This window comes from Megalobrama amblycephala, linkage group LG1 (assembly GCF_018812025.1).
Source record: "Megalobrama amblycephala isolate DHTTF-2021 linkage group LG1, ASM1881202v1, whole genome shotgun sequence".
Classification (NCBI taxonomy): Eukaryota; Metazoa; Chordata; class Actinopteri; order Cypriniformes; family Xenocyprididae; genus Megalobrama; species Megalobrama amblycephala.
The window spans coordinates 70,748,287-70,891,534 of record NC_063044.1 but is presented as its reverse complement, the minus strand read 5'-3'; the positions used below and the strand labels follow the sequence as shown (position 1 = coordinate 70,891,534).

General features: G+C 39.4%; 7 protein-coding genes, 1 long non-coding RNA gene and 2 pseudogenes across 9 annotated transcripts; 8 read left to right on the top strand and 2 right to left on the bottom strand.

Moving 5' to 3' along the window:
- Positions 1–942, bottom strand: part of LOC125277270 — a 13,252-nt pseudogene extending 12,310 nt beyond the window's left edge.
- A 5,053-nt stretch (positions 943–5,995) lies between these two features.
- LOC125246193 (alpha-2-macroglobulin-like) lies at positions 5,996–16,762 on the bottom strand. The gene is made up of 34 exons (XM_048157120.1): positions 16,545–16,762; positions 16,068–16,251; positions 15,843–15,999; positions 15,465–15,517; positions 15,328–15,348; positions 15,064–15,229; positions 14,903–14,987; positions 14,716–14,830; positions 14,497–14,617; positions 14,301–14,410; positions 14,035–14,199; positions 13,735–13,962; positions 13,426–13,635; positions 13,201–13,350; positions 10,871–10,996; positions 10,709–10,802; positions 10,425–10,560; positions 10,081–10,306; positions 9,872–9,995; positions 9,685–9,806; positions 9,557–9,608; positions 9,388–9,471; positions 9,122–9,298; positions 8,596–8,671; positions 8,349–8,505; positions 8,200–8,274; positions 7,959–8,121; positions 7,252–7,436; positions 6,900–7,121; positions 6,700–6,821; positions 6,515–6,596; positions 6,352–6,432; positions 6,163–6,268; positions 5,996–6,080 (listed from the first exon to the last, which is right to left on the bottom strand). The coding sequence occupies exons 1-34, from the start codon at positions 16,625–16,627 to the stop codon at positions 6,040–6,042; spliced, it is 4,299 nt and encodes a 1,432-aa protein (XP_048013077.1). The 5' UTR covers positions 16,628–16,762; the 3' UTR covers positions 5,996–6,039.
- A 7,414-nt stretch (positions 16,763–24,176) lies between these two features.
- Positions 24,177–72,092, top strand: LOC125277193. Its single transcript, XM_048205559.1, is given in 69 exon segments — positions 24,177–24,394; positions 24,737–24,923; positions 24,988–25,144; positions 25,232–25,284; positions 25,450–25,470; positions 25,574–25,739; positions 25,820–25,904; positions 26,085–26,199; positions 26,285–26,405; positions 42,581–42,690; positions 42,760–42,924; positions 43,002–43,229; positions 43,330–43,542; positions 43,620–43,769; positions 45,088–45,264; positions 45,356–45,440; positions 45,670–45,823; positions 47,079–47,304; positions 48,258–48,381; positions 48,456–48,577; positions 48,652–48,703; positions 48,796–48,879; positions 48,967–49,143; positions 49,410–49,485; positions 49,562–49,718; positions 49,802–49,876; positions 49,992–50,154; positions 50,222–50,406; positions 50,477–50,698; positions 50,774–50,895; positions 51,007–51,088; positions 51,176–51,259; positions 51,345–51,450; positions 51,533–51,570; positions 62,724–62,812; positions 63,418–63,601; positions 63,664–63,820; positions 63,918–63,970; positions 64,066–64,086; positions 64,183–64,348; positions 64,423–64,507; positions 64,573–64,681; positions 64,761–64,881; positions 64,980–65,089; positions 65,165–65,329; positions 65,413–65,437; positions 65,440–65,639; positions 65,722–65,934; positions 66,009–66,158; positions 66,883–67,059; positions 67,151–67,235; positions 67,357–67,495; positions 67,591–67,816; positions 68,842–68,965; positions 69,039–69,160; positions 69,271–69,322; positions 69,418–69,501; positions 69,589–69,765; positions 69,898–69,973; positions 70,056–70,212; positions 70,296–70,370; positions 70,453–70,615; positions 70,694–70,878; positions 70,951–71,172; positions 71,253–71,374; positions 71,493–71,574; positions 71,654–71,737; positions 71,815–71,920; positions 72,000–72,092. Coding segments are annotated over 69 exon segments (8,700 nt in total). The 5' UTR covers positions 24,177–24,323; the 3' UTR covers positions 72,041–72,092.
- On the top strand, positions 40,335–42,574 carry LOC125247394 (alpha-2-macroglobulin-like). Its single transcript, XM_048158666.1, has 9 exons — positions 40,335–40,507; positions 41,004–41,187; positions 41,251–41,407; positions 41,516–41,568; positions 41,692–41,712; positions 41,794–41,959; positions 42,029–42,113; positions 42,181–42,289; positions 42,365–42,574. Exons 1-9 carry the CDS (start codon positions 40,428–40,430, stop codon positions 42,533–42,535), a joined length of 1,026 nt encoding a protein of 341 aa, XP_048014623.1. The 5' UTR covers positions 40,335–40,427; the 3' UTR covers positions 42,536–42,574.
- A 9,017-nt stretch (positions 72,093–81,109) lies between the features above and the next one.
- LOC125248451 (pregnancy zone protein-like) lies at positions 81,110–81,781 on the top strand. The gene is made up of 2 exons (XM_048160330.1): positions 81,110–81,446; positions 81,550–81,781. The coding sequence occupies exons 1-2, from the start codon at positions 81,304–81,306 to the stop codon at positions 81,755–81,757; spliced, it is 351 nt and encodes a 116-aa protein (XP_048016287.1). The 5' UTR covers positions 81,110–81,303; the 3' UTR covers positions 81,758–81,781.
- A 283-nt stretch (positions 81,782–82,064) lies between these two features.
- LOC125249124 lies at positions 82,065–82,973 on the top strand. Its single transcript, XR_007180505.1, has 3 exons — positions 82,065–82,223; positions 82,319–82,370; positions 82,461–82,973. It is a non-coding gene; the product is annotated as an uncharacterized LOC125249124 (long non-coding RNA).
- A 1,341-nt stretch (positions 82,974–84,314) lies between these two features.
- On the top strand, positions 84,315–86,003 carry LOC125248478 (alpha-2-macroglobulin-like protein 1). The gene is made up of 7 exons (XM_048160380.1): positions 84,315–84,384; positions 84,466–84,843; positions 84,914–85,288; positions 85,397–85,478; positions 85,567–85,650; positions 85,736–85,841; positions 85,926–86,003. The coding sequence occupies exons 3-7, from the start codon at positions 85,269–85,271 to the stop codon at positions 85,964–85,966; spliced, it is 333 nt and encodes a 110-aa protein (XP_048016337.1). The 5' UTR covers positions 84,315–84,384; positions 84,466–84,843; positions 84,914–85,268; the 3' UTR covers positions 85,967–86,003.
- Positions 86,004–93,621: 7,618 nt separating this feature from the next.
- Positions 93,622–104,791, top strand: LOC125277128 (alpha-1-inhibitor 3-like). Its single transcript, XM_048205438.1, is given in 33 exon segments — positions 93,622–94,062; positions 94,664–94,847; positions 94,925–95,081; positions 95,193–95,245; positions 95,360–95,380; positions 95,481–95,646; positions 95,716–95,800; positions 95,866–95,974; positions 96,048–96,168; positions 96,253–96,329; positions 96,331–96,363; positions 96,439–96,603; positions 96,684–96,911; positions 96,994–97,206; positions 97,280–97,471; positions 99,780–99,943; positions 100,021–100,246; positions 101,528–101,651; positions 101,730–101,851; positions 101,942–101,993; positions 102,089–102,172; positions 102,260–102,436; positions 102,566–102,641; positions 102,724–102,880; positions 102,964–103,038; positions 103,129–103,291; positions 103,367–103,551; positions 103,638–103,859; positions 103,937–104,060; positions 104,179–104,258; positions 104,341–104,424; positions 104,510–104,615; positions 104,696–104,791. Coding segments are annotated over 33 exon segments (4,146 nt in total). The 5' UTR covers positions 93,622–93,982; the 3' UTR covers positions 104,737–104,791.
- Positions 104,792–109,300: 4,509 nt separating this feature from the next.
- LOC125277064 lies at positions 109,301–116,345 on the top strand (annotated as a pseudogene).
- Positions 116,346–124,392: 8,047 nt separating this feature from the next.
- LOC125246182 (pregnancy zone protein-like) lies at positions 124,393–142,689 on the top strand. Of its 2 annotated transcripts, XM_048157103.1 has the most exons (35): positions 124,393–124,758; positions 125,365–125,548; positions 125,638–125,794; positions 125,901–125,953; positions 126,084–126,104; positions 126,201–126,366; positions 126,438–126,522; positions 126,588–126,696; positions 126,770–126,890; positions 126,975–127,084; positions 127,155–127,319; positions 127,403–127,630; positions 127,714–127,926; positions 128,000–128,149; positions 131,952–132,131; positions 132,223–132,307; positions 132,445–132,583; positions 132,661–132,886; positions 134,742–134,865; positions 134,944–135,065; positions 135,166–135,217; positions 135,313–135,396; positions 135,484–135,660; positions 135,793–135,868; positions 135,949–136,105; positions 136,189–136,263; positions 136,354–136,516; positions 136,593–136,777; positions 136,851–137,069; positions 137,147–137,268; positions 137,387–137,468; positions 137,552–137,635; positions 137,722–137,827; positions 142,485–142,590; positions 142,673–142,689. In XM_048157103.1, the coding sequence occupies exons 1-34, from the start codon at positions 124,679–124,681 to the stop codon at positions 142,544–142,546; spliced, it is 4,362 nt and encodes a 1,453-aa protein (XP_048013060.1). In that variant the 5' UTR covers positions 124,393–124,678; the 3' UTR covers positions 142,547–142,590; positions 142,673–142,689. The 2 variants fall into 2 exon arrangements, with proteins under 2 accessions (XP_048013060.1, XP_048013066.1); XM_048157109.1 differs by lacking the exons at positions 142,485–142,590; positions 142,673–142,689 and adding an exon at positions 137,908–137,954 and having other exon boundaries at positions 124,395–124,758.
- The last annotated feature ends 559 nt before the right edge of the window (positions 142,690–143,248 follow it).

Here is a 143,248-nt window from a genome sequence, read left to right as displayed (position 1 = left end):
TTGTTGAAGCTTAACCCTCCTAATAGTAAGTTACCATTACTATAAGTGTACTAGACTATATCCATTACCCTTATGTTGTTCTCTAACACTTTGTTCATTTCATGGCGAAACTATGGGTAGTTATCATAATTCACAGGCAGCTCCAGGTAACAGCCACAAGTGTGTGCAATGGGTCGTCTCTGAAAGCCTTCCAACTGTGTGAAGCTAACGGTGATGTTCTTTCCCAGGAAAAAATCTGACCCGGTGCAAAACCGAAGGAAGAGGGACAGGTGTTGTTTATCTGCTTCTCTGAGAAATGTACTTAGATACCTGCCAGTGAGTTTTTGTTGTACATTCATCGTAGCAGGGTAGGGTATTGATTTCATGACCTTTCTTGATGTCGGTTGTAGTTCATCATAGGCAGCTGCGATTCTAGGATCATTCTGTCTGATTCTGTAACATATTTGAGAAAGCTGTCCACAAGACTTGTTGAAACACATCCATGGGCTGCCTGTTCCAGCATTACATGTGCTATTTTTATAGGCAGGTACTGCTCTTTTTGCCAACCAAATGCAATGATTCGTCCAATGCTTTCCCACTGTTGCTGACCAAAGTCATGTCGTAGATAAGGAACCTTAAAACTATTTCCCAAAGTACATTGCTCATAAAAGTCATTCCAAAACTCTGTAAAGCACATCCCTCAAAACTCCCCCTTCATCAACAGCATTTTCCAGCCGTCCATCGGGAAGAATGACTTTCATAGATATGAACAACAAGAATTTTCTTTACCCTTTCACTCTGAACAAAGGGCTCCAGTGAGTTATCAATTGGAGAAGATACAGAATATGGTTCCTCTAAAAAAGGTAAGGTGTCATCAAGCTCAGTGTCTTCCAGCCCAGAGATGAGTCCTGTGGAGATTGTTACAGCTCCAAAATCCTCCAAATTGTCCACCTCAGGTTGCATTACCCACATGGAAAAAACCTATATAAACATATATGTTTCAATATAGGTTTGATATAGGTTTTTAATATATATGTACATATATGTACATATAATATAGGAAAACTGCCAATTTTATATATGTCACATATATGTAAAACCTATATCAAAACCTATATTGAAACATATATGTTTATATAGGTTTTTTCCATGTGGGACCAATTTCACGTGTTCGTGTAGCGGTGTGTTTTCTGCGTTGTGTCGTAATCAAAGACAGACTGCGAAAAATCTTGCCATCAGGTCCTCACTTTATTCTGTATAACACAAATGGCAATATATGAGGACTTGTGCAGCATACAAACAGCATGCGGCAGCAACGCACAACGCTGAGAAAGAGAGATATTAAAAGTAACTTAAGTAAAGAAAAATAATCAACGAAACATCTGAATGTACATCACAGAGGGGTTTTGGATTACAATCATACAAATATATCATGTGAATTCAGCTGTTACATGAAACATGGCCTTAATTGAATCACCGCAAAAACTTTGTGCGACCTACCGCTGTGATGTCTCATGCAGACTGGGAAGCAGCAAAGTGCGTCAACACCCCAAGTCAGCATGGCGGCAGGAAACCCCAAATATGGTCATGGCAAGTGGAATCACAAAATAATTGTCTAAATACATAACTGCTACATTCGCACATACATAAGTTCTTGCATAATTTTTTTCGTTAATTCTTAGTTTTTGCCTTGATAATAGAAAATATGAGCTAGGCATCATGTATGACAGTCAAAAATGAGATATGAGCTACAAAATGACCAGATCCTGCCATTAGCTATATAGAAGACATATCTTGTATGTATAGGGCATATATATGGATATAAAGAAGCAATACAGGAGACCTATATTTCCTGTATATGCACATATATGCACCTCAATTTTGCCTATATGTGGCATATATACACATACAGGGAGTGCAGTTAACGTGTCATTTCTTTTCCACCTGTTTTTGTCTGACCCCGCTGACCCAATGAGCATTTTGCTGTCCCTTGGTCATGCTTTAACTTTGCAATTTCTAGTATTGCATTAGTATTGCGTCCTTCTCATGAGTATTTAATAATTTTTGACTTTTCAGTCTGAGTTAAATCTCTTTTTTGGCTCATTTTGCCTGTAAAAGAAAACTTGCCTAATAATTCTGCACACCTGAATATAAGGCATTTTTCATTTCCAGCCTTCATGAACAATTATATATCACTTATAAATGATCAAAAACAATATTAATAGTAGTTATTAAGATTGATGTGGATTGGAATTGGTAAAATGTGCTTGGGAAAAAAATATGATCAGAAAATCAACTTGCCTAATAATTCTGCACTCCCTGTATATGCAGTATATATGCAGTATATATGCGCATATATGCAGCATATATATTATCATATATGTGCATATATGCAGCATATATGTACATATACACTGCATATAGGTTTCATATATGCGCATATATCCACATATAGGTTCTTTCCATGTGGGTAATCTCAATCACACTTGATGCGTCAGTCATGATAGTTATGGAGTTTGACAATAAAACATCATCACTGCCTGTTGCAATTAAAGTGCTACTCCCTACATAAATTAGGTCTGGCTCTACATTCTCAGTCAACAGAGGGGATTGGCTGGTACGTGTGGGAGACCTGGAATCTTGCATGTTTTACCCTCCCTTTACAATTGTTTCGGTGTTGAAGTTGAACTGTGTGACTGACTGTGTGTCACTAGCGATGACTTTCTTCTCGATTGTCAAGTAAAAACGCAATACTGGTAATTTGGTCAGCTCATAAAGTTCTCTAACTGTAACCTGTCATCTATTGTTTGCTCTTGAAAGTCTGTTACATCGACCACAATATCTGTGAAGCTTCCCATGGAGCATTTCTCATCAGGAAAAAACAACTCGACAGCCTTTTCAAGTACGTCCTTTTTCTACAGTCCTTTGACATGCTAATTTTCCGTGTACCCCCACCTTTTTTTTTTTTGGACCTGAGTAAACTTCCCTTCTCGAAAAGGCATCCATCCTATCTCAATTTTTTGAACACTTTTTGAGACTTTTTTATAATTGATTTTTATAATTGATAACATTTTTATAATTGATCTTACAGAGTTATTGAACGGAACTGATCTGACTTCGACCATCTGACTATACGACCATTATTTTCTAGTTTCTTACTGTAAAACTGCTTTGAAACAATCCCCCAGTTTCACAGATAAGGCTTAGCTAGTCCCAGACTAAAATGCATGTTTGAGTAATGTAAGGTATAAGGAATAATGTACAGTCAGCTGGTTGTTATAAACCTATGGGGTTTATAGAGTGTAGTGAGTTATAGAGGCAGTTTGTTTTTTGACCCAGAAACATATATAGGATTCAGTACTCGGCATATCTAGAAAGAACCCAGACAGAGCAGTTTAAGCACTTCTACTAGAGAAATTTTAACAGAACATATTGTTTCAAGAAAATGGGCTTCCGTACCTAATGTTCCGAACAAAATGTTTTGAGAATCTTTATTGGAGTATAAATAAAGACATTATTTGCATCTATTTACACCTACATGTTAGTGCACGTCCTCAAACTTGCTCACTCAAATTATCAACAGCAGCGGCTTAATGGAAAGCGACACCACACAGTATAACCTCTCTACTGACAATGTCCTTCCTGAACCCATTCTTCTACCATCCATTGTCATTGCTCCTGTAACTTGGGATATTATGGAGGAAATTTCAGAAAGAACAATCTGAACCAGCACCACGACCTAGGGGGACAGCCTCGGAGAGCGTCAGGAGACGCTCCTAGAGGAGGAGGTTCTGTAATGCCACACCAGCAGAGGGAGCCATCTCCTGAATACTGACTGACTGCTCCCTCTAACGCTTCTACATTGACTTCCTGTTTGGTGACTATTTAGCCAGAGAAGCTGCATCCATGCTTTGAAATATTGCCAGTTACACTGTCTTAAGCTGAGGACACACTTAACGATTTTAAGGCTGATTATGAATGTAAATTGATACTTGTGACTGATCGCGCTCAAACGAATCCAGTCAGAGCTAGTTGCGTTCAAATCCCGTGTGTAAGTATTTAAATCTGCTTCAGTCGCAGGAAACAATCGCTGTGTGTTGAGCACAGTCTTAGAATGATTTAGCTAGTCATTAAATGTGTGCCCGGCTTTACGGAGCGTTTTCTTGATTGCCAACCATGTGTATGATTCTGCTTGTTTATTTTTGTCTGGATTATCCCTTTCTGATTTGGTTGTCTGATGTGTTTGGACCTATACTGCTTGCCTCCCACTCTGCCTCTGGATTACCTCTTGTGTATGTTCACGGATTGGACTGGTATTAACCCATTGCCTGCAAATGGATTCTACTTTGGACTCTGCATCCTCTTTACACATGCCATTTGGACAAAAAAAAAAAAAACTTTAATTTTGGCAAACATCATTTGCAGGTCAAAAAGACCTCAAAGACCATATGAGGCAAAAAAAAAAGTTGGTTTAGTGTCCAGGACTGAGCAGAGTGGTCTAATGCAAACCAGTGTTTAACAAGCATGTTCATTAACATTCAGTACTACAACTTTTATGTAGACTTGATCTCAGGAAACACTATGTAGATTTATATTAATATATAGGTATCTAGTTAATATATTGTTTAACCCACAAGTTAAAAAAAACCCTATCAAATTATAGCACCATGGTTGGAAAAAGTTTAAAGGAGCTCCATGTAGGAATGACACCCAGTGGTCAAAATAGGAACTGCAGTCCAAATTCAAAATATTGTTTGCCCCACCCCCTAGTTCAAAGACACAGGTGGCCAGCTTGAGGACACACATCAAGAGGGAACGCAATTAACAATGAAAGCTGAGGAGACTTACATACTGTACACTGAGGAGTTGATTTGTTTTAATATGCTGTCCTTCATAGAGATTTTTAGATGATGCAGAGCCAGTTTGTTTGCTGGTTTCCATGGCTGCAATACACAGTGTTTTCTGCCTGGCAACTGGCAACCTGTGATGTCGAAATACTATTGAATAAACTGGCAGCACATGGTTTCGCACAGACCAAAACAAAGACAGACATTCCAACATGGAACGCACATTTCAAAGTAGAATATCTGGCTGTAGCATTGTTTTGAGAAGTGAGTGAACTTAACATGTTTTTGATAAGTACATTCCAGGATTATTCTCTTAAGTGTGGACTTCAAAGGCCTCCAGCTGTTTGAAGGTCAAAATAGTTTGTGCAGCTTCAAAGGGCTTTAAACAGTACCAGATGAGGAATAAGGGTCTTATCTAGAGAAACAAATCCATTTTTTTTTTTTAAGAAAACAAAGTATGCTTTTTAAACAAATTTCCTTGCACATGCTTCCGCTTTCTTAAACACTTATGCTGCATGTACGCCTTCCCTATTCTACTTACAGAATGAACGTGGTGCCAGTTTTGTTTTCATGCAAGTAGAATAGGGAAGGCGTAGGACATACAGCATAAGCTTTTTGAAGAATATGGAAAGCGGAAGCACGTGCAAGGCAATTGTTTATAAAGCATACAGTTGCTTTTTTTTTTTTTTTTTTTTTTTTAAACTGACCGACCGTTTCACTAGATAAGACCCTTATTCCTCATCTGGCATCATTTAAAGCTGCACTGAAACCAATTTTGACCTTCAACCATTTGGAAGCCATTGAAGTCCACTATAAAAGGAGAATAATCCTGGAATGTTTAAAAACCTTAATTTCTTTTCAACTGAAGACAGACATGAACATCTTGGATGATATGGGGGTGAGCAAGTTATCAGGAAAGTCATTTAAGTGGACTAATCCTCTAAATGCAGGTGAATTTTATATAAGTTAAATTGGCTTAATGTGCAAATGTTTTAATATACTAATGAAAGTTGAAGGCTCCCACAACTTTGTCCATTTCAAGTTAAGTTAACTTTCCCCCTAAAGTCAGTTGCACAGGAAATAGTAAAGTACGCTTTTTTGGAAGTGTATAGTTACTGGTGTTAAAGACCTGCAACACTTGTCAGACATTTCAACAAGAGGCAAACTACTGATTGCATAAAAGGGATTTATTGAATCATGTCCTATAGCACAATCATAGACAGGGAGATGTGTAGGTGGTCTCAAACGCATCACCTGAAAGAGGAACAGGAAGTGAGCTGGATCATGTTCAACAGGAAATCAGCCAGAGAAAAGCATGATTAGGATATAAGTGTACTTGTCTGATAGTAGTCATAAACGTTGATGACCGCTGGCTTGAGATTTTTCACTGCAAGAATCTGATTCAGCTGCAGAGTGTAAGTCATGGGGACACCTTTGGGAACCTGAGAGACAGAAGAGATGAACAGCAGCACATACGCAGCACTCAAGATGGCAGCTCCTGAATACATCCAGTATACAGTCTCACCTCTTTCAGATACACTAGGACACGATCTCCAGCATCAACCCGCTCCACTAGTGGGGCAAATGACTGGGGTGGAGATCCAAGCTGAGAGAAAGACCATCATTTACATGCACAATTACAACTGAAGGAACTTCAAGCATCTTAAGACTTTCCAAATCTTACGAACCAGTGATGTATCAGCCGTGAAGCCTGACAGGAGTTTAACATCCACAAGAACCATGTTAGTAGTTGCTTTGGCTCCATTGTATCTGAAGATGAATAAAACGTTCAGTCAAGTGGATCAAGAAAGCAGTTGCCCATTGTAAGAATCATAAGAGTTGGTTTCAGGACATAAGTCAAATCTGTTCTTACTTCACTGTGAAGTTCAACATGAGATTGGCTCCAAGCGGTCGGCAGTCTGCCTTCACCTTTGCTTCGATGCTCAGCGTCCTGGCAACTTTAATGGGTGTCGGAATGTTGTAGAAACATGCAACCTATTGTACGAGAACACCACAAAGCACAGTAAGATTTTGATGTGCACAAACAGAAATAGAGGGGGTGAAGATACAGACCTGCACAGACACACAGGAGGATCCTGATGCTTTAACGCTATATTTGCCAGTAATGTTCTTCAAGGGCTTCTCCTGATACAGCAGCCTGTTTTCCCGATTCACAGTGAAGCTATAAGACTCTCCTCCTGCCACTGAGGACTGTACAGTAACAGTGCTGGAGCCCTCCACGCTGAACACTTTAGCAGCATACACAGACAGGGCATGAAGAGCCACCACAGTGTCCTAAAAACAGGCACCAGATTTTATTTAAAAAAAATAAATAAATAAATATATATATATATATATATATATATATATATATATATATATATAAAAAACTCAAATGATTGAGCTCATGTTTGGTCTGAGGTACCTGGGTGGAGGAGAAGCCTCCAAAGGAATTCTGCTGGGTCACGAGCCAGTTGACAATGCGGTTAGCATAGCCCAGAGTTGCCGTCGTGAGAGGCTGTTCAGTGAGAACTGCTAGCAGCACGTAAGAGCTGATCTCCACCGCCAGAGTATCACCAGATGAAGTCTGAGACCAATGCAGCTTTGGGCCTAAAGATGAGAAGGTTGGGAGAAAGTTGATGCCAAACAACCTCAAGTATAAACCCACTCAAGTGTAAAACTTAAGGGTGTACCAATCTTTTCACAATGGAGCTTGGGCCAATGCACAAAAAAAAAAAAAAAAAAAAAAAAAAATTATATATATATATATATATATATATATATATATATATATATATATATATATATTATATATATGGCCAACAAGAGAATAGAATCTTTCAAAAACATCAAGTATTACCGTTTCAACCATTTAATATAGGTTTTCTATTTGAATCATTTTCAAATGTAACTGAGGCAAAGCTCCATTTTTATTGCCCCTTATTCCAGTCTTAAAATGTTACACGAGCACCAAATCAGCTTTTTAAAATTGAGGAATCAAGAAACTTCTTACATCAGTTGAAAATGCTTGTGCTGCTTAATGAAGTGTGGAAACTGCTATGGTGTTTTGCATTTGAAAATGCATGTCTAAAAGTGATCAAATGAGTCAGGACTTCATTAGAAAAGCCTCACTTTCAGAAATGGCAAGGTTGTTTAAGGAGGTTAGAAGCTGTGATCGAGTGCTGGTCTCTCCAGCAAGACTGAAGGTGTAGGCCAGCAGAGCTGTGGTGTAAGTGTTTCTCAGGTTCCCAACGACAGGCCTCAAGCATGACAGAGCATTGGTGATGACAGGATCCTAAAAACAAATCAGATAAGACAAAAGCCACAACAGGAAGGTCATCCGCAAGCAGCTCAACTACTGGAGATATTTTACCGTGACGGGGACATCTAGTTCGAGCAGAGATGCAACAATGTAGGCGGTCATGGTCACATTATCCCCAACTCCACCCTTAAAACAAAAAGGATTAAAGACATTAAAAACAGTCTGAGTCTATGGGTTACAGTCCATTTGATAACATGTACCTTCATATCATTGTGGTACAAAGTTCCCTGTTGTATGAAACAGCCATTTGAACCCTGCTGGCTTACTATCCAGTCCTTCGCACTCTGAAGAACATTCGCATCAATGAAGACAAAGCGCTTCGCTAGACCAAAAGACCTCAGGACAAAGGCAGTCAACCTGGTCATGGAGGAAGTTTTGTTAAACTGAACTTACCAACCACTGGTGACACAAAGGATACAACACTAGAATGTACAGTGTGAAACTCACCATGTATTAGATGCATCATAACCAAATGTGCTGAAAGATCCATCACTGTGCCTGTAGTTCAGTTGTCCTTGGTATCCTGTTCAGGGCAAAATACATGGAAATTCATCACAATGTTCAAACAATGATGGATAACTTGGTAATCATGGTCCCTTGAATCACTAAGGTTCTGGAAAACCTGGAAAGAGGAATAGGTGTGATTTGTAGACCTATAGAGTTGTGCAGTTTAATTAAGTCTTTAGGAACAAGTTATCAGTTTCTATGCCCTTGGCTCAAAGCACAAAAACATTTTAGTCAGTTAGAAATGGGGGTGGGAGACACTTGATATTTCATACACTCTTTTGCTGTAATGATATTGCTTGCTTTTAAAGTACCACCAGAAAATGTCTTGGCCTACACTGAGGGTCTTCAAATATTCATTTGGACAATTGTCAGACTGTCTAATGAAATCTGAATTATGGCAAACTCCAATGAAAGCACAGGACTGAAAGTCCATGAGATTTAGTCTCGCCAATACTCAAATCCATACCGCTCTGAAGGTAGCCTATGGCGGTCTCTCGGATGGCTGCGGTGAGTTGGCCTGTGACTTCCAGGTACAGCAAGATGTAAATATTGGGAGCAAGAATAATCATATTCTGTTCTCCACAGCCAGATGGCATCTTTAATAACCTATCCAGATTCTTCAGTGCACGACCCATTATGTCTCCTATGAGAGGTCAAACATAAAACCCACATCAGAAACAAGTTATTCTGGCAAACATCGCATGTCAGTTTTGACTAAATTAAATGCTTTACCAAGGACTGAAACAGAGCATCTGGCTGATCCCTGAATCACATTTGTTGGAAATGTCAGAGTCACGTCTTCAGAAAGAACGTTTCCTGCAGACCAAACAGAGGTGGGCATTAGAGTAATGTTTGGCTGTAAAGGGAGAATGTGTTTGGGAATTACTGATTGCAGACAAACCCTTTGGACACAATAACCAGCTCTGGGTGTTTGTCCTCTCAACTCCTTCAGGCTTTAAAAGCAATAAAACACCATCAGTTACAGCATGAGCTCCATAATCAGACACCAAAAGGCTGGTTAACACTCACCAGGACAAGTAGACTTCGAGTGACTACATCAATGCGTCCTCTTGTCGGCACGGTCACAGCTTCAGTGCCACATCGAGTCTGGGATGGTTCAGCTGAAGCATTGACCATCACATTGACCGCTCCTGCAGTGACAGAAAGTGAGTAACACCACACACTAAATTTAAGAGGGAGACAGTACAAAACTGACCAAGAACAGAAGCAGTAAAAACCCATTTAAAGGTCTTTCTCCCATTAGCACAGAGACAGGATGAATACGGCTCATTAAATGCTCCAAGAGTGAAGGCCGTGGATGAAGCTGGAGTTACTTTAACCTGCCAATGAAACAGAGCACATGGAGCAAAGACATGACCTTCTATACACATCCGCTGTATAAGAGGCAAATAAACCATGACAGACCATGATGCACTTGGACAGATAGTTGAAGACAGTGGCCTTCAGCTCAAAAGACTCTCCACGGACAATGGAGTACGGCAGGGAGAGCTCCAGGAAGAAGGGCTGGAAGACTGTCAGCAGTGCAGGAGGAGCCAGACCGAGACCTTTAGAGGACAGACAAAATGCCTCTGTCTCCCATGTGGTGATTGTGTCAGGAACCGTGAGGGGAACTTGTGTGGATCCAGTAGCTCTGAAGGGCAGAAAAGAGAAATAAGAGGGAATAAGTAAACACTGTGGGCAAGTAGCTTTAAAATAAATAAATAAATAAATAAATAAAATAAAAAGGGAACAAAAGGTGCATTACTAACCCCACTTCAGAAAGCTGCCAGATCCATGTTTCTGGAAAGTAAGTCCTGACAGTCACGTCAAAAGAGGAAGTGTCGCCCTCACTTTTTTTTACTGGACCAGCTGCCATTGCCATGGCTTCAGGACGGAAAAACATCACTGAAAGAGAGTTATTTGCAACTCTAGTCTCGTCTCTGATGTCCGTCAGTTCTCATGTCTATTATTAATCAGGTCTGTGCGAGTCAAATACTCCTGCATAAACCAGACCAAATTCACCTGGCAATTTCTAGAGCAAGAACAGACATACCATCGCGGAAGTTGCGATAATAATTCAGGCCTCTGTACATCAGACACTGAGGTACTCTGATAGGCAAATTTGATGAGATCTTCAACCCCATGCTCTGTCAGAACAAGACAAAGACATTTGAAAATGAAGTTGTGTTCAACAGGATAATGAATGGTTTTCTACCTTGAAAGTGTCGTAGGCATGGTCTACAGAAACTGCTCGACGGGGTCGAACATTCAGACACTCCTGTTCATCATCAACTTCATATGGATAATTTGATAGTGATTGCACTGGAAGCAAGTTGAACACCTAAAAACATGGGGAGTGAGATTAAAAAAAAAAAAATAAACCATCCACATTAGTCTAGCACGCAAGTCCAGCTGAACATCGTAAACTGAAGTGGCATGCTAGTCAAACGCAACAGATTTGACATGCTGCAGAAAGTCAAATGTAACAATGAAGTCTCCTAGGTAAAAGCTTAAGACATGGTAACTTAACTAGTGAATACCTCATTTTCAGGTCAATCTGAGCTCCTAAAATGGCTCACATTACGATGAATTCTGGGTCTAACATTTGATTTATGAATTTGGCAGATGCTTTGATCCAAAAATGACAATTCATTAAATTAACTAGTAATTTTCCTTCACTTATATAAAAATGGACTGTTCGTCTTCATTGATCCTTTTAGAGGGGTGATGAACTGAGAAATCAAATTTTCCTTGAGCTTTTGACATAAGATGTCATCATATTTTAAGAATATCCTGCAAGTTTTAGAGCTGAAAACTTACTTGTTAGTCCAATAAAAGCTAGTTAGTCCAATTGACACCAGACCCAGCAAATGACAGGATTTACAAAGTTTACAAAGTTGATCCTCTGCAGAAGATCAACACCTACTTCATCCCTGCCCGTTTAGCCCCGCCCACCGATTCACACATGACATGCAATAGAATAGGTAGCCTAAAGCCCTATTCGGATGGGATTCGTTTTACATGGGGAGGTGGGGGTAAAGTATTACCAGAGCTTCTCAGTGATTTTAGTCCCGTCCGAATGTGCCATCTCAGTAGTCATTACAGACAATAGCCCTATTCGGACGGGATTAGTTTTACATGGGGAGGTGGAGTAATGCAATTTTACCTCAGCACGTCTGTGATATTAATTGGCCAATTCGCACTGGACAAGACATTTTACTGAGATTTACTAGCAGAAGTGGGAGGGGTAACTCGATTTACGCACTGCCGTCAGCTCCCTGTCGTCATGTGGGTATATGTCGCTTTTTGATACCATGTGCGCAAACACAATATAGATCTATAATATCTCTATCAGGTCTGGTCAAATGACTTATTAAATTCTGATTGGGTTATGATGGTAATAGGCACTTAGCTAAAGAAAATTAGTTTTGTGCCTCTGACAAGTGCTTTGATCTTTTTGCTCTGAATGGTATGTAGAAAATACTTGAGGTTTGCAACAGACTTGTCCCACCACATACAACAAATTAATGTTTCTTCAAGTGCTTCCATGCTTGAAAAGTGCACAGAAAACTACTTTTAAAATGGGAAATGACGGAATTTTACCGTACATATTTATAGCGGGTCTATTCGAACGGGATTAGTATTACCTGAGGTAATTTTTCCGGACCTTTTTACAGAAGGTAAAAGTCGCCGTAATCTTTACTGACATTGTCCGTAGTGATTACCGAGATGGCACATTCGGTTGGGACTAAAATCACCGAGAAGCTCTGGTAATAATTACTTTACCCCCACCTCCCCATGTAAAACTAATCCCGGCCGAATAGGACTAATGTCAATAAAGATTACAGCAACTTTTACCTTCTGTAAAAAGGTCCAGAAAAATTACCTCAGGTAATACTAATCCCGTTTGAATAGTCCGGCTGTAAATATGTACAGTAAAATTGTCATTTCCTGTTTAAATGTAGTTTTGTGTGCATTTTAAGCATGGAAGCACTTGAAGAAACATTCGTGTTGTAGGTGGTGGGACAAGTCTGTGGCAAACCTCAAGTATTTTCCACATACCAGTCAATGAATCTTAGTTATATTGCATTTGCACTGTTAGTAAAGATGAAAGCATTTGTTAGTATACAGAAATTGTGTAGCTGATCACATGTTGAGTGCATGAAAGCAGTGATCTCATCATTGCAACTCAGTGTTCATCTCTGCAACCTTTCATGCCGCCATCTAAATATAATGCCATAGATCTAAATGTAATGCAGCATGTCACAATTAGTTAACCTTAAAGCTGTATTAGTAATAACACGCTAAGAGTAATTAAGTCATTTCATATCCAAAGATGTTTAGCCAGTCACAGCAGTGGGTGTTTACAATGAACTCAGCAGACACACCCCTTAAAAAGCATTCGAACCAGAGGGATAAAAATCAGGGTAGGCAAAATGCCTTTTATGTACAAGTTGACAATTTGGGATGTAAAAAGTGTACTAACATAAGTGCACCCCCAGAAACAAACCAACAGTTCATGACCCCTAAAAGGCACATGAATACCATTTCAGCACTCAGACGTCTTCCTGACTCCAAGATCCGGACACTCTGATCTACAGCACTGAGGCCACACAGAGATCCTGCTTGAGCAGAGACAGTCAGAACATTTCCCTCAGCAGGAACAGCTGTAGCTGGAGAGAACTGCACAGACACCTGGAACAAGGACCAACACATGCTGTAGGACACGTCACCATTCCCCACTTGAAGCCAAAAGAGTGCACATCATACCTTGTTTTGGAAACATGCTTCTGTGTCAAATGACGCACTACCAACAACTACATTCTCACTGGGCAGAACACAGTAGACCAGAATCTGCACCGCTGGAGCCATGTCGACACTGACAGGCAGCTGGAACGACACTGAGCCACTCATGACATTAGAAGCCCTTGCTGTGACTGTCTGAAATGCATGGAGGATGATCACTCCTCTGGACAAGACCTGACAGAAGACAAACAGTTGAAGGTGCTGGACAATCACATAAATAAATAAATAAATAAATAAATAAATAAATAAATAAATAAATAAATGTTCACTCACCATATAGACAATGTCAGCACTGTAGCCACCAGACTCTCCAACAAAAGAATATTTCACGGTCACTGGAAAAGTAGCACCACATTTGAGCGGCTGCTCGAGTGTCACTATAGTCAGTTCACTAAATGATGGGTTGTTGGGAGAAGCAGGTTGGAGAAGCTGAACAACCCTCGTATCTGTAGTGAAGTATGGCGATTTGTAACTATAAACCACCTCTGGAGTCACACTTGCCTGGGGAACAATGAATGGAATCAGTGAGCACGAGAAGTCTTCATGTCACAAAATATAAAGAGCGAATCGTACCACCAGATTCAGATCCACTTTAGGAAGATTAACAGTGTTGAGAGAGAATGTGACCAGTCCATTCTGGTTTGTGGTCAGATTTAGCAGCAGTTTGTTGCTGTTACTGTCGAGGAGATACACAGCTTTGTTCACAATTGGAGTCCCATCAAAACGAGACACTTTTATCTGTTGAGGAGAAAAAAAAAAAAAAAAAAAAAAAAAAAAAAAAAGTTAAGAAACTGAACCAATGAGAAGGCTTCTGAGACAAGGGACAAACTTTTACTTGCCTTTCCATTAATCGCTGATCCAGGTTCAAAATAATCTGGAAGGTCCACAAATGTGACCTTGCCGACTTCAAATGTAATGTACACGGTTGCAGATTTTGACATAACTACATCTGAGGTAAAAGAAACAAATGCAACGAATGAGCAAGTCAACTTCCTCCAAACACATGCTGTTGATTCAGATCAGCCAATAGCTCACCTGTTCCCTCCTCAGTGACGTTCACATTTACAAGAAAAGAGTCTTGCATATTATTTTCAAATTTGGTGTTGAAAAATTCTGCCGTATCAATGGTAAGGGAGGCACAGCCTGTGGCATTCATCTGGTAGCAGAACAAAGTCACATTTAAGTCAAGCACAAGCAGGAGGAAAACCCCCCACAAAAGCAGGAGGAAAACCCCCCAAGGCAGTAGTCACAGACCTTCATGGTTTTACGCAGGCACTGGCGGGTCACGCCTGGAACCTCAACATATGGAAATGGATCACGGCACACTTCCACCAGTGCTTGACCAGGTACAGGTTGGCCATAAGTGTATCTGGGAAACATCACAAGGAACAAGATCAGGAACAGACAAACCACAAGACAAGAAAATAAGAGCCTCACTCACTTGGCACAAGCCTCAACTTTCAGTCCCACATCTGCAACGCTGTATGTCTGTGATGTGTTTACAGTCAAGTCAAACTTGGGCAAAACTAAACCAGAAACACCACTTCAGATTAAGACCTTGGATCTTTTATTGAAATCGTGCACATTTTATGCACTACTTACCATATTTTTTCACCTCAAAAACCTGGGAGATCATTCGGTCACCAATAAAAGCACTTAGTGTGTACATCCCCATCTGAGCCTCTGGGTTTAACTCGTGAGAAAGCTGCAATATCCACCTCGTTGAAGAAACGTTTGTCCACTGACCAATCCGGTTATTATTATTGTCCTATTAAAACAATTAAAGCTCAGAGAAATACTACAAAGCAAAACTACAAAAAGCAGTTTCTGCTCAAGTTAAAAGACTTGCACCAGGCAAATTCTCACCTCCACCACGACCAGATTGTACTGCAAGACACAAGACAGGAATATTAGGCATTTAAAAGAACAAAAAAAAAAAAAAAAAAAAAAGTTTGGAAAGTGAACCCACATTAAGTTTGTAATTTGTTCATGTGAGGCCTTACCATCTGATCAAGAGGCACAAATTTGGCATCCATGGTGACAACTCTGAAATTCACTGTGAAGACAATTAACACATTCATTGCATAATGCACTTATGAAGACATCAGAACTTGTAGAGCAGGAGTGTCCAGCCCTGCTCCTGGAGAGCTACTGTCCTGCAGACTTCAGTTCCAACCCTGCTCCAACACACACACACACACACACAGGTCTGTAATCAAGCAACCCTGAACACCTTGATTAGCTTCTTCAGGAGAGTTTGAATGGGGTTGGAGCTGAAATCTGCAGGATGGTAGCTCTCCTGGAGCAGGGTTGGACACCCCTGTTGTAGGGTAACGGATTTGATACACCTAATATTCAACCTAGGGTCATTCACAGCTCACCCATTTGTCCTGGATTGTAGATGGGTTTGTCTGTTTGGATGAAGGTCAAAGGTAGGTAACGTCTAAACATGACTTTCCTCTCTTCGGTCACTCTGAAGACCCTCCCTTGAACTTCAACCTTCATCTTCTGCACCGACTCACCATCTACTCGAGGAGCCTGTGGAGAAACTTATTTAAACAAACCAGACAAAACATAAAACAGCCACACAAGTCTAAGTGACAGACCTGGAAACTAAAGCTGCGGTGAAATGGCGTTGAAGAAACCTGCTGCACAAGTTTAGTTGTCCTGTTTTTGTCATCAAGCAGAGAAACAGTCAGTGTGAGACTCTCTTGGGGTTTCAGAAGAGAAATGCATAATTTGGCTTCAGATCCAGACTCAATCACTGCAGGGAACGTCACCATGAAGAACCTGAGGAAACACGATTAAAGAAACCAATGTCTGCTTAACATGTAAGAGTCACAAAATTTTGAAGTCACATGTAATTGTGCACTTTGCCAACAAAATGTTTAAATATTTCTATCCTTACATTTTGTTAAAAGTTCACAAACAGTGAGCATTGGGCATGTTTGTATTCGACTATTGGAATGAAAGTATGTGACCATATGGCATTAAATGTGTTTCTGGCCTTTTGACTAATTGGGAAAACTAAAGTGCATGCATGACGCTTCTGTTCACTTCAAATCCTATTTAATGGTACTTACGGTCCTGATGGCTGTCCGTCAACAGCAAAGAGAAAAAGAGCTAAAATGAGCCCTTTCCAAACACAAATCTCCCCCACAGCCATGAATAGCGATCATCCAACACTAAACGCGAATCAATTGTTTCTTTCAGAAACCCCACAGAGCTACTGCCGTTTACTGCTCTACAGTTTCTCTCAATCACCTGCCCCGCTGACAGCGATAATTAAACGATCTTAATTATCGGAACAGGTTGATTTAGCACTTTATCCTCAGGCAATGAGGGCTGACAAAATTAATTCCAGGTGGTGGCCAATCAATGAAATTAATGAGATTCATTCCCCGACACTTAAGAGTGTTAAGACCTCTGTGGTGAAAACCAAGTTTGTAATGTTTTTAGTAACCATGTGCAAATTCAGTCAACGCTACTGAGTAACTTTCTCCGTAAAAAGACTGCCTCAACACAGTTTGAAACCACTTTTACGAGATTTTCAGTGTCTTAAATTTTCGTTTCCGTGGTCGGTGCATACATGAATTATTTCATGAGTTTCTCAGACTGCATGTGCAACTGCTCACGCTCGTATCTCAGAACGTTTAATGGATTATTTCATAGCTTCAGCGCCGCGTGAACTTGTGCCTAAACTGAAAATATTTACATTTTCTCTGCAGTTTATAATGTTGGAATAACGTGAAAATAGTCCAGGCCACAACTGGAAAAGCTTTTATTCAGCAAAGGATGTGTGGTCAAAAAGACACTTATAATGTAACAGCCTTTCAAACAGACATATATCACGGTTTCCACATTCATTAAGCAGGACAACTATTTTCAGTTGTAATATTTTTTTCTTGAGCAGAAAATCAGCATATTAAAATGATTTCTAAAGGATCGTGTGACACTGAAGTTTTGTCGTCACATGGAAAGGCAACATTTTAAAATATATTGAAACGAAAACTTTTAAATTGTAGTGATATTTCACTACTGTTTTTGACAGTATTTTTGATCAAGTAAATGCAGCCTTAAATGAAACACAAACTTGCATATCAGGATATGAAATAAACCTGTATACATATATTGTTATATAGGCTTATTTCAGTTGTTTCAGGCAGTGTGTATAAGGGTAACAACTAACAAAGTCAGTTTCAAAACATCGCTAACCACAAAGCAATGGCACAACGAAATGAAGTCAGCTTTATTTCTATAGCGCTTCATACAGATTGTTTCAAAGCATCTTTACAGTGATAAACAGGAAAATAGTAAATGATGCTAACAGAATTCAATTCTGCTGTAAAGCAGCTCTAAAAATACAGCATTGTCATTATTCAGATCAATTCAGTTCAGTGTTCAAAGATCGATTCAGTTCAGAAAAGTTGATTACAAAATGAGTTTTAATCCAGCTATAAAGCAGCTCCAGAGAACATTGTCATCATCCAGCTCTATGCATGTATTAATTCGAGACACTGCAGGTGAATAGGTTAAAAAATAGTTATCACCATACTTGCCCAGTGGATTGACTACGATAAGAATTCCAAACTTTTTTTTTTTTCAAAAATGTTATGTTTAAATATGCAAATGATGAGGCATTATTTACTTAATAAGTAATTGATTATTTCCAGGAGCTCATTGCTTCTACCTTCAATTAAACTGCTAACAATGATTGTAAATTAATTACCTAAATTATTACATTATTAGCTAACTTCATTCTCTAAATTGTAATGTTGACATGCATTCTCTGTATAGCTGCTTTGAAACGATATGTATCGTGAAAAGCGTTATACAAATAAATGTGAATTGAATTAAATAAAACTGTTGTATAAGTGCTTCTGAAGTGGAGATCCATAGCTCAGTGTAGGAGAAAAAACTTTTGGGAAAATGGCCTTTTAAAATGTATCATTGAAATCTATAGACACAAATAGATAAAGTGCCAAAATAAATAAATAAATAAATAAATGCTTAAAGGTGGACTTTGGATGTTTTCTGACCACTAGTCTGGAAAAAAAAAAAAAAAAAAAAAAACACTATTAAAATCCCAAAATTTAAAAAAGTGTCTCACCTTAAGTTTGATTTATAGAAGTCTGCATGTAGTGTGAAAGCCATGTACTCAGCTGTGTAAAATACCAACCTTTTGTGCTGTCTTCAGTATCCTGTAATAAAAACAAAATGTTCATCAGATATTTGTACATGGAGCTATATATGTTTTCTATTGATGTCAAGTTGTGAGTATGCAGTTTTGAACACATCAAATTAATTGTGTAGCACATTTATAATTCTATGGTTTTGTTGGACTGTTTTGTACATGTTATTTGTTCTGTGTCATGCATGTTACTAATTTACCTCATGTAAAAATGCACCTGTAGTAATTTCCACTGAACTCCACACCAATCGACATCTGGGTATCAGTTTATACGCACATTATTTATATTCAGCAGTGGCGCTCCTCGGGGTTACATTCTCTACCCACTGCTCTTCTCCTTCTACACAAATGACTGCACTTCAAAAGCAGTCCGTTAGGCTCCTGAAGTTTGTAGATGACACCACTGTCATCAGCCTCATCCACAATGGTAACGTGTCTGCTTAAGCCCAGGACACACCAAGCCGTTGTCAAACACACCGAAAGGACTAAAGGCAACTGTCAGCTAGCACATGCATTCTGCACATGTTTGTAAGTAGATACCTGTCTATACCAGCAGGTATCAATAGTCTGTTTTATTCATTCAAAAAGGGAAACCGAAACTAGGACTGCAGAAAAGTCAGCGCTTGCTTACCATTTTGAATATCAATCTGGCTGATCATTTTATTCATTCCAGTCAGCACATGTTATGAAAATATTTGTGCATTCGAATGCTCAGGTAAGAGCATCTTTGCTTGCTTTCATCACTTTCGCTTTTATTCTCCTGCACTGACTCATTCGCTGAGCTGAACAGATGTTCTCTCACTCACAGATGGCCCCACAAAGAGTCAACATGATGAATCAGCCCAAATTAAAAAACAAACAAACAAAAAACAGACAGCATCCGATTAGAGGCACACCGAAAAAACTAAACCAACAAACTCTCAAAAACGGCCCAACATTGCCGACGGCCAACCATTGGCTTGGTGTGTTCTGGCCTTAACAGACAGGAGGTTAAAGAGCTGGATGTCTGGTGCAGTCTTAACCTGGAGCTGAACACGCTCAAAACAGTGGAGATGATAGTGGACTTCAGGAGGAACACCCCAGCACTCCCCCCACTCAGCATCATGGACACCACTGTGGCAGCAGTGGAGTCATTCAGGTTCCTGGCACCACCATCTCTCAGGACCTGAAGTGGGACAATCACATGACTCCATTGTGAAAAAGGCCCAGCAGAGGTTGTACTTCCTTCCCCAGCTGACACAGTTCTACTCTGCCGTCATTCAGCTACCAAATCAGACATTAGAAGACTACAGAGGACAGTCTGGACTGCTGAGAGGATTATTGGTGTCCTCCTGCCCTCCAGGACCTGTACTATTTCAGAGTGAGAAAGAAGCCAGGTAAAATCATCACAGACTCCACTCACCATGGACACCTGCAGAACTGTTGTTGTCTGGACGGTACCTCAGACCACTAGGCACTAGAACATCTAGGCACTGGAACAGCTTCTTCCCACAAGGCATTTCCCTCTTAAAACAGTTGTCCCTCTTAAAACATATACCTGCAAGTGCAATACCTCACTGCCTAGTTCAATGTCTTTGAAAACTCAGTTGTTTATTCATATTATACACTAGGGTTGGGGAAAGTTACTTTTAAAAGTAATGCATTACAATATTGTGTTACTCTGTAAAAAAAGTAACTAATTGTGTTTTTATGAAAAGTAATGCTTTACGTTACTTTTGCATTACTTTTTCTCACCCGGTATGGGCTTACTTGATTGTTTTTTAATAACAGCAAAAAAGTTCTACTTTTTCGTGGTTTTTTGAAGCTTTGATTGTGGGTATAGTGTGCAATATAACATGTGTTCATGTTTCGCGTGTAAAAAAACATTGTATTTTTCACATAATTTACTTATCTGTATACCGCTGTTTCCACTGTCACAAAAACGGGCTGATGACTTCCTTGTTCTATGAAGTCCCTCCTTCAGAAATACGTAACGAGTTCTGATTGTGCCAGCGGTTCCTGTGTTGTGATTCGACAGCAGCTTAGCGCTCCTATTTACGTATTTACATATTTACGCATAAACAGTAGAGGGCGCAACTCAAACAAACCTTTCAGCTGGTTTTGTGCAAGTGAGATGAGTAAATGCATGTTTACATTTAGGCTGCATCCGAAAACCTAGGTAGCTGTCTTGCTGCCTCGGTGTCTTATAAGAGAATGACTTGTACGGCAGCGTTTGTGCATGAAGGCACCTCACGAAACTGATTTCAGACAGACTTCTGAGGCAGCGTAACAGTTTAATGATCTACAGCAATATAGCGCGAGCTTTGGTGAGAACTAAACAAATATTTAATTATTATAGTAGTAATTTCTCGATAGAAATTATATCAAAATTGAAATATGTTGGTCAAAATCGTACATTTATACACAAACTGAGCAGCAAATGCAACTTTCGGATGCCATCTTTATTTTTCTAGCTCAACTGTCACAGAATGGAAAGCACATTATTGTGGGATATCAAAGGCAGCTAAGGATACATCCATGCTTCCTTCAAAAATCGATCTGAGGAAGGTATCTCATGAGACAGGAACTGTAGCTAACATTGGATTCGGACATGCCTTGATGCCTTACTACCTTGAAATGTGTCTTCAGAAGGCAGCATTTTCCAGTTTTCAGATGCAGCCTTAAGCCGGGCACACATTTAACGACTATCTAAAACATTCTAAGACTGTGCTCAACATACAAGCGATTGTTTCCTGCGACTGAAGCCGATTTATATACTTACACATGGAATTTGAACACCGAATATAATCGCAGACTGAACGCAACTGGCTCTGACTGGACGCGTTTGAGCGTGATCAGTCTTAAGTATCAATTTACATTCATAATCGGCTTTACAATCGTTAAATGTGTGCGCGGCTTTAGTCTTGAACTACAATAACCATCATGTTCACAGAGCATACACAACACCTGTGCACTTTATTTCTCTCAACATGGGGACAGGAGAAGTGTCAGTCAATAAATGTTAAAAATGTAAAGTGTTACTTATTTGAAAAAGTTGCTTTTTTTAAAGCACATATCGTCACAGCCTATCCTACATGACGAATAAAAATAACATACACATTATGTATATATATATATATATATATATATATATATATATATATATATATATATATATATATATATAGAAAATAAAGAAATTAAATTAAATTAAGAAAATAAAGTTGGTTTAATCTAAAAGGTTTTAGAATTATAGAATAATCTGGCATCTTTCTGAAGGCACTCTGCCTGCGCTTGAGATGCTCTGTTGAATATTAACTATGTTAATTACACAAACAATATGTTAAGCGTACATTTAGTGAACAGTGATTAAATAGCCTATATGTATTTATTTATTTATTGTAAACTTTATTATTAAGTGAAGTAAACATTTAGCTGAAATATCCACAAGATATAAGAGCGCATGATTTATCCGTCGATCAGATGCGCGTCAAAGTTGTGTTCGTTACTATAGCAACAGTAGAATCAGGGTACAGTGTTTCAGAATCAATCATTGTAAAAAGAACTTTGTTATCTCGAGATCACGAGAAAAATAAGTCGTGATCACGAGAAAACAACGTTTGTTATCTCGAGATCATGAAAAAATAAGTCGTGATCACGAGAAAACAACTTTTGTTATCTCGAGATCACGAGAAAATAAGTCGTGATCACGAGAAAACAAGGCCGTTTAGGGCTTCCGTACTTCATGATTTAAGGTTTAAAAGAAAATACTGTCTGTAGGCATATTAAAGTGCACTCTTTTTTTTTTTCATTGTGACTCTCTAGTAAATTATATAAGCAATTACACATTTGCAGCTTTTTAACATTTCACTTCTGTAAGTGTTTAGCCTATAATAAATGTTTTAATCTATTTCTGATTATAAAGAGTGGAAGGGATTAGCTATAGCAGAGTAGGCAAATTTTAAGACATTAATTCACTAACGCACACACACACACACACACACATATATATATATATATATATATATATATATATATATATATATATATATATATATATATATATATATACGTATACACACACACACAGTACAGTCCAAAAGTTTGGAACCACTAAGATTTTTAATGTTTTTAAAAGAAGTTTCGTCTGCTCACCAAGGCTACATTTATTTAATTAAAAATACAGTAAAAACAGTAATATTGTGAAATATTATTACAATTTAAAATAACTGTGTACTATTTAAATATATTTGACAAAGTAATTTATTCCTGTGAATTTTCAGCATCGTTACTCCAGTCTTCAGTGTCACATGATCCTTCAGAAATCATTCTAATATGCTGATTTGCTGCTCAATAAACATTTATGATTATTTTCAATGTTGAAAACAGTTGTGTACTTTTTTTTCAGGATTCCTTGATGAATAGAAAGTTCAAAAGAACAGCATTTATCTGAAATTCAAAGCTTCTGTAGCATTATACACTACCATTCAAAAGTTTGGGGTCAGTAAGAATTTTAATTTTAATTTTTTTTTTAAAGAAATTAAAGAAATGAATACTTTTATTCAGCAAGGATGCATTAAATCAATCAAAAGTAAAGACATTTATAATGTTACAAAAGATTAGATTTCAGATAAACACTGTTCTTTTGAACTTTCTATTCATCAAATAATCCTGAAAAAAAATATTGTACACAAATATTTTGTACAATTGTACACATTAAATGTTTCTTGAGCAGCAGATCAGCATATTAGAATGATTTCTGAAGGATCATGTGACACTGAAGACTGGAGTAATGATGCTGAAAATTCAGCTTTGCCATCACAGGAATAAATTACTTTGTGAAATATATTCAAATAGAAAACAGTTATTTTAAATTGTAATAATATTTCACAATATTACTGTTTTTGCTGTATTTTTAATTAAATAAATGTAGCCTTGGTGAGCAGACGAAACTTCTTTTAAAAACATTAAAAATCTTAGTGGTTCCAAACTTTTGGACTGTACTGTATATACATATACATCTCCCTTTCGTATTGGAGAAAGGACGTTCATGCATATATTTGCTCATGTGTTTTGCAAAATGGATTTAATAATTAATTGCCAAACGTATATTGTGTTTTAACATGCAGTTTGTATGGTAATAAAAGTTCACAATGGAAAACGGATTTGCATTATTTTCCTGACGGATAAAAATAGAGCATGACGGACAGCTCAATCAAACTGAAAGAATTAGCGCAATCTTATTGTTTGAAATTATTTGTTTCAGACACCCATATTTTAGTTCGGAAAATGTGCATACATGTCAACTATGTTAGCTTCTACACCAACGGACGAAAAAGTTGTTAATTATTTATTTCTATGCGCGCTTGTTCTGTGGACATTGAACGGCCACGCGCGTAAAAGCCATTGTTAATGTGTTATGTTTTAAAACTATGCTATATGGACTAATACGATAATAAAATTAATTTCAGCTGGGAGATTAATCAATTAAACTAATCTGAACTCCTGCTTATTAAGAGCATTTAAAGATGGCCACCATAAAGCTAGACTGACTGACTGACTGACTAGAAGAGCAGCAAATAATCGTTGAGCAGTAAGTAATGGTAGATAGTAGTAGAAGTTCTTCAGGGTTTCTTAAAGAGATACTAATTTGACGTCAAGCCTTGGATTATTGCTCTCCGTGGCTGTGAGGATGATTTGTGTTTGGGCGAGGCTCTTTTTAGGTCTCTTCCTCTTTGCTGTTGATGGCCATAGTTCAGAACCGTAAGTAGTCTATTAATTGGCCTTTGCAGTACCTGCGTTGTCTGTTCTTTTTGTGGTTTTAGTCTTGACCAGGGTTGTCCAACTCTGCTCCTGGAGGGCCATTGTCCTGCAGAGTTTAGCTCCAACCCCAGTTAAACACAACTGAACCAGTTTATCAAGTTCTTACTAGGATACTAGGAACTTCCAGGCAGGTGTGTTGAGGTAAGATGGAACTAAACTCTGCAGGACAATGGCCCTCCAGGACCGAGTTTGAACACCCCTATCCTTGACTATGGCAACCACTCTCTGTGAATGTAGACCAACACAAGTAGCCTACATGCTCTTACCTGACTGTTTCTACAGGTTCTTCATGGTGACGTTCCCTGCAGTGATTGAGTCTTGCAGTGATGCCAAATTGTGTGCAGTTCTTCTGAAACCCAAAGATAGTCTCACAATGACCGTTTCTCTGCTTGATGAGAAAAACGGGACAACTCTACTTGTGCAGCAGAGTTCTGCTTCTGCAGAGATTTTCCGCTGCTTTAATTTCCAGGTCTGTTATCATCCTACGCACATCATTTGTCTAGTTTGATGTACGTTAACATGTTTCTTGACAGGCTCCTCGAGTAGATGTGGAGTCAGTGCAGAAGATCGTTGTGGAAGTTGAAGGGACGTCCTTCAAATTGACCGAAGAGAGGAAAGTCATGTTCAGACGTTACCTGCCTTTGACCTTTATCCAAACAGACAAACCCATCTACAATCCAGGACAAACTGGTGAGCTACAAATGACACTTGGATGACTTTTAGAGTATAGAAAGTGTAAAGATTGTGAGCGTTTATTGAGACTTCTCATATTTGCAGTGAATTTCAGAGTTGTTACGATGGATGCCAAGTTTGTGCCTCTTGATCAGATGGTAAGGCCTGGTTTCTTTTGACATACTGAACAATCTTGCTGCAAATAAATTGCGAAATACTGCATGTCTTTAGATGCACAAAATTCAGTCCATCATAATTGTGCTGCCCAATACAAGGTAATTGTGTAAGCATGTTTGAGTAATATTACTGTCTCTGTCTTGCAGTACAGTCTTGTGGTGGTGGAGGTGAGTGTTTGTTCCAGTCTTGATATATAATATAATATAATATATAATTTTTTTTTTTTTAGTACTTAATATAATATTATGATCTGTTAATTTGTTTTAATAGGACAACAATGATAACCGGATTGGTCAGTGGACAAATGTTTCCTCAACAAGGTGGATATTGCAGCTTTCTCACAAGTTGAACCCAGAGGCTCGGATAGGGATGTACAAACTAAAAGCTTTTATTGGTGACCGAGAGATCTCCCAGGTTTTTGAGGTGAAAAAATATGGTAAGTTATGTTTGAGTGCACAGTCAACGATACAACAGCAGATCTGAGGCCCTAATTTTAATGAGTTGTTTCTGGTTTAGTTTTACCCAAGTTTGAGGTCACCTTAACTGCACCACAGATGTATAGTGTTGGAGATGTGGGACTGAAAGTTGAGGCTTGTGCCAAGTGAGTTTTTTTTTTTTTTTTTTTTTTTTTTTTTTTTCTCCCTCCTCGATGCCCCATTTCTTGTCTTGTGGTTGGTCAGTCCTTGATCTCTCTCTCTCTCTCTATATATATATATATATATATATATATATATATATATATATATATTATTAATTAATTAATTAAAAAAACATTTCCCAGATACACATATGGGCAACCTGTACCTGGTCAAGTGTTGGTGGAAGTGTGCCGTGATCCGTTTCCTCATGTTTCGGTTCCTGAGGTGACTCGTCTGTGCCTGAATACAACCGCAAAGGTCTGTGACTGCTGCTATACAGTGCAAGTTTTTATTCTTCAGCATGTCATTGACTTAAATATGACCATCTGTGTTCTGCTCCCAGATGAATGCCACAGTCTGTACCTCCCTTACTGTCAATGCATCAGTGCTTTTCAAATCCAGACTTGAAAATTATCTGCAAGATACTTTTCTTGTGAATATGAATGTCACTGAGGAGGGAACAGGTAAGCTATTGGCTGATACAACTCAATGGCACGTTTTGACGTTTTATCTGGTGTGCTCATATAATTTTTTTCTTTTTTTCTTTTTTTCCTTTGTCCCCCCCCCTGAAGACATAGTGATGTCAAAATCTGCAACGGTGTCCATTACGTTTGAAGTTGGCAAAGTCACATTTGTGTATTTGTTTTTTGAGCCTGGATCTACTATTAATGGAAAGGCAAGTATAAGTTCATCCCTTGTTCCAGAAGCCTTCTCTTAGTTTATGACTCCTAAACTTAATCTTTCCCAACAGATCTCTGTAACTCAATTCAATGGGACCCCATTGGTGAGCAAAATGGTCTATCTCTTGGATGGTTCCAGCTGGCCCTACAAGCTGCTGTTGAACTTGACTACAAACCAGTATGGACTGGCCCCATTCTCCCTCAACACTACTGATTTTCCTAAAGCTAATCTTATTCTAGTGGTATGTATATGCATGTTACTTTTTAAATGAAGACATTTGTCATAGGAAACCAATTCCATTTGTTGTTCCCCAGGCTAGTGCAACTCCAGAGGTTGTTTATGATCACAAGTCGCCATACTTCACTACAGATACGAAGGTTGTTCAGCTTCTCAAACCTGCTTCTGACTACCCATCATTCAGTGAACTGACTATAGTGAAGCTCAAGCAGCCATTAAAATGTGGTGCTACATATACAGTGACCGTAAAATATTCATTTGTTGGAGAGACTATTGACTACAACACTGATATCATCTATATGGTGAGTGGACATTTGGGTTTTGTCATCTTTGATTGTTCTGTGCTGTCTGTCTGCCATTGCTTATGCACTCTTTCTGTAATGTCAGGTCTTGTCCAGAGGAGTGATCATCCTCCATGAATTTCAGAGGGTTCAGGCATGGGTTTGTGAAACGAGTGGCTCCGTGTCATTCCAGCTGCCTGTCAGTGTTGATATGGCTCCAGTGGTGCAGATTCTGGTCTACTGCGTTCTGCCCAGTGAGAATGTAGTTGTTGGTAGTGCATCATTTGAGACTGAAATGTGTTTCCAAAACCAGGTATGATGTACACTACCACTTAGTTTTATATTCTCCTCTTGTGGCGAGTAGTGATTGTGTCCTACAGTGTGTGAGCTGTATGGTAGTGATGTGGTGTTTGTGAAAATATTCATGAAATTTGAACATCTTTAAAATTGCTCGGAAACAAAGTTGTCCCATGCAGGTCAGGTGAGGGCGTTACTGATTAATATGCTCGGGATCTGTTTTTTTTTTTTTATTTGTGTACAATCCTGAGTTTATCCTGAGTTTATCCTGATTCACTGATACTAGTGGAATGTATAAAGAAGCCTTAAACACAATTAATCCTTTGGAAATGTTATAATCGCTCAAATTGAGCTGAAGCGCTGTTTGTTTGAAGGGGCCCATAGAGTTCCTTTCAGGGGTGCAAAATTCACCAGTTTCTTCCCCGAGTGAAAAGCTAAATTTGGCTGGTTGTGATGACTATGACTGGTCAGTGCAATGTGTCCATTACTCGATTGACTTCAGTAAACTGTGGGTTGAGTTTTTGGCTGCACCTCTTGATACTAGAAGTGTTTTCAAAATCAAATCCCCATGCTGTGTGTTCCTGCAACCCCCCCCATCTCATTTGTGAAATTTTTATTTTTGTAAATCTCTCCATTTATCTGTAAACCTCAATCTATTTGGAATAATAGAACAAAATAACCCCATAGAGCTGCTTCTTGTTCCAGGTGTCTTTGCAGTTCTCTCCAGCTACAGCTGTTCCTGGTGAGGATAATGTTTTGACAGTCTCTGCTCAACCAGGGTCCCTGTGTGGCCTCAGCGCTGTAGATCAGAGCGTCCGGATCATGGAGTCAGGAAGACGTCTGAGTGCTGAAATGGTATCCATGTACCACTGACCAGATTTGCAGTTTGAACTTCTTTTAAATGTGGACTTGAATCCATTGCTGACATTTTGGTCCTGTTTATGTGGGCTTTAAGTTTAATCCTCTTGTCTTAAGACCCTTTTGTCCATCTTATAACTTTTTTTATTTTTTTATTTTTTTTAACTAGATTAATGTTTTGAAATTCTCAGGTGTTCAACTTGCTCCCATTGCGGTCGCTATCAGGTTATCCATATGAAGTTGAGGATGAACAGGAATGTCTGAACGTTCGACCACGTCGAGCTGTTCCTGCAGACCATGCATATGAAACCTTCAAGGTAGAAAACGACTTGTAATTTGTATCAATTGATACTCATTGAGCACATTCTTGACCACACATTGTCTGCTTGTGCATAATCGGGTTGTATAAACACGTTAAGCAGTTTATAACCTTGCGCCAATAAAGGAAAATGGGTTAAGCCTAAACTGCTCGACACTGCTGTTTTTGCCCGACATATACCAACGCATCAACCTGCATTCCGTCTGCTTATTGAAGCGCTCCTGTCTGATGTGATGGGGAAAGCTTTAAGTGCATCCAGACAAGGCGAGTGCTTCGCAGTAAGGGAAGAGACTGTATCGCAAACTGATGTTATTGACCCAAGAAATGAGAAGATGAGTGCTCATCTTGTGTAGTCAATGTAGAAGTGGTACAGTAAAGATACTGCGTCTGTGTTAGACTATCAATCCTGAGGTGTGCCTCATCCCAGTCCCCTTAGTTGTAGGTGTTCATTCAATTGCCAATTAAAACGGAGGACAAAAGACCCTCTGTCTACCTTCCTTCAATGCTGAGAGCAGCACTTTAAACATAAAATCTTTCAGTCTGTAACTGCATGAGCGTATGGAGTCCCTCTGACATGTTGGATTACTTGATGCTTCACAACCGACATGATGCATGGAATACGGAGTCAAATTTTATTAAAGTTTTGTAAATGCAGTTTACTTGCATTAACGGGTTATGGTTATTGGGTTGCATGTAAACTGGGATAACAGGTTATTTCAATAAGCTGCTTTTTTTTTTTTTTTTTTTTTTTTTTTTTTTTTCCCTCTCCTTGTGATGTTGCTCTGACAGAGTGTGGGGTTGAAGATCGCAACAAATCTGCCTGTCCGGGAACCTCTGTGTCTGACGTACCGAAGCCTGAATTACTATAGAAAATTCCATTATGGTATGTTCTGTTAGGTTCTTGATCTAGAAATTGCCATAAAACTTGGTAAAACAAGATATAAGGAGTAACTTGACGACTAATGTTTAAGGTTTGCTCTGTAACTGCCTATATATAGTGCTGTTTGTTACTGAATGTGAAGTTTAACATGATTCATTACACTTTGTTTACTTTTACTAATAACTAAATGGTGACAACATTGAAAATTTATCCTCGTTCACACAGACCCTCAAATGACAGCTCTTGCATGCCAGGCCAGTAGTTGAAGTCCCTTTGTAAAGTAACGCTATGCACTAGTCATGCACGTATTGCAATATCCATATACATTGTGGATAATTTATAGGTCTGGTGGACCAAATAAGAAATAACTTTCCGACTTAATTACGGGTGGGTCGCAGGTGGATGAGAAATCTTGCAGTCCTATTAACTGATCATCTCTGTTTCAGTGAACTTTGGTCAGCCTCTAGCTGTTGCAAAACCTGGTTTGCCCCTTCTTCGAGTAGAAGATAGTGCTGGAGGTGAGACTTCCTCTTTTGAAGTGACTGTCAGGACTTACTTTCCAGAAACATGGATCTGGCAGCTTGCTCAAGTGGGGTTAGTGACATCTTGTTCCATCTATAGCTACTTGCCCAAATGTCGTCGTCCTCATTTATAATTTTCTGGTGTCACTACTTCAGAGACTCTGGATCCACACAAGTTCCCCTCACAGTTCCTGACACCATTACCACATGGGAGACGGAGGCGTTCTGCCTATCCTCCAAAGGTCTCGGTCTGGCTCCTCCTGCTCTGCTGACAGTCTTCCAGCCCTTTTTTCTGGAGCTCTCCCTGCCGTACTCCATCGTCCGTGGGGAGACTTTTGTACTGAAGGCCACAGTTTTCAACTATCTGCCCAAGTGCATCATGGTCTGACTTGGATTTGTCTCTTTATATAAATGATCTGTATGTCCTGTATCTTCACTCCATGTGTACTGATGTCTTGGCAGATTCAAGTAACTCCAGCTTCATCCATGGACTTCACTCTTCAACCTTATGTTGATCCATATTCATCTTGTCTCTGTGCTAATGAGAGAAAGACCTTCAAATGGATTTTTACTGCTTCTGTTCTTGGTCAGTTTTGAACCGTCCCTCTTAAATTGAGTGTATTAGGTGTTACTCACTTCCTGTCTGTCTTCTGCAGGAGCTGTCAATGTGACTGTCAATGCTTCAGCTGAACCATACCAGACTCAATGTGGCACTGAGGCTGTGTCTGTGCCGACAAGAGGACGCGTTGATGTAGTCACTCGAAGTCTACTTGTTCTGGTGAGTGTTAACAAGCCTTCTGGAGTTTGATCATGGAGCTCATGCTGTTACTGATGGTGTTATTGCTTTTTATAGGCTGAAGGAGTTGAGAGGACAAACGCCCAGAGTTGGTTATTGTGTCCAAAGGGTTTGTTTGCAATCAATGATTCCCAAACATTCTCCCTGTACAGCCAAACATGAGCCTAGTGCTCCATGCTGATCCATTCTGTTCAATCTGCAGGAAACATTCATTCTGAAGATGTGACTCTGACATTTCCTCCAAATGTGGTTCAGGGATCAGACAAATGCTCTGTTTCAGTCCTTGGTAAAACATTTAATTGAAAAACTGAAATGTGATGTTTAATGGACCTCTTTTTGATGTGAGTTTCATGCTTGACCTCTCATAGGGGACATAATGGGTCGTGCGCTGAAGAATCTGGATAAGTTATTGCAGATGCCGTATGGCTGTGGAGAACAGAATATGATTGTTCTTGCTCCCAATATTTACATCTTGCAGTACCTGGAAGTCACGGGGCAACTCACCGCAGCCATCCGAGAGACTGCCATAGGCTACCTTCAGAGTGGTATGGATGTGCAAATCCATTGAGTATTGGAGAATAAATCTGAAGGACATTTCAGTCCTGCACGTCCCATTGAAGATGTCAGACTCTAAGCTACCCACCATGTGGTTTTTGCCCTGAACAGGATACCAAGGACAACTGAACTACAGGCACAGTGATGGATCTTTCAGCACATTTGGTTATGATGCATCTAATACATGGTGAGTTTCTCACTGTACATTCTAGTGTTGTGTATCCTTTGTGTCACCAGTGGTCTAAGCTCAGTTTAACGAAACTTCCTCCATGACCAGGTTGACTATCTTTGTCCTGAGGTCTTTTGGTCTAGCGAAGCGCTTTGTCTTCATCGATCCGAATGTCCTTCAGAGTGCTAAGGGCTGGATAATAAGCCAGCAGGGTTCAAATGGCTGTTTCATACAACAGGGAACTTTGTACCACAATGATATGAAGGTACGTGTGTTATCAAATGGACTGTAACCCATAGACTTTGAGGTTTTTAACCCATATGCTGGTGTGTTTTAGGGTGGAGTTGGGGATAATGTGACCATGACCGCCTACATTGTTGCATCTCTGCTCGAACTAGGCGTCCCTGCCACAGTAAAGACATCTCCAGTTGCATGAGCTCCTAAAAGATGACCTTCCTGTTCTGGCTGTTGTCTGATATTTCCTTTTGCTTTCAGGATCCTGTCATCACCAATGCTCTGTCATGCTTGAGGCCTGTTGTTGGGAACCTGGGAAACACTTACGCCACAGCTCTGCTGGCCTACACCTTCAGTCTTGCTGGAGAGACCAGCACTCGATCACAGCTTCTAACCTTCTTAAACAACCTTACCATTTCTGAAGGTTAATTTTATTTATTTTGTTTATTCATTTTTTTTTTTTTTTTTTTTTGTTTTTCCAGCATCTTGTTTGAGATGTTGGTTCATCAGGTCCTTTGACATCAACTTACACTCCGCAGTCTCATCTTTAGGCCCAAAGCTGCATTGGTCTCAGACTTCATCTGGTGATACTCTGGCGGTGGAGATCAGCTCTTATGTGCTGCTAGCGGTTCTCACTGAACAGTCTCTCACAGCGGCTAATCTGGGCTATGCTAACCGCATTGTCAACTGGCTTGTGACCCAGCAGAATCCCTATGGAGGCTTCTCCTCCACCCAGGTAGCTCTTACCAAACATGAGTGCAATCATTTGAGTGGAGTGGGTTTTTTTTTTTTTTTTTTTTTTTTTTTTTTTTTTTTTAAATCTGGTGCTTGTCTTTAGGACACTGTGGTGGCTCTTCATGCCCTGTCTGTGTATGCTGCTAAAGTATTCAGTGTGGATGGCTCCAGCAATGTTACTGTACAGTCGTCAGTGGCTGGAGGAGAGTCTTATAGCTTCACTGTGAATCGGGACAATAGGCTGCTGTATCAGGAGAAGCCCTTGAAGAACATTACTGGCAAATATAGTGTTAATGTCACCGGATCCACATGCGTGTCTGTGCAGGTCTGTATCTTCACCCCCTCCATTTATGTCTGTTGTGTACTTCCTTATTCTCCTTCGTTTGCTCTGAACTTGTACTGTAGGTTGTGTGTTTCTACAACATCCCGACACCCGTTAACGTCACTAAATCACTGAGTGTCGAAGCAAAGGTGAAGGCAGACTGCCAACCGCTTGGAGCCAATCTCATCTTGAGCTTCACGGTGAAGTAAGAATAGCATTGGCTTTGTCCTGAAACCAGCTTGTGTTTCTGACTCCTACAAAAGGAAGCTGTTCTTGCTCCTGTTGACTAAACCTCTTTATTCCCTCATTACCCTCATTCAGTTACAATGGTGCAAAAGCAAGCACTAACATGGTTATTGTGGACATTAAGCTCCTGTCTGGCTTCACAGCAGATACGTCACCGGTTCGTATGCATTAAGATGACTTAAGTCCAAATATGCTTGACGCTCTTTCAGATTTATGTAAACAATGGTCTCTTCCCCTCAGCTTGGTTCTCCACCCCAATCGTTTGCCCCGCTAGTTGGAGCGGGTTGATGCTGGAGATGATCGTGTCCTAGTGTATCTGAAAGAGGTGAGACTTTGTACACTGGGTATATTCACTAGCTGCCATAATCTTCAGTGCTGTGTATGTGCTGTTGTTCTGATCTCTTCTGTCTCATAGGTTTCCAAAGGCGTCCCCGTGACTTACACTTTGAAGCTGAATCAGGTTCTTGCAGTGAAAAATCTCAAGCCAGCAGTCATCAATGTTTATGACTACTATCAGACAAGTACGCTTTCCTCACAATCATGCTTTAGACACAATTAATTGTGCAGCCCTATCATGTTTTGCTCTGGCTGAATTCCATGATCCAGCTCACTTCCTGTTGCTCTTTCAGGTGATGCGTTTGAGACCACCTACACATCCCTCCTGTCCATGATTTGATTCAGTATGACTACAGAATGCATGACTTGAATAAATTTCATTAAGTTTTCAAGACCTTTGCACTTTCTATTCTTCCTGTGTGAGGTTCTTATAACATTGCAGAAACACCACTTTAGGCAGTTTAACTTTGTGCTTTTGAGTTTTCACTTTCTGGTTTATTTGAAAACAGGACTCAACTGAATCAGAGTCTTATGTTGCAACCATTTGATTTTAGTAGATGTGTCTTTCATGTGGCAGGGTTTTGCAAATATGTGGCTTTAAATTCACTCCATGCTGTTTCCATGTGCTCTGAGCCTCTGACGTGTCTGGTTTTTGGACACAGCAAAAAAAGGACCACTTTGTGTGGCTGTTTCTTGGTCCTGTTCACCAATGCAATTAAACATTCCCACAGAGGAGAATGTTTATTCACTATTCACGGGTAAATCCCTGTTGGCCTACCTTTGTAAATCTCCATGAGAATGTAGGGTTGTAAAATCCTAAACTGTAGAATGACTAAAACAATATACTTTCAAAGGACACTGCAAAGTCAGGACAGTGATTATAGCTCTCCATATTAAAACAACATATGATGGTAACTATTTAGTTGTAATGTGCTTTTTTTTTTTTTTATTTTTTATTTTTTTTTTCCTTGTCCTTGGTGTTAAAAGACAGATCTCAAAATCAGTAACTTTTGGAAAGGGTTTAATATGCTGCAGCACTCCAGCTGACAGAGTTCAGGGGGGTGAGGTTTATACACACAGCTCTTACTAGCCTTCATCTGTTACATGCACACAATAAGTGGGTGGGCAATATGCTAATGTTTTGTGATGTCACAATAAAATGGCTCAGGATTTGTCTTAACTCGTTTTATTGACTCAGTTGACTCTCAATTTGAGAGACAATAACTTAATATACAGTATGGTGCACTTTCAGATTAAACTTTGCAGGAGTTTTTCATTCACTTGGAGCTATGTTACACTACATGAACGGTAAAAAAAACTACACAATAGGGGCACTTTAAATGCATTTTGTCCTTGTTCCAAAGAAAAAAAGTGGATGGCTACCTCTGTTTAGTACGGAAGCCCTTTTTTTTTTTTTTTTTTTTTTTCTAGTTTTCTCGTGATCACAATATAAGTTATTTTTACAGTGATTGATTCTGAAATACTGTACCCTGATTCTACTGTTGCTATAGTAACGAACACAACTTAGACGCGCATCTGATCGGATAAAACATGCGCTCTTATATATCGCTGATATTTCAGCTAAATGTTTACTTCACTTAATATAGTTTACAATAAATAAATACATAGGCTAATAAATCACTGTTCAACAAATGTACGCTTAACATATTGTTTGTGTAATATTTAACAGCATCTCAAGTGCAGGCAGAGTGCCTTCAGAAAGATGCCAGATTATTCTATAATTCTAAAACCTTTTAGATTAAACCAACTTTATTTTCTGTACTCATTTAAAATATATATATTACATAATGTGTTTGTTATTTTTATTCATAATGTAGGATAGGCTGTGATATCATGTGCGTTAAACTGTCTTCCTCCTATCTTCCATTTAAAAAGGAGGTGCAATACTCCGGATTTCCAAAAAACAAAACAAAAAAACTTTAATTCAGTTGATAAAGGCTAAAACAATAGCGTGTTTGTGTGTTTGTTTCCTACAAAGAAATGTAGAAAATACAATAGGTCACTATCACTGAATTAAATGACATAGGCTATAAATCATATTTCTTATTAATAAGTACTGCACTGGGGTAAAACAGATCAGATCACAACCTCAGAAAGTAGCTATTATGTCTGATTTCGAAGCAATTGATGGTAAAATTTTGGAAGAAACAGTAAAGCACCTTAAAACATCAACCTGCGCCCTTGACACACTTCCCACATCTTTTTTCAAAAGAGTGTTTAACTGTTTAGAAGCAGATCTCCTAGAAGTGGTAAATGCCTCACTTCTCTCTGGGACTTTTCCAAAATCCCTGAAAACTGCAGTTGTTAAGCCCTCCTGAAAAAGAGCAATCTGGATAACACCATATTGAGCAACTACAGGCCAATCTCAAATCTTCCTTTCATAGGCAAGATCATTGAAAAAGTTGTTTTCAATCAGCTGAACAAGTTCTTAAGCTTGAATGGATACTTTGACAACTTTCAATCTGGTTTCCGACCGCATCACAGCACAGAGACAGCACTCATAAAGATAATAAATGATATTCGCCTTAAACACAGATTCAGGTAAATTATCAGTGCTGGTTCTACTCGACCTCAGTGCTGCGTTTGACACTGTTGATCACAACATTCTTCTTGACAGGCTCGAAAACTGGGTTGGGCTTTCTGGGATGGTCCTTAAATGGTTCAGGTCATACTTAGAAGGGAGAGGTTATTATGTGAGTATCAGTGACTATAAGTCTGAGTGGACATCCATGACATGCGGAGTCCCTCAAGGTTCAATACTTGCACCCCTCCTGTTCAACCTATATATGCTGCCACTGAGCCAAATAATGAGAAAGAACCAAATTGCATATCACAGCTATGCAGATGACACCCAGATTTACCTAGCCCTCTCACCTAACGACTACAGCCCCATTGACTCCCTGTGCCAATGTATTGATGAAATTAAAAATTGGATGTGCCTAAACTTCCTTCAGTTAAACAAAGACAAAAACTGAAGTCATTGCGTTTGGAAACAAAGATGAAGTTCTCAAAGTGAACACGTACCTTCACTCTAGGGGTCAAACAATCAAGTCAGGAATCTTGGTGTGATTCTGGAGTCAGACCTGAGTTTCAGTAGCCATGTAAAGACAATAACTAAATCAGCATATTATCATCTCAAAAATATTGCAAGAATTAGATGCTTTGTCTCCAGTCAAGACTTAGAGAAACTTGTTCATGCTTTCATCACCAGCAGGGTGGATTACTGTAATGGGCTCCTCACTGGCCTTCCCAAAAAAACCATAAGACAACTGCAGCTCGTACAGAACGCTGCTGCCAGGATACTGAGCAGAACCCGAAAACATGAACACATCACACCAGTCCTCAAGGTCCTTGCACTGGCTTCCAGTTGCATTTAGAATTGATTTTAAAGTACTGTTACTCGTTTATAAATCACTCAATGGCCTAGGACCCCAATACATTGCAGATATGCTCATAGAATATAAACCTAACAGATCACTCAGATCATCAGGATCAACACACTTAAAAATACCAAGGGTTCACTCAAAGCAGGGAGAGTCTGCTTTTAGCTGTTACGCCAGCCGCAGCTGGAACCAGCTTCCAGAAGAGATCAGATGTGCTCCTACAGTAGCCACATTCAAATCCAGACTCAAAACACATCTTTTTATCTATGCATTTGCTGATTGAGCACTGTGCTATGTCCGAACTGTTTGCACTTTATTTTATATGTATTATCTTTTTATTCTTTAAATTCCTTTTCCTGTTTTTATTTCATTTTTAATGTATTTTATATCTTTTATGTATCATCTTGATTCTGACTTTTAAAGCATTTTAAATATTGCAGTAAAATTCTCTGTTTTTACTGTTATTTCTATTCCTTATGTTCTATTTTTATTATTATTCTTTATGTAAAGCACTTTGAATTACCATTGTGTATGAAATGTGCTATACAAATAAAATTGCCTTGCCTTGCCTAAGTGACATATTTAGGTAAACGAACACTGAAACTGCAATGATTAAAATAGCGTCTTAAAGATACACAATAAGGTTCAAACAGAATACTATACAGTGACATAAAAATTAGTTTTAATAAGCAATAAGTTTAGTATCATACCGAACTATTGCGGTCATGAAACTGTGGTGAGGCAACTAGTCAGAACGATAACTTTCAAGCAAAATAATTATAATCAGTCATTTAACAGTTAAGTTAATTGTTTAAGGCACACAATACTGCACAAAATAAAGCTATCACAAAAACTATCTCTGTCTGAAACTCGTAGTTTCGGACAGAGTAAAGTGCAGTAAAGTGGAATATTTACAGCGTATCACTAGTTATATTTGGTAATATACTGCCATCTGTTGGCACATTTGTGTAATTTAGAGAAGAGATTAAGTCGTGATCACGAGAAAACAACTTTTTGTTATCTCGAGATCATGAGAAATTAAGTCGTGATCACGAGAAAACAACTTTTGTTATCTCGAGATCATGAGAAAATTAAGTCGTGATCACGAGAAAACAAGATAGAAAAAAATAATCCATGTCCGTTTAGGGCTTCCGTAGTTTAGTATACTTAGAAAATCAACAATTATTAAACGCATTTAAAGGGGATCCAGTTTTAACAGAAAAGGAAGCTGAATTGCATTCTAAAAAGTAAAATTTCATAATGTATGAATGTAGCCAGACGAAGACTTCAGTAAAAAAGTGGAAGAGTGCTAGAAGATGAGAGCATAGGTGACAGAGGAAGAACATTCAGCGGATTTATCATGAGATACAAGTCAAGTTGCGCAATCTGCGCACGGTCGTCTGCTGGAAGCAAGTTATTTGAATTTATACAGTTTTAAATAGGCCTATGGATATTTTTCTTACAAAAATGCATCGATTCACTTCAGAAGGCCTTTATTAACCCCCTGGAGCTGTGTGGATTACTTTTTTCAATAGACAGATGCATTATTTTTGGCTTTAAAATGCTCATTAGTTTAAAGTCGGCATGAAGTGGAAGTTGCGAAATTGTATTTTCTTCTCTACTGTGATGAATAGTTGGAAGTTGGGCGTTGCTAACAAAACTGCCCTGACAGCAACATAGTGTCTGCCCAGATCTGGCCCACATCTGGTCCGCATGTAATCCACATGTACCAGATGTGGGCCAGATCTGGGCCACATTCTGTTGCTGTCTGGGTGAGGCGATCTGAATGCCTGTTTGCAGTCAGTGGGGGACTTCCACCAGACTCACTGTGAGCACCATCATGTTACTGTAAGAACTTTATTTATTGAAGATTACGAGGATGTCAACAACACTAGACACTGACTGACTTACAGTGCATGTCCATTGGTGCAGAGTTGAGCCTTACGTTCACGTGTTAAGTGTGACGCCCAACTTCCATGGGAATGAATTTAAAAACACTCTGGTCGCTTGCTCTGCTCCCGTGCACACTGACTGAATGTGTCCTCCATCAGGTTCTTTTCAATGATTAAGGGTACTGTACACCCCACTGGCATCAGCCCCGGCAACAACATTTTCCTCTTACGTCACTGGATCTGTTCCAGATGGCTCTGCCCTCGCTCCATAGCATGTGACAGGAAGAGATGATGAGTCATTTTGAGGAGGGAGGGCAGGTTAATGGGTGCTTCTCAATATCCCTCCTCGTTTCCTTGCTTCTCTGTCCTTCATCCTATGAAGGACCTATCTTGAAGGACATCTCAATTCTCTAATTGCACCACAAGGAACGAGGAGTGAGGAGGCTTGATGAGGAGGCATGAGCGAGGATACTGGTGAATCCTTTGCGGAAGTCTTTCTGGTGTCAGAACCTGACGCACGTATGAATTCTCCTCTCCCTTCATATCTGTCACAATAATTTAAATGTATGCTTTACTTTTGCAGTTTAAATAAACTTTACACCTCACATATTTCAATGGGGCATCTTGCTTTATTAATATTTATTATAATTTATTATATTTTTTTTTTTTTTTGTTGTTTTGAGCATCATATTTATTTTCATATAAAACCAACAGAACTTACATTACATCCAGTTTATTAAAGCTGCAAGCAGCAATGAAAGGGACCTTGCACCCATACCACCGCCGCCATGGTGGCTTTAGGAAAACAGAGCAGGTATATAAATACAGGAGGACTACTTCGCACATCCTCATATTGCTGAGTTAGATGCGTTCCTGGGTATAATAAAATAAATAACAAATTATAATAAATTACAATAATTTACAATGCAAAAATAAGGCCGGCTATCCGTTTCAATTAAAAATATATAAACATCATAAAATATAGGCTATGTTTACCTTATAGGCAAAAATTGATTTGTACATGTGATTTGTATTAAACAATTAAAAATGTTATTTGTCTAGTGAAAAAGAATGAGAATAACTCTTCACTAAAAACATTCTGAACAGTATTTTATTCAAGTTTGATTTTTTTTTTTTTTTTCTAAAACAAGACAAGGATGGCATTTATACATAAGGCCCCAGGACTCTAATAAAACATCTGAAGTTTGGGGCAGATCGGACATTGTATGCCTGAGTTACAACAACTTCCTTTTTCACTGAAATTTTTACAATGTTCTACAACATCACTCAACACTTAAATAATATTTTAAAACTGTAAATGAGTCCAGAAAAAGGTTTTTTTTGGCTAAAGGATGCTAGCCTGCCTTCCAGTGGCTTTGGCTAAACTCTGCAGGACAGCGTAATACAAGGACCGACGTTCCCCATCTGTTGGGCAGTCTCGTATTTGGTGTGAGATGTTGATGGATGAATGTGTTTCATCCCAAATGCATGAGAGTTGGCAACCAACTCTCTGTGATTAATTACTGGGGCTCCGCCCTAACGACTGCTTGATTGCCTGTGAGTGTGAAATCAACCTGTTATAATTTATTAAGAGCATTTAAATAACACTGGCAGATGATTCAAAGTTAAGTTGTAGAGCCTTTGAACAGTGTGGTTTTTAAAGTACTGTTGGGTTTTTGAAAGAGACCCTTGATTTCTGTCTAGTCTTGGATGATTACTCTTCATGGCTGTGAGAGAGAATTGTGTTTGGAAAGGGCTCATTTTAGCCCTTTTCCTCTTTGCTGTTGAAGGACAGAAAAGGCCGTAAGTACCATGAGTTTTGAAGTGAACAGAAGGGGCCTAATGTTCGTGCTGGTTTAGTCTTAAAGATGGTAAAATGACACCTAAGCTTTAGCTGCATGTTAAAGTGCGTTAATCACATTGTACTTTGGCCATCTAGTGCTCAAGTGATGGATATAAGTAAGACCCAACTGTTGTTCAGTTTTCCTTGTGCTCTTATTTTGACCATGGCAGCACAGTGTTGCCAAACCTGTGGCATCCCTTTGCATGTTTTTTTTTTTCTTTCTGCATGCTTGTACCATCCAGATAACCAACCCCAACTACTTACAAATTTGATGCTCCAACAAACCACCCTACCTGCCCACCCCAACCCACCCCCTGATGGCGAGTCACTTTGGGCTAGTATTGATCCACAGACCTGGCAACCCTGTGGAAGCCACTTTCTGTGAATGTTAAACCAACATCTACATGTTCTGATCTGATTCCTTTTGGTCTCTGAACCTAAACTTTGCTTACACAGGTTATTCATGGTGACGTTCCCTGCAGTGATTGAGTCTGGATCTGATGCCAAATTGTGTGCAACTCTTCTGAAACCCCAAGAGCATCTCACCATAACTGTTTCTCTGCTTGATGACACAAATGGAATGACTGAACTTGTGAAGGAGTGCTCTTCGAAGCCACTTCACCGCTGCTTTAGTTTCAAGGTCTGTCATTAGATGCATGTCGCTCTTTCATCTGGTTTGTTTGTTAACTGAATTTCTCTGCAGGCTCCTCAAGTAGATGGAGAATCAGTGCAAAATCTGAAGGTAGAAGTTCAAGGGAAGGTCTTTAGAGCGACCGAAGAGAGGAAAGTCCTGTTCAAGTCTTACCTACCTTTGACCTTCATCCAAACCGACAAACCCATCTACAATCCAGGACAAACAGGTGAGCTGTCAATGACCCTTGGATGAATCTTCGGTGTAGAAAGTCAATTATGCTACGAGTTATCGTTTAAGGGCATTATGCAATAAATGTTTATTGATGTCTTCGCAGTGAATTTCAGAGTTGTCACCATGGATGCCAAATTTGTGCCTCTTGATCAGATGGTAAGGTCTAGCCATGAGATAAAAATAATAAAAATAATATATATTTTTTTTTTAACCCCCCCCCCTTTGCTGCATTAATGTTTGTGCTTTTAAATGCTTAATATTCCTCTTTGTGTCTTGCAGTACAATCTGGTCGTGGTTGAGGTGAGAATGTGTTCTGATGCAAGTCTTTAATAGAGCTTTTTTTGTACTTGTTTGTGTTTCTCTGAGCTGTTGTTTTAATAGGACAATAATAATAACCGGATTGGTCAGTGGGCCAATGTTTCCTCAACGGGGTGGATATTGCAGCTTTCACACCAGTTGAACTCAGAGGCTCAGATAGGGATGTACACACTAAAGGCTTTTATTGGTGACCGAGAGATCTCCCAGGTTTTTGAGGTGAAAAAATACGGTAAGTTGAGAACGCTGTGCAACAGTACAACATATCAGGTCTTAATCTGAAGCACTGTTTCTGGTTTAGTTTTACCCAAGTTTGACGTGACCGTAAACACATCACAGACATACAGTGTTGCAGATGTGGGACTGAAAGTTGAGGCTTGTGCCAAGTGAGTAAGGCTCTTTATTTTCTTGTCTTGTGTGTAGTCTATTCTTGATCTTGTGATTATTTCCCAGATACACGTATGGCCAACCTGTACCTGGTCAAGCATTGGTGGAAGTGTGCCGTGATCCGTTTCCATATGTTCCAGGCGTGACCCGTCTGTGCCTGAGTAAAACCGGACAGGTGTGTAACTCCTGCCTTACAGTGGAGGGTTTTTCTTCTGCTTGTGCTTGACTTAAATGACACTTCTGCTACCAGATGAATGCCATGGGATGTGCCTCCATTACCGTCGATACGTCAGTGTTTTTCAACACCAAATTTGAGAATAGTCTTCAAGATTTGTTTGTTGTCACTGCAAATGTCACTGAGGAGGGAACAGGTGAGCTATTGTCTAATCTGAACCAACAGCCCGTGTATGGAGGATGTTGACTTGTTGTTTGTTTTTGTTTTGTTTTTGTTTTTTTTAAACCCCAGATGTAGTTATGTCCAAATCTGCAACCGTGTCCATTTCATTTGAAGTCGGCAAGGTCACACTTGTGGACCTCCCAGATTATATTGAACCTGGTTCAATGATTGATGCAAAGGCAAGTTTATCCCTTGTGTTAAAAGCGTTCTCATTGGTTCCTTTTCCTGACCGTGATCTTTCCCGACAGATAACAGTGTCTCGTTTCGATGGGACTCCAGTTGCAAACAAAGCTGTGTATCTCCTTAATGGTAACCGCAACAAACTGCTGCTAAATCTGACCACAGACCAGAACGGACTGGCCACATTCTCTCTCAACACTGCTAATCTTCCTAAAGCGGATCTGAATCTGGTGGTATGATTCGCTTCTTGTGAAATGTAGACTTCTTTCAGTCACTCTTGCAAAAACCCATTGCATTCATTGTTTCCCAGGCTAGTGTGACTCCAGGGTTTATTTATAGCTACAAATCGCCATACTTCACTACAGATACGAGGGTTGTTCGGCTTCTCCAACCTGATTCTCCCAACAACCCATCACTTAGTGAACTGACTATAGTGACGCTTGAGCAGCCACTCAAATGTGGTGTTACTTTTCCAGTGACCGTGAAATATTCTTTTGTTGGGGAGTCTGGTGACTACAGTGCTGACATTGTCTATATGGTGAGTGAACAACAGGGTTGTGTGTGGTTTTTTTTTTTTTTTTTTTTTTTTTTTTTTTTTTTTTTTTGGTCCAGCATCTTATTCAACTGTCTTCTGTCAGGTCTTGTCCAGAGGCGTGATCGTCCTCCATGGATTTAAGACTGTCAAAGCGAAGGCTTGTAATAAAGTCACAAGCGGCTCAGTGTCGTTCCAGCTGTCTGTCAGTGTTGATATGGCTCCAGCGGTGCAGATTCTGGTCTACTGTGTTCTGCCCAGTGAGAATGTAGTTGTTGGTAGTGCATCTTTTGACACTGAAGCATGTTTCCAAAACGAGGTATGTACTTCAGCTATTTTTGGCTTTAAGTGGGGAATGGTGACGTGTCCTACAGCATGTGTTGGCCCTTCTTCCAGGTGTCTCTGCAGTTCTCTCCCGCTACAGCCGTTCCTGCTGAGGGAAGCGTTTTGACTGTCTCTGCTCAAGCAGGATCTCTTTGTGGCCTCAGCGCTGTAGATCAAAGTGTCTGGATATTGGAGCCAGGAAGACGTCTGAGTCCTAAAATGGTATCAATTTGCAGTTGATTTTAAAGTCCCCCTGTAGTCAACTTTATCCCTTAACTCATCTTTGATCACCAATGAGACAAACTACTTTTTCCTGTGAAAAGTACTTAATCCTTTAAAATGGCTTGAATGTACACCTTGCCTCATTTAATATACACTGATCTATGAATATGCTAATTATCCCTGCCTCCACTCACTTGCACAAGCTCAGACAAGATCCACTCGGTCAAGTTACTGCGGTAATCACTTTTTACAATGTCAGACACATAACGGTAATTTATGAATAGCCATTTGACTTATCAAACGGCTAATATGATGACTAAACCAGGTTCTCATGAGTCAGACAGCGGCCTTCTAACAATTGGTACCCTTAACTCTTTGAACTACTCAGAACGTCAGAGGCATAGTTCATAACACTTGTAATATGCATCATACGCCTGCCATATTGCTAAATGTACATGGTGTTGTGTGTGTGTTTTTTTTTTTTTTTTTTTTTTTTTTTTTGTCAGTGGAAAAATATAGCAGGATAACCTTAAGACTCCCTTGGTTACAAGGTAGTTTATCAGAAACATCAGCAATTTCAGACTGTCTATAGTTTACAGCAGTTTTATACTCTGCAATGGTTTTGAATTTGCACATGGTTTGTGAACCAGACATGAACAAGTTCATAACTTTTTTTTTTTTTTTTTTTTTTTTTTTTTTTGTCAGTGGAAAAATATAGCAGGATAACCTTAAGACTCCCTTGGTTACAAGGTAGTTTATCAGAAACATCAGCAATTTCAGACTGTCTATAGTTTACAGCAGTTTTATACTCTGCAATGGTTTTGAATTTGCACATGGTTTGTGAACCAGACATGAACAAGTTCATAACTTTTTTTTTTTTTTTTTTTTTTTTTTTTTTTTTTTCTCACCACGGGGGGCTTTACATTCTTACTGGACTTGACTGACCTTCAGGTTCAGCTTTTAGAATGAGTAATGCTGATTGATCAATTGGATAAACTTATGCTGTGTGTGACTTATACTTAAACTTCCTACTTAAACCTCCTAACTCTTCCATCCAGATAGCGGAATTCTTTTTACTGTTTCTATTATGCATTCCATTTTTATGTATTTGGTTCATGTAAAACAATTTATGTGCTATACAAATAAAATTGCCTTGCAGGAGCTTTAGTGTACACTTTACATGTAACCTTTTAAACTCTGACTAATATACCAACAATTAATGCAATGTAATAAATGAATTTAGTTCAAGATTCCAGAAACATAATTTTTTTTTTTTTTTTTTTTTTTTTTTTTTTGTCCCTTTTCCCCATGGTCCCAGGTGTTTGACTTGCTCCCAGTGCGATCACTATCGGGTTACCCATACGGTGTTGAGGATGAGCAGGAGTGTCTAGGTACTTTGCGACCCCGTCGAGCTCTTCGTGCAAATCCTGACTTCATTGTTCCTCCAAATCGTGGCCCCATTGTTCCTACAAATAAAGCTTACACAACCTTCAAGGTAAAAAGCCATTCATGACCATGTAGTCACTGCGGAATATGCAGTCGCTTGCTTTAAATTGGGCTTGTGTTTTGAATTGTTACCATGACAGAGCCTGGGAATGAAGGTCGCAACAAATCTCGCTGTACGAGCCCCTCCGTGCTGGCGGTATCCCAGGTTCCCTGGCTTCCCAATGGGTTGGTTTATGAAGTTTCATTCAGTAAAAAGTACTGCCTTTTGAACTGTCCTTGAGTTTTGGGAGGTTATTCCAACTTTCTTTGCATTTAAGCATGAGCTTTAACACCACACAATTTGCTGATCCACAAAGTGGGACCGTTAAGATCCTTTTGTAGCTTCAGAAATGAAGTGCATGCAGAAAGCCAGAACTTCTATTTCAGTGAACTAACTGTAGTTCTTCCTTTTTAGCCTTGGAAAGGTTTGATGCAGTTGACATGGTAGCAGCTGCTGCTCCTGCTCCTGCTCCTCCAGAAGCTGGAAGTGATGGAGACAAGCGCTCTGTTAAAGTAACTGTCAGATCTTACTTTCCAGAAACCTGGATCTGGCAGCTTGCTCAAGTGGGGTTAGTCAAGAATCTCTTGTTGCATCTGGGGCCATATTCACAAAACATCTAAAGGCTAAAAGTAGCTCCTAAATTACAGATTTAGGAGAAACTCTTAAAAATAATCGGCATGTCAGTCCATGTATATATGTATATATGTATATATGTATATATATGTGTGTGTGTGTGTGTGTATGCATATGCATAATTTGGTGTGCTGTCCAAGGAGATTGAGGGCTCTGAGCTTGGAATTTAGCCCAAACCCAAAGTTCTCCCCATATCCCCAGCCAAGAGTGAGGGACAGGGTGGCGGAGGGATGCAGAAAACTGTCGCAGTAACTATAGGCGAGTTGGCTCTCATCTGTGTATATATTCCTCCTCTCGAGCTGATTAGAAAAACTGTTTGAATGTGTATCTCCCAAACTTTGCTTATAAAACATAATTTGTCGCTTGAATTCTGCATTCTCTTGAGATGCAGACATCCAAGAGGTGGACAATTAACCGCATATACTAGTTTAATTGGTGACCTTTAGCCTACATTTTAAAACCTTTATGGCAACATTTTATTTTGACTATGGCAACATTTTTATTAAATATTTATTTGAATAGGGCAACATTTGTATTTTAAAACCTTTTTAAAAAGTTCACACTTACAAATAAGCCAGGTAAATAAATTGGTAAACGTATTTGGCGTGCTGTCCAGGGAGAGGGCTCCGAGCTCGGTAATCAGCCCGAACACAGAGTACCCCCCTCCCCCCTTTTAGACTATATGAAGTAACCCAGAGAGTGTGAGGAGATGGGGTGGTGGAGGGATTCTGGAAACTGTCGAGGATCCTTGGGTGAGTTTTGACTGTGACTATATACAGGCCTGAACTCATGCCGATTGGGTAGATGCGTTGATTACAGATTGTTGACAGCTGGTTGAGATGACGTAATCATTAAGATGACGTAATGATTGGGTAGCTTATTTGACTTGTTCCTCCTGAACTACGTTAATGAAACATAATTTAAATCGCTGACTCCTCCCCATCAGCCAATCACTGTGTTTACTCCATAGCAACAAGGTCAACCCCGCCCTTACTCTTAGCTTAAGACTTCAGTCTATTCCTTAGTAAAAGTTTGTCTCAGCAGCTTTGTGAATGAGTTTTAAGAACTCTTAGCTGAGAACTTTTACTGCTATTTAGGAGAACTCTTAGTGGTAAGATAAAATGTATTGTGAATACAGCCCCTGGTTTTTAGTTCTTCTGTTCCCCTTATTCCTCTCTCCTGTCCTTCAGAGCTACTGGATCAACACAAGTTTCCCTCACGGTTCCTGACACAATCACCACATGGGAGATGGATGCATTCTGTCTGTCCTCTAAAGGTCTCGGTCTGGCTCCTCCTGCTCAGCTGACTGTCTTCCAGCCCTTCTTCCTGGAGCTCTCCCTGCCGTACTCCATCGTCCGTGGAGAGTCCTTTGAGCTGAAGGCCACGGTCTTCAGCTATCTGTCCAAGTGCATCATGGTCTGTCATGGTTTATTTACCTCTTATATTAGGGGTGCAACTATGAATTTCGGCCAATACCAAAATCATGGCCTTCTAATCATCCCCCACTTACGGATTGGCTTCATCGCTGTCTTCACCAATAAGCTGCTGTGTGGTGGGTGAATTGGTGCAATATGGCTGTCGTTGCATCCAGCTGGATGCTGTGCATTTGGTTGAGGAGATTCCCCCTTCAATATGTAATGCACTGTTACACTATCTATAGTGCTTTTCTGGGTACTCAAATTATTCAACTATAATGCTATGCATATGACAGTCCCAATCATCGCTTTTAATGTTTTGTGTTGCTGTTTTGGGCATGAGCGCTGAAGAGCTGAATGAGTACAAGGAATCTAGAAAAGCTCTTCAGTGGATTTAACTCTAAATGTGTCATGAGATTAATTGGCTATTTATATTACAAACTTAACATGACTATATCACTACAAAGTGATCCAAGTGTATAAGCAAATTTGACTGTTCTGGTCAGAATGTGCTCATGTTCTGGATGCACTCCCCACAGTGACACACTAAAATGCATTGGCAAATAAACCTAGAGAAGTCAGTTTTAGTACAAGTGTTTTCCTATGTATGACCATCCAAATCGGTTATTTGCGTTGCTCTGCACGCTAAAGACACCTGTACTATAAAGTGTTGTGCTGCATCGTTAACTCATGTATCCTAACCGAGATTAATCGAATACACGCACTAAACATTACATCTTAGAATGGCACATAACTCTGAATGCACAAGTGAACTTGATTGTGCTAGTCATGATGGTGTACCTCTGTGGATTCTTATCAGATCAATAACGAAAACGTAGTCCATTTATCGGCATTGTGCATTGGCTTCATCTTTGCATAATTGATCTGCTTTACATAATGGATCTGTATAGAGAAGATAATGTGTCTTTGTTCCATGTACTGTTTCATTGGCAGGTTAAAGTGACTCCAGCTTCATCCACAGCCTTCACTCTTGTAGCATCTAATGAGCCGTATTCATCCTGTGTCTGTGCTAATGGGAGAAAGACCTTTAAATGGGTTCTCACAGCTTCTGTTCTTGGTCAGTTTGACTGTCTCTCTAAAATGTTAAAGTGCAAGTGTTACATCTTGGTTGCTAACTGTCTGTCACTGCAGGAGCTGTCAATGTGACAGTCAATGCTTCAGCTGAACCGTCCCGTACTCGATGTGGCACTGAAGCTGTGACTGTGCCGAAAAGAGGACGTGTTGATGTAGTCACTCGAAGTCTACTTGTCCTGGTGAGTGTTAAACAGCCGCCTTGAGTTTGATTGTGGAGATAATGCAGTTACTGATGTGTTTTATTGCTTTTTAGGCTGAAGGAGTTGAGAGGACAAGCACCCAGAGTTGGCTATTGTGTCCAAAGGGTTTGTTTGCAATCAATGATTCCCAAACACCACCTTGTACAGCCAAACATTAGCCTAACACTCAATGCTGATCTGTTCTATTTGGCTGGCAGGAAATGCTCTTTCTGAAGATGTGACTCTGATGTTTCCAACAAATGTGGTTCAGGGATCAGCCAAATGCTCAGTTTCAGTCCTTGGTAAAACGTTTCACTGAGAATACTGACATGTGATGTTTGACAGAATAACTTGTTTCTGATGTGGGTTTTATGCTTGACCTCTCATAGGGGACATAATGGGTCGTGCGCTGAAGAATCTGGATAAGTTATTACGGATGCCGTATGGCTGTGGAGAACAGAATATGATTGTTCTTGCTCCCAATATTTACATCTTGCTGTACCTGGAAGCCACGGGGCAACTCACCGCAGCCATCCGAGAGACCGCCATCGGCTACCTTCAAAGCGGTATGGATGACCAAATTGACTTTAAAGGACTAAGTCTCAAGGCAATTTAGTCCTGGTGCCGGTTTCATAAGTTTACCAAATAATCCAGGTTTATTTCAGTAAATCTGATTTATTGTCAGTTGATTTTGGTTAAAAATGATCAGACAAACTGAAATGAGTCTAGCTTATTTGGTAAACTTGTATGAAACGGGCCCCTGCTCTTCCTATTGGAGTGCCTTATACACTCCCTTCCTGACCAATTTACATGTGGCTTTTGACCTGAACAGGATACCAAAGGCAATTGAACTACAGGCACGAAGATGGTTCATTCAGCACATTTGGTTATGATGAATCAAATACATGGTGAGTTTGACAGTTCTTCTCTTGTGTAATCTGTCATGACACCAGCAGTTTGTAAGTTTGTCAACTCCATGGCCAGGTTGACTGCCTTTGTCCTGAGGACTTTTGGTCTAGCCAGGCAATTTATCTTCATCGATCCACATGTCCTGCAGAGTGCAAAGGATTGGTTGATCAGCAAGCAGGGTTCAGATGGTTGTTTCATTCAGCAGGGAACTCTGCACCACAATGACATGAAGGTGCATTACTTGTCTTAAATGCCCTTTAACCAATAGGCTTGGTGCGGAGTTCCTGTAAATCAATTGTGTTGGTGTGTTTTTAGGGTGGCGTTGGGGACAGCGTGACCATGACCGCCTATGTTGTTGTATCACTGCTTGAACTAGGCATCCCCGTCACGGTAAAAGCGTCTCCAGTTGATGTTTGAGCAGCCTGTGGATGACCTTCCTGTTCAGTCTGTTAGAATTTTATTTTATTTTATTTATTTATTTATTTTTTTTTTTTCCTCTCTTTAGGATCCTGTCATCACCAATGCTCTGTCATGCTTGAGGCCTGTTGTTGGGAACCTGGGAAATACTTATGCCACTGCTCTGCTGGCCTACTCCTTTAGTCTTGCTGGAGAGACCAGCACTCGATCACAGCTTCTAACTGCCTTAAACAACAATGCCATTTCTGAAGGTGAGATTTCACTTGCCTCTTTGTTGCTTCATCAGGTTGTGTCATCAACTTGCTCTCCTGTCTTTAGGCACTAAGCTACACTGGTCTCAGACGACATCTGGTGATACTCTGGCGGTAGAGATCAGCTCTTATGTGCTGCTAGCAGTTCTCGCTGAACAGCCTCTCTCAACAGCAACTCTGGGCTATGCTAACCGCATTGTCAACTGGCTCGTGACCCGCCAGAATCCCTATGGAGGCTTCACCTCCACCCAGGTACCTCTGATGGCTAAACATGAGCTCAATCACTTATGATTGGAGTTTTTAATCTGGTGCTTGTTTTTAGGACACTGTGGTGGCTCTTCATGCCTTGTCTGTGTATGCTGCTAAAGTGTTCAGCTTGGACTGCTCCAGCACTGTTACTGTACAGTCCTCGGTGGCAGGAGGAGAGTCTTATAGCTTCACTGTGAATCGGGACAACAGGCTGCTGTTTCAGGAGAAGCCGCTGAAGAACGTTCCTGGCAAATATAGTGTTAAAGCGTCAGGATCTTCCTGTGTGTCTGTGCAGGTCTGTACCTTCACCCCCTCTATTTCTTTCTCTGTGCACTTCCTAGTTATCGTTTGCTCTGAACTCGTACTGTAGGTTGCATGTTTCTACAACATCCCAACACCTGTTAAAGTCACCAAAACGCTGAGTGTCGAAGCAAAGGTGAAGGCAGACTGCCAACCGCTGGGAGCCAATCTCATCTTGAGCTTCACTGTGAAGTAAGAATAGTTTTGGCTTTGTGTCCTGAAACCAGCTCGTGTTTGACTCCTAGAAAAGTGTTCTTGATCCTGTTGACTAAACCCCTTTATTCCTTTACCACCCTCATTCAGGTACAATGGTGCAAAAGCAAGCACTAACATGGTTATTGTGGACATTAAGCTCCTATCTGGCTTTACGGCAGATACGTCACTGGTTCGTATGTTTAAGATTCGGAAAGTCTGAATGCGCTTCAAGAATTTTGGGATGCAATTTATGTAAACGATGGCCTTTCTCCCTCAGCTGGGGTCTTCACCCCAAACATTTGCTCCACTAGTGGAACGGGTTGATGCTGGAGATGACAGTGTCCTAGTGTATCTGAAAGAGGTGAGACTGTGTATACTGGATGTATTCAGGAGCTGCCATCTTGTGTGCTGTGTATGTGCTGCTGTTCATCTTTTCTGTCTCTCAGGTTCCCAAAGGTGTCCCCATGACTTACTCTTTGAAGCTGAATCAGGTTCTTGCAGTGAATAATCTCAAGCCAGCGGTCATCAGTGTTTATGACTACTATCAGACAAGTATGCTTGTGCATCTTAATCATGTTTTGCTCTGGCTAAGTTCACTGAACATGATCCAGCTCATTTCCTGTTCCTCTTTTAGGTGATGCATTTGAGACGACATACATGTTCTCCTGTTCAGTATGCATGAGTTGAATAAAATAAATTTTATACAATTGGTTTTTTTTTTTTTTTTTTTTTTTTTTCCTCCCCTATTGCTCAAGTGCCTTCAGGTCATTATACAATGACTAAATGTATTTCACTCAGGCAGTGGCTGCTATTAACTGGTTGAGCTTTCACTTTTTGACGTTAATTTGGATTTAACTAAATGCTCCTGTAGCTGTAGTGGATTTCTCCAAAAGGTGTTTTTTTCCAAACATTTTGCAGAGTAATGGCCTAATCTGTGTAAATGAGGTTAAAATTCATAGTTTGGACAGGGGAAATGGGTTAAAACTGATATGTACTTTGCAGGTGACATTTAGTAACAAATTTACAAATCATCTCTTTTTCTATGGTAATAAGCACTTTGTGTTGCTATTCAGTTATAGACCAATATCTAATAGATAGTTTTACTATACTAAACCAAAAGAGGCAATAAACCAATATGGGAATGTTTAGTGGGGTCACTCAATGAGAAATTAAGTATGAGAACATAAATTTAACAGTGTGGATAATTGCAGCTCCTAAAGTGACAACAGCCTAATAAACCTAAATCTAAGAAAAGACTAAGTCACCTGCTCTTGAAACTTTAAGGATTAAACTATATTCAAGGATCAGATGGCGGTTTCATGCTTTGACACAAAGGTGCATTACGTTTCTTAAAATACACTAACCAATAGGCTTGACCATTGTTCTAAATCGTGCTGATGTGACTAACTGCCTACATTGTTGCATTGCTGTTTGAACTAGCTGTCCCCATCAGAAATTTGTGCTTGTCAAACTTGAACAAACCTTTTTTTTTTTTTTTTTTTTGACTAATAAAGAAGCTGTCATGCATTCTTTAGTCTGTTTTGTGCTTGGACATTACAACTGCAACATTACAAAAGAAATTAAATGTATAGGCCTGAATGTGTGTTTGCAGTCAGTGGGGGATTTCCACCAGACTCTCTGCGAGCACCATCATGTTACTGTAAGAACTTTGAGGATGATGAGGACATCAGCAGCAGTAAACGGCGAGAGACTGACTAACAGTGCGTGTCCGTTGGCACGAAGCGAACGGGCAGAGCGAGCGAGCTTTTTTTTTTTTTTGTTTGTTAGTTCACACAGATGTATCCTTTGCAGAAGTCTTTCTCATCAAAACCTGATGCACATATAAATTCTCCTCCCCCTTCATATGTCACATTTAAATGTATGCTTTAGTTTTGCAGTTTAAATAAACTTTACATCTCACATATTTCAACGGGGTATCTTGTTTTATTAATAAACATATATATATTTTTTTAATTAACCAAACTTTAACAACATATGGGCAGATCCCTTCAGTGATGATACTATTAAGTGAAACGCTAAAGGGAGCGAGGATATCGTTTCAATTCAAATTTAATCTTTTCCCTCCCATCCTGAAGGGGTGGAGCTAAGACGTGAGAAAGGAAGCGAGGAAAGGAAAAGAGCATGCACAAATAAGAATTGAGAAGCACCCAATGCTTTTGATTAAAGATTGTGAGGGCACATGAATTTTAAAAAATAATGAAGTGCATGAATAAATTATTGATAAATACTCAAATATTAAAAAAGTTGTCAATTTTGATTTCATGCCGACTTTAAACAGCCATGATGTATTGATCTCTTTTAAAATGTTTTATTTTAAAACTCTGATATTGTCACAAATCAAGCCTCTGTGGCTCCCTCTGATTACCGCTAGAGGTTACCATCACCCGAGTACTGATTCCCCCCCCTGGACTCCATTTCCCATGATCCCGTACCTGGCACTGATCACGCGCACTGCTGTAGCCAATCCCGTGGAATATTTAACCAGCACGCACACACACACACACTCACTGCGAAGTTTTGTTTTGCCATTGCTGACAACTCTGAGCGTATTATTTCCCTGTGTATGACCCTGGACTGTTTTCCCTGTTTTCGATACATTGCTGCCTGTCCTGACCTTCTGTCTGCCTGGATTGTGTATTTTCTGTTTGCCACCTGCCCTGACCTATTGCCTGGTTTACGATTACATCTCTGCTCAGCCCTGTCTGTATCTGACGCTGGTGATTGACCCCTGCCTGTGTACACAACAAAGTATCTTTTAATAAAGCTGCAGATGGATCCTAACTCTGTTGAGTCATCGTTACAGATATTATGTTTTTATGTGAATAAATTATGTGTGAATATTTCCAAACTCTCTGGCAGTGTCTCTCTATGGGTTATGTGATTGTTGTCATATTTATAAAAACATGTTTGTATTAAAGTAAAAATTATTAATAAACATCTTTTGAATGGAATAAAACAAGTAGTCCGGGTGTTTTGTGCATCATATTTATTTTCATATAAAACCAACAGAACTTAAATTACATACAGTTTATTAAAGCTGCAAGCAGCAATGAAAGGGCCCTCCCACCCAAACCACCACTTTAGGAAAAAAGCACGGTAGGCAATATGCATTTAATTATATAAATACAGGAGGAGGACTTTAGTCATTTGTATTTGCCACAATTCCTGCTACCAGCTGGTGGGGCTATGACTGCAACTAAATTGTGTTGAGTAGATGTCTTCAGGCAGGCCACTTAACAAATGTGAAGTTTTAGGCAGATTGGACATTGTATGCTTGAGTTACAACAACTTCCTGTTTCGTGACGATAATAGCATGCTTTAGCATTCAGATAAGTGTTGCTAGAATGGTTTAGAATGTTTGTAACATGTTTAGCACTGTATCGGTGCGTTCCAAACGGGATATATCGCCGAAGGGCACTTTGGAATGAAAATAATCATGGCTGCCATATTGAAGGGTCATTCCAAACCAAAGTGCTCAAAACTGGCTACTTCAAAAAGGGCTACTTTGGAATTAAGGATTTCGAAGGGTACAACTGATGGACACTTCGGGCCCCCATGATCCTTTGCACAGGGAAGTTCTTTGACATCACAGAATGGGTACAGGAGGTTAGGAGTTCGATTTTACCTATACATGTGTGTATAGTATTTTTCTATACTACTGTAATATTTAAAGTTAGATTTGGTACATTATTATGGTCAAAATGGCATTGTACTTCAACAAAAATACTTTACATCTCCCTTTATCAGTCCATTCAAACACCTGCGTGAAGTTGGCCCCCCACCCAACGCAAAACGTCTGCAAAATAGTCTCAATCGTTTGTGCTCCGTTTGTGCTGGTTTGTGCCGTAAAAATTTTCGTTTGTGCTGCTTCGGTTTTTTAGATATTAAAATAATATTTATAGGTCATTCTCAGGTCACTCAGCCCCCCACATGTTCCAAATTCATCGAAAATAGTCTCAAACGTTTGTGCTTCGTTTGTGCTGGTTTGTGCCGGTAAAAGTTTCGTTTGTGCTGCTTTCGATTTTAAAATATTAGACTTTGAATTATAGGCGATGACGTCACTCAGCCCCCCCACATGCTCCAAATTCACCCAAAATAGTCTCAATCGTTTGTGCTTCGTTTGTGCTGGTTTGTGCCGGTAAAAGTTTCGTTTGTGCTGCTTTTGATTTTAAAATATTAGATTTTGAATTATAGGCGATGACGTCACTCAGCCCCCCCACATGCTCCAAATTCGCCCAAAATAGTCTCAATCGTTTGTGCTCCGTTTGTGCTGGTTTGTGCTGGTGAAATTTCCGTTTGTGCTGCTTCGGTTTTTGAAATATTAAAATAACTTTTATAGGTCATTCTCAGGTCACTCAGCCCCCCACATGTTCCAAATTCGCCCAAAATAGTCTCAATAATTTGTGCTTCGTTTGTGCTGGTTTGTGCCGGTAAAAGTTTAATTTGTGCTGCTTTCGATTTTAAAATATTAAACTTTGAATTATAGGCGATGACGTCACTCAGCCCCCCACATGCTCCAAATTCACCCAAAATAGTCTCTTTTGTTTGTGCTCCGTTTGTGCTAGTTTGTGCCGGTGAAATTTCCGTTTGTGCTGCTTCGGTTTTTAAAATATTAAAATAATTGGGTATTCATTCTCAGGTCCCTCAGCCCCCCACATGCTCCAAATTTGCCCAAAATAGTCTCAAACGTTTGTGCTTCATTTGTGCTGGTAAAAGTTTCGTTTGTGCTGCTTCGTTTTTTTAGATAGGGCCTATGTCTATTAAAATAATATTTATAAAATCTCAGGTCAATCAGCCCCCCACATGCTCCAAATTCACCACAAACAGTCGTAATCGTTTGTGCCGATAAAAGTTTCATTTGTGCTGCCTCGCTTTATAAATATTAGACATTGATTGCATTGAAATGAATGACACTGAACGGCTGTAAATGCAAATCGCATAAGAGCATATTATAGTGACTATTAGGCTATATACCAAAGCATAGACATTTAACAGAAATAGTAGGCGCAATGTGATTTCAAATTAAGTCTGTTTGCTTTCCTCCTTTTCAGTGACAAGCGCGTGTCAGAAACGGAAAGTTGTTGCATCAAAAAAGCTGCATCAGTCCGTGTAATTCCTTCAATTAATTAGCCTACGTCAAGAAAATACGACTTATTTAATTGTCTAATTAAACAAATCGAAAAAACAAATATAGGCATTCGTTTAATTTGATTTTACTCGAAAGTAAACAAAGACAAAAAAGAATTAAGCCTATATAAGATTAAAAAATGAGCTTTAAGAGTTTTTTTTTTTTTTTTTTTTTTTGTATTTTTGGTTTATGGGTTTAACTTAAATTAGTTTATGCTTTAAAATTCGTTTCAAATGTGTGGGTGGCCCCTAAAATACTCATTTTGGCTTTATATGGTCTAAAACAACACTGAGGAAATTTTAATCTATTTGTATTTATTTTATTCTTAAAAGGCCTAAGTAAAACCTAATGGTGCAACATGTTTCACTCGTTATTACAAGCAGTTTTTTGTTTTGTTTTTTATTTTTATAAATAACATAATTTGTGTTTCATTGGAAAAACCTAAAATATCAGAAAACAATGGATAGGATTGCGCAGGCGCCTCCGCGAACAAGATGCTCTCTGATGAGTGATTGATTCCTAGATGTGTATGTGTTTTATGTTTTGTATGCTTTATATTAATTGTGCCTTGTATTTTCTCCATTTTAATGTACAGCACTTTGGACAACTTCGGTTGTATTGAAATGTGCTTTATAAATAATAAATACAAATAAGTACAACGTTGTTGAAAGGTTTATATAATATTGTGTTTCCTGAAGGATAATTGATCATGATTACATAATTAATTGATGATAATTCTATTTTTTTTTTTTTTTTTTTTTCATTTTGCTTTTGTAAAGAAATAATGAAATAACAATATTGGATGTTTAATTGGGGTCCGGGTCCGTCATCCGTGCACCTGGTAGGCTGATTTGATTTTTTTACTTAAAAAGAAATAAAGAGGAATAAGAAAGAGTTTGATTTTTGTGTTTTGTTTTGTGTAAAAAAAAAAAAACTGAAAACTGAAAAATAAAGCTAGATTTTTCGTAATTTTATTCATGGGTAAAAAATATGATTATTCTTTAATATTTGTTTCGCATGAGTGACGCCCTGAAACGCCATTCAACTTATGTCTTGCATGTCCCATCATGCAAGTTCATCTTATGTAGGCTACTGCTCTGCATATTAGTTATTATTTATTTTTTTTCTAATTGGTTGTTTCATATATTTCTTGCCAATGTAGCCTACATCTATAGTGCGGAGCACAACAATAGCCTACTTCTCTTGTCCGCGGAGGCGCCTGCGCAATCCCTTCCATTGTTTTCTGATATTTTAGGTTTTTCCAATGAAACACAAATTATGTTATTATTTATAAGAATAAAAAACAAAACAAAAAACTGCTTGTAATAACGAGTGAAACATGTTGCATCATTAGGTTTTACTTTGGCCTTTTAAGAATAAAATAAATAGGCCTACAAATAAATAAAAAAATTCCTCAGTGTTGTTTTAGACCACATAAAGCCAAAATGAGTATTTTAGGGGCCACCCACACATTTGAAACAAATTTTAAAGCATAAACTAATTTGTTTAACCCATAAACCAAAAATACAAAAAAAAAAAAAGTCTTATATAGGCTTAATTCTTTTTTGTCTTTGTTTATTTTCAAGTAAAATCAAATTAAACGAATGCCTATATTTGCTTTTTCGATTTGGTTTAGTTAGACAATTAAATAAGTCGTATTTTCTTGACGTAGGCTAATTAATTGAAGTAATTACACGGACTGATGCAGCTTTTTTGATGCAACAACTTTCCGTTTCTGACACGCGCTTGTCACTGAAAAGGAGGAAAGCAAACAGACTTAATTTAAAATCACATTGCGCCTTCTATTTCTGTTAAATGTCTATGCTTTGGTATATAGCCTAATAGTCACTATAATATGCTCTTAAAAAAAACCGAAACAACACAAACTAAACTTTTACCAGCACAAATCAGCACAAACGGAGCACAAACAAATGAGACTATTTTGGGCGAATTTGGAGCATGTGGGGGGGCTGAGTGACGCCATCGCCTATAATTCAAAGTCTAATATTTTAAAATCGAAAGCAGCACAAATGAAACTTTTACCGGCACAAACCAGCACAAACGAAGCACAAATGATTGAGACTATTTTGGGCGAATTTGGAGCATGTGGGGGGCTGAGTGACCTGAGAATGACCTATAAAAGTTATTTTAATATATTAAAAACGGAAGCAGCACAAATTAAAATTTCACCAGCACAAACGAAGCACAAATGATTGAGACTATTTTGGGTGAATTTGGAGCATGTGGGGGGGGCTGAGTGACGTCATCGCCTTTAATTCAAAGTCTAATATTTTAAAATCGAAAGCAGCACAAACGAACCTTTTACCGGCACAAACCAGCACAAACGAAGCACAAACGTTTGAGACTATTTTCGATGAATTTGGAACATGTGGGGGGCTGAGTGACCTGAGAATGACCTATAAATATTATTTTAATATCTAAAAAACCAAAGCAGCACAAACGAAATTTTTTACGGCACAAACCAGCACAAACGGAGCACAAACGATTGAGACTATTTTGCAGACGTTTTGCGTTGGGTGGGGGGCCAACTTCACGCAGGTCATTCACCTGTTTCAAATACATAGACACAATATGCAATATGGTGCGATAAACCAATATTAAATAAATAAACTAACGTTAAACGAAGGGCGCAGCTTGCACAATCTGCTCCTCTTTGATTGTCTCGTAAAGATGACGCAGAAGTGCATTCCAAAAAAAAAATAGTTTTTTTGACCCTTACACCCTTCATCCCTTCGAAGCTCTCACTCCGGAGGGTAAACCCTTTGAAGGGATTAGAGCATAGGGATGAGCCCTTCCGAATGGAATGCAGGGTATATTTTAGTATGTTGCATCACAGTGTTAAACAAGTCACTTCCTGTTGCCAGTGGGTGGCACTATTACTATAACTGAATATTGTTATGCAATGACAGAACTCATTAAAAACATGTGAAGTTTGGGGCAGATTGGACATTGTATGCCTGACTTACAACAGCTTCCTGTTTCATGGCGAAACAGGAAGCAGACTTTGTCAGGTTGCCACGGACATGCCATTCAACGAAAACTCACTAAGGGATTAAAATTAGACTGACCAAAAATGATGAGGTTCAGGATAAATTTTAATGTAAAACATGACTGTTGCCTGCAGGTGGCGCTATGACTGAAACTGAATATTGGCATGTAGATGTCTTCAGGCCAGGGGCCTGATGTAATCTTTGCATACACACAAAAAAAGGCACCGTAGTAAAGCACCGAAATTACATGAAAACATTACTTCATCTAATTATAGCTTAGCAACATAATGGCATAATGACAGACACAGAAGGAATCGCTCTGTGATCGTCCGACAAGTAGCTACTGTACACAGTACCGTACAACATCTGCTGAGCGCAGTTGTGCTGCTGGTGTTGTGCACAGAATGACTGTAGGCTAGCCTAAAGATAACTCCTGTCATAGTCTTCCTAATATTATGAAAAATGCCATTGTATTTAAACGGTAGCTAAATGCAATGGCTATTTAGCTATCTAAACACTAAAAACATTCTGAACAGTATTTTATACAAGTTTGATTCAGTTTTGTCTAAAACAAGACAAGGATGGTGAATGATTTTTAGCAATGTAAAGTGATGGCATTTATAGTCATATTTTCTTAATGTCTTGTACCTAAACATGGTGTCGCGTGGATGGGAATATGCATGGAAATTACATGCAGATGACATAATGCATAGTAAAACTAGGCTTTGTAACCTCCATATATGGTGATTTTGGGGAGGAGACGGGGTTGAGATTCATGTACGCACAATCTTCAGCTGACTGGGTTTTATAGAGGGAATTTTTGCACTGGTTCTGCCATAAAACTTTTGTGCGTACGGACAATCTGGGTTTTATGCATATGCACACTTTTAGAATAAAATCTACAGAAGGTTTTATAGCTTACTTGAGGCCAAAGGACTCTAATAAAACATGTGAAGTTTGGGGCAGATCGGACATTGTATGCCTGAGTTAAAACAACTTCCTTTTTCATGGTGAAACATCGAATTTTGTCAGGCCGCCACGGATACGCCATTCAGCGAAAACTCAAGATCTTCACAATTTAAAGGCCTTTAGATTAGACTAACCGAATACGATGTTTATCTAATAAAATCTCTAGTTCGTTAAAACACAACATCTGGAAATGGCAACAACTGCAAAAATTTTGTAGAGAAAATTTGAAATATCACCCCAGTAATTCTCATCTACTCTTTTATGAATACTAAGGATTGGGACATACTTATTTGCTCGCCTATATAGTAGAGAAGTAGGCTGTTTTGGATGCAGCCACTATAGGCTTGCTTGTTCAAGATGCATTGACGCTGCACAGACCGATTTGCGCATGACATCAAAGTACAGAGCGATTCAAAAGCATAAGCGACTCGTATGCTCTCCAAACACTCTCGTGGTACTCGATGTCATATGCCAATCGGTCTGCGCAGCGCCAGTGCATCTCAAACAAGCCTGTTGTCTTGGGGAGATGAGAGGGTCTCTTTGGTCTTTTTGTGAAAAATGCAGAAAATCGAACCTGATCCGGATTTTTTTTATGACAGATGAAAGTTTTGGAAGCAGTGTGTAAACGTGATTGACACGTGTGTTATATCGTAAACGTACAGTAGGACTGCACTCTTTGTGGATTGTGTCTTACTGTGGGAAAAAAAGAGCGCAAATAGCTTTATTAACTGCAAATTAGTCACTGCAGGGCACATAAAACTAAATTTAAGATCACCCCAAAACTTAAATTTACTTTCATTCAGTACAAAGCATTATATCATCATCATTAGGCAAACAACAGTCATAAATCATTACAAGTCTAATAACCTGGTAGCGATTTTATTTTCTTTAAACAACAGAATAATATTAAATTGCAAAATATCAGCATCATATGTATTCACGTAGTTTTAATAGTCATTACAATTCAAGTCTTATCATAGCTGGTAAAACCTGCCAAAGAAAGAAAACATTGAAATTCTTTACTTTAAACAATATACAATATCACTCAACACGGTAAAATATAATGTAAAGCCGTAAATGAGTCCTTACTGTTATGACATTCCCTTCTCTGCCTCCTCTTATTAAATAACCTTTTTATTATAGTAAAAACTACATATTGTTCCCAACAAACGTATAGTTTGTTTGACATGCAGTTTATTCATTAAATGAGCTGTTTCCTCACAAAAGCGGTTTATTCAGTGTAGTGATGCCTCTTCTCCTTTGACATACATTAAAAAAGGCCTCTGGTCTCCTTTCTTTCATACCTACAAATCATGTTAGCATGTTGGCTAAAGGTTGCAGGTCTGCCTTCCAGTGGCTTTGGCTAAACCAAAGAGCTTAGAACCCAAGGCGACACTTTGATACTTTTTGGCTAACAGCCACTAGATGGCGTTCCAGTAGTGCGGCCGCCATTATTACTCACCCAAAATCGGCGAATTTCACTGCCAAATAAGAAGCGCAATAGAACAGTTTTATAAATTAAGTCACCAGTAAATTGTATGGCTCCTACAGTAAATGTTGTATTGTCTTATATACGTTTTATTTTACCAGTTGCGGAATCCAACCATTCATCCATCTAAGGTAATGTAGTTAGCCTACATTATTGAGTATTTCCATTTTATGCAACTTTACACCTTTATTAATAGTAAATTAATAATGAATACATTTAAGATCATCATGTTTGCAGCAAACAATATATTTCAGACCTAGTGGAGTAATAATAATAATATCTAGGTCTGAATTGAAATATATATATTGTAGCTACATTTTAATGGAACACGCTACAAACATAATGATCTTATAATACATGATGCATGGCTGTGTCTGTTATCACATAATTCACACTTTTGGACACTTTTGCTTTAACGAACATTAGACAACACTGCAAATCAAGCTGTTATATTCATATATTTATTGTCCAACATTCCCAATTTTTCTGATGCATGTCCTTAATTTCATATGTTGGTAATAATCCAGTGTTTATAAGCTTTTTAAAGAATTTTAACCCAAACGGACTGGGTTTCTAGAGAGCAAAGGTTTTGTGAAAAAAAGTGGAAGACTTAAACACAAAGTGTGTAAAATAAACTGTTAAAAGGATTTGATGATCACTAGTGATAGTATTTTATTCTGTGTTGTCATCATTCAGGTTGGATTTCAGCTTTAATGTATGTTTTGTTTTATCAAAGCAGCTGATATTGCCATAGATATTGCCATATTGCCAGTATCACCCCAAAATGGCGGAAACGCAGGGCTGCTGCTGGGTGCCGGTGTTGCAGTGGAACGTTCTAATGACTGTCGCTTCTTGTTTGTGTATATTCTTTGGCTAAACTCTGCAGGACAGCGTAATACAAGGACCGACGTTCCCCATCCGTTGGGCAGTCTCGTATTTGGTGTGAGATGCTGATGGATGAATGTGTTTCATCCCAAATGCATGAGAGTTGGCAACCAACTCTCTGTGATTAATCACCGGGGCTCCGCCCTAACGACTGCTTGATTGCCTGTGAGTGTGAAATCAACCTGTTCTGATTTATTAAGAGCATTTAAATAACACTGGCAGATGATTCAAAGTTAAGCTGTAGAGCATTTGAACAGTGTGATTTTTAAAGTACTGTTGGGTTTTTGAAAGAGACCCTTGATTTCTGTCTAGTCTTGGATGATTACTCTTCATGGCTGTGAGAGAGAATTGTGTTTGGAAAGGGCTCATTTTAGCCCTTTTCCTCTTTGCTGTTGAAGGACAGAAAAGGCCGTAAGTACCATGAGTTTTGAAGTGAACAGAAGGGGCCTAATGTTTGTGCTGGTTTAGTCTTAAAGATGGTAAAATGACACCTAAGCTTTAGCTGCATGTTAAAGTGCGTTAATCACATTGTACTTTGTGGCCATATAGTGTTCGAAGGATAAAGGATTTTTTTATTTATTTTTTTATTTATTTTAATGCAAGTCATTGTTGAAGGGAGTTGGAGTTTCTTGTTCCTTGTTGTGTATGTATTCTGAACAAAATGTTCTTGTGTTCTTTCTTTTGACCATGGCAGCCCAGTGTTTCCAAGTTTGTAGCTTCTCTGTGCATGGGTTTTTTTTTTTTTTTTTTTTTTTTTTTTTTTCTGCATGTTTGTCCCATCCAGATAACCAAACCCAACTACTTACAAATTTGGTGCTCCAAAATACCACCCTACCAACTCCAACCCACCCCCTGATGGAGATGATCACTTTGGGCTATTTTTGATCGGCCTTTAGGCTAGTTTTGATATGTAGACCTGGCAACCCTCTGGTAGCCACTTTCTGTGATTGTTCAACCAACATCTACATGTTCTGACCTGATTCCTTTTGGAATCTGAACCTAAACTGTTCACACAGGTTATTCATGGTGACGTTCCCTGCAGTGATTGAGTCTGGATCTGATGCCAAATTGTGTGCAACTCTTCTGAAACCCCAAGAGAGTCTCACAATGACTGTTTCTCTGCTTGATGACAAAAACGGGATAACTAAACTTGTGCAGCAGAGCTCCTCGACGCCACTTCATCGTTGCTTTAGTTTCAAGGTCTGTCATTAGATGCATGTGGCTTTTTGTCTGGTTTGTTTGTTAACTGAATTTCTCTGCAGGCTCCTCGAGTAGATGGAGAATCGGTGCAAAATCTGAAGGTAGAAGTTCAAGGGAGGGTCTTCAGTGCAACCGAAGAGAGGAAAGTCATGTTCAGACGTTACCTACCTTTGACCTTCATCCAAACCGACAAACCCATCTACAATCCAGGACAAATGGGTGAGCTGTGAATGAATCTTTGGTGTAGAAAGTCAATTACATGATGAGTTCTTAGACAAGTGCACTATGCAATAAATGTTTGTTGGTGTCTTTGCAGTGAATTTCAGAGTTGTCACCATGGATGCCAAATTTGTGCCTCTTGATCAGATGGTAAGATCTGGCCATGAGCAAACTGTAAACTTAATGCTGGCTTTTTTTCCGTCAATGACTTTTAAATGCCTAATTCCTGTCTTTGTGTCTTGCAGTACAATCTGGTTGTGGTGGAGGTGAGAATTGTGGAAGTCTTTTAATAGAGCTGACAGCTTTTTGTACTTTTGCTTTTTGTTTGCAGTATTTCTCTGAGCTGTCAATTGTTTTAATAGGACAATAAAAATAACCGGATTGGTCAGTGGACAAACGTTTCCTCAACGGGGTGGATATTGCAGCTTTCTCACGAGTTGAACCCAGAGGCTCAGATGGGGATGTACACATTGAGAGTTTTTATTGGTGACCGAGAGGTCTCCCATGTTTTTGAGGTGAAAAAATATGGTAAGTTGAGAACTATATGCAACAGTACAACAACAGATCTGAGGTCTTAATTTAAAGTTTCCTTTCTGGTTTAGTTTTGCCCAAGTTTGATGTGACCGTAAACACACCACTGACATACAGTGTTGCAGATGTGGGACTGAAAGTTGAGGCTTGTGCCAAGTGAGTGAGGCTTTTTTTTTTTTTGTCGTGTGTAGTCTATTCTTGATTTTGTGACTATTTCCCAGATACACGTATGGCCAACCTGTACCTGGTCAAGCATTGGTGGAAGTGTGCCGTGATCCGTTTCCATATGTTCCAGGCGTGACCCGTCTGTGCCTGAGTAAAACCGGACAGGTGTGTAACTCCTGCCTTACAGTGGAGGGTTTTTCTTCTGCTTGTGCTTGACTTTAATGTGACACTCATCTGCTACCAGATGAATGCCATGGGATGTGCCTCCATTACCGTCGATACATCGGTGTTTTTCAACACCAAATTTGAGAATAGTCTTCAAGATTTGTTTGTTGTTACTGTGAACGTCACTGAGGAGGGAACAGGTGAGCTATTAGCTATGAGCTATTAGCTAATCTGAACCAACAGCCCATGTATGGAGGATGTTGACTTGTTGTTTTGGTGCATTTTTGTTTTACCTCAGATGTAGTCATGTCAAAATCTGCAACCGTGTCCATTTCATTTGAAGTTGGCAAGGTCACATTTGTGGACCTCCCAAATTATTTTGAACCTGGGTTAACGATTGACGCAAAGGCAAGTAAAAGTTCATCCCTTGTCTCAGAAGCCTTCTCATTGGTTCCCTTTCCTAACTGTGATCTTTCCCAACAGATAACCGTGTCTCGTTTCAATGGGACTCCAATTGCAAACAAAGCTGTGTATCTCCTTAATGGTAACAGCAACAAACTGCTGCTAAATCTGACCACAAACCAGAACGGACTGGCCACATTCTCTCTCAACACAGCTAAACTTCCTAAAGCGGATCTGAATCTGGTGGTATGATTCGCTCTTTATATTTGTGAAGTGTAGACTTCTTTCAATCACTCTTGCAAAAACCCACTGCATTCATTGCTCCCCAGGCTAGTGTGACTCCAGGGCTTGTTTATGTTACAAATCGCCATACTTCACTACAGATACAAGGGTTGTTCAGCTTCTCCAACCTGATTCTTCCAACAACCCATCACTTAGTGAACTGACTATAGTGACGCTTGAGCAGCCACTCAAATGTGGTGCTACTTTTCCAGTGACTGTGAAATACTCTTTTGTTGGCGAGTCTGGTGACTACAGTGCTGACATTGTCTATATGGTGAGTGAACAACAGTTTTGTTGACTGCTAGTCTGTTTGTCCAACACCGTTTTATGCACCTGTTTGTCTTGTCTTCTGTCAGGTCTTGTCCAGAGGCGTGATCGTCCTCCATGGATTTCAGACAGTCACAGCAAGGGCTTCTAATAAAGTCACAAGCGGCTCAGTGTCGTTCCAGCTGTCTGTCGGTGTTGATATGGCTCCAGCAGTGCAGATTCTGGTCTACTGTGTTCTGCCCAGTGAGAATATAGTTGTTGGTAGTGCATCTTTTGACACTGAAGCATGTTTCCAAAACAAGGTATGACATGCACTATCTTTTGGCTTCAAATGGTTAATGACGTGTCCTACAGCATGTGTTGGTCCTTGTTCCAGGTGTCTCTGGAGTTCTCTCCCGCTACAGCTGTTCCAGCTGAGAGAAATGTTTTGACTGTCTCTGCTCAAGCAGGATCTCTGTGTGGCCTCAGTGCTGTAGATCAGAGTGTCTGGATATTGGAGCCAGGAAGACGTCTGAGTCCTAAAATGGTATCAATTTGCAGTTGACTTAAAGTCCCCCTGTACTCTTTAATTAACAAAATGACTTTTTTTTTTTTTTTTTTTTTTTTTTTTCCTGTAAAGTTCTTAATCCTTTAAAATGGCTTGAATGTAACTTAACACCCTTGCCTCATTTAATATATATGGATCTATGAATATGCATACACATGACTTTTCATATCGGTAGAAAAATATGGTGAGACAACCTTTAAGACTCCCTTGCATGGCCAGTTAATGATATGCTAAAGCCTGCTGGCAGTGATTGGTTACAAGGTAGTCTGTGACATCAGAAATGTGTGTTTGTTTGTTTTTTTTTTTTTTTTTTTTTTTTTTTTTTAAACAGGTTTGAGACCGTCCATGGCTTACTGCAACTTTATACTCTGCAATGGTGTTGACTGAATTTGCACATGGTTTGTCTAAAGCATGTTAAAACCCCAGATAGACATGAACAACTTTATTTTCACCACAGGGGGTCTTTAAATTCTTACTGGACTTCACTGCCCTTCAGGTTCAGCTTTAGAATTTGAGTAATACTGATGGATCATTCGGACAAACTTATGCTATTAAGATCTGTGGCTATAGCAGTTTGTGTACATTTTGACACTTAACCTTTTAAACTCTGTGACTAGCATACCACCAATTAATGCATTTAGTTCAAGTTTCCAGTTTCCAGGCTTTTTTTTTTTTTTTTTTTTTCTTCCTTCTATGGTCCCAGGTGTTTGACTTGCTCCCAGTGCGCTCTCTATCAGGTTACCCATACAGTGTTGATGATGAACTGGAGTGTCTAGGTACTTTTCGACCCCGTCGAGCCCTTCGTCCAAATCCTGACTACATTGTCCCTCCAAATCCTGACTACATTGTTCCTACAAATAAAGCTTACACAACCTTCAAGGTAGAAAGCCATTCATGACCATGTAGTCACTGAGGAATATGCAGTCACTGACTTGAACTTGGGCTTGTGTTTTGACTTGTTACCATGACAGAGCCTGGGAATGAAGGTCGCAACAAATCTTGCTGTACGACCCCCTCCGTGCTGGCTGTATCCCAGCTTCCCCAGATTCCCCGAAGGTTGGTTTATGCAGATTCATTCACTAAGAAGGGGGGGAAAACTCTTCTTAACTTCTATTTTAGTGAACTAACTGTAGTTGTGTGTGTTTTTTTTTTTTTTTTTTTTTTTTTTTTTTTTAAGCCTTGGAAATGATTGATGCGGTTGACTTGGTGGCTCCTGCTCCTCCAGAAGCCAGAAGTGATGGAGACAAGCGCTCTGTTAAAGTAACTGTCAGATCTTACTTTCCAGAAACCTGGATCTGGCAGCTTGCTCAAGTGGGGTTAGTGAAGAATCTCTTGTTGCATCAAAAGCCCAACCCCCACCCTCTGGTTTTAAGTTCTTCTGTTCCACTTATTCCTCTCTCCTGTCCTTCAGAGCTACTGGATCCACACAAGTTTCCCTCATGGTTCCTGACACAATCACCACATGGGAGATGGAGGCGTTCTGTCTGTCCTCTAAAGGACTCGGTCTGGCTCCTCCTGCTCAGCTGACGGTCTTCCAGCCCTTCTTCCTAGAGCTCTCCCTGCCGTACTCCATCGTCCGTGGAGAGTCCTTTGAGCTGAAGGCCACAGTCTTCAGCTATCTGTCCAAGTGCATCATGGTTTGTCATGGTTTATTTTCCATTTATATTAGGGATGCAGCAATATGAATTTTGGCCAATACCAAAATCATGACCTCCTAAACATCCCCATATACTGATTGGGTTCATCACTGTCTCTTCACCAATAAGCTGCTGTGTGGTGGGTGATCTGGTGCAATATGGCTGCCATTGCATCCAGGTGGATGCTGCACATTGGTGGTTCAGGAGATTTTCCCCCTTCCATATGTAACACACTGAGTACCCAGAAAAGTGCTATATACGTAACGAATTATTCAATTATAATGCCATGCATACAATAGTCCCAATCATAGCTCTTAATGTTTTGTGTTGCTGTTTGAGCGAGCAAACTGAATGAGCACCGGGAAACTGAAGAGCTTTTCTAGCGGGTTTAACTCAAAACGTGTCCTATGAGATTAATCTGCTATTTATACTCCACTTAATATTACAACTATATCACTATAAAGTGATGCAAGTGTATAAGCAAATTTGACTTCTGATCAATGTGCTCATGTTCTGGATGCGCTCCCCACAATGACACACTACAACACATCGGCAAACCTGGAGAATTCAATTTTATTCTTGTATGCCACTCATGGTGGTTATTGTGAATTGCTGTTTAAGCTACGCACACTAAAGATCACCTGTACAATGAAGCATTGTGCTGCATCGTTAATTAACTCAACCAAACGTATCCTGTACAGATTAATCTGATACACAAACTAAACAATATTGCATCTTAGAATGGCACAAATAGCTCAATGCACAAGCAAACTTGATTGTGCAGTCATGAAGGTGTAACTCCATGGGCGCGTCTTCTGCAACAATGCACAAATTCACAATCTTTTCTTATTTCATGTAGCCTATATATCAGCTTTAATACATCGGCCAGTTTTTATCGGATCAATAACGAAAACTTAAGTGACCAATTTATCAGTCAATATGTCTGATTATTTTGTGCATCCCTACTTTACATAATGGATCTGTATAGAGGTGTATTTGCTCCATGTGCTCTGTTTCATTGGCAGGTTAAAGTAACTCCAGCTTCATCCACGGCCTTCACTCTTGTAGCGTCTAATGAGCCGTATTCATCCTGTCTCTGTGCTAATGGGAGAAAGACCTTTAAATGGGTTCTCACAGCTTCTGTTATTGGTTAGTTTTGGACTCTCTCTAAATTTGAAGTGTATTGGGTGTATTAGGTGTTACTTCCTGTCTGTCTCTGCAGGAGCTGTCAATGTGACTGTCAATGCTTCAGCTGAACCGTCCCAGACTCGATGTGGCACTGAAGCTGTGACCGTGCCAACAAGAGGACGTGTTGATGTAGTCACTCGAAGTCTACTTGTACTGGTGAGTGTTAACCAGCCTTCTGGAGTTTGATCATGAAGATCATGCAGTTACTGATGTGGGTTTTTTTTTTTTTTTTTTTTTTTTTTTTTTTTTTTTTTTTTTTAAATTAGGCTGAAGGAGTTGAGAGGACAAACACCCAGAGTTGGTTATTGTGTCCAAAGGGTTTGTTTGCAATCAATGATTCCCAAACACATTCTCCCTGTACAGCCAAACATTAGCCTAGTGCTAAATGCTGATCCATTCTGTTCAATCTGCAGGAAACGTTCTTTCTGAAGATGTGACTCTGACTCTTCCAACAAATGTGGTTCAGGGATCAGCCAGATGCTCAGTTTCAGTCCTTGGTAAAGTATTTCACTGAGAATACTGACATGTGATGTTTGCCAGAATAACTTGTTTCTGATGTGGGTTTTATGATTGACCTCTCATAGGGGACATAATGGGTCGTGCGCTGAAGAATCTGGATAAGTTATTACAGATGCCGTATGGCTGTGGAGAACAGAATATGATTGTTCTTGCTCCCAATATTTACATCTTGCTGTACCTGGAAGCCACGGGGCAACTCACCGCAGCCATCCGAGAGACTGCCATAGGCTACCTTCAGAGTGGTATGGATAACCAAATCCACTTTAAATATGTAGAAGACTAACTTCCAAGGAGGTTTAGTTCTGCTCTTCTTATTGGAGTGCCTCAGACACTCCCTTCCTGACCAATTTACATGTGGCTTTTGACCTGAACAGGATACCAAGGACAATTAAACTACAGGCATGAAGATGGTTCATTCAGCACATTTGGTTATGATGAATCAAATACATGGTGAGTTTGACAGTTCTTTTGTGTAATCTGTCATGACAACAACAGTTTGTAAGTTTCAGTTTGTCAACAACTCCATGGCCAGGTTGACCGCCTTTGTCCTGAGGACTTTTGCTCTAGCCAGGCAATTTATCTTCATTGATCCGCATGTCCTGCAGAGTGCAAAGGATTGGTTGATCAGCAAGCAGGGTTCAGATGGTTGTTTCATTCAGCAGGGAACTCTGCACCACAATGACATGAAGGTGCATTACATGTCTTAAAATACCCTCTAACCAATAGGCTTGGTGCAGAGTTCCTGTAAATCAAGTGTGCTGGTGTTTTTTAGGGTGGTGTTGGGGACAGCGTGACCATGACCGCCTATGTTGTTGTATCACTGCTTGAACTAGGCATCCCTGTCACGGTAAAAGCATCTCCAGTTGATGTTTGAGCAGCCTGTGGATGACCTTCCTGTTCAGGCTGTCATAAATTTTTGTTCTCTTTAGGATCCTGTCATCACCAATGCTCTGTCATGCTTGAGGCCTGTCGTTGGGAACCTGGGAAACACTTACGCCACAGCTCTGCTGGCCTACTCCTTCAGTCTTGCTGGAGAGACCAGCACTCGATCACAGCTTCTAACTGCTTTAAACAACAATGCCATTTCTGAAGGTGAAATCTTACTAGCCTCTTGATGTTGGTTCATCAGGTTCATTGTCATCAACTTTCTCCCCACCTTCTCCTCTTTAGGCACTAAGCTCCATTGGTCTCAGACTTCATCTGGTGATACTCTGGCGGTGGAGATCAGCTCTTATGTGCTTTTAGCGGTTCTCACTGAACAGCCTCTCTCAGCGGCTACTCTGGGCTATGCTAACCGCATTGTCAACTGGCTCGTGACCCAGCAGAATCCCTATGGAGGCTTCTCCTCTACCCAGGTTCCTCTGATGGCCAAACATGAGTTCAATCATTTATATGAGTGGAGTTTTTAATCTGGTGCTTGTTTTTAGGACACTGTGGTGGCTCTTCATGCTCTGTCTGTGTATGCTGCTAAAGTGTTCAGCTTGGACGGCTCCAGCACTGTTACTGTACAGTCCTCGGTGGCAGGAGGAGAGTCTTATAGCTTCACTGTGAATTGGGACAATAGGCTGCTGTATCAGGAGAAGCCGCTGAAGAACGTTCCTGGCAAATATAATGTTAAAGTCACCGGATCCACTTGTGTGTCTGTGCAGGTCTGTGTATTCACCATTCTGTTTGTCTCTGTTGTGCACTTCCTAATTATCATTGTGTTTGCTCTGAACTCCTACTGTAGGTTGCATGTTTCTACAACATCCCGACACCCGTTAAAGTCACTAGGACGCTGAGTGTCGAAGCAAAGGTGAAGGCAGACTGCCGACCACTGGGAGCCAATCTTGTGTTGAGCTTCACGGTGAAGTAAGAATAGCTTTGGCTTTGTGTCCTGAAACCAGACCATGTTTCTGACTCCTACAAAAGGAAGCTGTTCTTGCTCCTGTTGACTAAACCTCTTTATTCCCTCATCACCCTCATTCAGTTACAATGGCGCAAAAGCAAGCACTAACATGGTTATTGTGGACATTAAGCTCCTGTCTGGCTTCACGGCAGATACGTCACTGGTTCGTATGTTTAAGATTCGGAAAGTCTGAAGGAGCTTCAAGCATCTTGGGATTTAATTATGTAAACTCTTTCTCTCAGCTTGGATCTTCACCCCAAACATTCGCCCCACTAGTGGAGCGGGTTGATGCTGGAGATGATCATGTCCTAGTGTATCTGAAAGAGGTGAGACTTTGTTCACTGGGTATATTCACTAGCTGCCATAATCTTGTGTGCTGTTGGTCATCTTTTCTGTCTCTCAGGTTCCCAAAGGCGTCCCCATGACTTACGCTTTGCAGCTGAATCAGGTTCTTGCAGTGAAAAATCTCAAGCCAGCGGTCATCAACGTTTATGACTACTATCAGACAAGTATGCTTGCATCTTAATCATGTTTTGCTCTGGCAAGTTCACTGAACATGATCCAGCTCACTTCCTGTTCCTCTTTCAGGTGATGCGTTTGAGACCACATACATGTCGTCCTGTCCCTGATTTGAGTACTGGCTACAGGATGCATGACTCGAATAAAATGGATTTTATACAATCCGTCTTTTTGTTGCCTCCCTTGTAATTAAGTCAGGAAGTTGTAGGTTTCATGTTTCTATTGCCCATGTGCTTTCAGGTCCTTATAACATGACTGAAATGTAGTTTGCTCAGGCAGTGGCTGTTATTAACTGGTTGAGCTTTCACTTTTTGAAGCTAAAACTTGACTGACTAAATGCTCTTGCAACTGTAGTGGATTTCTTCAAAAAGCTGCTTTTCATTTGTTTTGGACCAGTAACTAAAATTCTAAGTCTAAACATTTTGCAGAGTAATCTATGTAAATGGAAGGTTAAAATTGTTTTAATGGGAAATATTGTTACACTCGTATGCACTTTGCAGGTGACATTTAATAACTGCTTCTTGATTTACAAGTCTCTACTTTTCTCTCCATGGTAATATGCACTTTATGTAGGCATTCAGTTATAGACCAATATCTAATGTAGCCAGTTCTATAACAAACTGAAAGGGGCAATACTTTCCTCATTGAATGACTCCACTATCCACTCAAGTATTATGTATATGAAAACCATACATTTAACAGTATGTTGGATACTTGCCACTCAAAGTGACCTCAGCCTAATAAACCTACTCCTGTTCATCTAACAAGACTAAGTCATCTGCTCTTGAGTAACTTTAAGGATTAAGCTATATTTAATTTATACAGTGGAGGCTATGCATGGTTTACATTTATTTTGTTAATTCTGTACTTAAGGTGTTTCACTGGTATGTAAAAATTTGAACCACTAGCTCAACCATGTCAGTAGAAAAGTCCTTTGTGTTGAGCCCTGCAGCAGCTCTAAATAGTCACTGTGCTATTACATGAAAGGTAAAATATCTTGATCCACGTCCTGCAGAGTGCAAAGGATTGGTTGATCTTTCTGAAACTTGGATGTGCTGACTGCAGGTGGCAAGGAGGACCAACGATCCGGGATTACAGCAGAATGGAGTTATATTGCCGAAAATTGGGAGAACATGGCTCCTTTCTACAAGGATAACAGAGTTGTATTGCGTCAGGAGGCGATTGATGGTTTTGCTGATTCTGAGGCCTGCTCCAGGTTGGTAGATTTAAAGCCAAGCCCCGATTATGTGGAGCCCTCACGGCGTGAGCGGGCGATGGTGTTCAAGCATCTGGATGAATCGGTAAGCTCTATTCGGGAGGAAGCTGTCTACGGTATAGACTTAAGGAAGACCTCAAAGGGTCTACTTATCGCTCATCTGAATGTTAGGAGCTTACTTCCAAAGATCACGGAGATAAGACTGCTATGTTCTGAGCTCAAGTTGTCAGTACTTGGGTGTAGCGAAACATGGTTGGACGATTCGATTTTGGATTCTGAAATCGGAATTGCAAATTATAGTTTGATAAGAAGAGATCGAAATCGTAAGGGAGGAGGTGTATGTGTATATGTCCGATCTGATTTGACGTACAATGTTAGAAATGATTTGGACTGTGCTTGTATTGAGGCTGTGTGGATGGACATCTTATTACCAAAAAGCAAGCCTATTTTAATTGGATCACTGTATCGTCCACCTGATCAGAGTGATTTTTATGAGTTGCTGGAAGGGGTTTTAAATGAAGGTCTGAAACTCCATGATTCAGAGGTTATAATTTGTGGGGATTTAAACACGGATATGTTGAAAAGTGACTCCGTAATGTATAAGTCCTTTAAAAAAATTGTTTTTTTTTTTTTTTTTTTTTTTTTTTTCATTGAAACAAATTAAGGTGCCAACTAGAATTATGCCAAAGTCTCAGTCCGTTATTGATGTAATACTGGTATCTGACTCAGTGAAGATAGGCTGCAGTGGTGTTATTGATTGTTGAGTGATCACTGTTTAATATATATATATATATATATATATATATATATATATATATATATATATATATATATATATATATATATATATATATATATATATATATATATATATTTTTTTTTTTTTTTTTTTTTATTATAAGTGTTGAAGACCAAATTTAATGGACATAATACTGTATCTGTGAGATCTATGAAAAAATATAGACCTGATTTATTTTGTGAGGAATTGGGAAAGGTTGATTGGTCATATGTATTGGGTTGTAAGGATGTTGATAAAGCTTGGGTGTGTTTTAAGGAATTATTTTGTCAGGTTTTAGATAGGGTAGCTCCTGTTAAGAAAGTAAGAGTTAAACAACGATCAGAACCTTGGATCTCTAATGAAATATTAGGTCGGCTGAAATTTAAGGAATGACTGTTTTAAGAAGTATAAGAATGATTTGAAAGTTAGTAGTTTTGAGCTTTATAAATTAAGAAGAAATGAGGTTAGGGATATAATAAGAGAAGCAAAAAGAAATTATTTTAAGGATAAGATAAATGAAAATAGACATGAACCAAAAAAGCTTTGGGGAGTGTTAAAGAATTTAGGTTATTCAAATGCGGTAAATATGAAGTCTTCAAAATTTAATATAAAGGTGGAGGAGAATTTAATTTCTAATCCAAAAGAAGTTGCTGACATTTTTAATCAGTATTTTATATCATTAGCTAGTAAATTATATAATTATCTTCCAGGAAGACCTGATATTTATAATGAAAAGCAAGTGCAATCTTTTTTTCGGCAGTGTGGAATTATTCAGGATTCCTTTAAGTTGAGATCAATTACTGAAAGTGACGTTTTTAAATGTATAAACAAATTAAAAATAAATAAGGCTCCTGGGATTGATAATATTTCGGCTAAATTTTTTATGGATTCCGCTAGAGTAACTGCTCCTTATGTATCATATATTTTAAACTTATCAGTTCAGCAAGGTAAAATACCAAGAGAGTTTAAAAGTGCTAGAGTTATACCATTATATAAAACGGGTTGTAAGTTAAATATGAATAATTATAGGCCTGTTTCTGTCTTAGGTGTGGTGTCTAAGATTATGGAAAGACTTATTTATGACCAGATTGAAAGTTATATTCGTAAAAGTAATATCTTGTACGATTTACAGTTTGGGTTTAGGCCTTTACATTCAACAGAAACTTGTTTATTATATGACAGATAAAATAAGGAAAGCGGTTGACAATGGAAAATATTGTGGGATGGTTATGTTGGACCTTCAGAAGGCATTTGATACCGTAGACCATAAAATTTTAATGTACAAGTTAAAGGCTGTTGGGTTTGATGAGAAATCCCTCAGGTGGGTTCAGTCCTACCTTAATGATAGGAGTCAGAGGGTTGATATTAAGGGTATATTATCTAGTCCTTTATTTATTAATTGTGTAGTTCCTCAAGGAAGTATATTAGGTCCCTTATTTTTTCTTTTATATATAAATGTAGGGAAAACACCCTAGGAAGTAAAATTAGCTCAAATGAAATATTTATAGGGAATTATAAAGATTTGTTTAGATTACGACCAAGCAACTGATTCGTCCAGCGTTCATTTGCTCGAGCCGTAATAAGCTCTTGTAACGGATATAAATATCCAACAATCGTGAAAATCCTGATTAAAGCAGGTAGCTTGATCACAGTTTAAGACATTAAATCATAAAGCACATAATACAAGACACTTTCTTTTAAAATCTACAAGAGATTTTATTTATTCTAACACAAACTAATCTAACACAAAGGCACACACACACACACACACACACACACACACACACACACACACACACACACACACACACACACACACACACACACACACACACACACACACACACACACACACACACACACACACACATTCATACGCGTTGCAGTAAGAAGGAAATGAGAGAGAAAGATATCTCTCTTTTGAAAGAGAGAGAGAGAGGGAGAGAGAGAGAGGGAGAGAGAGAGAGTGATCTGATTAACCGAATTCCTATCAATGCATTTCAAAGACCAGAACGAACCATGAATCATTCGTTTAAATGCACCAGTTCAGTTTTCATCTGGAGGTACTTGCTTGCGTTGACTTAAAGGTGAATTTCCCTCGTCGTGCAGAGGACGGTTTCCCAAGTCGATGATTGGTCCAGATCAGGTCCGTGTGGGACAATGAAACGAAGTCTCTTTGTCGCTGGAGTTGAAGCGGCAAAAGTCGTTGGTTGAACTTTGCGGCGAAACTTAGGACACAAGACTTTCAGCGGTAAAGGAAAATTAAGTAAAGAAAAGAAAAGTGAGTGAAGGTTGGATGGCTTGAATGAGCGGCTTGTCTGTTCTTCTTGTCACTCCATTGTTCTTGGTACTTGTCTGGGCTTCTTTTCCCAGAACAGAACCAACTCCCTGTTCGTTTACTAACCAACTTCTCCCGTTCACTATCTTGCAATATGATCATTTAAACTTAGTTGTTTGTCACCCCTCTGAGGAGTCCTGGCCAATCAGACATTGTCCTGTTTCAAGAGGGCCTTCCTCTGCCCCCAATAAAACATAAGTGTTACATCCTGTTTCTGCTTCAGCAGAGAGTGCCATTTTAACATAATTTCTATTAAATGGAATACAATACATTTTAAACAGATTTCATTCAAGTCAGGATATAGGAAAGGGGGAAAGAATCAAATTAAGTCCAAATAAGGCATACTTTCAGTCATTCAGTCAAGAGTTAACACATTTACATGAATTGTGAGTGTTCTAAAGCCTAACTGTTTACAGGTAGTACTTGTGGACACATAATGCAAAATGTATGTAGTTAAAAGATGTTTGATAAGTCCGTTAAAATTGTTGGAACAATTTTGAGGCAGATTTATTTGTTCAACAGTCTCTTTGGCTTTCCTGTGAAGTAAGGAAACAAAAGGGTCTGGATTGTCTCTCTGTCTTCTTGGGTGACCCTTTGGTATGTTGCTTCTGCTATCAGGAAGCATGTGTCGTAAAAGTCATCAGCCTGGCTTTATCTGCAGACGGGCTGGAGCCGGAACCTCAATTCTGAATTAGAATTATGTTTTGAAAGAATCATCTGAATGATTCATTTGTCTGGTTCGTCCACAGTTCCTACATAAATGACCTTAAAGTAGCATGTTCAGAGGAACTTTTTCTTTATGCTGATGATGCAGCAGTTTTAGTGTTTCATCATGATAAGGGGGTCTTAGAGGAAATAATGAATTCACAGTTACAAGAGATGTCCAAATGGTTTTTAGATAATAAGCTTTCCCTACATGCAGGCAAAACTGAGGCCATTCTCTTTGCATCTAAAAGGAAATTGAATAAGGATGGTACTTTTTTGATTAAGATTAACAATATGGAAATAGAGGCAAAAAATGTAGTAAACTATTTGGGTTGTTTAATAGATAATAAATTATCAGGTGATTTTATGGCTAGAAAGGTATTTACAAAAATATGTGGTAAAATTAAGTTTTTAGCTAGGCAAGTTGACTTATTGGATGTTCAGTCCTTAAAATTGTTGGCAGGAACCTTGATTCAGCCCCATTTTGATTATGCTACCTCCTTCTGGTACAGTAGTTGTTCTCAAGGTATAAAAGATAAATTGCAAAAGGCTCAAAATAAATTAGTTAGAATTATTTTAAAAGTGCATTCACAAACACATTTGTATAGTGAATCATTTAAGGAGTTGGGTTTATTGACTGTGGAAAAAAGGGTGCTTTTTTTAAAATTGGGTATGACTCATAAAATTGTTAATAATGTAGTTCCAAGTTATTTAGAAAATTATTTTTACATGGTGAGACAGCATTATTCCTATGGTACTAGGGGTAGAAATTAATATTTGTCCATGCAAATTTAAAAGTTTGGTAGGGAAGAATACTTTTCCATATACTAGTGCTATTGAATGGAATAAATTATCAGCATTATTAAAGGGAGTAAAAGATTTTGGGAGATTTAAAAGTTTGGTAAAAAGATGGTTGTTTGGTGATATAAGCTAGCTTGCTTTGTGGCGTGTCTATTGTCATAAGTGAATGTATTTTTATTTTATATGTTTTTTAAGTTGATTGGGAGATACTGTTGCTCTGTTACTTCTGTATGTAGCCTCTATTCTTTATATTAACATCGAGGGCCGCAATGGAAATAAGCCAGTGGCTTTATTGTGTTTTATCCTCGACAGTTTTTTATGAAGTGTATGGGATACTTGTTATTTTGTACAATTTTTATAAAGGCTTGTCAAATAAAAAAACTAAAACTAAACTAAATCAGCAATCAGGGTTCATTACATTTTCTTAAAATACACTAACCAATAGGCTTGGTGTGAGACCATTGTTCTAAACCAGTGTTTTTTCCTTTATTAAAGGGTGGAGTGGGTGACGACGTGTGTATGTGCTGCTGTTCATCCTTTCTGTCTCTCAGGTTCCCAAAGGCGTCCCCATGACTTACACTCTGCAGCTGAAACAGGTTCTTGCAGTGAAAAATCTCAAGCCGGTGGTCATCAACGTCTAACTACTATCAGACATAATGTAATGCCACAGTTGACATTTTTTCATTTTCACATTTCACTTAAAGGTGCCCTAGAATTAAAAAATTGAATATCTTGGCATAGTTAAATAACAACAGTTAAGTACATGGAAATGACATACAGTGAGTCTCAAACTCCATTGTTTCTCAACATAACACCAACTGTTACGTAACAGTCAGGATCATTAATATGTACGCCCCCAATATTTGCATATGCCAGCTCATGTTCAAGGCATTAGACAAGGGCAGGACATCTGGATCTGTGCACAGCTGAATCATCAGACTAGGTAAGCAAGAACAATAGCGAAAAATGGCAGATGGAGCAATAATAACTGACATGATCCATGATATTTTTAGTGATATTTGTAAATTGTCTTTCTAAATGTTTCGTTAGCATGTTGTTAATGTACTGTTAAATGTGGTTAAAGTTACCATCGTTTCTTACTGTATTCACGGAGATATGACTGTCGTTATTTTCATTTTTTAAACTCTTGCAGTCTATATAATTCATAAACACAACTTCATTCTTTATGAACACAACTTTATTCTTCATTCTTTATGAGGGTTATATTAGCTGTGTGAACTTTGTTTATGCTGTTAAAGGCAAGCGCGAGCTCCGGGGGTGGGGGAGCACGAGAATTTAAAGGGGCCGCAGCCTGAATCGGCGCATATTTAATGATGCCCCAAAATAGGCAATTAAAAAAAAAAGAATAAAAAAAAATCTATGGGGTATTTTGAGCTGAAACTTCACAGACACATTCAGGGGACACCTTAGACTTATATTACATCTTTTGAAAACACGTTCTATGGCACGTTTAAAAGTATCAGAATCAGCAGTGATAGGAGATCAACAATATAGCATTTGGATTCCGGGCATTACTTCTGGTTCTGGAAAATATTAAGAAAGGTCAAGAACAAAGACCCTAAAGACTGATCACCCCATAATTGTTGATTTTAACTAAATTAGATCTTTTAAAGAAGGAAAACTTTAATATCTTTTGCTGGGTTCCAAGTCACATTGGACTAACTGGTAATGAGAGAGCGGACACGACTGCCAGGGATGTGCTTGACCTGGAAATATATGACTGTCAAATAACACCTGCTGATTTTTAATCCAGTAATAAATTTATACACCACTCACAAGTGGCAGAAAGAATGGGATGAAAATAAAAATAATAAACTGTATAAAATAAACCCCAGTATAAAAAGAAATCCCTTCCATAACTTCAAATCAAGACACGATCAAGTTGTCTTCACCAGGTGCAGACTGGGGCACTCAAGACTTACCCGTGGGTTTTTATTAATAGGCGAAGTTCCTCCTTTATGTCTCTCATGTCAAGTTCCTTTGACTGTTAAAGGGATAGTTCACCCAAAAATGAAAATTTGATGTTTATCTGCTTACCCCCAGCGCATCCAAGATGTAGGTGTCTTTGTTTCTTCAGTAGAACACAAATGATGATTTTTAACTGCAACCGCTGCCGTCTGTCAGTGGTATAATGCAAGTCAGCGGGAACTTGGACAATAAGAGTAAATAAAACACGATAGACAAATCCAAATTAAACCCTACGGCTCGTGACGACACATTGATGTCTTAAGACACGAAACGATCGGTTTGTGTGAGAAACCGAACAGTATTTATATAATTTTTTACCTCTAATACACCACTATGTCCAACTGCATTCATCACTCGATTCGTTTGGTCTGATCTGCCGCTGTCAGAGCGCGAAACTACTTTGCAAAACTACTGCACTGGTGAGTGTTGTAGTCGTTGTAGTCCAGAGCTGCGCTTGGAATATTTACGACAGTGTGAATGTAAATTTTATGGATGATATTGACCTTTCTGTTTGCCATGTAAATAGCCTTGATGCTAACATGGCGTAAAAACTAAATAAATAAACGAAATCAAGTGTCATTCACGCTCCACCGCTTATTTTAGTTTCATACAGATTACACTGTAGGAGAATGTTTTAAATGTGATTTATTGTATTTAAAAGTACACATTTCAAGCTTTCTTAAGATGTGTGTTTCATGTTTGTGTGATTATTCGCTGAGTTTCAGTTTCAGAAAGTTTCTCATGAGACGGACTGCTGAAAGCACACCGTTATCTTTATTTTACCAAAGCAGAGAGATGTGAGTACACAAATAAAAATAAACCATTTATAGTTTATAATGATGTCTTGCACTTATCTGTATGGCCAAAAATGATGGAGCATTTTAAGTTGTTTCCGCTGTCATGAGGAAACATTAAATGCTCTTAATGATCAGAAACATGCTTTATCTTCAAATCCAAGCAATGGAAACATCTTGAGGGCTGGTTAAGATTGAAATAAAAGACTTGCGATGATTCTTTTACAATGTATTACGTATCATTAGCAGTATTTAAAATAATGTGTTATGTTTTAAAAGCTATACGACAGGGGTCCCCAAACTTGTTCCTGGAGGGCCGGTGTCCTGCAGAGTTTAGCTCCAACTTGCATCAGCACGCCTTCCTGGAAGTTTCTAGTATGCTTAGTATCTGAATGTACGCGAACCTGTCTGCCTGAAGTACAAAGACCTGATATATTTTCGACGCTTCCCCAGTGGTAAGTCTACACAGTTGGATATATATATATATATATATATATATATATATATATTTTTTTTTTTTTTTTTTTTCTTTCCTATGAAAATGACTTGGAGAAACAGGAAAAACCTTAAGTTCACCAAGTTGTTTAGTGTTGTGGTGGAGGGTTTAAGTATGCAAATATTAATGCAATGAGGGATTGTTGATCCTTTGTAGCTTCAGAACTAAAGTGCATGCAAAAAGCAAGAAATTCTAGTCTTGATGTCTTTTTGCTTCAGTGTACTATGGGGAAGTACAGCCATTTGCGGTGGCTGCAATGGCCCCTGCAATGCCCCCTGCTCCGGACCCTGCTCTGGACCCTGCTCCAGTAGCAGAAAGTAGTGATAGCAGTGCCACCTATGATGTGACCGTCAGGACTTACTTTCCAGAAACGTGGATCTGGCAACTTGCTGAAGTGGGGTTAGTGAAGCATGTCTTCATTTCAGCACTTGACCCCATCTAAAGCCACGATTCTCTCCTATCCCATTTTTCCTAACTTGTACTTTTCTGGTATGTTCCTCAGAGCTACTGGATCCACACAAGTTCCCCTCAAGGTTCCTGACACCATCACCACATGGGAGATGGAGGCATTCTGTCTGTCCTCCAAAGGTTTTGGTCTCGCTCCTCCTGCCAAGGCCACGGTCTTCAGCTATCTGTCCAAATGCATCATGGTATGTTTTATTTATAATGGATCTACAGTGTATATACAGAAGATCCCTGTCTTTGCTTAATGTGCACTGTTGTTGTTCGGCAGATTCGAGTAACTCCAGCTCAGTCATCGGCCTTTACTCTAAAACTGTTGAATGATCCGTATTCATCCTGTCTCTGTGCCAATGGGAGAAAAACCTTTAAATGGGGTTTCACAGCTTCTGTTCTCGGTCAGTTTTTGGCCATCTGTCTCTAATTTGAAATGTTTGAGGTGTTACTCCCTATAGTACTCTTGATGCCTAGCAACTGGCTTTCATGATGAATAATCAGTGGGTAAATATAGTTTATGCTTAGAGAAGCAATGATCACGATCACAACTAAAATGCGTTTTATCGTGTATTCTAACTCGCTACCTCTTTCTTTGCAGGAGCTGTCAATGTGACGGTCAATGCTTCAGCTGAACAATCCCAAACTCTGTGTGGCAATGAGGTTGTGACTGTGCCGACAAGGGGACGCGTTGATGTAGTCACTCAAAGTCTACTTGTCCTGGTCTGTGTGTTCACCATATTTCTGGATAATGTAGTGCATTGTGCTTTTTACTGATGTGATGTGTGGTTGTTTTTATTTATTTTTTTAAAATATAGCCTGAAGGAGTTGAGAGGACAAACACCCAGAATTGGTTACTGTGTCCAAAGGGTTTGTTTGCAATCAGTTGTTCCCAAACACATTCTCTCTGTACAGCCAAACATTAGCCTAATGCTCAGTGCTGTTCTGTTTGGTCTGCAGGAAACGTTCTTTCTGAAGACGTGACTCTGACATTTCCAACAAACATGATCCAGGGATCAGCCAAATGCTCTGTTTCTGTCCTTGGTAAAGGGGTTCATTGAAGCAAACACTGATATTCACCAGAATAACTTGGGCTTCTGATGTAGGTTTTTGGCTTGACCACTTGTTTCTCTTCCCCTCATAGGAGACTTAATAGGTCGTGCACTAAAGAATCTGGATGGGTTATTGCGGATGCCGTATGGCTGTGGAGAACAGAATATGGGTGTTCTTGCTCCCAATATTTACATTCTGCAGTACCTGGAAGTAACGGCGCAGCTCACTGCAGCCATCTGAGAGACCGCCATAGGCTACCTTCAGAGAGGTGTGTATGACAATCAATTTACTCATGCTTTTTACTTCAGAGTTGGACTACTGTAATACTCTATACATGGGTTTGCCTAATTCACCTGACAATTGACTGACCTGACAAATGACCAGGCTACTGACTGGCACTAAAATCCATCAACACATTACTCCTGTGCTTGCCTCTCTCCACTGGCTACCAGTTATGTCCTGGATTGATTTTAAGATTTTGCTTGCTTTTTTTTTTTTTTTTTTTTTTTTTTTTTTTTTTAAAAAGCTTTGCATGGTATTATACGTGATCTTGTCCCATACAATGCCTCAAGATCCTTACGCTCAGCCAATCAATTTCTTTTTCCTCACTCACGTTATAAAACTAATGGTGACCGGGCTTTCTCTGTGGCTGCTTCTCAACTCTGGAACAGTCTGCCTTTCAATATTAGATCTTCCACTTCTGTTTCTACATTTTTAAATGCACTTTAAAAACTTGTTTGTATTCTTTGTCTTAAAGGATTAGTTCCCATTCAAAATTGTTCCTTATAATTTACTCACCCCCATGTCATCCAAGATGTTCATGTCTTTCTTTCCTGGTCGAAAAGAAATGAAGGTTTTGGATAAACATTCCAGCATTATTCTCCTTATAGTGGCCAAACGGTTGAAGGTCAAAATTGCAGTTTCAGTGCAGCTTTAAAGGGCTTTAAACGATACCAGACGAGGAATATGGGTCTTATCTAGAGAAACCATCTGTTAAACGCATCTTACGCTGTATGTCCTACGCCTTCCCTAATACAGAAAGCAGAAGCACGTGCAAGGCGATCACTTGTTTATAAAGCATATACATTGCATATACGTTTCACTAGATAAGACCCTTATTCCTCATTTGGTATCGTTTTGAAGCTGCAATGAAACTGTAATTTTGACCTTCAGCCATTTGGAGAGACCACTGAAGTCCACTATAAGGAGAATGTACAGCACTTTGGTTGCAACCTGTTTTGAAATGTGCTTTAGAAATTAATAAAATTACTTATTTTTAAACTCTGGATACTAAGTTCTAAGGACGTTCAGTTCTTACTATTGGAGCATGTCTAATTTCTTGTGGTTTTTGACCTGAACAGGATACCAAGGACAACTGAACTACAAGCACAATGATGGTTCATTCAGCACATTTGGTTTTGATGAATCAAATACATGGTGAGTATGACAGTTCTGTTGTGTGTAGTCTGTGGTGGCACCAGCGGTTTGTAAGTTCAGTTTGTGACCACTTCTCCATGGCCAGGTTGACCGCCTTTGTCCTGAGGACTTTTGGTCTAGCGAGGCAATTTATCTTCATTGATCCGAATGTCCTGCAGAGCGCAAAGGATTGGTTGATCAGCAAGCAGGGTTCAGATGGCTGTTTCATGCAGCAGGGAACTTTGTACCACTATGAAATGAAGGTGGTCACATGTTTCTTCAAATGGTCCATAATGTATTAAAAGGCTGAGACTGTTCTAAATTTATACTGGTGTTTTAGGGTGGCGTTGATGATAATGTCACCATGACTGCCTACATCATTGCATCACTGCTTGAACTAGGTGTCCCCACCACGGTAAAAACTCCAGTAGTTGTATGAACTCCTTGCAGATGACCTTGTTCTGACTGTAATCTTGACGCTTGCTTTGGTTTTCAGGATCCTGTCATCACCAACGCTCTGTCATGCTTGAGGCCTGTCGTTGGGAACTTGAGAAACACTTACATTACAGCTCTGCTGGCCTACACCTTCAGTCCTGCTGGAGAGACCAGCACTCGATCACAACTAGCCTCTTGATGTTGCTTCATCAGGTTCTTTGACATCAACTTTCTGCCCTCCGTATTGTCTTCAGGTTCAAAGCTCCATTGGTCTCGGACTTCATCTGGTGATACTCTGGCGGTGGAGATCAGCTCTTATGTGCTGCTAGCGGTTCTCACTAAACAGCCTCTCGCAACTGCAACTCTGAGCTATGCTAACCGCATTGTCAACTGGCTCGTGACCCAGCAGAATCCCTATGGAGGCTTCTCCTCCACCCAGGTAGCTCTGACCACCAAACATGACCTCAATCACTTATGAGTGGAGTTTTTAATCTGGTGCTTGTTTTTAGGACACTGTGGTGGCTCTTCATGCCCTGTCTGTGTATGCTGCTAAAGTCCTCAGTGGCAGGAGGAGAGTCTTATAGCTTCACCGTGAATCGGGACAACAGGCTGCTGTATCAGGAGAAGCCGCTGAAGAACATTACTGGCAAATATAGTGTTAAAGCATCAGGGTCCTATTGTGTGTCTGTGGAGGTCTGTATCTTCACCCCCTCCATTTCTGTTTGTTGCACGTCCTAATTCTGTTTTACTTTGCAATCATAGATCGCATGTTTCTACAACATCCCGACACCTATTAAAGTTGTCAGAGCACTGAGTGTCGAAGCAAAGGTGAAGGGAGACTGCCGACCGCTTGGAGCCAATCTCATGTTGAACTTCACAGTGAAGTAAGAACAGATTTGACTCTTAAAATCAGCTCACGTTTATGGCTCTACTACTCTGAAAGTTGCTTTCTTGTCCCTATTAACTAAACCTCTTTATTCCCCTTCATTCAGTTACAATGGTCCAAAAGAAAGTACTAACATGGTTATCGTGGACATTAAACTCCTGTCTGGCTTCACGACAGATACGTCACTGGTTTGTATGTTAGGATGTCTTGTAAAATCCCAAGATTCTTGAAGCTCGTTCAGATGTAATCATGCATGTCATTGTGCATGTTCATCAGCTTGGATCTCCACCCAAATCGTTTGCCCCGCTAGTGGAGCGGGTTGATGCTGAAGATGATCGTGTTCTAGTTTATCTGAAAGAGGTGAGACTTTGTACACTGGGTATATTCACTAGCTGCCATCTTGAGTGTGGTGTATGTGCTGCTGTTGATCTTTTCTGTTTTGCAGGTTCTCAAACAATTCCCCATAACTTACACTCTACGACTGAATCAGGTTCTTGCAGTGAAAAATCTCAAGCCAGCGGTCATCAACGTTTATGACTACTATCAGACAAGTATACCATCACAGACTCATCCGTCTGGCTGAATTTCCTGTAGAATCGCCTGTATGCTCAAGTTAATTTCTTGTCCTCTTTCAGGTGATCAGTTTGAGACGACATACGCATCCCCCTGTCCATGATTGTGCTGTAGTACTGGCCACAAAACATGAATCAAATAAACAAATAAACAATCAGTGATTTTGTGTTGCCTGTTTGTGGATTAAAGTTTGAGACTTCCAGCTTAGAATAAACTTCTGCAGTGTTCATGAGTTTGTGACTTCAGTTCCTTACAACATGGCTGAAATGCAGATCAATTGGTCATTGGCTATTAACTTTTACTTCAATCACTTTCAGTATTTGGGTTATTTCAAATGCTCCCATATTGCTACAATTTTCATAGACTGGTATGTCAATTGTTTTTGTTCCTTTTAATAAAAAAAAAAAAAAGAAGCCTTAAAGTAATCTGTAAATAATGGAAGGTTACAAATGGTATTTTAGGTATTTGAGGAATAACTTCAAAAGGCTTTCCTAACCTTGTTTCCTTTTTAATTTTAAATGTACACTAAGCATTTTTGAATGTGGCTCAAACGATATCTGACATCTCTTCAGTCTAATACAATGTTATATTGAACATTGAGCAATAATTGATGTAAGATGGCAATGTCAACTAAAATATGTCTGCTGCATTACATCTACATTCTAAACATCAAAGCAGTATAAGTATCTTAAACATTTGGAGGAGTTGGGAAGGGGGTCACATTTTTCTTTTTGGTCCTCAAAATAATACTTGTAAGTTTTAATTTGTCCAGTCTTTTCTGGTGTACATGGCAAATACCTGAACACCCTGAACACGAATTATCTGGTTCAGGAGTGCTTGATTAGGGTTATAGCTGAACTGCCATTTTCCAAAAGGGTATTCGAAATCGAATACTTCCCTACTATACGGGAAAATTAGAAATGGCAAAACAGGATTTCGAATTCATTGTATTCGAAAAGCTAGGCAAAAAGTACCTGGATGTACTCCCTGCAAGATTCTGAAGTGCGCATTCGATGGACCCTTTACGATCACATGAGGCCATGGGAAAGGATTTATGAATGGCAGTAAAGCAACACAACTGATGCTGGTAGGTCATGTGACCGTAACAACATGGCAGATATGTCTGATTTTCATTCATACTACCCATATTCACACCTTATCGAACATACGTTCTTAACGGTCATGAACCTAAAGTCCAGTCAACATGACACAAAGCTGTCTTGTCATTCTATGGAATAGATATATAATACAGAAGAAAGTGTAAAAACTCTGGCTTGGGGTTTTGGAATGACTGTGACATAAAGGTGAATACATTATTTTTATACTATTGTTTTGAGTATAAAATGAGTCAAAGCCACAGGTTTTACTATGTTCTAATAAAGTCTGAGGATTACACTTTTAGTTTCATGAATAATTTTCTAAAAGTGAATTTACTGAAAGGAAATCAGAAAAGCAAAGTAAGCATTCATTTAAAACGTACACGGAAATACTCTTATGGGCCTCGATGTGGTTGCACATGTCCTGGAATGTGTTTTAACTAAAAAAAAAAACATGGATCACAGATCAATCATTAATATCAGATATAAATTTTTAGCACCTGAATACAGCTGTCAATCCCAAACACTGACCGTGTGAAGCTCATCATGTTGTTCTCCAGGTCAGAGGTCATAAGTCATTTCACAGATATAACACAGAGGAACATACAGTGCAGCTCATGTATATCCAGTTCAAATGTTCACATGCTGTGCCTCAAACTCTAAATATCTGTCAATATTTTTAGGCATGTTGTCTGAAGATCAAAGTTTACTGCTGTAACTTAACTACATCAACAAAGTTCATAGTAAAATGATGATATAAAACTTGAACATAAAATACTCTAGAAAAATCAGCATCAGTTTGTTATAATAAATGTTAAGGATTCACATTATGAAGTATTTGCAGGGTTTCTGAAGGTTTTATGAATGTAAATTTAAGACTTTTTTTAAAGATCTTTTTAATTAAGGGGACAAAATACATCAGTATGGTCTATAAATGTCTACCTTTCTTGTATTAGCAATGCTTCAAAGTTTGAAAATACAACTTCCAACAGATCTCCATTATGTTTTCATTTAAGAAATAAATAAAATAAAGCATAATGGAATCGGTCACCTAAAAATGAAAATCCTGTCATCATTTACTCACCCTCAAGTTTTTCCAAACCTGTATGTGTTTCTTTCTTCTGTTGAACACAGAAGGAGATATTTTGAAGAATATGGGTAACCAAACATGATGACTTTCACAGTAAGGAAATCAATGGTGCCCCACAACTGTTTGGTTATCCACATTTTTCAAATGATCTCCAAACAATAAAATATAGAAATATTTTTTACTTGACATTTTGATTAAATTGCAAAAAAAAAAAAAAAAAAAGAAAAAAGAAAAAAGAAAGTGGTGTTCATCCTCATTATTTTTGGCCCTTTTTCCAGTGCAAATGTCATTTACAGTACTAGAGGAGCAAAATGACTAAAATGAAGTGAGTTTGATTAAAACGAACAAATATCCAGTGGGCCCAGAAAAATCTAACAAGTTCTTATCCTCCACTGACAGATATTTATTCTTGTTTGAAGCATAAACTCATTATTGTTCAGTTTCTCAGAAAACAACACTTCATATATTCATTTTGTGCATGCAGTGCATGCAACATTTAATGGCATGACTTCATGAATTTTGACCCCATTTCACAGACAAGGTTTAACCCTAGTCCCAGACTAATATGCATGTTTGAGCCGTTTTAACTGAAAGCAACTTGAACTGACATCTTAAAATATATCAGAGCCATTGTTTCAACTTAAAGGGTTAGTTCACCCAAAAATGGAATTTCTGTCATTAATTTCTCGCCCTCATTTCATTCCACGCCCGTAAGACCTTCGTTCATCTTCGGAACACAAAATAAGATATTTTTGATGAAATCCAAGAGGTTTTTTTTATCCTACATTGAAAGCAACGAAATTACAGCATTCAGTGTCCAGAAAAGACATTGTTATATCAGTCGACGTGACTGCAGTGGTTCAACCTTAATGTAATGAAGCGACGAGAATACTTTTTGTACACAAAAATAAAACAAAATTAACTGCTTTATTCGACAAAATTGTCTCTCCAAAATGAAACCCTTGGAATGACATTAGGGTGAGTAATTAAAGGGGCTCTATGTAGGAATGACACCCAGTGGTCGAAACAGGTACTGCAGTCCAAATTCAAAATATTTTGAATTTCATTTTTGGGTAAACTAACCCTTTAAGATTACACCAGTAATATATTTTTTTCAAACTAAGGTCTAGTGATGGCATTCATGAAGCATTGAAGCTTTTCAGCCAAGTGGTTCACAAAAGGGTTCATTTCTCGAGGCTTCATTTGCTCACAATACCACCCTGTGGTCAAAGAGTGTAAAACAAGCAGATATTACAGATGTGATCTTATACACTGTAGTTTGGTGCCAGTTAACTCTTAGAAATAGCGGTGAAGAAAAAAACTATTTCCACATAGACTAATCTATTTATATGAATAATGTGTGTAAATATATTATTTGGTCAAAATATACAAGAGGGGCAATATTATTATTCTTAAACCACACATTTTGAAGGGATCCCATGGTTTATATATCTGTCAAAATGTCTCGCCAAGATCTGAACCGCTTCCTGAACCAGTCTGGCAGAAGCGAGGCTTCTGATGTCATCAATGACATCATTGGTCTAAAGCGATACAAGCCTTGATACGCGCTTCACTGAAAGCTTTCGGGATTTCTCGACACGCTTTGAAGCCTCAGCACAGAACGCAACGTCACTACTAAGGCCTAATCCTGCCTTAATCTAAGCCCTGTCAGTGAAACCAGGCATAAGACTTTCAGCTCTGATTTAAGACCTTTCTAGGCTTTCATTTGTGGAAATTAGCTCTTTAAAGACCCACAGAAACCCTGCTTTGGGGCATAACTAGGTGGTCTGTAATGATAACCACTATATAACCATCATTAACCATTCGCCCCATAACCAAGCCTAAACAAGTGTGAAACGATGCGGCTCTACTGGACACGCTCCTGCTCCAGCCACACCACGGCCCTCTGCTGGATCAGAATGGTGCTGCGTATGATGGCGAGCAGCTCGTCTGTGCAGCTCCACGTGTTCGGCTCCACCGTACTGAACATCAGAGGAAGAGTCTCCAGCTGCAGCTCCTCCATCTGACAGGCCTCCATCAGGTCCTCCTCTCTGTGCCCCGACAACAGCTTCCTGACACACACACACAAGCGTTTCATTGGGCTTTGCCTGATATCTGATATTTGCTACATTAATTCAGTTCAGTTCAGGAATTGAAACTTAAAAAGGCATTTCCAGTTTAATTCCCAATGCTGAGAGACAGACAGAGACAGATGCGCACCTGAACTTGCGGCTGAACGCAGTTGTGCTGCTGGTGTTGTGCACAGAATGACAGTAGGCTAGTCTAAAGATAACCCCTGTCATAGTCTTCCCAATATTATGAAAAATGCCATTGTATTTAAAGGATAGATTTTGAAGGAAATGGTAAGCTATGCACAATTTATTTTTAAAATATTTGGTCAGTGACGCGTTCATATGCGCTCAATAATCATACAATGTATCATACGATAATTTACAATGCAAATATAAGGCCGGCTGTCTGTTTCAATTAAAAATATGTAAACATCCTAAAATATAGGCTATGTTTACCTTTTAGGCAAAATTGTATAAATTTGATTTATATAAAAAATTAAAAATATTATTTGGCCAGTGGAAAAGAATGAGAATAACTCTTCACTAAAAACATTCCTAAAAGTATTTTATTCAAGTTTGATTCATTTTTTTCTAAAACAAGACAGGGATGGTGAATGATGGCATTTATAGTCATATTTTCCTAATGTCTTGTACCTAAACATGGTGTCGCGTGGATGGGAATATGCATGGAAATTACATGCAGATGACGTAATGCATAGTAAAACTAGGCTTTGTAAGCTCCATGGTGATTTCAGGGAGGAGGAGGGGTGGAGATTCATGTACGCACAATCTTCAGCTGACTGGGTTTTATAAAGCGAATTTTGCGCAGGTTCTGCCGTAAAACTTTTGTGCATACAGGAAATCTGGGTTTTATGCATATGCACACTTTTAGAATGAAATCTACAGAAGGTTTTATAGCCTACTTGAGGCCAAAGGACTCTAATAAAACATGTGAAGTTTGGGGCAGATCGGATATTGTATGCCTGAGTTACAACAACTTCCTTTTTCATGACGAAACATCGAATTTTGTCAGGCCGCCACGGATACGCCATTCAGCGAAAACTCAAGGTCTTCGCAATTTAAAGGCCTTTAGATTAGACTGACCAAATGTGATGTTTATCTGATAAAATCTCTAGTTCGTTAAAACACAACATCTGGAAATGGCAACAACTGCAAAAATTTTGAAGAGAAAATTTGAAATATCACCCCAGTAATTCTCATCTACTCTTTTATGAATACTAAGGATTGGGACATACTTATTTGCTCGCCTATATAGTAGAGAAGTAGGCTGTTTTGAATGCAGCCACCATAGGCTTGTTCAAGATGCATTGGCGCTGCACAGACCGATTTGCGCATGACATCAAAGTACAGAGCGATTCAAAAGCATAAGCGACTCGTATGCTCTCCAAACGCTCTCGTGGTACTTTGATGTCATATGCCAATCGGTCTGCGCAGCGCCAGTGCATCTCGAACAAGCCTGTTGTCTTGGGGAGATGAGAGGGTCTCTTTGGTCTCTTTGTGAAAAACGCAGAAAATTGAACCTGATCCGAATTTTTTTTATGACGGACGAAAGTTTTGGAGGCAGTGTGTAAACGTGATTGACACGTGTGTTATATTGTAAACATACAGTAGGACTGCACTCTTTGTGGATTGTGTCTTACTGTGGGAAAAAAAGAGTGCAAATAGCTTTATTAACTGCAAATTAGTCACTGCAGGGCGCATAAAACTAAATTTAAGATTACCCCAAAACTTAATTGTAATTTAATACATATTTAATTCATTAAAATTATATGTAGGCCTATTTATTTACTTTCATTCAGTACAAAGCATTATATCATCATCATTAGGCAAACAACAGTCATAAATCATTACAAGTCTAATAACCTGGTAGCGATTTTATTTTCTTTAAACAACACAATATAATTAAATTGCAAAATATCAGCATCATTATGTATTCATGTAGTTTTAATAGTCATTACAATTCAAGTCTTATCATAACTGGTAAAACCTGAAAGCCAAAGAAAGAAAACATTGAAATTCTTTACTTTCTTTACACAATATACAATATCACTCAACACTGTTAAATACTATGGTAAAGCCGTAAATGAGTCAATTCCTGTTGTGACATTCCCTTCTCTGCCTCATCTTATTAAATAACCTTTTTATTATAGTAAAAACTACATATTGTTCCCAACAAACATACAGTTTGTTTGACATGCAGTTGATTCATTAAATGATGAGCTGTTTCCTCACAAAAGTGGTTTATTCAGTGCAGTGAAGCCTCTTCTCCTTTGACATCCATTAAAAAAGCCTCTGGTCTCCTTTCTTTCATACCTACAAATCGTGTTAGCATAGCCGTTATGCTTTTTTGGCTGAAGGTTGCAGGCCTGCCTTCCAGTGGCTGTGGCTTTAAAGTTTAAACCAAAGAGATTAGAACCCAAGAGGCGACACTTTGATACTTTTTGGGTAACAGCCACTAGATGGCGCTCCGGTAGTGCGGCCACCATTATGGGCTGAAAATACTAACTGGACCATTGAATCCTTCACATCTTACGCACCCAAAATCAGCGAATTTCACTGCCAAATCAGAAGCGCAATAGAACAGTTTTTTTTTTAATTAAGTCACCAGTAAATTGTATGGCTCCTACAGTAAATGTTGTATTGTCTTATATATGTTTTATTTTACCAGTTGTGGAATCCAACCATTCATCCATCTGAGGTAACGTAGTTAGCCTACTTTATTGAGTATTTCCATTTCATGCAACTTTACACATTTATAAATAGTAAATTAATAATTAATACATTTAAGATCATCATGTTTGCAGCGAACAATATATTTCAGACCTACTGGAGTAATAGTAATATCTAGGTCTGAATTGATATATATATATATATATATATATATATATATATATATATATATATATAATATATGTTGTATAATAGGCCTAATATATATTGTACGTTTTAATGGATCACGCTACAGACATAATGATCTTATAATATATGATGCATTGCTGTGTCCGTTATCATATAATTCACACTTTTGGACACTTTTGCTTTAACGGACATTAGACAACACTGCAAAACCAAGCTGTCATATTCATATATTTATTGTCCAACATTCCCAATTTTTCTCATGCATGTCCTTAATTTAATTTCATATGTTGGTATTAATTCAGTGTTTATAAGCTTTTTAAAGAATTTTAACCCAAACTGACTGGGTTTCTAGAGATAAAAGGTTTTGTGAAAAAAGTGGAAGACTTAAACACAAAGTCTGTAAAATAAACTGTAAAAAGGATTTGATGATCACTATAGTATTTTATTCTGTGTTGTCATCATTCAGGTTGGATTTCAGCTTTAATGTATGTTTTTTTAACAAAGCTGCTGAAATTGCCATAGAAAGTGGACTGAGACTCGCTTTCACCCCAAAATTGTGGAAACGCAGGGCTGCTGCTGGGCGCCGGTGTTGCAGTGGAACGTTCTATTGACTGTCGCTTCTTGTTAGTGTGTATTTTTTGGCTAAACTCTGCAGGACAGCGTAATACCAGGACCAACGTTGCCCATCCCTCGGGCAGTCTCGTATTTGGTGTGAGATGTTGATGGATGAATGTGTTTCATGCCAAATGCAACAGTTGGTAACAACCCTGTGATTAATTGCCGGGGCTCCACCCTAACGACTGCTTGATTGCCTTTGAGTGTGAAATCAACCTGTTCTGAATTATTAAGAGCATTTAAATAACACTGGCAGATGATTTAAAGTTAAGCTGTAGAGTAGGGGAACAGTGTGAATTTTAAAGTACTGTTGGGTTTTTGAAAGAGATCCTTGATTTCTGTCTAGTCTTGGATGATTGCTCTTCATGGCTGTGAGAGAGATTTGTGTTTGGAAAGGACTTATTTTAGCTCTTTTCCTCTTTGCTGTTGAAGGACAGAAAAGGCCGTAAGTACCATGAGCTTTGAAGTGAACAGAAGGGGCATAATGTCTATGCTGATTTAGTCTTAAAGATGGCAAAATGACCCATCAAAGCTTTAGCTGCATGTTAAAGTACATTAATCACATTATACTTTGTGGCCATATAGTGTTCAAAGGATTAAATTTTTTTTTTTTTTTTTTTTTTTTTTTTTTTTTTAATGCAAGTCATTGTTGAAGTGAGTTGGAGTTTCTTGTTCCTTGTTGTGTATATATTCTGAACAAAATGTTCTTGTGTTCTTTCTTTTGACCATGGCAGCCCAGTGTTGCCAAGTCTGTAGTTTCTCTGTGCATGTTTTTTTTTTTTTTTTTTCTGCATGTTTGTCCCATCCAGACAATCAACCCTGACTACTTACAAATTTGATTCTCCAAAATACCACCCTACCTGCCAACTCCAACCCACCCCCTGATGGAGATGATCACTTTGGGCTATTTTTGATTGGACATTAGGCTAGTTTTGATATGCAGACCTGGCAACCCTGTGAAAGCCAGTTTCTGTGAATGTTCAACCAACATGTACATGTTTTGACTGATTCCTTTTGGTCTCTGAACCTAAACTTTGTTCACACAGGTTATTCATGGTGACGTTCCCTGCAGTGATTGAGTCTGGATCTGATGCCAAATTGTGTGCAACTCTTCTGAACCCCCAAGAGAGCCTCACCGTGACGGTTTCTCTGCTTGATGATAAAAATGGGATAACTAAACTTGTGCAGCAGAGCTCTTCAATGCCGCTTCATCGCTGCTTTAGTTTCAAGGTCTGTCATTAGATGCATGTGGCTTTTTTTTTTTTTTTTTTTTTTTTGTCTGGTTTGTTTACTGAATTTCTCTGCAGGCTCCTCAAGTAGATGGAGAATCGGTGCAGAATCTGAAGGTAGAAGTTCAAGGGAAGGTCTTCAGTGCATCCGAAGAGAGGAAAGTCATGTTCAGACATTACCTACCTTTGACCTTCATCCAAACAGACAAACCCATCTACAATCCAGGACAAACGGGTGAGCTGTGAATGACCCTTGGATGAATTTTCTGTGTAGAGAGTCAATTACACGACGAGTTCTTACTTTTCAAGTGCATTATGCAATAAATGTTGTTTGGTGTCTTTGGAGTGAATTTCAGAGTTGTCACCATGGATGCCAAATTTGTGCCTCTTGATCAGATGGTAAGGTCTAGCCATGAGCAAACTGTAAATTTAATGCTGGGTTTTTTTTGTTTTTCTTCAATGACTTTGCTGCATCAATGTTTGTACTCTTAAATTCCTGTCTTTGTTTTGCAGTACAATCTGGTTGTGGTGGAGGTGAGAATTGTGCTTTTAAAAGTCTTTTAATAGAGCTAACAGCTCTTTGTATGTTTGCTTTTTGTTTGCAGTATTTCTGATCTGTTAATTGTTTTAATAGGACAATAAAAATAACCGGATTGGTCAGTGGACAAACGTTTCCTCAACGGGGTGGATATTGCAGCTTTCTCATGAGTTGAACCCAGAGGCTCAGATGGGGATGTACACATTAAAGGCTTTTATTGGTGACCGAATGATTTCCCAGGTTTTTGAGGTGAAAAAATACGGTAAGTTGAGAACTCTGTGCAACAGTACAACAACAGATCTGAGGTCTTAGTGTTTCCTTTCTGGTTTAGTTTTACCCAAGTTTGACGTGACCGTAAACACATCACAGACATACAGTGTTGCAGATGTGGGACTGAAAGTTGAGGCTTGTGCCAAGTGAGTGAGGCTTTTATTTTCTTGTCTTGTGTGTAGGCTATTCTTTATCTTGTGACGTTTCCCAGATACACGTATGGCCAACCTGTACCTGGTCAAGCACTGGTGGAAGTGTGCCGTGATCCATTTCCATATGTTCCAGGCGTGACCCGTCTGTGCCTGAGTAAAACCGCAAAGGTGTGTATCTCCTGCCTTACAGTGGAGGGTTTTTCTTGTGCTTGACTTAAATGTGACACTGTTCTGCTACCAGATGAATGCCACGGGCTGTGCCTCCATTACCATCGACACGTCAGAGTTTTTCAACAACAAATTTGAAAATAGTCTTCAAGATTTGTTTGTTGTTACTGTGAACGTCACTGAGGAGGGAACAGGTGAGCTATTGGCTTATCTGAACCAACAGCCCATGTATGGTGGATGTTGACTTGTTTATCTGGTACATTTTTGTTTTACCCCAGATGTAGTTATGTCAAAATCTGCAACCGTGTCCATTACGTTTGAAGTCGGCAAGGTCACATTTGTGGACCTCTCAAATTTATTTTGAACCTGGGTCAACAATTGATGGAAAGGCAAGTAAAAGTTTATCCCTTGTCTCAGAAGCCTTCTCATTGGTTCTGTTTCCTAACCGTGATCTTTCCTAACAGATAACAGTGTCTCGTTTCGATGGGACTCCAGTTGCAAACAAAGCTGTGTATCTCCTGGATGCTAACCGCAACACACTGCTGCTAAATCTGACCACAAACCAGAATGGACTGGTCACATTCTCTCTCAACACTGCTAATCTTCCTAAAGCGGATCTGAATCTGGTGGTATGTTTTGCTTTTTACGTTTGTGAAGTGTAGACTTTCAGTCACTCTTGCAAAAACCCATTGCATTCATTGTTTTCCAGGCAAGTGTGACTCCAAGGCTTGTTTATGACTACAAATCACCATACTTTACTACAGTTACGAGGGTTGTTCAGCTTCTCCAACCCGGTTCTTCCAACAACCCATCACTTAGTGAACTGACTATAGTGACACTTGAGCAGCCGCTCAAATGTGGTGCTGCGTTTCCAGTGACCGTGAAATATTCTTTTGTTGGGGAGTCTGGTGACTACAGTGCTGACATTGTCTATATGGTAAGTGAACAACAGCTTTGTTGGATGCTAGTCTGTTTGTCCAACACCGTTTTATGCACCTGTTTGTCTTGTCTTCTGTCAGGTCTTGTCCAGAGGCGTGATCGTCCTCCATGGATTTCAGACAGTCACAGCAAGGGCTTCTAATAAAGTCACGAGCAGCTCCGTGTCGTTCCAGCTGTCTGTCGGTGTTGATATGGCTCCAGCAGTGCAGATTCTGGTCTACTGTGTTCTGCCCAGTGAGAATGTAGTTGTTGGTAGTGCATCTTTTGACACTGAAGCATGTTTCCAAAACAAGGTATGATGTGCACTATCTTTTGGCTTCAAATGGTAATGACGTGTCCTACAGCATGTGTTGGTCCTTGTTCCAGGTGTCTTTGCAGTTCTCTCCAGATACAGCTGTTCCTGCTGAGAGAAACGTTCTGACGGTCTCTGCTCAAGCAGGATCCCTGTGTGGCCTCAGCACTGTAGATCAGAGTGTCTGGATATTGGAGCCAGGAAGACGTCTGAGTGCTAAAATGGTATCAATTTGCAGTTTATTTAAAGTCCCCCTGTACTCTTTAATCACCAAAATGACATCAACTTTTTTTTTTTTTTCCTGTGAAAAGTTCTAAATCATTTTAAAATGGCTTGAAATGTAACTACACCCTTGCCTCACTTAATATATATGGATCTATGAATGTGATAATTAGCCCTGCATCCACTCACTCACACAAGCTCAGACAAGATCCACTCGGTCAAGTTACTGAGATAAATGCTGCACAATGGTATCAATTTTAACAGCGTCGGACACATAACAGTAATTTTATGATTAGCCTTTTGACTATCAAACGGCTAATATTTTGCTAATAAACCATGTTCACATTCATGAGTCAGACGGCTGCCTTCTAACAATTGGTACCCTTAGAAAGGCATCATAGAACTCAGTATGTTGTGGAGAGAGGCATTTAGTTCATCATAACATTTGTAATATGCATCATACACCTGATTTTTCAGGTAGCTCTTTATTTTACAGTACGTGTACTTTCCTGGTCCATATGTAGTAATTATGTTATGCATACAAGTAAAAGAGTGGTAACACAAGGTTCTTACCTGACTTGTATGTACATGTACAAGTAGTCTACCACTAGTAAGTACAGTCTTACTAGTTTCCACACAAGTGCCTGTTATACAATGTAATTACCATGTATGTACCATTGGAAACTAAGAAACACTGCTGTACTTTCCATGTACGTACATGTCAGGTAAGTACCTTGTGTTACCACTCTATTACCTGTACATACTGCATAATTACTATACATGTACCAGAAAAGTACATGTACTGTAAAATGAAGTGCTACCATTTTTCATATCAGTAGAAAAACATTTTTAAGACTCACTTGCACGGTCAGTTAATGATATGCCCGCCTGCACATTGAGGCAGAGGTGGGTAGAGTATCCAAAATCGTGGCGTAATCTACTTGGTTGTAAAATGTCGGCTATTGGCTGCATGAATTGAAATCAAATGAAATCGATACGTGTGGAATTGTTCAGACAGCATGCGCAGTTCAACTAATAAAGATCTTCGTCGCTGGCAAACAACTGATGCGTTTGCAGATTTGCTTTTGATTGACTGGAGGTCCACTGCCATTTCATTCAACACCGAGTGAGAAACCGCTTCAGATGATTCAGTGTGTGCAGGAACTGAACAAATCATTCAAACTGATTGGCGAACCAATTTAGTCAGTTTTGCCAACTTGTTTGATCAAGACTTTGAACAGAAGCGATTCATTTGTGAATGGGGCATCGTTCATGAAAAAAGACAGCGTGCTTAAAGTACATATTTCTTAACACGTACAGTATTGCATTAAAATAAAGTAACGAGAGGAACGCTGCCCATTGTAGCGAAGTAAAAGTACAGATTTTTCATTACAAATGTACTCCAAGTACCCACATTTAAATCTACTCTAAAGTACAAGTGTAAATGTAAGTTTACTTCGTTACTACCCACCTCTGCATTGAAGTGATTGGTTACAAGGATTTTGCATATGGTTTGTCTAAAGCATGTTAAAACCCCAGACAGACATGAACAACTTTATAAAACTCTTTCACCACAGAGGGTCTTTAAGTTCTTACTGGCCTTGACTGACCTTCAGGTTCAGCTTTAGAATTTGAGTAATAATGATGGATCATTTGGACAAACTTATGCTATTATGTGTGGCTGTTATGACTATAGCAATTTGTGTACATTTTGACACAACATTTTAAATTGACTGACATACCAACAATTAATGCATTTACTTCAAGTAAGTTGCTTTTTTTTTTTTTTTTTTTTTTTTGCTCCCAGTGCGATCACTCTCGGGATACCCATACAGTGTGATGATGAACTGGAGTGTCTAGGTACTTTTCGAGCCCGTCAAGCTCTTCGTCCAAATCCTGACTACATTGTCCATCCAAATCCTGACTACATTGTCCCTACAAATACAGCTTACACAACCTTCAAGGTACAAAGCCATTCATGACCATGTAGTCCCTGAGGAATATGGAGTCACTGACTTGAACTTGGGCTTGTGTTTTGACCTGTTACCATGACAGAGCCTGGGAATGAAGGTCGCAACAAATCTCGCTGTACGAGCCCCCTCCGTGCTGGTGGTATCCCAGCTTCCCCAGATTCCCTGAAGGTTGGTTTTATGCAGATTCATTCAGTAAGAAGGGGGGGAAAAATATATATGACTGAACTTTTGATTTCCTCGTTCCCCCTTTGTTTTGTGGATCAGCAAACTGTGTAGTGCTAAATCTTATGCTTGAAGCAACAAAGAGGGACCGTTAAGATCATTTTGTAGCTTCAGAACTGAAGTGCATGCAGAAAGCAATAACTATATTCTATTTCAGCAAACTAACTGTAGTTCCTTTTTAGCCTTGGAAATGATTGATGCGGTTGACTTGGTGGCTCATGCTCCTCCAGAAGCCAGAAGTGATGGAGACAAGCACTCTGTTAAAGTAACTGTCAGATCTTACTTTCCAGAAACATGGATCTGGCAGCTTGCTCAAGTGGGGTTAGTGAAGAATCTCTTGTTGCATCAAAAGCCCAACAGTTCCTCTGTTCCCCTCATTACTCTCTCCTGTCCTTCAGAGCTACTAGATCCACACAAGTTTCCCTCACGGTTCCTGACACCATCACCACATGGGAGACGGAGGCGTTCTGTCTGTCCTCTAAAGGTCTCGGTCTGGCTCCTCCTGCTCTGCTGACGGTCTTCCAGCCCTTCTTCCTAGAGCTCTCCCTGCCGTACTCCATTGTCCGTGGAGAGTCCTTTGAGCTGAAGGCCACGGTCTTCAGCTATCTGTCCAAGTGCATCATGGTCTGTCATGGTTTAATTTCCATTTATATTAGGGATGCAACAATATGAATTTTGGCCAATACCAAAATCATGACCTCTTAATCATCCGGTCATCCTTCATCACGGTCTCTCCACCAATAAGCTTGTGTGTGGTGGGTGGTATGCAATATGGCTGCCGTTGCATCCAGGTGGATGCTGCACATTGGTGGTTGAGATTTCCCCCTTATGTAATGTACTTTGAGTACCCAGAAATGTGCTATTTATGAGTAACAAATTATTCCATAATACCATGCATACAACAGTCCCAATCATAGCTTTTAATGCTTTGCATTGCTATGTGTGCAAGCTGAATGAGGACTGGGAACCTGAAGAGCTTTTCTAGCGGATTTAACTCAAAACGTGTCCTATGAGATTAATCGGCTATTTATATTACAAACTTAATTTGACCATCACTACAAAGTGACGTAAGTGTATCAGCAAATTTGACTTCTAAACGATGTGCTCATGTTCTGGATGCACTCCCCACAATGACACGCTACAATATTATATATAGTATCTTTTATAATAGATGCTCACCGAGCAAGCGTGTTTTGAGATGTTTGGGAGGATCTGTGGTGTTATGGATCTGCATAGTATTTAAATTCAGTCCTTTGGTATCTCTATATATTCAGTCTTATTTGGTATGGCAGGTTGACTTGTGCTTAAGTTTGTATAACATTTAAGTTGTAAAGAATGTCTGCAAAGTATGTTTAAACATACACTGAACACTTAAATCTAGAGTTTCTTCTTTAAAATAACATGGGGTTGAAGTAGTAACGCTAAAATACAAATGTGTTTGTGAATTAAAAAAAAAAATTAATGGGGGGAGGTGGGCCGTGCCATATTGATTTGGAGAGGAGGTGGGCCTTGGTGTAAAAAAGGTTGGGAACCACTGCTATACAGATTAATCTGATACACATAAAACTAAACCATATTACATCTTAGAATGGCACAAATGGCTCAATGCACAATCAAGTTTGCATGTGCATAGTCATGAAGGTGTAATTCCATTGGCGCGCTTCCTGCAACAACGCACTGAATCTTGGGAACACAAAGAATTCACAACATTCTTTTCTTGTTATAATTTAATGTAGCCTATATATCAGCTTTATATCGGCTAGTTTTTATCGGATCAATAACAAAAACCTAAGTGACCATTTTTATCAGTCGATTTATGTCTGATTTTGTGCATCCCTACTTGACATGATGGCTCTGTATAGAGAAGGTAATGTGTCTTTGCTCCATGTACTGTTTTATTGGCAGGTTAAAGTAACTCCAGCTTCATCTACGGGCTTCACTCTTGTAGCATCTAATGAGCCTTATTCATCCTGTCTCTGTGCTAATGGGAGAAAGACCTTTAAATGGGTTCTCACAGCTTCTGTTCTTGGTTAGTTTTGGACTGACTCTCTCAATTTTGAACGGTGTTGGGTGTATTAGGTGTATTACTTCCTGTCTGTCGCTGCAGGAGCTGTCAATGTGACGGTCAATGCTTCAGCTGAACCGTCCCGTACTCGATGTGGCACTGAAGCCGTGACCGTGCCGACAAGAGGACGTGTTGATGTAGTCACTCAAAGTCTACTTGTTCTGGTGAGTGTTAACCAGCCTTCTGGAGTTTGATCATGGCACTCATGCTGTTACTGATGTGGTTTTGTTTTTTTTGGTTTTTTTTTAAATTAGGCTGAAGGAGTTGAGAGGACAAACACCCAGAGTTGGTTATTGTGTCCGAAGGGTTTGTTTGCAATCAATGATTCCCAAACACATTTTCCCTGTACAGCCAAACATTAGCCTAGTGCTCAATGCTGATCCATTCTGTTCAATCTGCAGGAAGCGTTCTTTTGGAAGATGTGACTCTGACATTTCCATCAAATGTGGTTCAGGGATCAGCCAGATGCTCTGTTTCAGTCCTTGGTAAAGCATTTCATGGAGAATACTGACATGTGATGTTTGCCAGAATAACTTGTTTCTGATGTGGGATTTATGCTTGACCTCTCATAGGGGACATAATGGGTCGTGCGCTGAAGAATCTGGATAAGTTATTACAGATGCCGTGTGGCTGTGGAGAACAGAATATGATTATTCTTGCTCCCAATATTTACATTTTGCTGTACCTGGAAGCCACAGGGCAACTCACCACAGCCATCCGAGAGACCGCCATTGGCTACCTTCAGAGCGGTATGGATGACCAAATCCACTTTAAATATGTAGACTAAATTCCAAGGTGGTTTAGTCGTGCTCTTCCTATTTGAGTGCCTCAGACCCTCCCTTCCTGACCAATTTACATGTGGCTTTTGACCTGAACAGGATACCAAGGACAATTGAACTACAGGCATGAAGATGGCTCATTCAGCACATTTGGTTATGATGAATCAAATACATGGTGAGTATGACAGTTCTTCTCTTGTGTAATCTGTCATGACACCAGCAGTTTGTAAGTTTCAGTTTGTCAACTCCATTGCCAGGTTGACTGCCTTTGTCCTGAGGACTTTTGCTCTAGCCAGGCAATTTATCTTCATCTATCCACAAGTCCTGCAGAGTGCAAAGGATTGGTTGATCAGCAAGCAGGGTTCAGACGGTTGTTTCATTCAGCAGGGAACTCTGCACCACTATGACATGAAGGTGCATTACTTGTCTTAAATGCCCTATAACCAATAGGCTTGGTGCGGAGTTCCTGTAAATAAAGTGTGCTGGTGTGTTTTTAGGGTGGAGTTGGGGACAGCGTGACCATGACTGCCTACGTTGTTGTATCATTGCTTGAACTAGGCATCCCTGTCACGGTAAAAGCGTCTCCAGTTGATGTTTTGGCAGCCTGTGGGTGACCTTCCTGTTCAGGCTGTCAGATTTTTGTTTTTGTTCTCTCTCTTTAGGGTCCTGTCATCACCAACGCTCTTTCATGCTTGAGGCCTGTCGTTGGGAACCTGGGAAACACTTACGCTACGGCTCTGCTGGTCTACACCTTCAGTCTTGCTGGAGAGACCAGCACTCGATCACAGCTTCTAACTGCCTTAAACAACAATGCCATTTCTGAAGGTGGAATCTTACTAGCCTCTTGATGATGTTCATCAGGTTCTTTGTCATCAACTTGCTCTCCTGTCTTGTCTTCAGGATCTAAGCTCCATTGGTCTCAGACTTCATCTGGTGATACTCTGGCGGTGGAGATCAGCTCTTACGTGCTGCTAGCGGTTCTCACTGAACAGCCTCTCACAGCGGCTACTCTGAGCTATGCTAACCGCATTGTCAACTGGCTTGTGACCCAGCAGAATCCCTATGGAGGCTTCACCTCCACCCAGGTACCTCTGATGACCAAACATGAGCTCAATCATTTGAGTGCAGTTTTTAATCTAGTGCTTGGGTGTTTTTTTTTTTTTTTTTTAAGGACACTGTGGTGGCTCTTCATGCTCTGTCTGTGTATGCTGCTAAAGTGTTCAGCGTGGACGGCTCCAGTACTGTTACTGTACAGTCCTCGATGGCTGGAGGAGAGTCTTATAGCTTCACAGTGAATCGGGACAACAGGCTGCTGTATCAGGAGAAGCCACTGAAGAACGTTCCTGGCAAATATAGTGTTAAAGTCACCGGATCCACTTATGTATCTGTGCAGGTCTGTATTTTCACCCTTCTGTTTGTCTCTGTGCACTTCCTAATTCTCATTTTGTTTGCTCTGAACTCATACTGTAGGTTGCATGTTTCTACAACATCCCGACACCCGTTAAAGTCACCAAATCGCTGAGTGTCGAAGCAAAGGTGAAGGCAGACTGCCGACCGCTGGGAGCCAATCTTGTGTTGAGCTTCACGGTGAAGTAAGAATAGACTTGGTTTTGTCCTGAAACCAGGCCTTGTTTCTGACTCCTACAAAAGGAAACAGTTTTCATAATCCTGTTGACTAAACCCCTTTATTCCTTTGTACCTGGATGAGGGTGATAATGGTGCAAAAGCAAGCACTAACATGGTTATTGTGGACATTAAGATCCTATCTGGCTTTACGGCAGATACGTCACTGGTTCGTATGTTTAAGATTCGAAGTCTGAGCTTCAAGCATCTTGGGTTGTAATTTATGTAAACGATGTTTCTTTCTCCCTCAGCTGGGGTCTTCACCCCAAACATTCGCCCCACTAGTTGAGCGGGTTGATGCTGGAGATGATCATGTCCTAGTGTATCTGAAAGAGGTGAGACTTTGTACACTGGGTATATTCACTAGCTGCCATCTTCAGTGCTGTGTATGTGCTGCTGTTCATCTCTTCTGTCTCGCAGGTTCCCAAAGGCGTCCCCATGACTTACTCTTTGCTGCTGAATCAGGTTCTTGCAGTGAAAAATCTCAAGCCAGCGGTCATCAATGTTTATGACTACTATCAGACAAGTATGCTTGCATCTTAATCATGTTTTGCTCTGGCTAAGTTCACTGAACATGATCCAGCTCACTTCCTGTTCCTCTTTCAGGTGATTCGTTTGAGACGACATACATGTCCCCCTGTCCATGATTTGAGTACTGGCTACAGGATGCATGACTCGAATAAAATTGATTTTATACAATCAGTCTTTTTGTTGCCTCCCTTGTACTTTTTAAGTCAGGAAGTTGTAGGGTTCAGGTTTCTATTGCTCATGTGCCTTCAGGTCCTTAAAACATGACAAAAGTGTTTCACTCAGGCAGTGGCTGTTAACTGGTTGAGCTTTCACTTTTTGAAGTTAATTTGGACTCTAACTAAATGCTCTTGCAACTGAATTGGATTTCTCCAAAAAGCTGCTTTTCACTTGTTTTGGACCAGTAACTAAAATTCTAAGTCTAAACATTTCGCAGAGTAATGGAGTAATCTGTGTAAACAAGGTTAAAAATTATTTTAACAGGCAAAATATTGTTTAAAACATGCACTTTGCAGGTGACGTTAACTGCTTCCAGATTTACAAGTCTCTACTCTGCTCTCCATGGTAATAAGCGCTTTATGTAGGCATTCAGTTATAGACCTATATGTAGCCAGTTCTACTATAACAAACCAAAAGAGGCATTAAACAAACAATACTTGAGTGTATAGTGGAGTCATTCAATGAGGGAAAATTAAAGACCTATTTGGACGGGATTAGTTTTACATGGGGAGGTGGGGCTAAAGTGATTATCAGAGCTTTTTTTTTTTTTTTTTTTTTTTTTTTTTTTTAGTCCTGTCCGACTGTGCCATCTTGGTAATCATTATGGACAATGTCAGTAAAGATTACGGTGACTTTTACCTTCTGTAAAAAGGTCCGGGAAAAATTACCTCCAGGTGATACGGATTTAAAAGTAGTTTTCTGCACTTTTTTTTTTTTTTTTTTTTTTTTTTTTTTTTCAAGCATGGAAGCACTTGAAGAAACATTCATTTGTTGAAGGTGGTGGGACAAGTCTGTGGCAATCAAGTATTTTATACATACCATTCAGAGCAAAAAGATCAAAGCAACTGTCAGAGGCACAAAACTAATGTGCATATTACCATCATAATACAGTCAGAATTTAATCGTTTGACCAAATCTGTTATAATCTAAATATATAAACCATATAATGTGTTTGTGCACATGGTATCAGGAAGCAACGTATTCCCACATGACGACAGGGAGGTGACGGCGGTGCGTAAATTTACCCTCCCACTTCTGCTAGTTTTATTGAGATGTCTTATCCCGTGCGAATTGGCCAATATTACAGACGTCCTGAGGTAAAATTACTTTACTCCACATCCCCATGTAAAACTAAACCTGTCCGAATAGGGCTTAAGTATAGGAAAATGTACATGCAGCTTTGAAAGTGACAGCAGCCTAATAAACCTACTGCTGTTCATCTAACAAAAGACTAATGCCTGACTCACACTACAGGAGTTTTAAAATCCTATCCGATTGTAAAATCTGGTTGCAGCACACACTTCTGGAGAATCTTTGCAGATTTTCTTCCCTGAAATCTTAAACATGCTCACACTACAAGATTTGAAATTCGCGGAGCATCACGCACTACAAAATGTTATTAAGATTATCTGCCAGAGGAAGCGTGTCACGTGATCTACGCAGCAGACCGAAAGCGATGTAAACAAAATGGATACTGAAACGTGGATTGTCAGTTCTTCAGCGAGAAATGGAAGTAAAATTGACCTTTTATTACTATCGTAGTGTGCTAGAATGTTTACCTTTATAATATTGCCTGCCTAGTTTAAAAGCGATAGTGTCACCTTTTACATTGTAGATTCCTTGATCTTGGTTTTCGCGGTCGCCATTTCGAAATGTCTGTCACTTCCGTCGCGTCGTATACTTGTTTCCTATTGGCTATTGTGACAGTACTGACGTTATTACAATCTTGCTCATCCCGATAAATATCAAACATGTTTGATATGATCGGGGTGAGCCCGATTTGTGTGAGATCAGATCGGGAGGTGCAAGATTTTATCTGTGAACGTCTCACATTACCAGATAATCTGCGCCGAACATCGGAACCGATCGAGGTCTTGGACAAGATTTTTTCTCCGATTCTCGGGAGGGGAAAATCGGGCATAAATCGGCCTAAAACTCCTGTAGTGTGAGCCAGGCATAAAAGTCACTTTCTTGAGTGATTAATGCCTGGCTCACACTACAGGAGTTTTAGGCCTGTAGTGTGAGCCAGGCATAAGCTATATTTAATTTATACAGTCAAGGCTATGCATGTTTTACATTTGATTACTTTGTTCAAATTATTGTACTTAAGATGTTTCACTGGTATGTAAAAATCCCAACTGTGCTAGTAGAAAAGTCCTTTGTGTTGAGCCCTGCAGCAGCTCTAAATAGTCACTGTCCTATTACATGAAAGGTAAAATATCTTGATTGATCCACGTCCTGCAGAGTACAAAAGATTGGTTGATCAGCAATCAGGGTTCAGATGGCTGTTTTCGTGCATTACATTTCTTAAAATACATTAACCAATAGGCTTGGTGTGAGACCATTGCTCTAAACCAGTGTTGTTGTTTTTTTTTTTTTTTTTCCTTTATTAAAGGGTGGAGTGGGTGACAACATGTGTATGTGCTGCTGTTCATGCTTTCTGTCTCACAGGTTTCCAAAGGTGTCCCCATGACTTACACTCTGCAGCTGAATCAGGTTCTTGCAGTGAATAATCTCAAGCCAGCGGTCATCAACATTTATGACTACTATCAAACAAGTATGCTTTATCATCCTAATCATGCTTTGCTCTGGCTGAATTCACTTAACATGATCCAGCTCATTTCCTGTTCCTCTTTCAGGCGATGCGCTTGAGACCACCTACACATGCCCTGTTAATGATTTGATTCCATACTGGCTACAGCACACATGAATTAAATAAAACTGATTTAATACAATCAGTCCTTTTGTTGCCTCTTTTTTTGTGCCTCATCAGTGATTGTTTGAATCAGGGAGATGCAGTGTTCATGAATTTCTGTTTGTCCTGTGACTTCAAATCCTTGCAAGACTGAAATTAAGTTCACTCAGGCAGTGGCTGTTTGAGCTTTCACTTTTTGGAGTTGTTTAAAGTTGGATTCTTGACTACATGCTCATGATTTGTGTTGTATTGTTTACTTGAATTAAGTGATTCACTAGGCCTAGCCTACTACAGATTGCCATGGAGGAAAAGAATGTTACTGATCAAAGGCGTGAACTCATTTGACTCATTTTGAACTACACACGTACACGACAATGAATGTTTGAATTTAATTTTTAAAAGTATCAGAATCAGCAGTGATAGATCATCAACAATATGGCATTTGGTTTCCGGACCAAGGCTCTATCTTCACAGCTGAGGCTCGAGCGTTACTTCTGGTTCTGGAAAATATTAAGAAGGGTCAAGAACAAAGACCCTAAAGACTGATCACCCCATAATTGTTGATTTTGTTGAACTAATTTAGATCTTTTAAAGAAGGAACACTTTAATATATTTTGCTGGGTTCCAAGTCACATTGGACTAACTGGTAATGAGAGAGCTGACATGGCTGTCAGGGATGCGCTTGACCTGGAAAATCTGACTGTCAAATAACACCTGCTGATTTTAATCCAGTAATTAACTTATACACCACTCACAAGTGGCAGAAAGAAAGGGATGAAAATAAAAATAATAAACTGTATGAATTAAACCCCAGTATAAAAAGAAATACCTTCCATAACTTCAAATCAAGACGTGATCTTCACCAGGTTCAGACTGGGGCACTCAAGACTTACCCGTGGGTTTTTATTAATAGGCGAAGTTCCTCCTTTATGTCTCTCATGTCAAGTTCCTTTGACTGTTAATTACAATTCAACAGAATATGCTTTTTATGATGCTGCTAGAAAATGCTTTTATTCAGAAACATGCTTGCATGGAATATTTTAAAATGTATATCCCCCGAATGTATTTTAGATTTTCTTATGAATCTTATGTTAAGCTGAAATGTTTTATATAATAATGTAAATTTTATGGATGATATTGACCTTTCTGTTCACCATAAATAGTCATGATGCTATCATGGCGAAATCAAGTGTCATTCACGCTCCACCGCTTACTTTAGTTTCATACAGATTACACTGCAGGAGAATGTTTTAAATGTGAATTATTGTATTTAAAAGTACATTTCAAGCTTTCATGTTTGTGTGATTATTAGCTGAGTTTCAGTTTCAGAAAGTTTCTCATGAGACAGACTGCTGAAATCACACCCTGTTACCTTTATTTTACAAAAGCAGAGAAATGTGAGTGTACACAAATAAAAATAAACCATTTATAGTTTATAATGATGTCTGCTCTTATGTGCACTTATCTGTTAAAAATGACAAAGAGCGTTTTAAGTTGTTTCCGCTGTGATGAGGAAACATTAAATGCTCTTAATGATCAGAAACATGTTTTATCTTCAAATCCAAGCAATGGAAACATCTTGAGAGCTGGTTAAGATCGAAATAAAAGACTTGTGATGATTCTTTTACAATGTATTATGTATCATTAGCAGTATTTAAAATAATGTGCTATGTTTTAAAAGCTATAGGAGATGGAGTAATTAACTGACAAAATTAATTCCTGGTTGGAGGATCATTGGAATTAACAAGCTTGATGAATTCCACCAGACAATTAAGAGCAATATTGCTGTAATCATTGCAACTGATTGAAAGAAGCTGTCAAGCAGTAAACAGAGCTTTGTAAAGTTCTGTAGGGTTTCTGAGAGTTACCTGATTTGGTTCTGGTTTTGGATGATCCTTCTTTATGGCTGTGGAGGAGATTTGTGTTTGGAAAGCGCTCATTTTAGTCCTTTCATCTTTGCAGTTGAGGGACAGAGATCAGGACCTTAAGTAAATGGGCTTTGATGTGAACGAACATGTCCTCCTGTAGTTTTAACCTGATTCTTCAAAGTTTATGCATTTTTCCACAAAATGACTATGTGTGAGAGTGAGACTCTAGTATTATAGCAACTACTTTTGTGACTCTAAACTTGCAGGAATACAGTAGTTCAGATCAGACTTATGATTTCAGACACTAAAATTCTGTCTGATGTTTCCACAGATCCTTCATCGTGACGTTCCCTGCAGTGATTGAGTCTGGCTCTGATGCCAAATTGTGTGCAAGTCTTTTAAAACCCAATGAGAGTCTTGCAATGACGGTTTCTCTGCTTGATGACAAAAACAAGACGACTCAACTTGTGCAGCAGAGATCTTCAACAGAGTTTCACCGCTGCTTTACTTTCCAGGTCTGTCATTGTGTGGCTCATGCAGCATTTACATCTGTTTTTGTAACCACATTTTTATCTACAGGCACCTCAAGTAGATGGAGAATCAGTGCAGAAGGTGAAGGTGGTAGTTCAAGGAAGGGTCTTCAAAATGACAGAAGAGCGGATCTTACCTACCTTTCAGATCTTACCTACCTTTGACCTTCATCCAAGCAGACAAACCCATCTACAATCCAGGACAAACGGGTGAGCTGTGAATGACGCTTGATTGAAAATGAGAAGCGATCAGAACTTGTAGTGTAATGGACTTTCTACACGTTCAAGTGCATTATGTAATGGATGTGAGTTTCTGTCTTTTCCCTTTTGCAGTGAATTTTAGAGTTGTGACCATGAATGCCAAATTTGTGCCCCTTGATGAAATGGTAAAATCTCATCTCTAATTACATTCAGCTTTATTTTTATCTTTTTTTTCTTGATGTTTCTTTATCAGCATGATTGTATTTTAAATGTCTAATTCTACTGTTTGTCTTATAGTACAGTCTGGTGGTGGTGGAGGTGAGAATTTGCTCTAGTGCAAGTCTTTGGATGGAGCTGATGCAACTTAATTTCTGCATGTTTTTGGGTTTGCTGTTTCTTTTCTGAGTGTCTCTTCCCCCGCGCCCAAATAGGACGGGATTGGTCAGTGGACAAATGTTTCCTCAACGAGGTGGATATTGCAGCTTTCTCACAAGTTGAACCCAGAGGCTCAGATAGGGATGTACAAACTAAAGGCTTTTATTGGTGACCGAGAGATCTCCCAGGTTTTTGAGGTGAAAAAATATGGTAAGTCATTGTTAAAGTGCGAAAGTACAACTGCAGCTTTGAGGTAATTAAGCAGTTTGCTTCTGGTTTAGTTTTACCCAAGTTTGACGTGACTGTAAACACACCACAGACGTACAGTGTTGCAGATGTGGGACTGAAAGTTGAGGCTTGTGCCAAGTGAGTGAGGCTTTTATTTTCTTGTCTTGTGGTCGGTCTGTTCCTGATCTTGTTCCTTGTGATGTTTCCCAGATACACTTATGGCCAACCTGTACCTGGTCAAGCGTTTGTGGAAGTGTGCCGTGAGCCTTTTCAATATGTTGACGTTCCAGGCGTGACCTGCCTGGGGGTGCCTGAATAAAACCGTAAAGGTGTGACTATTGTCATACAGAGTGGTGTGGTTTTTTTTTTTTTTTTTTTTTTTTTTTTTTTTTTTTTTTTCCTCCTTCCCCCTTCTTGACTGAACACATGCTTGACTTAAATATTAATCTCTTTTTCTGCTACCAGATGAATGCCACTGGATGTGCCTCCCTTACCTTCAGTACATCAGAGTTTTTCAACACCAAATTTGAGAATTCCATGCAAGATTTGTTTCTTGTTAACCTTAACCTCACTGAGGAGGGAACAGGTGAGCTATTGGCTGATTTGAACCAGTGACTCATGTCTGCGAGTTTATTTGGTGTCTTCATGTTTGTGCTGTTTCTTTCCTCCCAGACATAGTTGTGTCAATTCACAACTGTGTACATTACATTTGAAGTCGGTGAGGTCAGATTTGTGGAGCTCCCAGAGTTTTTTAAACCTGGATCAATAATTAATGGAAAGGCAAGTAAAAGCTCATCCCGCTGCAGAAGCTTTCATAATGGTTCCCTTTCCTCACCTTTTTCTTTCCCAACAGATCTTAGCATCTTTTTTCAATGGGACTCCAATTGCGAACAAAGCGTTATATCTCCTGGATGTTAACAGGTGGCCTAATGAACTGCTGCTAAATCTGACCACAAACCAGAACGGACTGGCCATGTCCTCCCTCAATACTGCTAATCTTAAAGCTGATCTGTATCTGCGGGTATGTTGTTCTCTTATATTAAATGGCGACTTCTCTAGCAAGAATTCAATTCCATTTGTTGTTTCCACAGGCAAGTGCAACTCCAGCGGATAATTACGATAACAAATCGCCATACTACAGTACCGATATGAGGTTTGTTCATCAGGTCCGATCTGCTTCTCCTGACAGCCCAACTTTCAGTGAACCGACTATAATGAAGCTTGAGCAGCCGTTGAAATGTGGTGCTGCACTTCCAGTGACTGTCAAGTATTCTTTTGTTGGAGAAACTGGCAACTACAATGCTGACATCATCTATATGGTGAGTGGACATCAAAACATTCTGTTTCTGTTCTGACCTGTGTGTGGCACATTATATGCACTGTTTGGTCAATTCTGTCAGGTCTTGTCCAGAGGAGTGATTGTTCTGCATGGATCTGAGAAGGTTCAAGCGAGGGCTTCTAATAAAGTCACGAGCGGCTCCGTGTCGTTCCAGCTGTCTGTCAGTGTTGACATGGCTCCAGTGGTGCAGATTCTGGTCTACTGTGTTCTGCCCAGTGAGAGTGTAGTTGTTGGTAGTGCATCTTTTGACACTGAAAAGTGTTTCCAAAACCAGGTATGATGTGCACTCTTTTTGGCTTCAAGTGGGGAATGGTGACGTGTCCTACAGTGTGTTGGTCCTTGTTCCAGGTGTCTCTAAAGTTCTCTCCTGCTACGGCAGTTCCTGGTGAGGGAAATGTGTTGACAGTTTCTGCTCAAGCAGGATCTCTGTGTGGCCTCAGTGCTGTAGATCAGAGCATCCAGATCATGGAGCCAGGAAGACGTCTGAGTGCTGAAATGGTACCAGTTTTCTTGTTGCACTTGACTTGACATCCAGGCATAACTTCAGGATTTGAGTCTTCTGCTGGTGGATATAATGGGCAAATCTCTATGTGGCTGTTTACATTTAAAAACATACTTTTATGAACTTATGTGACAGTAATAGACATAATGGTATTGCACTTATTTCAGCATTTTTCCAGAAACATGTGACGGTATTGTTTCATGGACCCAGGTGTTCGACATGCAACCTGTGTGATTGCCATCAGGTTATCCATATGGCGTTGAGGATGAACAGGAGTGTCTGAGTTTTCGACTCCGTCGAGCTGTTCCTACAGATCATGCCTATACAAGTTTCATGGTAGAAAACATTCATGACCATGTAGTCACTGAATACTACAGGCTCCTTGATTACATTTACATCCGTTTTTGTCTTGTTGCTCTGGCAGAGTGTGGGGATGAAGCTTGCAACAAATCTGAATGTACGTGAACCTGTCTGCCTGAAGTACAAAGACCTGATATATTTTCGACGCTTCCCCAGTGGTAGGTCTACACAGTTGGACTTTGTTTTTTGTTTTTTCTCTTTCCTATGAAAATGACTTCTGCATGATTTGGAGAACAAACAGGAAAAACCTTAAGTTCACCAAGTTGTGTGGCGTTGTGGTGGAGGGTTTAAGTATGCAAATATAAATACAATGAGGGATTGTTCCTTTTGTAGCTTCAGAACTAAAGTGCATGCAAAAAGCAAGAAATTCTAGTCTTAATGTCTTGTCTTTGCTTCAGTGTACTATGGGGGAGTACAGCCATTTGTGGCCCCTGCTCCGGCCTCTGCTCCGGCCCCTGCTCCAGTAGCAGAAAGTAGTGATAGCAGCTCCACCTATGATGTGACCGTCAGGACTTACTTTCCAGAAACGTGGATCTGGCAACTTGCTGAAGTGGGGTTAGTGAAGGATGTCTTTATTTCAGCAGTTGACACCATCTAAAGCCACAATTCTCTCCTATCCACTTTGACCTAATTTGTACTTTTCTGGTGTTATGTTCCTCAGAGACTCTGGATCCACACAAGTTCCCCTCAAGGTTCCTGACACCATCACCACATGGGAGACGGAGGCATTCTGTCTGTCCTCCAAAGGTTTTGGTCTCACTCCTCCTGCTCAGCTGACGGTCTTACAGCCCTTCTTCCTGGAGCTGTCCCTGCCGTACTCCATCCGTGGGGAGTCTTTTGAGCTGAAGGCCACGGTCTTCAGCTATCTGTCCAAATGCATCATGGTATGTTATATTTATAATGGATCTACAGTATATACAGAAGATCCCTGTCTTTGCTTAATGTGCACTGTTGTTCTTTGGCAGATTCGAGTAACTCCAACTCAGTCATCGGCCTTTACTCTAAAACCGTTGAATGATCCGTATTCATCCTGTCTCTGTGCCAATGGGAGAAAAACCTTTAAATGGGGTTTCAGCTACATTACATTTCAACTGTCCATTGACTGCAAACGGTTCAAAACATGGCAGCCAGGCTATTGAATGGCACTAAAATGCATCAACACATTACTCTTGTGCATCCCTCTCTCCACTGGCTACCGGTTATGTCCCGGATTGCTTTTAAGATTTTGCTTTTTTTTTTTTTTTTTTTTTAAAAAGCTTTGCATGGACTTGTTGGTCCAGTATATACATGATCTTGTCCCATACAGTGCCTCAAGATCCTTGCGCTCAGCCAATCAACTTCTTTCTGTTCTTCACTCATGTTATAAAACTAAAGGTGACCGGGCTTTCTCTGTGGCTGCTTCTCAACTCTGGAACAGTCTGCCTTTTCAATACTAGATCTTCCACTTCTGTTTCTACATTTTAAATGTGCTTTAAGAACTCGTATGTATTCTTTGTCTTAAAGGATTAGTTCCCTTTCAAAATTGTTCCTGATAATTTACTCACCCCCATGTCATCCAAGATGTTCATGTCTTTCTTTCTTCGGTCAAAAAGAAATTAAGGTTTTTGATGAAAACATTCCAGGATTATTCTCCTTTTATAGTGGACTTCAATGGGCACCAAACAGTTGAAGGTCAAATTTACAGTTTCAGTGCAGCTTCAATTCATCATTGCATCACTGCTTGAAATAGGTGTCCCCACCATGGTAAGAACTCCAGTAGTTGTATGAACTCCTTGCAGATGACTTTGTTCTGACTGTAATCTTGACGCTTGCTTTGGTTTTCAGGATCCTGTCATGCTTGAGGCCTGTCGTTGGGAACTTGAGAAACACTTACGTTACAGCTCTGCTGGCCTACACCTTCAGTCTTGCTGGGAGACCAGCACTCAATCACAGCTTCTAACCTCCTTAAACAATAATGCCATTTCTGAAGGTGAACTTTACCAGCCTCTTGATGTTGCTTCATCAGGTTCTTTCACATCAACTTTCTGCCCTCTGTCTTGTCTTCAGGATCTAAGCTCCATTGGTCTCAGACTTCATCTGGTGATACTCTGGCGGTGGAGATCAGCTCTTATGTGCTGCTAGCGGTTCTCACTAAACAGCCTCTCATGACTGCAACTCTGAGCTATGCTAACCGCATTGTCAACTGGCTCGTGACCCAGCAGAATCCCTATGGAGGCTTCTCCTCCACCCATGTACCTCTGACCACCAAACATGACCTCAATCATTTATATGAGTGGAGTTTTTAATCTAGTGCTTGTTTTTAGGACACTGTGGTGGCTCTTCATGCCCTGTCTGTGTATGCTGCTAAAGTGTTCAGTGTGGACGGCTCCAGCACTGTTACTGTACAGTCCTCGGTGGCAGGAGGAGAGTCTTATAGCTTCACTGTGAATCGGGACAACAGGCTGCTGTATCAGGAGAAGCCGCTGAAGAACATTACTGGCAAATATAGTGTTAAAGCATCAGGGTCCTATTGTGTATCTGTGCAGGTCTGTATCTTCACCCCCTCCATTTCTGTTTGTTGCACGTCCCAATTCTGTTTTACTTTGCAATCATAGATCGCGTGTTTCTACAACATCCCGACACCTATTAAAGTTGTCAGAGCACTGAGTGTCGAAGCAAAGGTGAAGGGAGACTGTCGACCGCTTGGAGCCAATCTCATGTTGAACTTCACAGTGAAGTAAGAACAGATTTGACTCTTAAAATCAGCTCGCGTTTATGGCTCTACTGCTCTGAAAGTTGCTTTCTTGTCCCTATTGACTAAACCTCTTTATTCCCCTTCATTCAGTTACAGTGGTCCAAAAGAAAGTACTAACATGGTTATCGTGGACATTAAACTCCTGTCTGGCTTCACAGCCGATACATCACTGGTTTGTATGTTAAGATGACTTGTAAAATCCCAAGATGCTTGGAGCTCCTTCAGATGTAATCATGTATGTCATTGTGCATGTTCATCAGCTTGGATCTCCACCCCAATCGTTTGCCCCACTAGTGGAGCGGGTTGATGCTGAAGATGATCGTGTACTAGTGTATCTGAAAGAGGTGAGACTGTGTATACTGGGAATATTCACTAGCTGCCATCTTCTCGAGTGCTGTATGTGCTGATCATCTCCTGTTTCGCAGGTTCTCAAACGTTTCCCCGTAACTTACACTCTGCGACTGAAACAGGTTCTTGCAGTGACAAATCTCAAGCCAGCGGTCATCAACGTTTATGACTACTATCAGACAAGTATACCATCACAAACTCATGCGTCTGGCTGAATTTCCTGTAGAATTGCCTGTATGCTCAAGTTAATTTCTTGTCCTCTTTCAGGTGATCAGTTTGAGACGACCTACACATCCCCCTGTCCATGATTGTGCTGTAGTACTGGCTACAAAACATGAATCAAATAAAATTTGTTTTTAAACAATCCGTGATTTTGTGTTGCCTGTTTGTGGATTAAAGTTTATTCTAAGATGGAAGTCTCAAACTTTCGCAGTGTTCATGAGTTTATTTGTGACTTCAGTTACTTACAACATGGCTGAAATGCAGATCAATTGGTCACTGGATATTAACTTTGACTTCAATCACTTTCACTATTTGGGTTATTTGAAATGCTCCCATATTGCTACAATTTTCATAGATTGGAATGTCCATTGTTTTTGTTCCTTAAAAAAAAAAGCCTTAAAGTAATCTGTAAATAATGGAAGGTTACAAATGGTATTTGAGGTGTTTTTTTTTTTTTTTTTTTGTGAGGAATGAATTCAAAAAGGCTTTCCTAACCTTGTTTCCTTTTTAATTTTAAACATACACTAAGCATTTTTGAATGTGACTCAAACAATATCTGAAATCTCTTCAGTCGAATACAATGTTATATTGAACATTGAGCAATAATTGATGTAAAATGCAATGTCAACTAAAATGTCTGCTGCATTATAAAAATCAAAGCAGTATAAGTATCTTAAACATTTGGAGGAGTTGGGAAGGGGGTCACATTTTTCTTTTTGGTCCTCAAAATAATACTTGTAAGTTTTAATTTGTCCAGTCTTTTCTGGTGTACATGGCAAATAGTTTTGAAGACTTCAATTTCATTCACCTTTTTAAGTGACCCTGACCACTACTGGTTCAGGTGTGTTTGATTAGGGTTATAGCTGAACTGCCATTTTCCAAAGGTGCATTCGAAATCGAATACTTCCCTACTATACGGGAAAATTAAAAACGACAAAACGGGATGTTCGAATTCATTGTATTTGAAAAACTAGGCGAAAAGTACCTGGATGTACTCCCAGCAAGATTCTGAAGTGCGCATTTGATGGACCCTTTACGATCACATGAGGCCATGGGAAAGGATTTATGAATGGCAGTAAAGCAACGCAACTGATGCTGGTAGGTCATGTGACCGTAACAACATGGCAGATGTATGTCTGATTTTCATTCATACTACCCATATTCACACTTTATCGAACATACGTTCTTAACGGTCATGAACCTAAAGTCCAGTCCACCTGACACAAAGCTGTCTTGTCATTCTATGGAATAGATATATAATACAGAAGAAAGTGTAAAAACTCTGGCTTGGGGGTTTGGAATGACTGTGACATAAAGGTGAATACATTATTTTTATACTATTGTTTTGAGTATAAAATGAGTCAAAGCCACAGGTTTTACTATGTTTTAATAAAGTCTGAGGATTACACTTTTAGTTTCATGAATAATTTTCTAAAAGTGAATTTACTGAAAGGAAATCAGAAGAGCAAAGTAAGCATTCATTTAAAACGTACACGGAAATACTCTTATGGGCCTCAATGTGGTTGCACATGTCCTGGAATGTGTTTTAACTAAAAAAAAAAAAAAAAAACATGGATCACAGATCAATCATTAATATCAGATATAAATTTTTAGCACCTGAATACAGCTGTCAATCCCAAACACTGACCGTGTGAAGCTCATCATGTTGTTCTCCAGGTCAGAGGTCATAAATCATTTCACAGATATAACACAGAGGAACATACAGTGCAGCTCATGTATATCCAGTTCAAATGTTCACATGCTGTGCCTCAAACTCTAAATATCTGTCAATATTTTTAGGCATGTTGTCTGAAGATCAAAGTTTACTGCTGTAACTTAACTACATCAACAAAGTTCATAGTAAAATGATGATATAAAACTTGAACATAAACTACTCTAGAAAAATCAGCATCAGTTTGTTATAATAAATGTTAAGGATTCACATTATGAAGTATTTGCAGGGTTTCTGCAGGTTTTATGAATGTAAATTTAAGACTTTTTTTTTTAAAGATCTTTTTAATTAAGGAGACAAAATACATCAGTATGGTCTATAAATGTCTACCTGTCTTGTATTAGCAATGCTTCAAAGTTTGAAAATACAACTTCCAACAGATCTCCATTATGTTTTCATTTAAGAAATAAATAAAATAAAGCATAATGGAATCGGTCACCTAAAAATGAAAATCCTGTCATCATTTACTCACCCTCAAGTTTTTCCAAACCTGAATGTGTTTCTTTCTTCTGTTGAACACAGAAGGAGATATTTTGAAGAATATGGGTAACCAAACATGATGACTTTCACAGTAAGGAAGTCAATGGTGCCCCACAACTGTTTGGTTATCCACATTTTTCAAATGATCTCCAAACAATAAAATATAGAAATATTTTTTACTTGACATTTTGATTAAATTGCAAAAAAAAAAAGAAAAAAAAAAGTGGTGTTCATCCTCATTATTTTTGGCCCTTTTTCCTGTGCAAATGTCATTTACTAGAGGAGCAAAATGACTAAAATGAAGTGAGTTTGATTAAAACGAACAAATATCCAGTGGGCTCAGAAAAATCAAACAAGTTCTTATCCCCCACTGACAGATATTTATTCTTGTTTGAAGCATAAACTCATTATTGTTCAGTTTCTCAGAAAACAACACTTCATATATTCATTTTTGGTAAGTAAATGCATCTTGATTTAAAGATGTAATACTGAGGAAGAGTTTTGCAGTGCATGCAACATTTAATGCCATGACTTCATGAATTTTGACCCCATTTCACAGACAAGGTTTAACCCTAGTCCCAGACTAATATGCATGTTTGAGCCGTTTTAACTGAAAGCAACTTGAACTGACATCTTAAAATATTCATTCCACGCCCGTAAGACCTTCGTTCATCTTCGGAACACAAAATAAGATATTTTTGATGAAATCCAAGAGGTTTTTTTATCCTACATTGAAAGCAACGAAATTACAGCATTCAGTGTCCAGAAAAGACATTGTTAAATCAGTCGACGTGACTGCAGTGGTTCAACTTTAATGTTATGAAGCGACGAGAATACTTTTTGTACGCAATTGTCTCTCCAAAATGAAACCCTTGGAATGACATTAGGGTGAGTAATTAAAGGGGCTCTATGTAGGAATGACACCCAGTGGTCGAAACAGGTACTGCAGTCCAAATTCAAAATATTTTTTGCCCCCCCCAAAGACGCGTTCAAAGACGCAGGTGGCCAGCTTGAGGACACACAACAAGAGGGAGCGCAATTGACAATGAAAGCTGAGGAGACTTACACACTGTAAGCTGATGAGTTGATTTATCTGTTTTAATATGCTGTCATTCATAGAGATTTTTAGAAGGATGCAGAGGCTTTTTAGGTAGAATCTGTGATTCTCTGACCCAGTTTGTTTGCTGGTTTCCATGGCTGCAATACGCTGTGTTTTCCACCAACTGGCAACCTGTGATGTCAAAATACTATTGGATAAACTGGCAGCACACGGTTTCGCACAAACCAAAACAAAGACAGACATTCCGACACGGAACGCACATTTCAAAGTAGAATATCTGGCTGTAGCATTGTTTTTCTGAGAAACAAGTAGGTGACCTTAGCATGTTTCCTAAATATCTGCAAACATATCGGGGTATTTTTATGCTTTATTAAAGTGAAAATCTTACATATAGCACCTTTAATGAGAGAAATTTCATTTTTGGGTAAACTAACCCTTTAAGATTACACCAGTAATATATTTTTTTCAAACTAAGGTCTAGTGATGGCATTCATGAAGCATTGAAGCTTTTCAGTCAAGTGGTTCACAAAAGGTTTCATTTCTCAAGGCTTCATATGCTCACAATACCACCCTGTGGTCAAAGAGTGTAAAACAAGCAGATATTACAGATGTGATCTTATACACTGTAGTTTGGTGCCAGTTAACTCTTAGAAATAACGGTGAAGAAAAAAACTATTTCCACAGAGACTAATCTATTTATATGAATAATGTGTGTAAATATATTATTTGGTCAAAATATACAAGAGGGGCAATATTATTATACTTAAACCACACATTTTGAAGGGATCCCATGGTTTATATATCTGTCAAAATGTCTCGCCAAGATCCGAACCGCTTCCTGAACCAGTCTGGCACAAGCAAGGCTTCTGATGTCATCAATGACATCATTGGTCTAAAGCGATACAAGCCTCGATATGTGCTTCACTGAAAGCTTTCGGGATTTCTCGACACGCTTTGAAGCCTCAGCACAGAACGTAACATCACTACTAAGGTCTAATCCTGCCTTAATCTAAGCCCTGTCAGTGAAACCAGGCATAAGACTTTCAGCTCTGATTTAAGACCTTTCTAGGCTTTCATTTGTGGAAATTAGCTCTTTAAAGACCCACAGAAACCCTGCTTTGGGGCATAACTAGGTGGTCTGTAATGATAACCACTATATAACCATCATTAACCATTCGCCCCATAACCAAGCCTAAACAACAAGTGTGAAACGATGCGGCTCTACTGGACACGCTCCTGCTCCAGCCACACCACGGCCCTCTGCTGGATCAGAATGGTGCTGCGTATGATGGCGAGCAGCTCGTCTGTGCAGCTCCACGTGTTCGGCTCCACCGTACTGAACATCAGAGGAAGAGTCTCCAGCTGCAGCTCCTCCATCTGGCAGGCCTCCATCAGGTCCTCCTCTCTGTGCCCCGACAACAGCTTCCTGACACACACACACAAGCGTTTCATTGGGCTTTGCCTGATATCTGATATTTGCTACATTAATTCAAGTTCAGGAATTGAAACTTAAAAAGGCATTTCCAGTTTAATTCCCAATGCTGAGAGACAGACAGAGACAGATGCGCACCTGAACTTGCGGCTGAACGCAGTTGTGCTGCTGGTGTTGTGCACAGAATGACAGTAGGCTAGTCTAAAGATAACCCCTGTCATAGTCTTCCCAATATTATGAAAAATGCCATTGTATTTAAAGGATAGATTTTGAAGGAAATGGTAAGCTATGCACAATTTATTTTTAAAATATTTGGTCAGTGACGCGTTCATATGCGCTCAATAATCATACAATGTATCATACGATAATTTACAATGCAAATATAAGGCCGGCTGTCTGTTTCAATTAAAAATATGTAAACATCCTAAAATATAGGCTATGTTTACCTTTTAGGCAAAATTGTATAAATTTGATTTATATAAAAAAATTAAAAATATTATTTGGCCAGTGGAAAAGAATGAGAATAACTCTTCACTAAAAACATTCCTAAAAGTATTTTATTCAAGTTTGATTCATTTTTTTCTAAAACAAGACAGGGATGGTGAATGTGAATGATGGCATTTATAGTCATATTTTCCTAATGTCTTGTACCTAAACATGGTGTCACGTGGATGGGAATATGCATGGAAATTACATGCAGATGACGTAATGCATAGTAAAACTAGGCTTTGTAAGCTCCATGGTGATTTCAGGGAGGAGGAGGGGTGGAGATTCATGTACGCACAATCTTCAGCTGACTGGGTTTTATAAAGCGAATTTTGCGCAGGTTCTGCCGTAAAACGTTTGTGCATACAGGAAATCTGGGTTTTATGCATATGCACACTTTTAGAATGAAATCTACGGAAGGTTTATAGCCTACTTGAGGCCAAAGGACTCTAATAAAACAATTGAAGTTTGGGGCAGATCGGACATTGTATGCCTGAGTTACAACAACTTCCTTTTTCATGACGAAACATCGAATTTTGTCAGGCCGCCACCGATACGCCATTCAGCGAAAACTCAAGGTCTTCGCAATTTAAAGGCCTTTAGATTAGACTGACCAAATGTGATGTTTATCTGATAAAATCTCTAGTTCGTTAAAACACAACATCTGGAAATGGCAACAAAAATTTTGAAGAGAAAATTTGAAATATCACCCCAGTAATTCTCATCTACTCTTTTATGAATACTTATTTGCTCGCCTATATAGTAGAGAAGTAGGCTGTTTTGAATGCAGCCACTATAGGCTTGTTCGAGATGCATTGGCGCTGCACAGACCGATTTGCGTATGACATCAAAGTACAGAGCGATTCAAAAGCATAAGCGACTCGTATGCTCTCCAAACGCTCTCGTGGTACTTTGATGTCATATGCCAATCGGTCTGCGCAGCGTTGTCTTGGGGAGATGAGAGGGTCTCTTTGTGAAAAACGCAGAAAATCGAACCTGATCCGAATTTTTTTTATGACGGACGAAAGTTTTGGAGGCAGTGAGTAAACGTGATTGACACGTGTCTTACATCGTAAACGTACAGTAGGACTGCACTCTTTGTGGAATGTGTCTTACTGTGGGAAAAAAGAGTGCAAATAGCTTTATTAACTGCAAATTAGTCACTGCAGGGCGCATAAAACTAAATTTAAGATTACCCCAAAACTTAATTGTAATTTAATACATATTTAATTCATTAAAATTATATGTAGGCCTATTTATTTACTTTCATTCAGTACAAAGCATTATATCATCATCATTAGGCAAACAACAGTCATAAATCATTACAAGTCTAATAACCTGGTAGCGATTTTATTTTCTTTAAACAACACAATATAATTAAATTGCAAAATATCAGCATCATTATGTATTCATGTAGTTTTAATAGTCATTACAATTCAAGTCTTATCATAACTGGTAAAACCTGCCAAAGAAAGAAAACATTGAAATTCTTTACTTTCTTTAAACAATATACAATATCACTCAACACTGTTAAATACTATGGTAAAGCCGTAAATGAGTCCTTCCTGTCGTGACATTCCCTTCTCTGCCTCATCTTATAAAATAACCTTTTTATTATAGTAAAAACTACATATTGTTCCCAACAAACATATAGTTTGTTTGACATGCAGTTGATTCATTAAATGATGAGCTGTTTCCTCACAAAAGTGGTTTATTCAGTGCAGTGAAGCCTCTTCTCCTTTGACATCCATTAAAAAAGCCTCTGGTCTCCTTTCTTTCATACCTACAAATCGTGTTAGCATGTTGGCTAAAGGTTGCAGGTCTGCCTTCCAGTGGCTTTAGCTAAACCAAACAGCTTAGAACCCAAGAGGTGGCACTTTGATACTTTTTGGCTATCAGTCACTAGATGGCGCTCCGGTAGCGCAGCAGCCATTATGGGGTGAAAATACTAACTGGACCATTGAAACCTTCACATCTTACACACCCAAAAATCGTCGAATTTCACTGCCAATACAGCGCAATAGAACTGTTTTTTTTAATTAAGTCACCAGTAAATTGTATGGCTCCTACAGTAAATGTTGTATTGTCTTATATATGTTTTATTTTACCAGTTGTGGAATCCAACCATTCAACCATCTGAGGTAACGTAGTTAGCCTACTTTATTGAGTATTTCCATTTCATGCAACTTTACACATTTATTAATAGTAAATTAATAATTAATACATTTAAGATCATGTTTGCGGTGAACAATATATTTCAGACCCAGTGGAGTAATAGTAATATATAGGTCTGAATTGATATATATATATATATATATATATATATATATATATATATATATATGTGTGTATATATATTGTATAATAGGCCGAATATATATTGTACGTTTTAATGGATCACACTACAGACATAATGATCTTATAATATATGATGCATTGCTGTGTCCGTTATCATATAATTCACACTTTTGGACACTTTTGCTTTAACGGACATTAGACAACACTGCAAAACCAAGCTGTCATATTCATATATTTATTGTCCAACATTCCCAATTTTTCTCATGCATGTCCTTAATTTAATTTCATATGTTGGTATTAATTCAGTGTTTATAAGCTTTTTAAAGAATTTTAACCCAAACTGACTGGGTTTCTAGAGATAAAAGGTTTTGTGAAAAAAGTGGAAGACTTAAACACAAAGTCTGTAAAATAAACTGTAAAAAGGATTTGATGATCACTATAGTATTTTATTCTGTGTTGTCATCATTCAGGTTGGATTTCAGCTTTAATGTATGTTTTTTTAACAAAGCTGCTGAAATTGCCATAGAAAGTGGACTGAGACTCGCTTTCACCCCAAAATGGTGGAAACGCAGGGCTGCTGATGGGCGCCGGTGTTGCAGTGGAACGTTCTATTGACTGTCGCTTCTTGTTAGTGTGTATTTTTTGGCTAAACTCTGCAGGACAGCGTAATACCAGGACCAACGTTGCCCATCCCTCGGGCAGTCTCGTATTTGGTGTGAGATGTTGATGGATCAATGTGTTTCATGCCAAATGCAACAGTTGGTAACAACCCTGTGATTAATTGCCGGGGCTCCACCCTAACGACTGCTTGATTGCCTTTGAGTGTGAAATCAACCTGTTCTGAATTATTAAGAGCATTTAAATAACACTGGCAGATGATTTAAAGTTAAGCTGTAGAGCAGGGGAACAGTGTGAATTTTAAAGTACTGCTGGGTTTTGATGATTGCTCTTCATGGCTGTGAGAGAGATTTGTGTTTGGAAAGGGCTTATTTTAGCCCTTTTCCTCTTTGCTGTTGAAGGACAGAAAAGGCCGTAAGTACCATGAGCTTTGAAGTGAACAGAAGGGGCATAATGTCTATGCTGATTTAGTCTTAAAGATGGTAAAATGACCCATCAAAGCTTTAGCTGCGTGTTAAAGTACATTAATCACATTATACTTTGTGGCCATATAGTGTTAAAAGGATAAAGTTTTTTTTTTTTTTTTTTTTTTTTTTTTTTTTTTTTTTTAATGCAAGTCATTGTTGAAGTGAGTTGGAGTTTCTTGTTCCTTGTTGTGTATATATTCTGAACAAAATGTTCTTGTGTTCTTTCTTTTGACCATGGCAGCCCAGTGTTGCCAAGTCTGTAGTTTCTCTGTGCATGTTTTTTTTTTTTTTTTTTCTGCATGTTTGTCCCATCCAGACAATCAACCCTGACTACTTACAAATTTGATGCTCCAAAATACCACCCTACCTGCCAACTCCAACCCACCCCCCGATGGAGATGATCACTTTGGGCTATTTTTGATTGGACATTAGGCTAGTTTTGATATGCAGACCTGGCAACCCTGTGAAAGCCAGTTTCTGTGAATGTTCAACCAACATGTACATGTTTTGACTGATTCCTTTTGGTCTCTGAACCTAAACTTTGTTCACACAGGTTATTCATGGTGACGTTCCCTGCAGTGATTGAGTCTGGATCTGATGCCAAATTGTGTGCAACTCTTCTGAACCCCCAAGAGAGCCTCACCGTGACTGTTTCTCTGCTTGATGATAAAAATGGGATAACTAAACTTGTGCAGCAGAGCTCTTTAATGCCGCTTCATCGCTGCTTTAGTTTCAAGGTCTGTCATCAGATGCATGTGGCCTTTTTTTTTTTTTTTTTTTTTTTTTTTTTTTTTTTGTCTGGTTTGTTTACTGAATTTCTCTGCAGGCTCCTCGAGTAGATGGAGAATCGGTGCAAAATCTGAAGGTAGAAGTTCAAGGGAAGGTCTTCAGTGCAACCGAAGAGAGGAAAGTCATGTTCAGACATTACCTACCTTTGACCTTCATCCAAACAGACAAACCCATCTACAATCCAGGACAAACGGGTGAGCTGTGAATGACCCTTGGATGAATTTTTTTTGTGTAGAAAGTCAATTACACGACGAGTTCTTTTCAAGTGCATTATGCAATAAATGTTGGTTGTTTTTGCAGTGAATTTCAGAGTTGTCACCATGGATGCCAAATTTGTGCCTCTTGATCAGATGGTAAGGTCTAGCCATGAGCAAACTGTAAATTTAATGCTGGGTTTTTTTGGGGTTTTTTTTTTGTTTTTTTTCTTCAATGACTTTGCTGCATCAATGTTTGTACTCTTAAATTCCTGTCTTTGTTTTGCAGTACAATCTGGTCGTGGTGGAGGTGAGACTTGTGCAAGTCTTTTAATAGAGCTAACAGCTTTTTGTATGTTTGCTTTTTGTTTGCAGTATTTCTCTGATCTGTTAATTGTTTTAATAGGACAATAAAAATAACCGGATTGGTCAGTGGACAAACGTTTCCTCAACGGGGTGGATATTGCAGCTTTCTCATGAGTTGAACCCAGAGGCTCAGATAGGGATGTACACATTAAAGGCTTTTATTGGCGACCGAATGATCTCCCAGGTTTTTGAGGTGAAAAAATATGGTAAGTTGAGAACTCTGTGCAACAGTACAACAACAGATCTGAGGTCTTAAAGTGTTTCCTTTCTGGTTTAGTTTTACCCAAGTTTGACGTGACCGTAAACTCATCACAGACATACAGTGTTGCAGATGTGGGACTGAAAATTGAGGCTTGTGCCAAGTGAGTGAGGCCTTTATTTTCTTGTCTTGTGTGTAGTCTATTCTTGATCTTGTGGTATCTCCCAGATACACGTATGGCCAACCTGTACCTGGTCAAGCACTAGTGGAAGTGTGCCGTGATCCATTTCCATATGTTCCAGGCGTGACCCGTCTGTGCCTGAGTAAAACCGCAAAGGTGTGTATCTCCTGCCTTACAGTGGAGGGTTTTTCTTGTGCTTGACTTAAATGTGACCCTGTTCTGCTACCAGATGAATGCCACGGGCTGTGCCTCCATTACCATCGACACGTCAGTGTTTTTCAACACCAAATTTGAGAATAGTCTTCAAGATTTGTTTGTTGTTAGTGCAAACGTCACTGAGGAGGGAACAGGTGAGCTATTGGCTAATCTGAACCAACAGCCCATGTATGGTGGATGTTGACTTGTTTATCTGGTGCATTTTTGTTTTACCCCAGATGTAGTCATGTCAAAATCTGCAACCGTGTCCATTACGTTTGAGGTTGGCAAGGTCACATTTGTGGACCTCCCAAATTATTTTGAACCTGGAACAGCGATTAATGGGAAGGCAAGTAAAAGTTTATCCCTTGTCTCAGAAGCCTTCTCATTGACTCCCTAACCGTGATCTTTCCCAACAGATAACAGCGTCTCGTTTCGATGGGACTCCAGTTGCAAACAAAGCTGTGTATCTCCTTGATGGTAATGGCAACAAACTGCTGCTAAATCTGACCACAAACCAGAACGGACTGGTCACATTCTCTCTCAACACTGCTAATCTTCCTAAAGCGGATCTGAATCTGGTGGTATGTTTCACTCTTTTCGTTTGTGACGTGTAGACTTCTTTCAATCACTCTTGCAAAAACCCATTGCATTCATTGTTTTCCAGGCAAGTGTGACTCCAGGGTTTGTTTATAGCTACAAATCACCATACTTCACTACAGATACAAGGGGGGTTCGGCTTCTCCAACCCGGTTCTTCCAACAACCCATCACTTAGTGAACTGACTATAGTGACACTTGAGCAGCCACTCAAATGTGGTGCTACTTTTCCAGTGACTGTGAAATATTCTTTTGTTGGAGAGTCTGGTGACTACAGTGCTGACATTGTCTATATGGTAAGTGAACAACAGTTTTGTTGAATGCTAGTCTGTTTGTCCAACACCGTTTTATGCACCTTTTTTGTCTTGTCTTCTGTCAGGTCTTGTCCAGAGGCGTGATCGTCCTCCATGGGTTTCAGACAGTCACAGCAAGGGCTTCTAATAAAGTCACGAGCGGCTCCGTGTCGTTCCAGCTGGCTGTCAGTGTTGATATGGCTCCAGCAGTGCAGATTCTGGTCTACTGTGTTCTGCCCAGTGAGAATGTAGTTGTTGTTAGTGCATCTTTTGACACTGAAGCATGCTTCCAAAACAAGGTATGATGTGCACTATCTTTTGGCTTCAAATGGTAATGACGTGTCCTACAGCATGTGTTGGTCCTTGTTCCAGGTGTCTTTGCAGTTCTCTCCAGCTACAGCTGTTCCTGCTGAGAGAAACGTTCTGACGGTCTCTGCTCAAGCAGGATCTCTTTGTGGCCTCAGCGCTGTAGATCAGAGTGTCTGGATATTGGAGCCAGGAAGACGTCTGAGTGCTAAAATGGTATCAATTTGCAGTTTATTTAAGGTTCCCCCCCCCCCCCCCCCCCGTACACTTTTAATCACCAAAATGACATCCCTTTTTTTTTTTTTTTTTTTTTTCTCTCTGAAAAGTTCTTTAATCCTTTTAAAATAGCTTGACTGTAACTACACCCTTGCCTCACTTAATATATATGGATCTATGAATGTGATAATTAGCCCTGCATCCACTCACTCACACAAGCTCAGACAAGATCCACTCGGTCAAGTTACTGAGGTAAATGCTGCACAATGGTATCACTTTTAACAGTGTTGGCCACAACAGTAATTTTATGATTAGCCTTTTGACTATCAAACAGCTAATATTTTGCTAATAAACCATGTTCACATTCATGAGTCAGACGGCTGCCTTCTAACAATTGGTACCCTTAGAAACATCATAGAACTCAGTATGTTGTGGAAAGGCATTTAGTTCATAACATTTGTAATATGCACTACACAGATTTTTCAGGTAGCTCTTTATTTTACAGTACGTGTACTTTCCTGGTACATATGTAGTAATTATGTTATACATACAGGTAAAAGAGTGGTAACACAAGGTACTTACCTGACTTGTATGTACAAGTAGTCTACCACTAGTAAGTACAGTCTTACTAGTTTCCACACAAGTGCCTATTACCCACACTTGTCTATAGGTACAATGTAATTACCATGTATGTACCATTGGAAAGTACAGCAGTGTTTCTTATTAGTTTCCATGTAAGTACCTTGTGTTACCACTCTTTCACCTGTACGTACAGCATAATTACTATACATGTACCAGAAAAGTACATGTACTGTAAAATAAACAGTGTTGTGCATGAACGCGTTCAATGAACGACGTTCACTGAACGCGTTCATATTTTCGCCGAACGCTGAACTGAACGAGTCACTTTTCATTCAATGAACGTGAACGAGAGCGGCGCTCACTCTGGCAGGAATGAGCAGCATGCGCAGTTCACGTTCACGCTCATTTGAAAACTCAGGTTTTACGACACGACTGTTTACAGCAAACACCTTGATGGTGCAGCATCATGACTAGTGCTAGTACTAGTTAACGTGATTCAAACTTAGCTACAGCTGAAGCCAGTTTTGAAGAGCACTTAGCAGAGTTTTATGTACAAACAAAGGAAGACTCAGACGGAAAAAACCTCACGTTTTTGTGCAAACTGTGCCCACCGGGACTAAACAAACAAGTACGTACGTCAGCCACATCGAGTTCAAATTTGAAACGACACATCGAGTTACGCCATCCGAGCTATCTTGGCAAATATCTGCGACTGAATGATGAACGCAAGAAATCATTAACGAAGAGAGGACCGCCGCCAAGCACACCCACCCAAGTTAAGCTCACTGCATTTAGTAAAGGACCTGCTGTTCACTGTTTACTTCCTTTTGAAGGTGTGAAAATGTGTTGGTTGAGTATTGCACATTAAGCAGGGTAAGCCCAAGCTAAGTTTACATTACAGTACATGACTACTTTGGTCTGGTTTACATAGTTACTGCCGTTCAGAATATGCTGGATTTTTGTCAGTAGACTGATCTTTTCCCCATGAACCTGAATATACCTTATTTTTAAGTCCTGTAATTTGGTTCATGCTGGCTAAATAAAAGTTTCACTGAACATACAGTATACCTTGACTGCACCTTGTTTTTTCCAATTTCTACATATCATGATTACACATTATTTAAGGGGTAAATATTATTTTTCTCCTGGCTATAATAATTGTCTCTTGTTTATTGGTACAATAATTTTGATTAGTTTTGGAGTTGCAGTGATTTGCAGCTGGTAATGGATGGTAAAGAGGTTCTATTGAGTAAGATAGTGGCCTATCTTAAAAAGAATTTAACAAATGAACGTGAACTAGTTCATTTTTAATTGAACTATACATAAAAAAAAAAAGAACTATACATGAACAGTTCATTATCATCTGTGTGAAGAACTTTACTAGTTCTCTTTGTATGAACTGGCACAACACTGAAAATAAAGTGCTACCATTTTTCATATCAGTAGAAAAATAAGGTGGGATAACCTTTTTAAGACTAAAATCAGTCAGTTAATGATATGCTAAAGCCCGCCTGCACGTTGAGGCAGAGGTGGGTAGAGTATCCAAAAACTGTACTCAAGGAAAAGTACAAGTACTTATAGAAATATTTACTCAAAGTAAAAGTGAAAGTAATAATCCTAATAGTTGAGTAAGAGTAAAGTATCCAATGAAACGAGCTACTTGAGTAGATTTACTAGTTACAGAGTGTGTATATGTAACATCAATATACATCAATACAATAGCAATACAATAGAAATTTCAATTATCATAATTGGATAACTTTGCAACAACCATGGAAGAGACGAGCATTATTTCTGGCATCTGTAGCCCAAATATCATTGCATGTCTTTTACTCTGTATAATAACGTAGGCTATAGCTACATTTGAAAGAGAACTCGCTGTGCTCGCGCTCATAACGTCTGAACATCTCAACACAAACAATGATCAAATGCACATTGACGGATCTTCTTCGTCTGTTCTTCAAAATATAATCAAATGTATTCTGCAGACACGTGTAAACTGGTTAATTGTGTCTTATCAAAGGCGTTCATTTTCAAGAAGAACGAGTCGCCGCCACTGCTCAACCGCGGGTGTTCATTTCTCTGAACAATGGTATCTTATTTAATGTATAAATTAAGATATATGTCCATTTAAAAACGGTAAAGAAATGCTACATACGGTTATCGTGGTGTAATCTACTTGGTTGTAAAATGTCGGCTATTGGCTGTATGAATCGAAATCAAATGAAATCGATACGTGTGGAATTGTTCAGACAGCATGCGCAGTTCAACTAATAAAGTTCTTCGTCGCTGGCAAACAATTGATGCATTTGCAGATTTGCTTTTGATTGACTGGCGGTCCACTGCCATTTCATTCAACAGTGAGAAACCGCTTCAGACGATTCAGCGCGTGCAGGAACTGAACAAATCATTCAAACTGATTCGCGAACCAATTTAGTCAGCTTTGCCAACTTGTTTGCCTTTTGAATCAATTGTTCAAAGACTTGATTCATTTGTGAATGGGGCATCGTTCATGAAAAAAGACAGCGTGCTTAGAATAAACTACATATTTCTTAACACGTACAGTATTGCGTTAAAATAAAGTAACGAGAGGAACTCTGCCCATTGTCGTGAAGTAAAAGTACAGATTTTTCATTACAAATGTACTCAAAGTACCCACATTTAAATCTACTCTAAAGTGGTACAAAATGTAAGTAAATTTACTTCGTTACTACCCACCTCTGCATTGAAGTGATTGGTTACAAGGTAGTCCAGTGACATCAGAAACATCAGTGCTTTTTTTTTTTTTTTTTTTTTTTTTTTTTTCCCAAACCACTGGTTTGAGACCGTCCATGGCTTACTGCAGTTTTATACTCTGCAATGGTGTTGACTGAATTTGCATATGGTTTGTCTAAACCATGTTAAGACCCCAGATAGACATGAACAACTTTATAAAACTTTCACCACAGGGGTCTTTAAGTTCTTCACTGGCCTTGACTGACCTTCAGGTTCAGCTTTTAGAATTTGAGTAATAATGATGGATCATTTGGACAAACTTATGCTATTATGTGTGGCTGTTATGACTATAGCAATTTGTGTACATTTTGACACTTAGCATTTTAAACTCTGTGACCTAGAATACCAACAATTAATGCATTTACTTCAAGTTTCCAGAAACATGACATGCCTTTTTTTTTTTTTTTTTTTTTTTTTTTTTTTTTTCTTCCCTCAATGGTCCCAGGTGTTTGACTTGCTCCCAGTGCAATCACTCTCGGGTTACCCATACAGTGTTGATGATGAACTGGAGTGTCTAGGTACTTTTCGAGCCCGTCGAGCTCTTAGTCGTCCAAATCCTGACTACATTGTCCATCCAAATCCTGACTACATTGTCCCTACAAATAAAGCTTACACAACCTTCAAGGTACAAAGCCATTCATGACCATGTAGTCACTGAGGAATATGCAGTCGCTGACTTGAACTTGGGCTTGTGTTTTGACCCATTACCATGACAGAGCCTGGGAATGAAGGTCGCAACAAATCTCGCTGTACGACCCCCTCCGTGCTGGCTGTATCCCAGCTTCCCCAGATTCCCTGAAGGTTTGTTTATGCAGATTCATTCAGTAAGAAGGGGGGGGGGGGGGGGTTAAGATCCTTTTGTAGCTTCAGAACTGAAGTGCATGCAGAAAGCAATAACTTCTATTTCAGCGACCTAACTGTAGTTGTTCCTTTTTTAGCCTTGGAAATGATTGATGCGGTTGACTTGGTGGCTCCTGCTCCTCCAGAAGCCGGAAGTGCTGGAGACAAGCACTCTGTTAAAGAAACTGTCAGATCTTACTTTCCAGAAACATGGATCTGGCAGCTTGCTCAAGTGGGGTTAGTGAAGAATCTCTTGTTGCATCAAAAGCCCAACAGTTCCTCTGTTCCCCTCATTTCTCTCTCCTGTCCTTCAGAGCTACTGGATCCACACAAGTTTCCCTCACGGTTCCTGACACCATCACCACATGGGAGACGGAGGCGTTCTGTCTGTCCTCTAAAGGTCTCGGTCTGGCTCCTCCTGCTCTGCTGACGGTCTTCCAGCCCTTCTTCCTAGAGCTCTCCCTGCCGTACTCCATGATCCATGGGGAGACTTTTGAGCTGAAGGCCACAGTCTTCAACTATCTGTCCAAGTGCATCATGGTCTGTCATGGTTTATTTTCCACTTATATTAGGGATGCAACAATATGAATTTTGGCCAATACCAAAATCATGACCTCCTAATCATCCCCATATACTGATTGGGTTCATCAGTCTCTCCACCAATAAGCTGGTGGGTGATCTGGTGCAATATGGCTGCCGTTGCATCCAGGTGGATGCTGCACATTGGTGGTTGAGGAGATTTCCCCCTTATGTAACTTTGAGTACCCAGAAATGTGCTATTTTTGAGTAACAAATTATTCCATAATACCATGCATACAACCAGTCTCAATCATAGCTTTTAATGCTTTGCATTGCTATGTGTGCAAGCTGAATGAGCACTGGGAACCTGAAGAGCTTTTCTAGCGGATTTAACTCAAAACGTGTCCTATGAGGTTAATCGGCTATTTATATTACAAACTTAATATTATGACTATCACTACAAAGTGACGCAAGTGTATAAGCAAATTTGACGATGTGCTCATATTCTGGATGCACTCCCCACAATGACACGCTACAACACCATCGGCAAACCTGGAGAATTCAATTTTATTAGTGCTCTCGTATGCCACTCCCAATCATGGTTAATGTGAATTGCTGTTTAAGCTCCACACGCTAAAGATCACCTGTACAGTGAAGCGTTGTGCTGCATTGTTAACTCAACCAAACGTATCCTATACAGCAGTGGTTCCCAACCTGTGGGGCGCGGCCCACTAGGGGGGCCTCAGTGATCCTCCAGGTGGGCCATGAGAAATTAAAATTAATTTAAATATATTAATATAATTCATTTAATTATGAATGCGTTACATTTAATAAATTTAAATTAATTAAATACATTTTGAAACAAGGCACCACCTCTCGTTTCGGATCATCCCAGTCTGTTTCTCATCGTGCTGCTGTGAAATGCAAGAACTGTTTTCAAAACGCAAACTCTCTCAGCTGGAAAGAACCTGTGTCGCTAAAAAGGTTTTGATGACGATTGTAACGAAGGTAAAGACTATTACAGTGACATACAGGAGTCGTTCATAAGGCATGTGCGAGTCCTGGATTATTGATGCGCAAACAAACTGTCGACTGTCGACTCACTGATCGATATAACATTGTATTTCTGCATAAACACAGTTCAATATATTCGCATAGTTGTCAATTAATGTACTTTGAGTGTTTTATAATAGATGCTCACCGAGCAAGCGTGTTTTGGAGATGTTTGGGAGGATCCGTGGTGTTATGGATCTACATAGTATTTAAATTCAGTCCTTTGCTATCTCCCTGCGGTCTTATTTGGTATGGCAGTTTGACTTGTGCTTTAAGTTACTGTATAACTTTTGTTGTAAAGAATGTCTGCAAAGTATGTTTAAACATACACTGAACACTCAAATCTAGTTTCTTCTTTAAAATAACATGGGGTTGAAAAGTAGCAATGCTAAAATGCAAATGTTTTTGTGAATTAAAAAAAATGGGGGGGGCGTGCCATTGATTTGGAGAGGAGGTGGGCCTTGGTGTAAAAAAGGTTGGGAACCACTGCTATACAGACTAATCTGATACACAAACTAAACACTATTACATCTTAGAATGGCACAAATGGCTCAATGTGCATAGTCATGAAGGTGTAATTCCATTGACGCGTTTCCTGCAACAACGCGCTGAATCTTGGGAACACAAATAATTCACAACATTCTTTTCTTGTTATAATTTAATGTAGCCTATATATCGGCTAGTTTTTATCGGCTCAATTATGAAAACCTAAGTGACCATTTTTATCAGTCGATTTATGTCTGATTTCGTGCATCCCTGCTTGACATGATGGATCTGTATAGAGAAGGTAATGTCTTTGCTCCAAGTACTGTTTCATTGGCAGGTTAAAGTAACTCCAGCTTCATCCACTGCCTTCACTCTTGTAGCATCTAATGAGCCGTATTCATCCTGTCTCTGTGCTAATGGGAGAAAGACCTTTAAATGGGTTCTCACAGCTTCTGTTCTTGGTTAGTTTTGGAATGACTCTCTCTAAATTTTGAAGTGTGTTGGGAGTATTAGGTGTTACTTCCTGTCTGTCTCTGCAGGAGCTGTCAATGTGACGGTCAATGCTTCAGCTGAACCGTCCCGTTCTCGATGTGGCACTGAAGCCGTGACCGTGCCGACAAGAGGACTTGTTGATGTAGTCACTCGAAGTCTACTTGTTCTGGTGAGTGTTAACCAGCCTTCTGGAGTTTGATCATGGTGCTCATGCTGTTACTGATGTGGTGGGTGTTTTTTTTTTTTTTTTTTTTTTTTTTTTTAATTAGGCTGAAGGAGTTGAGAGGACAAACACCCAGAGTTGGTTATTGTGTCCAAAGGGTTTGTTTGCAATCAATGATTCCCAAACACATTTTCCCTGTACAGCCAAACATTAGCCTAGTGCTCAATGCTGATCCATTCTGTTCAATCTGCAGGAAGCGTTCTTTTGGAAGATGTGACTCTGACATTTCCATCAAATGTGATTCAGGGATCAGCCAGATGCTCTGTTTCAGTCCTTGGTAAAGCATTTCACGGAGAATACTGACATGTGATGTTTGCCAGAATAACTTGTTTTTGATGTGGGATTTATGCTTGACCTCTCATAGGGGACATAATGGGTCGTGCACTGAAGAATCTGGACAAGTTATTACAGATGCCATCTGGCTGTGGAGAACAGAATATGATTGATCTTGCTCCCAATATTTACATCTTGCTGTACTTGGAAGCCACGGGGCAACTCACCGCAACCATCCGTGAGACCGCCATAGGCTACCTTCAGAGCGGTATGGATAACCAAATCAACTTTAAATATGTCGAAGACTAAATTCCAAGGAGGTTTAGTCCTGCTTTTCCTATTGGAGTGCCTCAGACCCTCCCTTCCTGACCAATTTACATGTGGCTTTTGACCTGAACAGGATACCAAGGACAATTGAACTACAGGCATGAAGATGGTTCATTCAGCACATTTGGTTATGATGAATCAAATACATGGTGAGTGTGACAGTTCTTCTCTTGTGTAATGTCATGACACCAGCAGTTTGTAAGTTTCAGTTTGTCAACTCCATTGCCAGGTTGACTGCCTTTGTCCTGAGGACTTTTGCTCTAGCCAGGCAATTTATCTTCATTGATCCACATGTCCTGCAGAGTGCAAAGGATTGGTTGATCAGCAAGCAGGGTTCAGACGGTTGTTTCATTCAGCAGGGAACTCTGCACCACTATGACATGAAGGTGCATTACTTGTCTTAAATCCCCTCTAACCAATAGGCTTGGTGCAGAGTTCCTGTAAATCAAGTGTGCTGGTGTGTTTTTAGGGTGGAGTTGGGGACAGCGTGACCATGACTGCCTACGTTGTTGTATCATTGCTTGAACTAGGTGTCCCCGTCACGGTAAAAGCGTCTCCAGTTGATGTATGAGCAGCTTGTGGGTGACCTTCCTGTTCAGGCTGTCAGATTTTTGTTTTTGTTCTCTCTCTTTAGGATCCTGTCATCACCAACGCTCTTTCATGCTTGAGGCCTGTCGTTGGGAACCTGGGAAACCCTTACGCCACTGCTCTGCTGGCCTACACCTTCAGTCTTGCTAGAGAGACCAGCACTCGATCACAGCTTCTAACTGCCTTAAACAACAATGCCATTTCTGAAGGTGGAATCTTACTAGCCTCTTGATGTTGGTTCATCAGGTTCTTTGTCATCAACTTGCTCTCCTGTCTTGTCTTTAGGCACTAAGCTCCATTGGTCTCAGACTTCATCTGGTGATACTCTGGCGGTGGAGATCAGCTCTTATGTGCTGCTAGCGGTTCTCACTGAACAGCCTCTCTCAGCGGCTAATCTGGGATATGCTAAACTCATTGTCAACTGGCTTGTGACCCAGCAGAATCCCTATGGAGGCTTATCCTCCACCCAGGTACCTCTGATGATCAAACATGAGCTCAATCATTTATATGAGTGCAGTTTTTAAATCTAGTGCTTGTTTTTAGGACACTGTGGTGGCTCTTCATGCCCTGTCTGTGTATGCTGCTAAAGTGTTCAGCGTGGACGGCTCCAGCACTGTTACTGTACAGTCCTCCGTGGCAGGAGAGTCTTATAGCTTCACAGTGAATCGGGACAACAGGCTGCTGTATCAGGAGATGCCGCTGAAGAACGTTCCTGGCAAATATATTGTTAAAGTCACCGGATCCACTTGTGTATCTGTGCAGGTCTGTATTTTCACCCTTCTGTTTGTCTCTGTGCACTTCCTAATTCTCATTTTGTTTGCTCTGAACTCGTACTGTAGGTTGCATGTTTCTACAACATCCCGACACCCGTTAAAGTCACCAAATCGCTGAGTGTTGAAGCAAAGGTGAAGGCAGACTGTCGACCACTTGGAGCCAATCTTGTGTTGAGCTTCACGGTGAAGTAAGAATAGCTTTGGCTTTGTCCTGAAACCAGGCCTTGTTTCTGACTCCTACAAAAGGAAACTGTTTTCATGATCCTGTTGACTAAACCTCTTTATTCCCTCATCATTCTCATCCAGGTACAATGGTGCAAAAGCAAGCACTAACATGGTTATTGTGGACATTAAGCTCCTGTCTGGCTTTACGGCAGATACGTCACTGGTTCGTATGTTTAAGATTCAAAAAGTCTGAGCTTCAAGCATCTTGGGTTGTAATTTATGTAAATGATGGTATTTCTCCCACAGCTGGGATCTTCACCCCAAACATTCGCCCCACTAGTTGAGCGGGTTGATGCTGGAGATGATCATGTCCTAGTGTATCTGAAAGAGGTGAGACTTTGTACACTGGGTATATTCACTAGCTGCCGTCATCTTCAGTGCTGTGTATGTGCTGCTGTTCATCTCTTGTCTCTCAGGTTCCCAAAGGTGTCCCCATGACTTATACTTTGAAGCTGAATCAGGTTCTTGCAGTGAAAAATCTCAAGCCGGCGGTCATCAATGTTTATGACTACTATCAGACAAGTATGCTTGCATCTTAATCATGTTTTGCTCTGGCTAAGTTCACTGAACATGATCCAGCTCACTTCCTGTTCCTCTTTCAGGTGATTCGTTTGAGACGACATACATGTCTCCCTGTCCATGATTTGAGTACTTGGCTACAGGATGCATGACTCGAATAAAATTGATTTTATACAATCAGTCTTTTTGTTGCCTCCCTTGTACTTTTTAAGTCAGGAAGTTGTAGGGTTCAGGTTTCTATTGCTCATGTGCCTTCAGGTCCTTAAAACATGACTGAAATGTGTTTACAGTCAAGGCTATGCATGTCTTACATTTGATTACTTTGTTCAAATTATTGTACTTAAGATGTTTCACTGGTATGTTAAAAATCCCAACTGTGCTAGTAAAGTCAGTAGCACTTTATTTTACAGTACGTGTAGTTTCCTGGTACATGTATAACTGTTGTACATACAGGTAAAAGAGTGGTAAAACAAGGTACTTACCTGACATGTATGTACATGGGAACTAATAAGAAACACTGCTGTACTTTCCAATGGTACATACATGGTAACTACTTTGTACCTATAGACAAGTGTTGTGTAATAACAGGTGCTTACTTATAGTGTCCGTACATGGTAACTAACAGACACATTACTGTACTTACTAATAGTACGTACATGGTACATATTTTGTACTTGCAGACAAGTGTGGGTAATAACAGGCACTTATTTATGGTTGTGAGACAAATTACTGTACTTATTGTTTAAAATGCTTAAGCTTATTATTGCAAAGGTTAAAGAGCTGGTAATTCCTATGTAATGTTTATGTACAAGGATGCACTTTATTTTACAGTCCTATTTCCATGTACTTACTCTGAACATACTAGTGAACATACCAGTTAATGTGTAATTTATACCTGGCAAGAGCATACGTAACTTTCAAAGACACAAAACGTACATTTTTGTACGTTTAGAAAGGTGCTAAAATGTGCAATATTGACGTATAGCACTAAAACACAAAACTTAATGTTTTTAAGTATTACAAGAGCGTTTAACATTTTAAACCCCATCCTGAACCAAAACATATTTTATACATAATGGACAGAAATGTGTAGGAAAATGACAATTTTATTAAAAATATAACATTAAAACGATATTTTAACATTTATTAAAACTCTGTAGGCCTACTGTTTTAAATAAAAGAATGACAGACAAGCGTAATCACAATTTATTTATTGCGAAAATGTCGTACCAAAAGTAGTTAAAATGCTGATGAGTTGCAGTCGCAGTCCTCTCTGGCGGTAAAAGTTTTTTTTTTTTTTTTTTTTTTTACAGAGCAGAATATGAGTGCACGTGAAGGCGTTCAAATGTTAATCCACTGAAACACGGCATGTCGTAATCTGTGACGAAGCAGGTGAGAGCCAATGAGCGTTTGATATCAGTGCCGTAAACCATGTCATAACGCTTCTCGAGGGTGGCACTACTTTCAAATTTAAATTATAACGAGCGCGAGCTTTGACTGTGATGGTCGCTGCTGCTGAGAATGAAGATGAAGATTGATGGATAAAGGGCTGAATTTGGATCTGTTCCTTACAAACATATGGATTCTAAATATATGGAGTACAGCAAACAAATAAAATGGGTGTGATTTGTGAATATATGTTGTGTTTTGATGTATCTTATGGTTGTATTGTCAAGAGCTGGTAATTCCTATGTAATGTTTATGTACAAGGGTTCACTTTATTTTACAGTCCTATTTCCATGTTCTGAACGTACTAATGAATATACCAGTTAGTTAATGCGTAAATTACACATTACTTAGGGTGAGGTATAAGAATGGTACAAGATACTTCTTGAGTACTGGATGATATACTTTTGCGGTTCAACTTGCCTAATCTTTACAGGACAATAATTCACTTAATAGGGGTATTTTGATGACATACATACAGATCAGTAACACTACTGTACTTGGTATACTCAGTTGTCATGTGTCAAAAGCCTTGCTTAAAAGGACTACTTGATAAGTATTAACACTATGAAGTGCTGTATAGTTACTGCAGTGTATCATTTTGATAAGCACATTTGTTTCACAGTAGTTAAGTGTCTGTTATTTGTGTCCACACTTGTCCGTGAGTACAACATAGTTACCATGTATATACCACTATTAAATACAGTAATGTGTCTTACTAGTTACCACACATAAGTGCCTGTTATTACCCTGTCTGTAAGTACAAAATATGTACCATGTACGTAGGGGAGAGTGGGGTAATGTGAGACATCGGGTAATGTGAGACACCCCCTGTATCTCTGCAACGGAACACATTTGTGGTTATGTGACAATTATGTTTTCAAGCCCCTCACATTTCCCCTTGGCCATGAAGGAGAGGACCTCATGGTGCTGTGCTAAGCATGTTTTTTTCACAAAAATATTGTTTTTGCATGTAAAAGTAAATTTTCTTGCGGTCAACTTAATCAACTGTTGTGCCAAAGCAGACTGATTCAGGTAGAAAAACTTATATCATACATGTTGATGAACTATCAACATATAAAACCATGTGATGATGCTAGCTGAAGATTATCCTGAATTGCTAAGAGAGATTGTTTTTTTCTAAAATGTAGTGGTGGGGTAAAGTGAGACAAATGCTTTGGGGTAAAGTGAGACATGAGGCACAAGTTAAATTTAGTCTTAAAAATATTTTAATGTAATATTACATTGCATATGTTTTATTTTTAATGTCATAAACATTGTAGAAAAGCCATCCTGCCAAGGCAAAACATCAGGAAGACAACCTCTGGGGCAAAACACCCCTCGAGGAGAATGATGTGGCACATGTTCCTAAAAGTGATGTAGTGAAGAAGCTGCCTCAACCTAAAAGGCCTGGAGAGATGGAGAGAGCAACTCCTCATCTTTCCCTGTAACCTTCAGGGCTGGAGTGTAGAGTAGGCCTAGTTGTAGAGTATGACAGTAGGTTGATGTTCTAATACAGGTGGGTCTAGTCCTGTGTTCTGAGTCCCAGGCTGTTCTAGCTGGTTCTGATTGTGCTTTGCTCTGACCTCCAGACACTAGCTGGCTCTAAGGGTGCGTTCACACTTGTAGTTCGATTTGGTTGGTTAATTTGGTCCGGACCAAATAAGAAAAAAAAAAACATTTAGTCCTGGTCCAATTAGCATTCAGATTGGCAATTTTATCACCGAACCAAAAGATACCGAACCTTGAGGCATAGGGATACATTCACAATGTTATTGGTCAGATTTTATGACGTATTGCCTATTTTGAACCGGAACTTAACAAAAATCCCAAACAATGCTGTGTGCTGAGGTAAATGCGCTCGTTGTGTGTGTGTAGCAGTGCGTAGCCTGTGTGTGATGGTACTTTGGCCAGCTGGGAACTCGTGAAGAGCTCATAAAATGTGTAAAGTAGTCAAAACAGCGGCAGGAATCCACCCACACAAACGAGACGAGCGTCTGATGCCTGTGATGGGCAAACTCGCGTCTATGACAAGAAAAACCGACATGCGTGAGGATTCTGTCCTTTTTAGGGCAGCGTTCACATATGTTCAAATGAACCGCACTGACTGAGCAATCGCATCAGGTGTTCTGACCCCCAGACTGTGCTCTGATCTAACTGGTTCTATCTGTCATTTGAATGTTAATTAAAATATTTTGAATTATATTATGTTGTATTTGATTTTGTTCAGAGTTAGAAAAGTGTTTAGAAAAAAAAATTGCTTAATTGACCAATCCCCATGATTCTGTTACTAGTCCGACATTAGTTCTGGAATGTGTGGTTGTCAAGCTAGCTGTCAGGATTCGAACTGTTACAACATGTGTTGTTATGGTAGTTTCAGAGTGGAAAAAGTAAGTGGATCAGTTTACCCCTTGATTTCTCTGGTCTGTCTCGGTTTACCCCTAAGCTGGGGTAAAGTGAGACACAAGACGACTTTTTTTAAAACAATCATATTTTCACTGACCTTCGTCCTGAATACATTCTGATCATTTCTATGGCTAGGAAACATCCTGAATTAATGGGAAATGTGTAAATTTTACTGATATATCATTTTAGCTCGCTTAGAGGGGAGCAAATGTAAAAAGTGTCTCACTTTACCCCACTCTCCCCTACTATTAGTAAGTACAGTAATGTGTCTGTTAGTTACCATGTACGGACACTATAAGTAAGCACCTGTTATTACCCAACACTTGTCTATAGGTACAAATTACCATGTATGTACCATTGGAAAGTACAGCAGTGTTTCTTATTAGTTCCCATGTACATACATGTCAGGTAAGTACCTTGTGTTACCACTCTTTTACCTGTATGTACAACATAATTACTTTATATGTACCAGGAAAGTACACGTACTGTAAAATAAAGTGCTACCGAAAAGTCCTTTGTGTTGAGCCCTGCAGCAGCTCTAAATAGTCACTGTCCTATTACATGAAAGGTAAAATATCTTGATTGATCCACGTCCTGCAGAGTGCAAAAGATTGGTTGATCAGCAATCAGGGTTCAGATGGCTGTTTTCGTGCATTACATTTCTTAAAATACATTAACCAATAGGCTTGGTGTGAGACCATTGCTCTAAACCAGTGTTGTTGTTTTTTTGTTTTTTTTTTCCTTTATTAAAGGGTGGAGTGGGTGACAACATGTGTATGTGCTGCTGTTCATGCTTTCTGTCTCACAGGTTTCCAAAGGTGTCCCCATGACTTACACTCTGCACCTGAATCAGGTTCTTGCAGTGAATAATCTCAATCCAGGGGTCATCAACGTTTATGACTACTATCAAACAAGTATGCTTTATCATCCTAATCATGCTTTGCTCTGGCTGAATTCACTTAACATGATTCAGCTCATTTCCTGTTCCTCTTTCAGGCGATGCGCTTGAGACCACCTACACATGCCCTGTTAATGATTTGATTCCGTACCGGCTACAGCACACATGAATTAAATAAAACTGATTTAATACAATCAGTCCTTTTGTTGCCTCTTTTTTTGTGCCTCATCAGTGATTGTTTGAATCAGGGAGATGCAGTGTTCATGAATTTCTGTTTGTCCTGTGACTTCAAATCCTTGCAAGACTGAAATGAACTTCACTCAGGCAGTGGCTGTTTGAGCTTTCACTTTTTGGAGTTGTTTAAAGTTGGTTTCTTGACTACATGCTCATGATTTGTAGGTGTTGTATTGTTTACTTAAATGAAATGATTCACTTGGCCTAGTCTACTACAGATTGCTATGGAGGAAAAGAGAATGTTACTGATCAAAGTTAACTCGTTTGACTTTTCTTTTTACACGGCAAATCACAGGAGCATGTCATTCACGCTCCACCGCTTACTTTAGTTTCATACAGATTACACTGCAGGAGAATGTTTTAAATGTGAATTATTGTATTTAAAAGTACATTCCAAGCTTTCTTTAGATGTGTGTTTCATGTTTGTGTGGTTATTCGCT

Excerpts from the sequence above, each read along its gene's own strand:
- LOC125248478 (XM_048160380.1), top strand. The coding sequence starts at position 85,269 with ATGTTGAACTTCACAGTGAA. Across the intron at positions 85,289-85,396 it reads ATGTTGAACTTCACAGTGAA|TTACAATGGTCCAAAAGAAA; the intron begins GTAAGAACAGAT and ends CCCTTCATTCAG. Across the intron at positions 85,651-85,735 it reads TTCTAGTTTATCTGAAAGAG|GTTCTCAAACAATTCCCCAT; the intron begins GTGAGACTTTGT and ends TCTGTTTTGCAG.
- LOC125248451 (XM_048160330.1), top strand. The coding sequence starts at position 81,304 with ATGGCCCCTGCAATGCCCCCTGCTCCGGACCCTGCTCTGGACCCTGCT. Across the intron at positions 81,447-81,549 it reads TGGCAACTTGCTGAAGTGGG|AGCTACTGGATCCACACAAG; the intron begins GTTAGTGAAGCA and ends TATGTTCCTCAG.
- LOC125246182 (XM_048157103.1), top strand. The coding sequence starts at position 124,679 with ATGGCTGTGAGAGAGATTTGTGTTTGGAAAGGGCTTATTTTAGCCCTT. Across the intron at positions 125,549-125,637 it reads ATCGCTGCTTTAGTTTCAAG|GCTCCTCGAGTAGATGGAGA; the intron begins GTCTGTCATCAG and ends ATTTCTCTGCAG. Across the intron at positions 135,869-135,948 it reads TATGATGAATCAAATACATG|GTTGACTGCCTTTGTCCTGA; the intron begins GTGAGTGTGACA and ends CTCCATTGCCAG.
- LOC125247394 (XM_048158666.1), top strand. The coding sequence starts at position 40,428 with ATGGCTGTGAGAGAGAATTGTGTTTGGAAAGGGCTCATTTTAGCCCTT. Across the intron at positions 41,188-41,250 it reads ACCGCTGCTTTAGTTTCAAG|GCTCCTCAAGTAGATGGAGA; the intron begins GTCTGTCATTAG and ends ATTTCTCTGCAG. Across the intron at positions 42,114-42,180 it reads AAAGTTGAGGCTTGTGCCAA|ATACACGTATGGCCAACCTG; the intron begins GTGAGTAAGGCT and ends ATTATTTCCCAG.
- LOC125246193 (XM_048157120.1), bottom strand. The coding sequence starts at position 16,627 with ATGGCTGTGGGGGAGATTTGTGTTTGGAAAGGGCTCATTTTAGCTCTT. Across the intron at positions 7,437-7,958 it reads CAACCTTGCCATTTCTGAAA|GCCCAAAGCTGCATTGGTCT; the intron begins GTGAGGCTTTTC and ends TCTCATCTTTAG. Across the intron at positions 6,822-6,899 it reads CCTCCTGTGTGTCTGTGCAG|GTTGCATGTTTCTACAACAT; the intron begins GTCTGTATCTTC and ends CTCGTACAATAG.